This window comes from Taurulus bubalis, assembly GCF_910589615.1.
Source record: "Taurulus bubalis genome assembly, chromosome: 1".
In the NCBI taxonomy this organism is placed as follows: domain Eukaryota; kingdom Metazoa; phylum Chordata; class Actinopteri; order Perciformes; family Cottidae; genus Taurulus; species Taurulus bubalis.
The window spans coordinates 40,358,857-40,503,035 of record NC_136589.1 but is presented as its reverse complement, the minus strand read 5'-3'; the positions used below and the strand labels follow the sequence as shown (position 1 = coordinate 40,503,035).

The following is a 144,179-nucleotide window of genomic DNA, read 5'->3' as shown; positions in this document are numbered from 1 at the left end:
TGCGTGTGTGGATGCGTGTGGATGCGTGTGTAGATGCGTGTGTGGATGCGCGTGGATGTGTGTGTGGATGCGTGTGTGGATGCGTGTGGATGCGTGTGGATGCGTGTCTGGATGTGTGTGTGGATGCGTGTCTGGATGTGTGTGTAGATGCGTGTGTGGATGCGTGTGGATGTGTATCTGGATGTGTGTGTAGATGCGTGTGTGGATGCGTGTGTAGATGCGTGTGTGGATGCGTGTGTGGATGCGTGTGTGGATGCGTGTGGATGTGTGTGTGGATGCATGTGTGGATGCGTGTGGATGTGTGTGTGGATGCGTGTGGATGGGTGTGGATGCGTGTCTGGATGTGTGTGTAGATGCGCGTGTGGATGCGTGTGGATGTGTGTGTGGATGCGTGTCTGGATGCGTGTCTGATGCGTGTCTGATCTGTGTGTGATGGGTGTGGATGCGTGTGTGGATGCGTGTGTGGATGCGTGTGGATGTGTGTGTGGCTGCGTGTGTGGATGTGTGTGTGGATGCGTGTCTGGATGTTTGTGTGGATGTGTGTGAATGCGTGTGTGGATGTGTGTGTGGATGCGTGTGTGGATGTGTGTTTGTGTGTGTGGATGCGTGTCTGTGTGTGTGTGTGTGTGGATGCGTGTGTGGATGCGTGTCTGAATGTGTGTGTGGATGCGTGTGTGGATGCGTGTGGATGCGTGTCTGGATGTGTGTGTGGATGCGTGTCTGGATGTGTGTGTAGATGCGTGTGTGGATGCGTGTGGATGCGTGTGTAGATGCGTGTGTGGATGCGCGTGGATGTGTGTGTGGATGCGTGTGTGGATGCGTGTGGATGCGTGTGGATGCGTGTCTGGATGTGTGTGTGGATGCGTGTCTGGATGTGTGTGTAGATGCGTGTGTGTAGATGCGTGTGTGGATGCGTGTGGATGTGTATCTGGATGTGTGTGTAGATGCGTGTGTGGATGCGTGTGTAGATGCGTGTGTGGATGCGCGTGGATGCGTGTCTGGATGCGTGTCTGGATGTGTGTGTGGATGCGTGTCTGGATGTGTGTGTAGATGCGTGTGTGGATGCGTGTGGATGCGTGTGTAGATGCGTGTGTGGATGCGCGTGGATGCGTGTCTGGATGCGTGTCTGGATGTGTGTGTGGATGCGTGTCTGGATGTGTGTGTAGATGCGTGTGTGGATGCGTGTGGATGTGTATCTGGATGTGTGTGTAGATGCGTGTGTGGATGCGTGTGTAGATGCGTGTGTGGATGCGCGTGGATGCGTGTCTGGATGCGTGTCTGGATGTGTGTGTGGATGCGTGTCTGGATGCGTGTCTGGATGTGTGTGTGGATGCGTGTCTGGATGTGTGTGTAGATGCGTGTGTGGATGCGTGTGGATGCGTGTGTAGATGCGTGTGTGGATGCGCGTGGATGTGTGTGTGGATGCGTGTGTGGATGCGTGTGGATGCGTGTGGATGCGTGTCTGGATGTGTGTGTGGATGCGTGTCTGGATGCGTGTGGATGCGTGTCTGGATGTGTGTGTAGATGCGTGTGTGGATGCGTGTGGATGTGTATCTGGATGTGTGTGTAGATGCGTGTGTGGATGCGTGTGTAGATGCGTGTGTGGATGCGCGTGGATGTGTGTGTGGATGCGTGTGTGGATGCGTGTGTGGATGCGTGTGGATGCGTGTCTGGATGCGTGTCTGGATGTGTGTGTGGATGTGTGTGTTGATGTGTGGGACGGCTCCCCTGTCTGTCGGTCTGCTTACATGTCTGTCTGTTTGCCTGTCTGTCTGTTTTTACTGCGGTCAAGTGAGACCACATCCGCCGACTGAGCCGCAGTTGCAATTCTAAATGCACCTCGATTCAAGGTGTTACGGTACGGGGGCCAGCTTAATTCCCCAATATTCAAAACAGCTATAAAAACAGATCCATAGACTTGTATATAAATATTCCACTCTTGTTCAGGATGACCTCTGCTATGTCCATGTACATGGCCTCAAAATATTACTGTACAGTTTTTGAGAAAAGGGAATTCAAAGTCTGCTTGAATTTCATAATAATATTCACAGTTTCACAATATCACAATATTCAAACAGCTATAAAAACAGTTCCATAGACTTGTATATAAATATTCCAAATATATTCAAATATTACTGTACAGTTCTTGAGAAAATTGAATTCAAAGCCTGCTTAAATTTCACAATGATATTCACAATTCCCCAATATTCAAACAGCTATAGAAACTGATCCTTAGATCGTATATTGAAATTCCACTGCAGTACTGTTCAGAGGGACCTCTGCTATGCCCATTAAGACGTCATATAATATTACGTAGACATTATCGAATTGATCGTCGAAATTGAGAATCGACACTTAATGGAAGCAGGAGTTAGTAACAGTCAAAAACAATGTAAAGCATAAGAGTAGTCTAAATCGTTGAGAGGACTAAAAGAGGCCCAGAGTCAACATACTAATTGAAATGGTGAAATAATCTGGCAACTGGAGAGATGGAAGCCAGGGGTATTTAACAGGAAGGATTTGATGAGACGACAGGTGCTGCAGATGATGTGCAGGTGTGGAGATGAGCCCAGGTGCTGTAAGCCCCGCCCACGGCACGCACAAACACACACGTAACAGAGACCAACAGGAGACACGAGACACATGGGAAAACCCCAAAAGGACCGGACTATATCTAAGAAGAGCCCCAAAACCACAAGAAACAATGTTTGTTTATTTATTTGCACAAAATGAATTTCCAATAAAATGTTTTGATCAGTTCTAGTTTTCTTTTGTTTATCTGCAGGCAGTCGGCATGAAACCACCTGTTACATGCATCACACTGAATCTGAAAAAGAAAAAATTAAACAATTGAATTTGAGAATTTCATTAAAACATGAATTCACCCCAAACGCAAATAGCATCTATTTGCAATTTTTCATTTTCTAAACAAATATTTAATTTTATTGTCATGTTCATCGCTTGTAAAATGTTATTTTGATTGACTGACAATCAACTATAGCACAGGCACTATTTTAATTTTACAGCTGCCATGGTACAAATGCAAATAAAATAGCAAGGCAGAGTACATGGACATATCCAAGTGGCTCGGATGGACAATAAAGTCTCTTTGTCCTATGTTTTTTAAATTTTTTTAACACACACATTCCTCGAATTTTTTAACAAAATAAACCATTTAGTTTGCATTTCCATGATTAAAACAAGGGGTGTCCCAATGGCGGAGGGGTGAACCGCGGTTATTTATATGACTCTGGATGGCGACTTTTGTTACGTAACGTTCCAATTCTCTCTCTACCCCCTCATTTCCTGTCCACTGTCCATTCAATCTTCAAAATGCCAAAACTAAAACTTAGGTGCACAAATCAAATGAATTAAAACAACACATTACCCATTCAGTGACTGGAGGCCCCGGAGTGGGTGGCTTTTTTGCCGAACACATGGCACACTGTGTTTCGATGTCAAAAACTAATGAAAAGAATTATAGAAATGTTAGATATTTTGTAGTACAATATCACAATATAAATTAATATGAAGAAAAGCTGTCACACAACTGATGCGCGCAGTAATTCAAGTGCCATGTTTTGTCGTTCCTCAACAATGTTGTCCAATTGTGTCCCAAAGGCCATGCACATGGACATAGCAGAGGTCCCCCTGAACACCTCTGTGGAATTTCAATATACAAATCTAAGGATCTGTTTCTCTAGCTGTTTGAATATTGTGAAATTGTGAATATTATTATGACATTTAAGCAGACTTTGAATTCACTTTTCTCCAAAACTGTACAGTAATATCTGACGGCCATGCACATGGGCATAGCAGAGGTCGCCCTGAACAAGACCGCACTGGAATGTTAATATACAAATCTAAGGATCTGTTTTCATAGCTGTTTGAATATTTTTAAATTATGAATATCATTATGAAACTTAAGCAGACTTTGAATTAAATTTTCTCCAAAACTGTACAGTAATATTTGGAGGCCATGTACATGGACATAGCAGAGGTCATCCTGAACAAGACTGCGGTGTAATTTCCATATACAAGTCTATGGAACTGTTTTTATAGCTGTTTGAATATTGGGGAATTGAGCTGGCCCCCGTACCGTAACACCTTGAATAGAGGTGCATTTAGAATGGCAACTGCGGCTCACTCGGCGGATGTGGGCTCACTTGACCGCAGTTCTGTTTGTCTGTCCCTCTGCTTCCTGCAGGGCGGCTTAATGAGACGCACCTGGGCCCGGTGGTCCTGGGGGAATAAAGCTCCGCCTCGATGCCGGCCAAGGGTGCCTCTCGATAGCGACAGCACGCTCTACGTTGTCGTCATTCTCGGCCGCTTGTGGGTTTCGCCAGACATCTTGCTTACCTAATGAAGCCTTTTTGTTCGGAACGCTGCGTCTCCCGTGTACTTTGTTGCGGCGCCTGAGCCTGGCCGTGACATGTGTGGATGCGTGTGTGGATGCGTGTCTGATGCGTGTCTGATGCGTGTTTGATGCGTGTGGATGCGTGTCTGGATGCGTGTGTGAATGCGTGTGGATGCGTGTCTGGATGCGTGTGTGGATGCGTGTGTGGATGTGTGTGTGGATGCGTGTGGATGCGTGCGTGGATGCGTGTGTGGATGCGTGTCTGGATGCGTGTGTGGATGCGTGTGGATGCGTGTGTGGATGCGTGTGGATGCGTGTGTGGATGCGTGTGTGGATGCGTGTGGATGCGTGTGTGGATGCGTGTGGATGCGTGTCTGGATGCGTGTGTGGATGCGTGTGGATGCGTGTGTGGATGCGTGTGGATGCGTGTCTGGATGCGTGTGTGGATGTGTGTGTGGATGCGTGTGTGGATGCGTGTCTGGATGCGTGTGTGGATGCGTGTGGATGCGTGTGTGGATGTGTGTGTGGATGCGTGTCTGGATGCGTGTGTGGATGCGTGTGTGGATATGTGTGGATGCGTGTCTGACGCGTGTCTGATCTGTGCGTGATGCGTCTGGATGCGTGTCTGATGCGTGTCTGATCTGATCTGAGCTCTGCCATGTTTTCTCATTTTTTTTCCCTAATAAATCAGATGGGAAGCTGCAGTGAAAAGTAAGAAAATCGAGTTATTGAAGTAAAAGTAGTCGTACATTTTGCTAAAATTACATTATTATGGACTATTGTGAAGTGCATCTGGTTATTCTCTCTCTATGTGACTTCCTCAAATAAGTTGGAAACACATTTTCCAACAATGCTCAGTTGTGGGGAACAGCATGTTTTCCATTATAAGCAGTATAGAAAGAGAAGTGCTGACTCACAGGGTTTAGCTCCTAAATGCGGAGCCACTTGATGCCACCTCAAGGCTGATTGTAGCAGCAATGGAAGTATCAAAAGGTCACAAAGTCAGTGTCTCGTTATCAAGTTGGATGCATTTCTATCTCAGAAGATGCTGATTGCAAAGAGTGTGTTCCTACTTCGTCAAACGGTACACACACATAAACAAACAAGTTAAACTTGCCTCTGTTTACAGACACTCAGGTAAAAAGGAAAGCTCACGGCTGACGTGAGGCGAGTCAGCAAAAGGCAACAACGTGTGGTGCAGGCAATGGCAGTTGATGAGGTGAGTATTGCCGTACATACATATAAATGTGTTCTGCAGAAGGCAGCAGTATTGGAATGAAGGTATGAAAAGAACAACATGATCCGCTGCACCTGCAGGTGCACTGTTTAAATATAAGCTGCCTCTCAGCCATGTTTTAAAAATAAATTGTGAGATGGGGAGCCAGTGAGAGAGAAAAAAAGGGTAAATGGTCAGAGAAGATGACGAGAAGAGAAAGGGCAAACGGCAGGAGGGGAGCAGAGAAGAAGAGGCTTGTTGACTCCGGCCCTCTCATTATAAAGGTCATTAGCGATTCCTCTTCTCTGGCGGCTGATTAACAACATCATTTAGATCAAAAGGCCGCTTAACTTGAGACCTCTGAATTATAGTTTAGAGAAAATAAGGTCATCAGAGAGAGAGAGAGAGGGAGAGAGAGAGAGAGAGGCGGAGTTATAAAGCCATCTCTCTTACAGCAGTTTCTGCTTGGGAATAAAACTATGTTCATCTTCAAATGGCAGCTACATGAAAACGTGGGAGGTGTTGAATCAATTGAAGCGTTTGTTAATCCCTGAAACTTCAAAGCTTCAAGACTGGAAAATGTTTGATTAGAAAGCAGCTCTTAACAGCACTCAATATGAAGAGAGGTAACAAGTGGTTTAATCTCTTGGCGTCTGATCGGGAACCAGACGCTGATGAAGAATCCTCTCAAACGAGAGCTCAGACCTCTGCCAAGGCCAAGTGTCGCAACGTTTATGAAGAGGAACGATACGTTGTGTATCGGCCCAGTGATTCTGGTAATGGGTTGTTCCTTTGGCCCCTTCTACCAGTTTCATGTCGAATAGACAAACAAAACATACGGTAGCACTTTATAATAACTACACACTATTTAGCATTAGTAAAGCATGAATAAACACTGAATTCATCATTCATGAAAACATAATCCAACATGAACACTCACTAGTAACTCATTAATATGCAATTCATAAACACAGTTGTAAATGTTTCATTCTTGATTCATAAGCTTGGGTTTTCATACTTTATAAATTATGGATTCCCCATTTGTCAATGAAGTATTAAGGACTTATAGATGATTAATAAAATAATTTGTAAAGTGTTGGTAAATGATGAAATAAATGCTGCAATTCATGGTAGTTATTACTCATAAGTATTAGTTAAGTATGTTCTGTGACCTCATCTAAAGTGAGGACTATCTAAAGAGGAATTCAGTGTTTATTCATGCTTTACTAATGCTAAATAGTGTGCACTTATTATAAAGTGCAACCAAACATACTTCAGTTTGATTGTTTATTCAGTCGCACCTTTTCCTCTCGTACTTCTGTCTTAATTTCATCAACCCAGAGGCACTCGACTCTCTCATTCAGCAGTACACCTGGCTCAGTTTAAGTTTTAATCGCAGCTCTCGGCAGTGTTCATTATGTGTGTAATTGTCCTGCTTCTTTAGCGGCCGACTTTGCCTGCAGCGCAGAGAAGCGGTACAGAGCTTCAGCCGGGTTGTTAACCACAGCACAGCTGCAGCCGCCGTCACACTGCAGGTTCAGGAGCCTCACCGACACACTGCTGCTGCCTGCTCCACTGGTTTGATCAACCACAATACACCGTGGTGGAAACAGATGTTTAAGTACGCTTTTTGTTCTTATTATTTTTTCTCCTGGATGTATGGGCACCACTGCCTGAAATTATATTCCCATTAAATAAATCCCCTCTGCTCCAGCCAACACTGTGCACAAACAGAAACACAGCATCACTACACACCGCCGTGGCAGTGATGCTGTTTCCACATGGTGTTCGTGATTATTATTATTATGCAATGTCGATAGCATTTTGGTCCTGTCATGGTAGTCTGGCTGCATCAGAGGTGTTCTGCAGGCCTCATCTTCCCACTGCACACCAACGACTCCCTCTCTCTTTACTTCTATTCCTAGTTTCCTTTAATTCCACATTCGTTCAGTATAAGCTGTTTTTTTCTTCTTCTTCCTCGCTGTCTCAAACGCCGGCGGTTAAAAGCCCTGCGACACTGAAACGGTGTTGAACGGCTGTACGAATTAACCCGACTTGATCTGGAAGAGAGAGAGAGAGAGAGAGAAAGAGAAAGAGAGAAAGCGAGAGAGAGAGAGAGAGAGAGAGAGAGAGAGACATATTAGCAGCTAGCAGCTCATCGGGGATTCTCACGTTTCCCTGCGCTCCATTTATCGCATCAATAGTCATCGAATGTAAAATGAAGTCTGGATAAAATATTCAGAGAGAGTGTGTGTGTGTGTGTGTGTGTGTGTGTGTGTGTGTGTGTGTGTGTGTGTGTGTGTGTGTCTCCCCTGCAGCTCTGAACAACACAAAAAGGTCTCCATCTTGATCTCAGGTGTTCAGAGCTCAAATACTCCTCCGTGGATTAATGTTGTTAAATTACTTCACGGTGAATCAAACATAACAAAGTTCCCATTTCCAAATGCACAACATCTTCGCCGCAAGCATCTGAAGATAAAATATGATTCGTGATGGACGATGCTGAACCGTAATGCTGAGGGCAATTTATGGCCCATGTCTTTTTTATGGTACTTTCCCCCCCCCCCACCTTTACTTCTGGAGTCTTACTCTTTATTATTATTATTATTATTATTATTATTATTATTATTATTATTATTATTATTATTATTATGTCTTCACGCTGAGTTTACAAGTAGGATCTGAATCTGAGTAGCGGCCCATTGTACCTTTTCTAGTAGGAGAAAAAAGTAGATTTAAAAGTAGATTTACAAGTCGAAGGAGTCCACTTGTGTTTTCTCTTTAACGATACATTGACACTAAGTCCACATTTCCAAACACCACAACCCGGTCTGCATGATAATTAACTGGAGAAGAACAGGCAGAACAGGCCCTGCATCACTGAACCCTGGTGGAGCTGCATCAGGATGGGGAAGGAGAAAGGGTTTGTCACAGCGTGGGCGTCGTTGTGTCGACCGGCCCGTCAACAGACCGCAGGACGTTTTGCCGGCGCCGCTGTGTTCTGGATGGAAACATCTGTGAGCGCCGCAACAAACACACTCCCTCTCACTGCCGTTGAGCACGTCTCACTGTCACCCCGGGCTGGTTAATGAGCCGAGGAAGAAGCTCAAATGGAAAGATAATTGTGAGCTTTGCTGTAATAATTGATACTTACAGTCTCCAGCTGCTGACACAAACCAGAAAAAGAAAGTGTTGGCTTCATTCGCTGTTTCTGAACCAAAGATATGTTTCATGATTACGTTTTGTATTCAGCCTCCTATTGCGCTTACAAAAACAGACAATTCCGCGTGGTTAACGTTGTGAACTGATTGCAGGTAGGCAGGTAGACAGGTATACAGGTAGACAGGTATACAGGTTTACAGGTAGACAGGCAGGTAGACAGGTATAGAGGTAGACAGGTATACAGGTATACAGGTAGACAGGTAGACAGGCAGGTAGACAGGCAGGTAGACAGGTATATAGGTAGACAGGCAGGGAGACAAGTATACAGGTAGACAGGCAGGTATACAGGTAGAAAGGCAGGTAGACAGGTATACAGGTAGACAGGTAGACAGGCAGGTAGACAAGTATACAGGTAGACAGGCAGGTAGACAGGTATACAGGTAGACAGGTATACAGGTAGAAAGGCAGGTAGACAGGTATACAGGTAGACAGGTAGACAGGCAGGTAGACAAGTATACAGGTAGACAGGCAGGTAGACAGGTATACAGGTAGACAGGTGTACATGTATACAGGTAGACAGGTAGACAGGTATATAGGTAGACAGGCAGGGAGACAAGTATACAGGTAGACAGGCAGATAGACAGGTATACAGGTAGAAAGGCAGGTAGACAGGTATACAGGTAGACATGTATACAGGTAGACAGGCAGGTATACAGGTAGCCAGGCAGGCAGGCAGGTAGACAGGTTGGTGACTCGTCCGAATGAAATGATAGGACGGGCTACAGGTAGACAGGCAGGCAGGTAGACAGGTATACAGGTAGATAGGCAGGTAGACAGGTATACAGGTAGACAGGCAGACAGGCAGGCAGGTAGACAGGTAGACAGGTATACAGGTAGACAGGCAGGCAGGTAGACTGGTATACAGGTAGACAGGCAGGTAGACATGTATACAGGTAGACAGGCAGACAGGCAGACAGGTAGACAGGTATACAGGTAGACAGGCAGACAGGCAGGCAGGTAGACAGGTAGACAGGCAGACAGGTAGACAGGCAGACAGGCAGACAGGTATACAGGTAGACAGGTAGACAGGCAGACAGGTATACAGGTAGACAGGCAGACAGGTATACAGGTAGACAGGTATACAGGTATACAGGTAGACAGGTATACAGGTAGACAGGCAGGCAGGTAGACCGGTATACAGGTAGACAGGCAGGTAGACATGTATACAGGCAGACAGGCAGGCAGGTAGACAGGTAGACAGGTATACAGGTAGACAGGCAGACAGGCAGGCAGGTAGACAGGTAGACAGGTAGACAGGCAGACAGGTAGACAGGCAGACAGGTATACAGGTAGACAGGTAGACAGGCAGGTAGACAGTCAGGCAGGTCGGTGACTCGTCTGAATGAAATGATTGGACGGCTACATCTACATAACATACATTACATCACCCATAGCTTTAAATTCATGCAAGAAAAGTACTTGGATAAGATTAGAATAAGATCCCGGTTCGTGTTCAAATAATAATGTGACAACGTAACGCAACAACCGTTACCATCCTCAGTGGACTAGCGCTTATTCGTGGTCTCACACGGGACACGAGCGGCGGTCTCCTGGGTGAAAGTCGTGTGTTTGCCTGTCCCATGGACCACCACCCTCAGTGAACTTTCTCTCACTTCCTACACTCGTTATTAAACTACGTACCTTTCAATAACGGTCGCTCGGTAAACTACGTCGCCTTCTTTGTGACTTATTTAATATATTTTCTTATACTATTAGCATTTATAGCAATGTTTTTTGCTATTCTTAATTCCAATTCTAATTTGTTTTACCTTAAGTTTATTGTAATTCTGTGTGTAAGGAGGACCTAGAAAAAATAAGCTTTTTATTGTACAGATAAAATCTTGAATCTTGAATCTTCTCTGACCGAATGCAGAAACGTCCAACGCCAACATTGTTTCCTGGCAACTGGGTTCGCTGACATCTCCCTTCAACCAATCCTGGCTGGTTCAATGGAAGATATGTCTGATCTCCACCAAGAGAGAAGGACTCCCTTTATGTATAACTATGGCAATGTTACTCTTCCATTCAGCGCAGCTCGTTTCAATCTGCAGACTTCAACAGTGGCCCTTTAATATTCCGGGATAAGATGAAGATGTTCAAAACTTTTTCTCCTCAGATTATCGAAGAAAGTTTTGAACCTACAATAATTAAATATACAACTAAATCTGAAGCAGTCACTCAGAACACTCGTCGTGTGAGTATCTCTCAGTCCGAGATTTTTGTTTCTAAAATGTAATCACAGTTGTGTTTGAAGCCTCCTCTATCTCTGAGAGGACAGACACTGCATGTTAAAGAGCCTCCATGAAACACAGCAGCGACAATTCAACAAGGATGAGGATGGAGGACGTAATCTCAATAACAACCAGGGACACATTCAAGTATCGCTTTTTTACGTTTTAAGTGACCATCTGACATGCAACATGAGGAACATTCATAAAGAAGGGATGCATTGAACCGGCTGTTAGCAGTATGGCTGTGAGAAGACGCTCGTCTTTAGCCTGTTAGGGCTTTACCACCGCATCCTATTGGTGAGGGAATGGACACAAATGCTCCAAGCAGAATGCTTTATGTGGTATTTAACTCTTTAACGTCCACGCTGGGTGGAGAACAAAACGTCTGCGTGGATCTGCAGCATTTGGAATAGTAGTCGTTACATTAAAGTAAATGATCTGACCAACAGTGTCAGAATAAAAGGGCAATAATGTTCATGTTCAGCTTGACCACAAAACAGAATCAGTTCTAAACAAGCTTCAACAAGTGTTTATTCTCAAAGATTTGTGAAAGACCGTTTGTTATTTTCTTTTAAATATTATTATTATTATTATATTGTAGATCATTTAACTCATGTAAGATATTACATTTTGCACTTTTATGTGTGATATTAGTACTTTTACTGAAGGATCTAAATACTTCTTCCACCGCTGCTTAAGACACTATTCCCTGCCCATCCTAAAGACATTTATTTTATTATTCTGTTTGTACTATTTTCTATATGTATTATATTTTGTCTTGTCTATGGATGATGTCCCAGGAAGATTAGCGGCCGCTAAGGCGTCAGCTAATGGGGATCCTGTTAATAAACTAAACAGCGCGTGTATTTTACCAATATATATATATATATATATATATATATATATATATATATATATATATATATATATATATATATAAATATATTTAACTATAATCCTTTTTAATTTCCATGTCAACTGAATTCATTCAAAAAGAACAACTAAATGAAGAATACATTTTAAAAAAGTGCAGCCACTGATGACTGTAGGTTAACAGATCTCAGGTGTTTCCACACTGACACAATGGCAGAGAGAGAGAGAGAGAGAAAAAGAGAGAGCGAGAGAGCAGATTAGTGAGCATGATCTCTCCGAGGAGTCCATTCACCATCTGAACACACAGCTCTAGTGTCCCGTCGGCTCGCTCTTTTATTTCCACACCTGGAAGGCTGATGAAAACCTCCTTCAATCCTCTCCTTCCGTCTCTGCTGCTCTTATGTTACGCGGACGTTTGTTCCACACATCTCTTCTTTGGTCTCATATCTCTCTGCCTTCTCTTTTTACCTTCCAGCTTCTCCATAATGCTTTCGCCTCTTGGTGGAAGCACTTCACTTGACAGCAGTTTTTAATTCACGACTGTTTGTAATAACTTGTGTGATTATGCCAGTGGTTCTCAAACTGTGGGGAACGACCCTCTAGTGGGCGCGGAGCTATTACAGGGGGCGCGGGGGTGATGCTGTTTAAAAAATATATAATCTTATATATATATATATATATATATATATATATATATATATATATATATATATATATATATATATATATATATATAATCCTTTATTAATCTCAGAGTGGGGGAATTATTCTCTGCATTTTACCCATCCTTAGTAATTAAGGAGCAGTGTGCTGCTGTGAAGCACTGGGGCTTCAGGGTTTTGCTCAAGGACACTTCAACATGAAACTATGGAGAGAAGAGGGATGAATGAATGAATGAATGAATATATACTTTATTAATCCCCAAGGGGAAATTTAGTGTCGCGTAGCAGCCATTTACACAGAAAATAAGATAAGATATAAAAACAACAGGGATGAAAGATACATGCAATTATAATACTGAGAGAATAAAGATAAAAATAACAACAACAATAAAATAGCTGTATGAATGTAGGAATTAAATTAAATTAACCTTAAACAGTAGAGGTGCAAGAGTGCAAGTATGTATGTGCATATTAAGGTGTAAATGCAAATATAATAAAAATAAAATAAAAATAACAACAACAACAACAAACAATAGAAGAGTGCAAAAATGCAATAAATGTATATAATCGTATATTTGTATATAATATGATATGTTAAGTGTTAAGTGTAGGTAACATGAACATGTACAGTGTTTACATTGTTTATTTCACAGAGGGACTAGCAAGCAAGCGGTGACTTGTTGTAAAGCCGCATTGCTGTCGGCAGGAATGTTTTCCTGTAACGGTCCTTTTTGCAGCAGAGCGTGATGAATCTCTTGGAGAAAGTGCTCCTCTGGCCCTGCAGCAGGTGGTGGAGAGGCTGGTCCAGGTTGTCCAATATGGACAAAAGTTTCTTCAGCGTCCTCCTCTCCACCACCTGCTCCAGAAACTCCTGCTTGCAGCCGATGATGGAGCCGGCCTTCTTAACTAGTTTGTTGAGTCTGTTGGTGTCACCGGCTCCAATGCTGCTCCCCCAGCAGACGATGGAGAAGTACAGGGCGCTGGCCACAACCGACTGGTAGAACATCTCCAGCATCTTGCTGCACACATTGAACCGGCTACCTTGTGGTTTCAGGACGAACACTCTCTCCATGAGCATGACAACTTTACATAGTACAAAAGTACAAAGTACATAAAACGGACATAAAAGGTCCTTACAGTTTTTCTCGATTGCTAAGACACATTTCTTGAAACGATCACCCATTTTCTCAAAACTGTAAACACAAAATCTCATCTTCAAGCACTATTTACAAAACCTCTGAATCCTCTTGCAAAATGAAACTTTCGCCTCAAAACAGATTTACCTGTGCTCAAAATCAAACACTGCTCTCAAAACATAAACAAAGTGATCAAAATAATATACACTATCAAGCAGTCAGTAAACAATACACCAATAAATAGAAAACACATTGTTCGAAACCTATAGTTCTCAGGGAGAAGGAGATTTTTAATCTCAAAACAAATTTTATTTGAATGAAAACATGTTCTATTACAGTAGCTCAAAATTGATCAGAAATGAACATTAGGAGTCAACATGGCATCAATGTTCCTATTCGTCCTCCTCTTCCTCTTTCTTGTCCTCCTCTTCATCGCCCACCTTGCATACGCACTTGTCCTCATCCTCGTCCATTGTTTCTTCTATCCATTCTCAGACTTTCTCCTTCCCACCTTCAACCACCTGTTTGCTCTCTAAACTGGCTTATGTTGGTTGTGTCACATCATTTGATACAAGTGAAGTCAATGAGTTATTTGCAGCCACAATAAGTATTTTTTTTTTAATCAAATATTAGTTAATTTTTGCAAAGATAGAACTTTATTTGCATTGTTCTAACAAAGTGATTGCAAATGTTATTAGTTTTTGTCTGATGGAGCGACCTGGTTTACTTGAAAGGGATTGCAATTTTCTTTATTCTATTATTTGAAAAAGCACAGATGGAGGAGTCACACAAAGTTGGACCATTTTGTTACAATTTTGTTGGGGCCCGAACATTTTTCTTCCTCCAAAGCGGGGCCTGACAGAAAAGGTTTGTGTCACGGGAGCACAATGTTAGGACCCCGATGCAGACCACAGGAGAACAGTATCAGTTAAAGGCATTTTTAGAGTCCCAACCAGACCGTGTGGAGCCTGAGGTCCGGACCAAGAACACACAACGAGCACATGGCAAAACACAACAAACAGGGGGATGACAGACACATGAGGTAAGGAAACTTGGGAGAACAGAGGTAAACACACAATGGGTCAGACAGGGATCCTGACAGTTTGAGAACCACTGGATTATACGTTGCAAAACACTGATCATATAAAAAGATTATAGAGAAATATTTTATTTAAAAAGGTCCTCCATGTCTTAAACTTCTTCCTTAATTTACACTGTATTTTAACGTGTTCAGATGGTATCAAACTCACATCCCGAACAACTATACGTCATTCTTTAGGCTGCAGAGGAGACAAAAGAGATAAAAGAGGCATCTTCCAGTCTGATTTGACTTCAGATTGATTCTCTGCTCTTTGCTCGGGTCAGGCTCTGCTCTCCGACTGGCACGTGAAACGCTTCTGTCTCCCGACAGCAGACTATGCTGTGTGGCCCGGAGGTGGAGGCTAAAGGTCATGATCAAGATGAAGAATTAATAATTTGGCTTTGCCACTGTTCCACATGCTACTCGTGTGAGAATTGTAATTCCTCACACAGAATAATGTGTCTGTCTTGTCAGTATTGCTGCAAACTCTTCAGCAGTTTAAGCCTGCCTCATCCTGGAATAATCCCCTTATTAATTATTGTTATTATTGTATTTTCTGTCTACCAGCTGGATGTACTAACTGTCAGGGTAGTTCACCTAACGCCCAAACACATTTACAGTCACACCAATCTGAACCAGTACAGACAATAAGCACAGGAAGAGTCAGCGTCTCCAACAGATCTGCCAATATTGAGATTAATGATAATTTCAAACTGGCTTCAACAGGATCCTGCTTGTCATATTTTGCCCCTCCAGCGTCACTGAAAAGGTGCCCGGCAGTTTACGATGCTGACAGTTTACTCTTGGTAATCGTTGAAGCGTGCGGTTAACGTTGTCGAGCGGTGGCGGTTAGGTTTAAGGAAACAAAACCACTCAGTCAGGGTTGGAAAAAACATCATGGTTTGGTTTACAATGACAACGGTTATAATGAAACGTGAGCTCCAGTCATGTGGGATATAACTTCATAAGATGAACACAGTTCTTGGTGATTTTGGTTGTGCTAACTATTCTTCTTTGTTTAGCATTTAATTTCCCCTTAAATTTAAAACCTTTGAGCTGCATTTCTTGTCTGAAATGGAAGTTTATCTAAGTCTAAACTTCTTTATATCAGTGCAGCACACTGAATTTGTAGACATGGTCCATCTCGTTTTATTGCAATTACTGTGACTTGCTTGACGTGAGGAATTTATGATTTTCAATCTCTGGAGAAGAAGCTCGTGAGCGACAATTAGTCAGGCAGGCCATTATCCTGCCAGTCAACCCTCGACAAGGCAAATCAGGGAGGGCCTTCGGCTGCTTTTTCCCTAACGGGCGTAATGAGGCCTGTCAGAGCCAAGGGCAGCTCGGCTGATAAGAAACCACAAGATTTATTTTCTTGAAACTTAAGGGTCAGAGCTGACAAATCATCTCTGCTGATGATGTTATATCAGGAGAAATGTATATTTATCTTTTCGTTCATGGGCTTTTAAATGTCTCCATCAAAAAGTAAAATAAAGAAAAGAGAACCTGCCCTTCTAAATCGAGAGTGGGAATGAATCAATCGCTCTAAAAATACCAGGGATACAAGCTATCTTTTGAAACACGTCTTTCAACCTTCTGAGCCAAAACAGTCGAAGCAATTAACACGCTTTCCTTCAGTTACCTCAAAAGCGATTACGTTCCCTTTGTCACACATCAGTCTTTGGAAGGAGTTGAAAAGAAAGGATTGGATTTAGTTTACAAGGATGTCTTTGTGTGTTTTGGATAAGCATATTTTAGAAAGGTTGAGGCTAAAGAGAACATTTGAAAGGCCGGATTTCTACTTTGTTTTTATCAAAGGTCAGTAAACAGGATGTGATGACAAACTGCCTGGACCTGACCTCGTATGAACAGGGAATCAGGATTCCCATGAGATGAAGCATTAAAAACACACACAGAAATCATTAAGCTCTTATTAGCTCCATCGCTAAAAGCTGTACTCGTCAATAGCAGGTCTGGGCTCGGTGCCAGCCGCTGTAAACCTGCAACACACTGGCTCATATTTAGGATATCCAGGAGGAATTCACCTCTGAAAGGAAGAAAATCACCAGACAGAAGATGTGAGGAGGCAAAGCGGCCACAAACAGGATGATTGTTGTGCGTTAGCGAGGCTCAGAGAGGACATTGATGGGAGTCGAGGCGTTGATAATTCTTTCAGGTACGAGGCTTTGGTTCTCCGTGATCTCACTACTTTTTTTTTTATCTTCCTCATTCTTATTCTAGACGAGACGCTCAGACTGTGTCAACTGGCTGATAATTACACAGAGCTGAGAGAGTCTTACTTTCACTGCCTATGTGATGCGACTGGTCTCAGTCCAGCTCTGCTGATGGGAAGAATGGTTGGACGCCAACGGCCCACAATCCTCTGCTCTGTTTCATTACAGGCTGTGATTAGCTGCTTTCAGATGAAGCGGCTAGCAAAGCGTCTCTGTCTTCCAACTTTAGCTAAATTCCACAACCAGTGACTTTCTCCAGACTCCAAGAAGCACTCGTCAGGGCAATAGATAGTCCCCTCATAAAACCATCGTTTTTTTCTACAAAAACCATCTCAATGTAAAAACGTATTAATAAACAACCATTAGAGTTACTGTTGGTTGGACATTATTACCAGAATCCCTGTGGTATCGATCTTCTCATCTAACTCTTGGCGAGGAAGCCAAAAAGTGATCTTCTCATCTAAATGGGGAAAAATCAGCACTATTTTAACCAGCTGGTGGAGTTTTACAGCCGTACACCTACAACCAGTTTAAATATCATCCTGATACACAGCATTCAGATTGAAGACATCATTCATTCATTGACTCTCTATTTATAGGACTATTTTCTTAAGGATTATTTCTTTGGTAGAAAGTATTTCCAGTCAAAACTGTTGACCGTGTACTCTGTTAATTATCCAGAGTAACACAGACACTGTTTATATATAAATAATGTGCAATGATGAAATATCAATGAACATAACCGTCTGCATGGGTGGATATTGGGTGATATTTGGGTGAACTAATCCTTTATAGTCTGTTAATGCTTGTTCCCAGGGTTTGCGAGAGGGCAGAGTTTACTCATCTAAAATGATTTTTAATTACTGTAAACAGCATTAATTTAATCAACCGTCACGGTTCACAAAAGAACAGATCGACAGAATAGAAATGTACAACTCAGGAGGCAAAGAAGTGCAAGAAGTCTCTACGGAAATAACACAAGGATACGAAACGTAGGCAGGCAAACACAGAGGGGCCGACATCATCTGGACAGAAACTAACGACAAACTACACAGGCTGGATCAGAAGAGATAATCGGAGATAATCTGGCAGACGACAAAGGAATTGAACCAGTAAATATGCACATATATGTACAGTATATATACCAAGACAGAATGAATAAATACCCAAATCCTGACAATCATGTGTGTCAGTTTTATTTTCTATATTTATTCCCCACAGAGTGAGAAATTACTTTTTCTTCTCTTTTGTTAGGTCAGGGCTTCAATTAATGAATTCTACTGTGATAAAAATGCAATATTGAACATCTAATTAGTTTCGGGGAGGACATAAATGAGTGTAACTTTGAATAAATTACCTGCTGAATCACGGCTGCTGTTTCTCAGCTTTTGAGGAGAAATCAAATGAGTTTGCAGGTTGCACCTTCAGAGACAAAGAAAGAGGGAAGATTAAAAATAAGAAGGCCAGTTACACACTTTTATCGTCTCGTCTCCTCTCGTCTAGTTTCATCTCCTCTTGTTTCCTCTTGTCTCTTCTCGTCTCCTCTTGTCTCCTTTTGTTTCCTCTCGTCTCGTCTCTTCTCATCTGGTCCTCTCCTCTCGTCTTGTCTCCTCTTGTCTCCTCTCGTCTCCTCTTCCTCTCCCTTCCTCTCCTCTTCCTCTCCCTTCCTCTCCTCTTCCCCTCCTCAGATCTCCATATTACCACATGTGTTGCCTTCCTGGCCCTAAAGGAGAAATCCTCCATTAACCCTTTGACCCTGCAGCCGCTGAAGCCCAACCAGCTCCAGTCTGATTCAGTGGAGTCATTAGCGTCTCCATTAATCCTCCACACTCAGCAGGTCGGCTCCGAGACAACAATCCAAACATCCCCGCAGAGTAAACGAGCGTGTCCTCCGTCGCTGAGAAGAAGCTCATTACAGCGGAGCCAATCGGTTCTTCCTAATACTCGACTTGGAGAGAAAGTCACAACTCAAATAAAGCGGTGCAGGTCAAACATTACGAGACTGAACCAACAGATGATTGGTGACATTTCGATGGCGAGCACTTGGACCGTCCTGAGGTCTGAGAAATGTTTCAGCTCACACGTAAAAATGATGAATCGTCGTATGATTGCTTGACCTTTCGTAGCAAAGTGCTGATGGGAAATGAGCTGCTTAACTTACTCTGAGTCGGTCCGAGCGTTAGTGTCAGTGTAGATCGAGTCTGACCTTTGAGCAGGAATCACACTGGAAGTGCAAAAAAAAAGCATCTGCCAGTTTTATGCTCAGGTATGGACATTTCATCATGTTCCTGCTTTAAGGAAACTGCCACACAAGGTTTCATCATCCTTCATTAAATCTTGTTCAGTTTAATTTCCATAATGATGGATGATATGGAGGATGTACAACGTGACAGGAAATAGCTGAACCTGAATTATCAGCAAGGGCAGGCTTTTTATCTCCTGCTTTAAAATAGCAAGACGATTCTATCATTCAGTTACATCAGACGGAGCTACATGCAAGTTCAGCTGTGATTTCCACTGATCAAATCAGCAGCAGATGGGTTGTCCTGTAAGCGAGCTGTTGTTGGAAGCACATGGGAGGAGCTTGCCTTCTGGGCTTTTTAATAGTTAGGTTTAGGAAAAGATCATGCTTCGCGTTAAAGTAAATCCTTCATGACAGACCGCCCTGAAGGCACACTCCTCCTGTTGGAAACAACCGACGCTCAGAGTTTTTGTAATAAAAGCTGACTGCTACAAGCAATTGTGCCCACCTGTTGTGGAATTGACAAATTGCCAACAAAGATTTGTTGGTGAATGCAACAACTCCCGCTAGCATCTCACCACTATGCCTGTCTCTCTCGGGGGTCAGTAAGCAATGTTTACATGGGAGGAGAAAGAGTTTGCTCAGATCGGCCGCGCAGCTGTCAGCAGGAGATTGGTGGAGAGGTAAGAAGTGTCAGCTGTGACAGGAAGAGACCTGCCGAGAGAAATGACAGACACTGAAAGGAAGAAAGACAGTGGAGGAGAGAGGGGGAAGAGAGAGAATGTGTTGATGAGAGACAGACAGGAAGAGGACAGCATAGAGACACTGAGAGGAAAAGAGGCCGAGGAAGAAATGACATATGTGAAGGAGAAACTTCATCTAAATGGAGAATGTAGCCTGAGGCAGCACTAAATGCATTAAGAGTCAGTGAAGAGCAGGAAATTATGTTATTACCAAGAAGTGCGAAGCAGCTTATTAGAAATGAATAATTGTCCAAATGTGTATGTGGGAGATTTCCCCAACAAACGTGTGGTATCAAAACCCTTTCTTTCTTTTTCTTTCTTTTACGGGAAAATGTACTAACAATGTGACAATTTGAAAATACCTCCTCTGGTACCACTTTATAGTTCATGACATGTAGCTCTTTAATCCATCAGCAGAATCCTTCCAATGACCAGTTAAACTACTAAACCTCTGCATATGTGCATCTGGACCAACATCCTGGTGGTCATTGCCAGACCTGAAGCCCCCTTCCTACTCTAAACCACTGCTTGTAGTCTTTCAATATGCAGATATACAAACAAGGGTGCACTGAAATGGCAAAAGTTGGTGCCAGGAACCAATGGAAATGAAGCCAACAATGATGAGGCGGGCTCCAAAAGCGAGTCAATCCTCATGGACCTTTTACAGCAGAAAAATAAACATGTTTACAGCCTGGTTTTGAATATATTATAGATCATATTCAGGCTTAAAGTGAAGTTAATTGAGGGCATGGCCACTTTAAAGAGACAGCTGGATGCCGCCTCAGAATGCTAGCCGCTAGCTGTGTGTTCTCTGCTGTACGAAGGATCCACCAAGGATCCACCTCAAGCCGTGTCGTCAATGCCAAGATGGCAACAGCCAGAGCGGCTCTTCAGACTCCTATGGGCGACGTCACGGACACAACGTCCATACAGCAACCGGCTACAGCTCAGACCAACATTCATAACAGCTACACCTCAAACCAAAATCAATAGATTTGAATCTAATTGCTGTTCTGATCAAAGGAGTTGCTGTGGAAGTGACGTGTGACATTCCATCGTTGACCAATTGTTGAACATCTTGGCGGTGTTAATCTTTCGGTGAAGAAAGACTGGAGAGAGTGGAAGATGGAGGACTCTGTAGTATAGCAGCAGCGCCAACTGAGCTTACCTCTTCATATATTTTGACATGAACTAATCTGGTCAGAACTGATGGAAGCCTTTGTCGCTACGCCACAATGTCCAGTTCCACCTATTTTGTGAGGGCAATGCTCGGGAGTTTTTTCCACTTTCTTGCCACTCTCTGCCGTGACTGGGCAGCCAACCTAAACTTTTAATAGTGTCATCATGTCGTCCACTGATCTGTGGTCAGGTCTGTCTCCTATTACCAGGTTCACTTCTTGGTCTCGTCCAAATCCAGCAGTGTTTTCAGAGCTTCCACTAATCTGCAGACAGACACTCTGTGCTAATAGCAGGTTTAGTCCGCCGACCCTCTCCATCATTTCACACTATTGAGGCAATTTCTCTCTCTTTGGCAGCGTTTTGTTCCAGATGAGAGCAGCTGTCAGTCACAGCTGGCGGGTCGGAGATGCTCAGAGGTTGTTAGGACTCTGAAGCCTCCCATTGTGAAGCTTAGGGTCTAATATCACGCTTCACAACACGCCTCAGGGATCCCCCAGCTGGGTACAAAGACCAAAAATCAGTCAGTCAAACAGGCGCTCAACCGCTCAGTCGTTTATTCAGTCCCGCGAAGAAGCTCTGGGCTAATGTCATGCCCGACAACACTTTGGTGTCCCGCAGCCATGAAGATAGTGAGGGAGTTCAACAGCCAGTAAAACAGTGATACAGTCGGGCTAATGACAACACAAGCTCAAACCAAAAGTCAAGACAATTTGTTCTCTTTTAACACATAAACACAGTGCTTTAAAGCGAAGCCACTAAAACGCACTCCCTCACATACAGGGTTGTTTAACTTTGTGGTAATAAGAATAAGCTCTACATGCATTTTAAAAGATACCTATGTATATATATATATATATATATATATATATATATATATATATATATATATATATATATATATACATAGGTATCTTTTATGTCCCTGCTGCTGCTGCTGCTACTGCCCGCGTCCCCTCTGCCCGAGTCGGGTGTCGAGCCGGGGCTGGTCCCGCTACCTTCGGTGGTTGTCGGAGAGCTAGCGGAGCGCTAGGTGGCTACAGCGGGGAGTCAACGGGGACACTGACTGAAGGTAGTAGCGGCTTGTAACTCGACTTTTACGGTAGATTTTCAAGCAACATGTAATCTTCGTAATAGCAGATTCCCAACCCTTACCCTTGGCATAAATATGCATGTAAAACATGGCGAGAGGCGAACATAGATGTTCTGCAGCCACAGCAGCATATTTCTGTTGTTCATTTCTTGCTTCTCCTCTACTTGATCAGCCAGCAGCACTCACACAGTCAACACTCAGTAAACACTTCTCTCTTTACCCTCTGTGTCCACATGAATCTTTCCAACATGTTGTTTTCTCTGTGAAGTATGCGAGTGCGTCGCTGACTCGATTTCTGTCCATTTATGGCTGTTTGATCCTGCTATCGCTTTAAAAGAGAACGCTTATCAGAAAAAACAACACATTTGATTTAAAGAGGTTTCCCTGGTCCATAAAATAAAATAAAAAGCTGTAAACCTAAATAGTGTCAGTGACAGGATGAGGGCGATGAAGCGGTGGGACTTCTTGTTTTGTGTGCAGTCACACATTTTTCAGTTTGTCTCCGTTAAAATTCAATTCAGGATACTATTTCCTTTCATAGCGGGAGAAATGAAAGGGATAATACAGAGATAAGCTTTTAGATCAACATGACATTTCAGTGAAAAGGTATTTACCAGACACTCTGTCACCAGGTCTCTCTGCCTGGATCTGAGATAAACAGTAATTGTATATCCTTCATATGTTTGAGAAAGCTTAAGGAGCTCAGACGTCTCTTATCTTAAAAGAGTCGTTTCTGAGGCTGTTCGAGAGTCAGGTGAGATAAACCAAACACAGCTTCATGGGTTTAAATAATTCTCACTATTTTCGTGTATATTTTTGCTCCTGTCTGACATTGTGTGAATACATCTCATCTGGGGTAAAGATCTGAAGCACAACTTTTACAAAGAAAGAAAGAACCTTTCCATTTCTGAGGCTGTTCAATTTAAATCAGATAAACTTCAAAAAAAGGTGCAGACATTTCATGCTTTATTCAGGCTTTTTTCCTGCAAATACACCCTGCATAAATGTAATAGAAAGGCCTATAAATAGTCTTCAGTAATGAAAAATAGTTTAATTTTATCTCAAGGTACTCGTCTGTTGAGTGTCTACCTTTCTCCGTCACTGTTGAACCAACGGAAACCAGAAAATCAGACATCACATCATGTTCGAAGGCCGGGAGCCATTTTGTTACCACTGTTTGTTCCAGGTAGGCGTGTCACGTAATAACGATAACCGTGCAGTGAAAATCAGACCTTTTGTGACGGCCCTAAAAGTGCTCAATTTCTCAAAATCTCTTGATTTCGGAAATGCTGCTGTTATAAATGTTGGTCTTAGCGAGAAACTAGATACAGAAACTACTGTGCATCAATCAGCAGCTGTCAAACAATGAACAAATATCTGTTCTGCTTCTTGGAAGTTAAGGATTAGCGGACATGGACTAACAGAAGAGTGGAACGACGAATGCTGAACGTGAGACAACACTGCTTTTATAGGAAAACTTAATCTACAATAAAACTAAATCAATACAATTCAAGCCCTATGATTGCAAACATGACTGAATCTTTCATCATGATGAAGATCATGTCAGAAAGTAAAACTGTGTTGAAATTAATTCCTCCAGAATAATTTCCCCGTGACTCCGCTGCCAGCCTGTCACACGCCAGTGTCCCGCAGTAATTGATCTATTTTGGATAAACGCCTCTCCTTCTTTCTCTTCTTCTTCTCCTCCGAGTTGTTGAACTGCACATTGGCAGCAGTGACAAATCCATCTACAGCCGATGACATCACACCACAACAAAAGTGTGGTGAGTCATTAGAAAGCATCGCTGCTCTCTCTCTGGAGGTTGGCTGCATGATTAATTTCCCCACCAGTTGAGCTGCGTTGCTCTCCAATAACGGATGATTTGGGCTCTGATGAATTTCCTCTCAACAACATTTTTGATGAAGGAGGTGAATTGAAATGCTATTTCCATGAAAACCTATTTCCCTCTTTTCCTCATATGAAGTCATTAACGGATAATAATAGCAAAGCTCAGGTGGAATAAATGCCCCAGTAGACATAGCGGGTACTGATCAATGGTTTGATTAAGTTGCCAGGGATATATATTTACCATATAAGTCTATATAAGTCAGGCCAGCGACATCACATATGAGATCCTGATCAATAGATGTGTTACTGTCTTCAAAATCAAACGTTGTCAAACCTTTTTTCATAACAACACGGAGCCTAATGAGCTTCCATATTTATATTATTAAAGGTTAATAAAGCCTTAATAAAGTGTGTTGGAATTCTGCTGAGTCTGCATATTCATGTATTTTTAGTGACTTTTAATTATTAGCCTACCATTTGGTTTCTATAAACAGGAATGGGGAATTGATGTTAATTAATGTATCTGGAAAGTCACACAACTGTTGATACTGATATACTGATAATATATATCAATATATATATATATGTATATATATATATATATATATATATATATATATATATTGATATATATAATATATATGTATATAGGCAGATGAGGGCAAGACAAAAAGATTGGATATAGTTTGAGTCAAAGTTTAAAGGCATATATATATATATACATATATATATATATATATATATATATATATATATATATATGTATATATATATATATATATATATATATATATATATATATATATACATATATATATATATGTATATATATATATATATATATATATATATATATATATTGATATATATTGATATATATTGATATATTGATATTAGTATCAACAGTTGTTTTTAGGAAGACAACATGAAACACTTGAGTCATTTGGCCTCTGTTAAATGAAAAGGGAATTGGGTTAAGCAGTGGAGAAGTACCTTCTTCAGCTAATTACTGCATTCAGATGGTTTACAATATGATCCTTTGTTATGTGGATGAGAACGTTGCCAAATTATACGGTTAAATGTCATGATCAAAGAGAACAAAGGGAAGTTTGTAGTCGACTAAAATCAGTGTTTCAAGGAAACAACAGAAGAAAAGTTGACTTTGAATGCCATTTGGATCTCCTTGTCTGTCCTGGTTTCATGAATCCAGGATTTTTACCCGTTATTGAACCAGACATGTAGAAGAAAATAAACACCACTATTTATAGCATCAGACAGGAGGAGCCGCTGCAAGGTGAGAGGAGGTCAGATACTATAACTTATGTATATTATTTTGTACCAGCAGGATGCAAAACACAAAGATTTGATATTTATTTTTGATGAAAAAAAGCGTCTTGAATGTAATCACCAAGTCAGTACACAATGTGAGAATAATGTGTTAATATTCTGCTGTTTGAGTCGCTGGAGTTGTTAGTCAAGTAAACATGAACCACTTTCTTTCCATGAACCACGTTAACTAAATAGTTTTGTTAACCAAACCTCATTTTCTGGGAGGACAGAATATTATTTAGAAAAATCTCTCTGCAGATCGTAGATGTTAAATTAGTTTGAGGACACATTGCTATTATCCATTGCTTGAAACAAAAAAAACATCACACAAACAACATGAAAACATTTTAAAACCGACAGAAAAGAGACATCAGACTTTGACGTCACGGCAGATTAAAGTGCATCTCTCTGGCGTTCAGAGAAGAGAGTAGATGTTGAGAAGTCTACAATATTCTTGTTGCTGGTTTATTGACTGCTTGCTCATATATGGGCTCTTTCTTATTGCCTTCATGCTCGTATACAGACTCTTTCTTATTGCCTTCATGCTCGTATACGGACTCTTTCTTATTGCCTTCATGCTCGTATACAGACCCTTTCTTATTGCCTCCATGTGCCTTTTATGCACACTGGCATGACTCTAACTGTGAGGTGTCCATGCAGCCTCAATCGCTGTAGGAAGCAAAGTCTCTGCTGCAGTCTGTTACACAGGATATCAGGTTATTATGGAGCAAAAAAAGTCGACGCGCCGTCCCTACCGAGCCTCGGTATGTGATGAACTTGGCGTGAGAATGTGTTGCAATGTCCGTTAAAAAAGAGAGTTGTTGAGATATTTGGACTGACTGACTGATGGCTGGAGATTGTGAGTACAATGAGGCTGAAGACTGAAATCTGAGGACAAATACGATAACGGGCCGCACTGAACCACACGGCTTTGAGTGATGGGCGGCTCTCGGGTTTCAAAAGGTGAGTTAATTAATTCCTGAGGCCACAGCTGATAAAACCGTTTCAGGTTTTAATCAGTGTTTGAAAGAGACAGCTGACATTTAGTTTGAATGCAGGGAACATAGACCCGCGCTGAGTAAAAATACCGTATTACTCACATAATGGGATATGTCAGCACCATCGCTGCATTGACGCCATCGTCGCTCTGCTGTTTACTCTGCAGAGTACACGTATGCCGGATTTCAAGGCTCGACAGGCATCTGACATTTAAAGGCAAAGTCTGGAGCGGGAAGGCTTCGCTCTCTTCCATCAGCAGTGCGTCGGAGAGAGAGGAGCCACTTCTCATCGAGTGACTCTTTGTAGCGAGCTGGGAAAATATTGTCGGGATAAACAAGATTTAAGATGAAGGTTTTTGGAAATATTGTTGATCTCGCAGAAACTTGAAAGGCAAACAGGAAGAAGAAAATAGAGTATATAAGCACACACCAATAGATTGGATAGAAAGGGAACTTTTAGATGATAAATATTGTCAGTTGAGTAAATATATATCTCTGATTTGATCATTAGTGAGAGACTTCAAAAAGAAATGAGCTATACACATTGAAGGATTTTTTTATTACTAACTCAGATTATTATCTGACTTCATATTTCTTATGAAGTCAGATATGAGCACTTTCAAAGCCTTGAAAGTGCTCATATCTGACTTCATAGGAAATATAGATCACGTAGTTTTCTGTTCATATTCATTTTGTGATCCATGTCCAGGGCTCTGGATTATCAAACTGACTGTGAGTCTGTTGGTTTTGGAAATTTGATTATTTGCAAATTTGTTGCACTATTTACTGTAAGTATAGGAACTAAATCGGGTTCCCAAACAACAACTTTTTGCTCACAATGCACTGCCAACGTGAGTTTAAGTAGATCTTTATCGGACACATTGGGCAAATGAACAATGATGACACACAAAGGATTCAGTATCTCTTTTTAGGGACTTTGGATCGTGTCGAATTTCTCCAAATTTCACTTAAACTTGAGATCTTGCTGTCTTTCCTCTGCCTGCTTTTATTGGTCTCCTAAAGAGGTCTGTCCCATGGAGCAGGGTTTAGAAGCACATGAATTATTCTGACTTTTTGGTGTTAACTGCTAATTCAATTTCCTTATTAAACTGTAAAGCGATGCAGCAGATTGTGAGTTGCATTCAGAGTGTTAATGAGCATATGTTGCCACCCGACTTCATATAATCCTGGTGGCATTTCAACCGCACCAAAAATTATACGTTTGACTTTTTTTTTATTCGATCTAGTTCTGGAGCGGAACGTTGAACACATCCGGATGCTTCCGAACCCGAAACTCCACCGACAAACAAAAGGGAGGCGGGAAAGTTGAGGGAGACCAAACTGTGTCTAATGAGAATAAAAATACTTCAGAAAGAAAATATATATGTATCTGGCAAAACAATCACAAATGTTCTTAGAATTTAAAACAGATTGTTCGATGTTATCAAAGTGATTCGGCAGTGATATGCAACGTTGACAAATCAATTTACAAAACTGAAACAAGAGAGTCTCACTTTTTTAATTTTTATGCATTAACATGGAAGGGAATCTGACATTGCATGCAGCTAGAGCTTGTTTATCTCAGCTAATGCAGGTACAATGCTCTCTGCCTAGCCTAGACTCCACTTGCACATAGTTGGATGTGCATCATTATCCGGCCCTCTCCAGGCTGTCTGTCGGCTGCTTGCTGTTCATTATCTTCCTGGGAGCTTCAACATGTCGCTGCTTGGATGTTTGGCAGCCGGTTAGCATCACGGTTAGCATCACGTTCCTCTTGCTGCACTGAAAGAGATGTTGAATCCACTCGGACCAGCCGATGTACGTTTATCGCTCTCCCCTTATTGTTAATATTTCAGCAACCACATAAAAAGCCTGCGTGTCTTCATCGCTGTCGCATGACACAACAGATGGAAACATCCAAAGTAAGCGATCATGTTGATTACACCGAGCAAACAACCAATGGCCCACTTACGCTTAATCGTGATCACCACTCACTTTCCCTGAGGCCGGTGTCCCAAAGTGTTGTTGAGTCATCTTGAAGTTACGTTTATGATGTTTGCGACATGTTTTCTGTACTTATGTGACGCTGTTTACGTTTTTCTTAGTCCACGTTTTTATTTGAAGCCCGACCACGATGTTTTTCCTTACATCTAACCAAGTGGTCTTGTTGTTGTCTAACCCTAAGCAAGTGTTTTTATCTGAATTCTCAATGTGAACCTTGTGTTTAGCGTGGCTATCGTGAAGCGCCATCGTTTGACTTGTTAGGCTACCCGGCGCGTCCCGAACGAGTCGGGAGAGAGAACGTGTTGGTTATCTCGTCTTTTTCTTCTATTTCAATCACCGCCACTGGGTTTGTTGCCTACATGCGTCTAACGTTTATTGGATTTGTGTTTCGCCTGCAGCACGGTGACGGCAGACACAGTGTGGAGGCTAGTGGTGACTTTAAAAGGCAGTTCAGGATGTCAGCCCTCTAAATTGGCAGCCTGGTTGGAGGTCAGTTGCCGACCTGCTGGACTGAGCGATCCGTCCGCAACCTAACAAACAATATCTCCTCAAGCCGTATCCACCAGCAGCGCTAGAACTCCACGTCCTATTTAACTTAATTTCACAGCAGAAAGGGGCAGCAAATGAAATGCATCAGTCCACAGAAGAGTTGACTTCTTTTCTGGCTTCCAGCCGCTTGATCTCTGCTCCGCTCTCAAAGAAACTCCTAAATGTCTTTTCTGTTTGGGCCAACTGGCCGGTCGGTCGACTGGGCAGCCGGTCAGGCTACAGGCCTCCAACAGCCGGCAGCTGTTGCTGTGAATATAAAGCAGAGTCAGAGAGCACCGATCTCCTGCCCGCTCCATCTGGGTCTCAACATAAATACCAGTAGACGAGAAAACTTTGACACTTTGAGCCTTTAATGCTTCCGTTTACACCATTATCTCCCAATAACCGTACACAGACAGCTCTCTGTGGCTTTGACACCCTATCATTTGTATGTTTTCCTTTCAAACATATCCTATTAGCACAATTGAAGAAAAATATGAAACCCTACATGCAGAAAATAAACACTGTTTGCTGTAAACATGAAGCACGTTCCTCCTCTATGCTGTGTATTCGTTTGAAAGCTCCTGTCTTCATTATTATACACAGACATGATGACAGATTTAATAATGGACATGAATCAGATCTGAGAGCACACCACAGAAAAACATGCTTCAAATGAAAAGCTTCTGCTTCTCATCACAAGTGATCCACTGAATTAAACAGAATTACTAACCAATCCTGAGTCAATATTTTCTCAAACATTCACACTGTTTCACACTAAATCAAACAGAATGAATTATAATTACACGTTGTCCAGATGATGCTCATCTTATCATTTGTATTCACACAAGGAAACCTGCTCCCTGCTGCCGTCCCTTCTTCGATTAAAAAAGTCCATTCAACAGGTTCATTTAGCGGTTTGGAGTCATTTACATATTTAGCGTGGTTCGTTTGATGAAGTGAGAGAAGTCTCTTAGACTCTGAGGGCATTCATTAAGAGGAACAGCTGAAAAGTCAGCTTCATTTCCACCTCCAAGAGAAATGCAGCACGGCTTGTCAGGAGAACTAAATCCAGAACCAAGATATCTGCCACTCAGCAATATTTAATCACTTACCCGGGGACACCTTTTTGTGGGATACCTACAAATTATGGCGCATTATTTATTTGTCTGTAGCTAGGAATGTTGGATGAGAACAGCATATGACCATCATTGCAGCTGATCAGACGCTTGAACCACCTCAACAGGTTTCTTATTACACCTTCCACCACCTATCCATATCTTCACCCTGTCCTCAAGGATGAGCCCGGACACTTTTCCACTGTTTGCATCTGTGATGCTATCGTCTCTGACTCCGCTCATGACCTGAACCGGTACTTTGTAGATCAGAGCTTCCCCCTCGGGCGTCTCTGCTCCCCGCTTGACGTCAACGGTCCAGCTAGACTGCCGTCGTTAATCCACCTGTCTCAGACTCGTGGCTTTTGACTAGTCACAAGTCCCTGATGTCATTACCACGAGGCCTAATGGTGACTCTATCTGCTCACGACGCCATTAGGCACATTTCTGTGGAACCTCTTCAAGTTAAAACACATTTTCTTTGAGTTCTTTGAGATGCTCACGACTTTTATCGAACCGAGTAATCTTCCTTTAACAAAACAGAAATAGCACCATTCTACTTTTTTCACAGCTGAAGATGGTGAGTAGATTTTATTTTCTCCCAACAAAGCCACATAACAAAAAGTCTCTCCACCATGAAGCGTTGGCTTGTCGGGAGAAAAGGCAGAAGCGTTGAACTCTAACACAATGAGGCTGAAAAGGAGGAAGTCTTCATTGAGACCTCCAAGTACTCCGTTACGTATTTCAGGTTCTCAGAGCTTTAAAGTCTCTCACCCGTCTGACTTGAACATTATGAAACAGCCAGCTGGTTTCTCTGTGTGCCGCGTGTCTGCAGGCCACCGAGGTGTGTGACGCTCACGTTGGGTGTGTGTGTGTGTGTGCACGGTGTGATCCCTTGTTTGCCGCAGACCCTGGCTTCAGTGTTATCTGATTCCCCCGCTGCGTTTGCTCTCAACAGGTTTTGTATCATCCGATTCCCCTGCTGTCTATGCGCAGCAGCTTTTCATTATCAGATCCCCCTGCTGGCTCTCTCTGCACGTCTTCCCCTCTCCTGTCTGTTTTCAGGGCTTCTTTCTTTTAATGAACAAACCCTGCTGAATGACACCAAGAGCTCCTCGCCCATGTGGATTTACTGTTACCCCCCTTGTCGACGGGCGGGAGTGTGCATCTGAGCTAACGCGTTTTATTCAGGTTTTAATGGCCAGCTGCAGGAGCTGCGTGAAAGGTGAGTCGTGTTTTGCATGCTATTTCTTTTCTTTTCTTTCTGGCGTCCACTGATATTCCTTTTAAAGTCTGGGTGAAGCAAACATGAATATGTGATCTGAGATCATCACTCTATAGAAAAAATGGGCTTCTAACCGTCCAGCCACATTTTTATTATAAAAAAAAAATCGTCAAGTATGTAGAGTGATGGCATTCAGGGAATATGCATGAGCGGGAAGTCAAACATGTATTATCTGTTCAAAAACAAATCTTTGATTGTATTTTCCCCAAACTTAAATGCTGATAACTGCACTTCACCCTTTTTTTCTGAATTGGAACTCTTTTATTAAAGAGGTCAGCAAAAATGCAAGACATGGTGTCTCCAGTAAGAACATATAAGAAAGGATGAAAGCTTTGGCACAGTGGTGTTTCTTCCATTGAGTCACATTTTGTTGTATTGTGCGACACCTTAGAGTTAATTCTCGTGCTTTTTAAAATAGTTTTACCACTTACCAGAGCAAAGAAAGTACATGTTTGAGTTGCTACTTTTTATTTAAATTGGTTCGGAGTTGATTTAAGTATCAGGTATACAACATGCTGCTATCCTTAGCTGCAATTCAAAGGGCAAGGTTACCCTAAATCCATATTTTGAGTATTGAACACAGACCTCCTGCTGGCTGAGATGCTATTGTTCTTTTTAAAGCTCAGCTCTGCTGGAAGCAACTTCTCATTTCGTCAAAGCTGTGAGTGTGTATTGAACATGCAGATTGATGTCAAAGAAGTGTATTGTGCTGCAGGAATTTTTTGAGTCTCACTACTGGAATTAAATCAATTGAAGCGAAGCACACTTTTCTCTGTTGATGCGGAAACTTCAAGCTTTTAAAAAGCACTTAAAAAATACATAATAATAATAATACTTGACAGCTGATTGGACGAACCATCTGTCATTCAAACTCTAACCGAAGTTATTCGGGAGAAGATCAAAAACATATTTTCCTCCTTTCACCAGTTCTGATAGAACGGTTGCAGCACCTACGCTAAACACACACCTAAGCCCCGCCCCCTAGCTGCCTGTAGCTCATCACAGGATGCTGATTGGTCCGTGCTCTGGCTTAGCGGACACAAACGCATTTCTTGAGGCCTGATGAAATGGATTTCCGTGTCATATGTGATCCAAGGTAAGAATCAATTTGGTCAGACGTCGTTATCGCCCACGAAGCCCTGATTCAACTCACCTCTGTGCTCAGGGAAATTATCCGATGTTGGTAAAGGTAACTTGACACCTCCTACTGAAATGAAATCACCTTGAGCTTGAATTCAAATAAATCCTCTGTGAATTTTTTTTTGCCAGTCAAGATTCTCTCTCACCCATCTTGTCTATTTCATTCTGATTTATTGTCATTTTATTTCCCATATAAGCTCTCATGGCCCGCATGGGATCACGTACGTCTTCTCATGTCTATTCTGGGCTCTCGTTATCCGCTGTAGTGCGCCTTCCTCTTCCGTATTTCTATTCTAGTTTGTTGTCTTTCACTCTACTTTACATGCCTTTGTCAGGCAGACAGTTATTTCTGCTAACAACCCACTCGAGTAATATAGGCATGAACTCTTTCACTTTCTGCAGAGCATTAAAGACAAGAGCCACCAACAACGTGCGGCAAGATGTCACTAAACGCAACGCTCTCTTACGTCTACTTCAGCAACACGTTTTGCACCGAATCATTTTCCATGTCATGATTTTTAGCCACACTGGTGGGTCCATAAGGATGGCAATGTCAGTCAGTTAGAGCATGACTTTGGTCCAGACTGAAATACCTCAACAGATATTGGATGGATTGCCATGAAATTGTGTGCAGACAGTGGTGATCCACCGAGGATAACTTATTGGCTTTGGTGATCCCCTGACTTCTCATCTATAGCTCCAGCAGGTCGGTTCAATTATCTATGAAGTCACTCTTAGAAAGAAGGGTTCCAAAAGGGTTCGTCCTGAGGGGCGGAAGTTGTTCCCAGAACTATATATTTACTTTTACATGACATTTAATTTTGCTGACGCTTTTATCCAAAGCGACTTACAATAAGTGCATTCAACCACGAGTACAAACTCAGAACAACAAGAATCAAGAAAGTACAATTTCTTCAAGAAAGACAAACTACAAAGTGCGATAATAAGTGCCATTTAAGTCTTACTAAAGTGCTACTTTCTTTATTCAAGGTATAGTCGGAAAATAGTACTTCTGAAGCATCCTTTTTAAGACAGAGTTCTTCAATGATTGTTAAAAACTAAACCCCCAAACACTGATTGAGGGACATGATTGTTGTGGCCCTGGCCCTTTAACCCTTTAAGAGCCCCATGGTCCAGGGCTATCAATGTAAAAGGGAGGAGGGTTCTCTGTAGAACATCGTTTGTCTCTTTGACTATAAAACTGCTCCATCTAGATGTGTTCTGCACGGTTGAAGGTTGAACGTTTCCAGATCTCCAGAGTGGATTCTGGATGGAGCCACTGGGTTCCTGTCCCACCTCTCATGGGGTTCTGGGTGAACTTTACACAGATGGATTTAGAATGTTTTTGTTTGTGCGTTAGAAAGAGTCCCGACAAAATGTGTCAGTTTGCGAAGTGTTTGGGAATGAGAAGCGGTTGATTAAGAGAGAGAGAGAGAGAGAGAGAGAGAGAGAGAGAGAGAGAGAGAGAGAGAGAGAGAGAGAGAGAACCTGCGCGTTTCAGTTTTGCTCCAACCACAAAGCTGCAGAGTAGCTGAGAAAACAACAGACACACTGCACCCGACTTCGCTGACCTCTCTCTCTCTCTCTCTCTCTCTCTCTCTCTCTCTCTCTCTCTCTCTCTCTCTCTCTTCCTCCTCCTCCTCCTCCTCCTCTCTTCCTCCTGTCGGGGTTTAAGGAGATCTCTCTTAGAGCGGGAGAGGAGAGGTTGTCCCCCAGCAGCTGCCTTCTCTTCTCTGCAGCCTCTCTCCGCTTCATCATCATCATCATGGATTTTAGGAGTAAAAGAGTCTCTGGGATTATCGCTCAGGTCGCGCTGCTCCTCTGCAGCTCGTGCGGGACAACCGGGGAAGGTGAGCAGCGACGCGCTCCTTGACTTTTCCCCCGGAGGAGACGGAGGGTAGCCCGGGCAGCGCGGACCGCAGGGTCCCGCGGCTTCATCCCTCTGTCAAACCACCTGAAAAAAAAAATACAAGGCTTCTGCTTTCTGGACGCAGTGATATTTAGCTGTTGGTTTCGTTTACTCGTTGTGTTCATTTGGATAAAGTACCAGGATTTGCGTTGTGGGTTTTGCGCGTCTCGTTTACGCGTCCGCGCTGAGCTGTAGAGGAGAAATAAGAGTTTAAGTGTCTTAATGTGAATGCTGATTTTATTTGATGTTAGAACGTGAACTGACTCTGTTAACAGTGGACGGCTGCTCACTGGGTTTTGGTGTCCAAATCCATCAAGTTGTTTTGTCGCATTTTAATTAGTTATTTATTTACTTCCAGGGTAAAATTATCACATTCCCTCATAGGGAGCTTTGTCGAATTAAAATGTTGTTGCTCCGGACAAAAACGCTTGAAAACGCTTTTCTATCTCAGAGCCAAACGCGTTTAATTGTCATCCAGACCTGTCAGAAGCCAGCTCCTCCACCGTGTGCGTAAAACAACACCACCGCTTTGTTACCGGTTCATTTGGTGCTCAGCGCAGCATCACGGCACACACACACACACACACACACACACACACACACACACACACACACACACACACACACACACACACACACACACACACACACACACACACGTATGTCTGCTCCCATGGATGAAGAGGGGAGGAGAAATCCAAGAAATGAGATGGAGAGAATTTGGATGAAGGGAGGATAAAGATGGAGATGAGGAGACATCCTTTATGTGATGGAAGCAGATCGTTGTAAAAGTTATTTTGTAAACATCCTCCTCTTTCACAACTTATTGCTGATCCTTTTGGTCCTCTTCTTTTCTGTATTTTATTTCACTTCCTTTACCTTCTCAGCCCGAGACCCTCTGCACGTCAACCCATCCTTTCTGCCTTACTTTGGGTTGTAATCTGCTTCGACCGTCTCTCATAAATCATGATGAAAATATGGAAAAAGAAACTGCAGGTCTGCTGCAGTGCAAAGCACAGGCTGTAAGACATAAGAGGTGATGTAAGGAGGAGTATGCAGTCAGAACAGATCTCTGCTTTTTCATCCTTCTTTCCTGAAAGAAACATCGACGACTTTACCAAAATGTCTCCCTTCCTGTTGAGTCTCTCCTTCCGTTACGTCTCCTGTGTCTGACTCAGATCTGCTGCCAAACTCTCCGTCCTCTCCTCTCCTCCCCGACACATTTCTCTACTCCCTGTTCTCCTCTTCGTGTCTTCGGTCCCTGCTGTTCTCCGTCAGGGTCTCTCATCCTCCTTTCTCCTGTCGACAGATATCTCCCCCCTCATTGCCTGCTGTCTTTTTCTCTATCTCACCTCCACCTGCATCTCTCTTCTTCAGAGCGCCGCTGCTGCTGTGTTGCTCTTTCCTCTCCATCTCTTCATCTTCACCTCCTCCCCTTCTGCATCTTTGCCACATCTCCTCATTTCTAACTCCCTCTGCTCCTCTCTTTCACTCCCTTCTTCAGGTGATTTGACGTGTTCGTCATCACCTCCTCCTGTGCAGCTGTTACGAGTTGGACTTCAAGACCCAAAGCAATGCTTCAGTGTTCTCCCTCAGTGTATTCCTGTCAGAGTGAACACAGCTTCTCAAACAGCGTTTAGACCACAATGGGCCACTAAACCGCTCCACTGAGGCTCATACTGATGACATAGTTTCAGGGTTTGCTGCTCTTTAAAGCAGGTTTACCCACCTCGTCTAGTTAGTGATTTATCTGCATGTTTTGCAGTTTGTTCTCCAGTACTGTGATCGGAGTTCTTCATCTAAGTAGATGCAAAAAAAAAAAATGTTGGTCCAGCTTGTTTTAAAAACAGTGGGTCTTTCTCAATTTATTTTTTCTTTCAGTTAACAAAAACGTGACAAAACATCGTAAATGACAAAAAGAAAGATTAAATGAATAAATAAAGTAAATTAATAGGGGTTTGATTTTGGTTTCTCTTTTCCCGCTTTGTCCATTTTCTCACTCTCCGTTTCTCCCTGGCCTCTGTCCATCTCTCTGTTTATCTCGCCCTGCCTGACCCATGCAGCCGCACATCATCATGCACGCACCATAAACCACAGCGGCATATTAAGTGAGGACTGCAGAGGTCTGGATCCCAGACTGAGCCCCGCGTCTCGTTCCACCCCTGCAGACAGCTCACTGTTCATTACGGAGGTGCTACTAAATGATAACAAAACAGAAATACATATTTAAACAGCCACAGATGGCGCACCAATGACTTGTTAGCCGGAGGAGTGAAAGTGCTTAAGTTGATGTAATGAGATTCAAGGAAATCAACGTGTGAAACAGATGCCTGCAAGACATTAAAGTCACTGTGCGTTTAATCGCCTTCTGATATTACCAGCGTGATAGAGTCACTGTGTGTGTTTGAAGCTTCTTGCATGAAGGTACTGTGGAATGATGGCAGGGCGGCCCAGTGTGTGCAGAGACTTTTATGAAAGGTTGTATCTCATCCACAGAAAACTGAGTTCAGGTGTCAGATAAGTCACTGGGGGGCAGCAGAACAAGCTGTTAACAACAGTAACATATTCCTTTTTTTTATAAAGTTAGGAAAAGTTAGGAGACAACATTAGTTTTCTTTTGAGTCGTGTTTCTGACAGACCTGACAGACCTTTGAAAACGATGAAGACCACATTCACCCAGGTGTCCCTCCCTTATTCGTCACCCGCCTCATCACATGACCCTTTTTTCCAGAAGAAAACAAACAACATCCTCATCGATTTAGTAGTTAATTCAACATGGATCATGAATTACAGGCGTTGCTGACCTTGTTGTAAGCGGCTGATGCACATTTAGGTACTACCAGTGTCTACATGTGCAGAGGGTTAAGCTTTTACTCAAATGCTTTTCCCCAATTCCAATTCCCGTGTCCAGCTCTGGTCGTGTCAAATGCTTTTTTCCGGGCGCTGTATTCTGGGGATTATTTCTGAAACGGAGCCAAAGCGCTTGTCTGGACAGAACAGTGTGGACGCAGCCTTAAACAAAAACACTGAGCTGACAGTCCTTTGATTCATTTTCAATGAAAGTTTTAAAAGTTTTAAAGCAAAAATTAAATGCAGTTTAAGTGTTTTGTTTGATGTTGTTGTTGTACTTTATAAATACGTTGTCAAACTCACAAAGAACAAGTTCAGAACCTCGAATGAGAGCAAATAAAACCCTCCTTGGCATTTTTTGAGCCTCAACACTAAAATCAGAGATGTGTGTCAGAGGAGCGCTGGCTTTCACTTTTGCACTCATGTACAATTTACAGTGAGAATTCCATCGTAAAGAGCAAGAGAGATCAATTTTTATAGTCAAAGCTGCAGAAAACTGCCCAGAATCCAAAGCAGCCTCGGGCCGAGCCGTGCGCTGAATAAAGCATCATGGTTACGGTCCACAAACAAGACTGTGTGTGTGTGTGCTCACACACTCAAGCTTCCATTGAAGATGACCGAGTATCACTCACAAGTGTGGCTGCCATGAGTTGCTAAGATGTGGGTAGATGTCATGTGTCCTGAATATGTGACACATTTGAATAGAAATCCATCCAAAAGTTGTTGAGGCATTTGACTAAAAAACACACATTTCGTAAAATTGTTCGCAAATATTTCTCGCTATCCTTCCCTGAATAAGATTTATATCATTTACAATAAAGCCGGCTCCAATATTCTTGAGGAATAGCTGCTGCGTCTCTAATTGTGCCCTTAGAAAGATTCAACCTCTTGTGAGTTATTTTGTTCTGCTGTATTTTGCTGGCTCTCTGAGCATAATTTAGGTGCATCGAATGCATCCCTTCATTAATTAGTGGAGCATTTAATTAGCTGCGCTGTCGTGTCTCTGCTGCCCTTCAGAACTCCTCCTGCTTTCTCAAAATGTTTCTCAAAAGCATAAATTAAGCGCATCAAGACAAAGCGTGTGATTCCACACGCTTGCTGACAATTGTTAACTGTACCGTGACACTGTACATGGAGGCTCATATGCAACATTGAGATACAAGTACTGAACTTATTGATCCACAGCGCTTGATTGGCTTGTTGTGCACTTATAATTATAGAAACACAAGAGCTATTCAGAAGTGGATTTGAGTACAAGCTAACTCTGATTAAAAGTTATGTTAGTCTTTGTTGTGTGATGTCCAATCCATTACTGCAGTTATTTGAATCATTATAATTAACTCATGTATTTATCCTTTACTCTTTATCGTCTATACTTAGTCATTTTCTAGGATGTTTCTTGGCAATCGCTAGAGAAGAATCAGAACTTGTTCCACATATTTAAATGTTTCTGTGTCAGTTTCTCTCTTGTTTCGCCTCGTTATTGAGCAACCAAAAAATATCCCATAATCATTATGAAAGTATGCCTTTGGCAAACACGGACGTGGACACATTGCAGATATGCAGTTATGCTAGAAAAATAATGCACATTGCAGTTTGATTGCCAGCAATTCAGTTGTTCGTAGCCAGAACTGTAACTGTGCAAATATCAAGCAGGAGAAGGCTGTCATCGCCTCTTTGAACATGCCACGAACCAAAGTGGTCCGCGTGTGTGTGTGTGTGTGTGTGTGTGTGTGTGTGTACTCCCACTGTAGATTTAAATTAATTGGATTGGCCTCGCGTGTTTTAAACAAACACAAGGTTAAAGTTTCTGTAAGCACATTACTATGAAGACGTATCTGCCTGCAGTGAACGAGACAAATCTGACCTGCTGTTAAACAGTAACGTCGCCCTGAGGAGGAGAAAGCTCCTCCACCCACAGCACTACTTCCACAGGCTGAGGCTGTAATGTACATGAAAGCTTCTCAGTGTTTATTAAAACAGCAAAGATGACGAGCCTGACAGTGGAGTCAGGGATGAAAGTTATGATGGAAACATATGGATTAAAGAAATAAAAGTGGAAATTAGCAGACGTATAAGAAAATAGTCCTATTGAAAACTTTAGGTGCAAATATTGTTGACGGCCTACACAAATACGTGTCTATTATAGCTAATCAGAACGCCATCTAGGGGGCCACGGTGGTAAAATAAGAGATAAAATGTAATAATTCTTTAATAGTCACGCAGTCTGGACATTTACGGGATTGCAGCAGCAGAGGGTAGAGTGCAAACTAACAAACTTAAAGAGGCATAGTAACAAAATAAACAAGATCAAAACAAGTATTATAAATAAGCAAATAAAAAACAGGAATAAAAAAACAGTAAAAATACACAGTAACTGAAATATCAGGCAGAATATATATTTATTTGTAAAGGTGGTCCAAGGAAATTGTTTAACATTCAGAAGTGGGCCATGGGTTAAAATATTACATTAGTATCGACGGACATCAGCTTGATTAAATAATTTACCTCGTCAACGGAAGATATTTTGGAAAAAGAGAAGCATTTAAAAAGCCAGTTTTGTTCAACCAATAAGTCGTCCTTCAGCCGTCCACCCATTGTTCATCATTCACTCAATCATCGCCCGTGACTCCTCTCCTCATCATGTGATTCAGTGCTAGGCTCAAAGTCTGGCTGAAGCTGTGTGCAAATGTGAAATGAGAGGAGCTACAATATGTATATATATATATATATATATATATATATATATATATATATATATATATATATATATATATATATATATATATATATACGTCCTGAGGGCTTATGATGTTTGTGTTTCTTCCTTTACAATAATTCAGTATCTGTGTGGAAGTCGGTGGACATGTTGCATCCATCACGGAACGAACTGAGTAGTTTTATTACGCCAATCTCACACTTGAATTGTTGCAGCGACGGGAAAATATGATCATGAAACAAAGAATGATTCATCGTTTACAAAATAACAATATGGCTATTTCAACATCAACAAATCAGCCTGCATTCATCAATCTGAGCGCTCACATAATAACAAAGCATAATCAGAGCACTCAATGTTTCTTAAATGTATGAACAGTTCTCTGAAATCAGTCTGGGGGGACGAGAAGAAACAGCTATTTGAAGGAATTCCTTCAAATTTTGCAAAAAACTCCACCTGGAGTCACGGATGAGCTGATACGAATTTGATGGTGAAAGGTCAAAGTTCAAGATCACTGTGATCACACATTTGACCATAACTCAAGAATGCATGTGCGATAATGTCATGACATTTTGGACATCCATGGATATTAAATGCAACTTGGTTGGCGGGTGCATACAGCATACGCCGTTTTTTTCCTCGAAAACTGGTGGTGGGCATTACATCAATAAAACTATTTGATGATATATTTATGGAAGCCCAACTTTTGACTTTATTATCTCATAATTTTTTTTGTGCGGAAACGGGCTTCCATATAATTTTCCCAAAAGAAAACAAGGATTCTTAAAAGGCGTTCAATCCCCACAACTTTTTATTTGTTCAGTTTTTGCTTCAAATGGCTTCTCATCTTTCTAAAGTCCACTTGTTCTCTGAGCAAAGCTGAGAGCGAAACAGGGTCACGTTATGATCAATACACAGAGAAGCTCTGATGATGCTCAGCCTATCATTTGTTCATAGAATACTATCTTCTCTCGCAGAGAAATGAAATGTTTTGTTGGTCTGGTTAAGTCATTAATCACGATACTCATCATCCACACATGAAGGATAGATGGTTGCACTCACTTTCCCCTCCGTCATCTTCAGGTCTGCTCTCTGTCTTTCCTTCACTTTCTCTCTCGGCCTCATCGGTCTTCCTTGAGGCGTTTATCTCCCACGTTGAGCTGATTTAGAGCCACTGGAGTGTGAGCCATAATCATAGCCTAATGGCAGATAATATCAATAACACTTAATGACTTTTAATTCGAGCTTAATGACAGATAATACCACTTGTACTGTGTGTGTGTGTGTGTGTGTGTGTGTGTGTGTGTGTGTGTGTGTGTGTGTGTGTGTGTGTGTGTGTGTGTGTGTGTGTGGTAGCTCGCTGGTTCCTCTGATTCCCCGGCGTCCTCCAGGAGAGAACTTTTAAAAGTATATTATAGACCAGGGGTGGCCAACCAGTCAGAGACTAAGAGCCACATTTTTTACTGTGTTACTGCAAAGAGCCACATCATACACCCCCGCCCCCCCTCCATTTAATTTAGGGTTAAGAAACCAACATTACTCTATCAAAGATCAAACTTAAAACAGATGAAAATAACAAAGTCAAAGATTAAACACACGTTATTATATTAGCTTTGTTCAAAGCTTTTTTGTCACAGTTGAGAAGGACATAACTCTAAGAACATGCATGTGGTCTGGGGCAGTGGTTTAACTGATCTGGCTGCAGGACCCACCAGAATGAACAACGTAACAGATTTACAACACATGACATCAATATGACTGAAATTGAATAAATTGCACTCTGCCGCATTAAAAAATCCCTTCAAAATAAAAGCACAGGATTTTTTATTTTTTTTTGCCCATGTAAAATGACCGTCCTGACGGACTGAAAACGTGTCCGCAAATGACTGAAAACGGGTCCGCGATTTCATGGCTTTCAAGCCGTCGCGCCTTGAGTTCGACACCAGTGGTCTAAAGTATTTGCAAAATCAATAAAAAGATTAAAAAAAAAAAATTAAAAAAAAACTTCGATATGAACGCAAGAGCCGCATGAAACCAGGCAAAGAGCCGCATGCGGCTCGGGAGCCGCGGGTTGGCCAGGCCTGGTATAGATGTCCGTTTATTTTATGCCTGCAGAGACAAAGAAAGGCGTCCTGTCCTGCTTCAGAATCAGTTGTCGACTTTGAAACGCTTTTTGGGGAGAAAGTCAAAGTGAAATTCATTCACATTCAGGCTGGTTCTACGTATTTCTGCTACCTGTCCTCCATTCGTCCTGTGATCACGCCACAAAGAGAGATGAAACGCAGGTGATCGTGATACCGTAGTTTTTATCACATTAAAGACAGCACGGTTCGGTTTCCAACATGTTTGAAAATGAAGGGGGTTATTGAGATGCTGGAGCCGGAATGGCAAATTCAAGGGTGGTGTTATTACTTCACCAATGAAGGCGGTTTTAGAAATGTGGGCGAACCACGAAGGCTTCAGGAGTCAGAAACGTCCGCCGGGAAAAGGAGAAAAAAAGCTCCGGCCGTTTTGTGACTTTACTGGTACTAATAGGGGGTTTATAAGGGTTTTATTGATTTGTTAGACTCCCACAAGCCCGTAGGGTTACGGAGATGTGTCTTTTTTTGAAATCTAAAGTTGTAAGGGATACTTATTATAGTTTTAGTGAAACATTGTGATCAGCGCTGCAAATTTCCGGAGTTTCCAGAGTTTACGTACACACTAAACCTTAACGGATACTTTAATTTTTAAACCATAGGTCTCTTCTCACAAGGGTTACTGTCATATAGAAATGTCAATGAAGTTAAACAACCATATGGTTGCGGAGATAATTAAGGACACGTTTATGTCCGAGAATAGGTGGTGCTGGTGCGCTTGGTTTCCAAAAGGTAAAACTGTGGAGGCTCGAGGGTAATTTTAGTAGTACTTGATTAAATCTCATGAATCACAAATCATTCATCATAAATCTCTGATCTTATAAATAAGCCCTCGTCTGTTCCCGGATTAATCTGCCGAAGAAAACACAGAGGAGGGTGCAAATTCAGCAGCCGATTTCATGTGCCGCACTGCCCTGTGTCACACGGATTTATCGCTTTCCAGGAAGCTGATTGTTTGCACCGAGAAGAAGAACATAAACCTGTGAATATAAACTATTGAAATTCCCAGCAAACCTCCCCGGTCCTCTTTGATTCATGAGAGGGCAGCGTCAGCCAGAGCCAGGATGAGGGGGAAAAGGGAAAGTAGCCAAGGATAAATCCGCTTCATATTTCTTCTTTAGTGTCATTTATAGAAATGTGTGCAGGCAAAATGGAGCCATGAACGGGACCTGATGAAGTCAAGGTTACGGGATGTGGAGCCACCATGTCATGAATCTGGATTTATTAACCCAGGAACAGGTAGTTAAGTGAGGAGCTGACGGGAGGAGTGCGGTCCATCCTGTTTGATATCGGGACCTGCTGGACTTATTTGTTCAAGGCCGTCCCCAGAAGGAGTCTGTTTCTCCCAAAAAAAAATGAAGCCATTCATCATGAGAGATTGTCATCAACTCAGATGACTTGTTGTCGCTTCGGATTCCGGCTCTGCTTCTATCTGTGGAGGTCACGATACTCCGTCACTCAGACGTCGAGGGACACAACTTTCTCTGTGATTGCTTTTCCCAGTTTCAGTTGTTGAACAACTGTGCAACTATTTGACTTATTGAGACTTCACTCAGCTGAGACTTGTTTTGCATAACTATTCTCACATTGCTGAAAAGCTAGATAAAGATGTTAACCCCTTTAGACGGGGTGCAAAAGGCAAAGTGTTCCAGTAAAGCATCCTTATCAGTTATCTTGCCCTCGATTAGCCACTTAGCTTTTCATTCACATTTAGATTACCGTAAAAGTCGGGTTGCAAGCCACTACTACGTCCGGTGGGTGTCCCCGCTGTAGCAAGCTAGCGCTGCTGCTGCTAGCTCCCCGCTGCTGCTGCTACTGCCCGTGTCCCCGAGTTGGGCGTCGAGCCGGGGCTGGTCCCGCTACCTTCGGTGGTTGTCGGGGAACTAGCGAGAGCTAGCGGAAGGTAGCGGAGAGCTAGCGGAGAGCTAGCGGAAGTTAGCGAGGAACTAGTAGCAGTGTGAGCTGGCTACAGCGGGGAACTAGCGGGGACATCCACCGAAGGTAGTAGCGACTTGTAACCCGACTTTTACGGTATCAATTGTGTTTTGTCAGTTGCTACTGATTAAATAATAATACATGTATAATACATTGTGCTGCCATTTAAAGGTGCTCAAAATGGAATTCAATGCATATCTGTGATTGAGCCTCCGCACCGCTCTCAACATGGACGGCTGAGCCGGCGGCTAAGAGCTAACAGTGCTAACACCGTCGTTGTAGTTATGGCAAACAGTCGCTACAGGTTAGCTCTGTGCGTCAGTATCAGACACCGAGGGAGAATGACCAAGCGTTGGTCTTATAGGAGTTTGGAGATGCACATGCACTAGAAGGGACGTGCAGGCTACTGGAACAACCAAAAAAAAAACAAGAAGTTGGAGGGGCCTCTGCGGTTGATAGCTCATCCTGCATGAAGCTCTAGCGTCAGGAACAGTGGCGGCTGGTGAATTTTTTTTGGGGGGGCGCAGTTGGGCGGCGCGTTTTAAATAGCACTCCACAATGAGAAGAAAAGAGGTTTTGAGTAGAATATTCTAAAAAACAAAGCTTTATTTCAAGACAACACAGTACTCAACACTGTCCAATAACAACTATCAACAAACTGTAACTTTGGGCATGAGAGGTTCAGAGCAGAATGGTTTAAGAAACATTGGGTTGGGTTTCAGAAGTTTGCAGAATAAAAGAGGTGCCCACACCCTCACATGAAAGAGGTTTAGAGCAGAATAGATTCGGAAAGAGAGACATCACTTTTTACATTGGGTGTTTGACAGAGTAGGCCCCACTACTTGTACAGACATTTAAACTGGGGGCCCTGCAGTAAGGTGTCACTGGTGAGGTGGTCTTTGAAGGCAAAGCGTTCCCTAGTGTGTCCAAGTATGGTGTCACCAACCTACAGATAAATATATAGAGAGAGAGACAGATACGATGTGGGGAAATGTCTACTACAAACAGGCTTCATACTACAGACAAAAGCCAACAATCAGAGTTGACAAAAAACTATGTTTTGTGTGTCTTGATGGCCCCACACACACATGTCTCACTGAGCTTGTTAAAGCGCTTAAGTCCTTGTGTGAACGAACAACTTTTAAGCAAACTAAGTTTCAATTAAATTTGCCCAGTACATGTACACGTACACGTACACGTACACACACACACACACACACACACACACACACACGGTTGAACCACGTTGCAATAAGAAACGATGTCATTGGCTAGGGCGCACTTTTGTGCACCCAAAGATTCTCGTTTCATCCGCCAATGAGAAGCTGTCCTCGCCGTAACGCCCCTGAAATGTTTGGTCGCTTCCATAGACTTCCATCTGGCCGGCGCCCCGAGAGGGGAGGGGCTTTCCTCAGTGATGATGAACGGCGATATATTATATTTGGTTACATTTAACTGGTTTTAAGTGGTTGTTGACAGGGGCTTACGGTCTTCCACACACATTTAGCGCATCAACACGGTATATTTCTTATTTAAATTATTTGGTACATAATGTTTTTTGACAGTATATATATATATATATATATATATATATATATATATATTTTTTTTTTTCTTCTTTTTTTTTTTCAGCGCAAAATTTTAGGAGGGGCGGCGCCCTAGCGCCCTCTATTGACGCACCGCCACTGGTCAGGAAGACGACACTCTTGTGTGCTGGGGCTTATAGTTTATTTCTCATCTGCCATTCGCTTCTCAGGCATGCTCACTCATAATTGACCTAAGCTGTCATTGTTCAGGGCTGTCAATCGTGACATCGGCAGTTTAGATCAGCTGGTCTCCTCTATCCAATAAGCACAACGAAACACTCACATCGTTAGCCGGTCATCTTGAAAACAATTATCTTATCTTCATCTGACTTGTCTCCCCTGATTGAACTTGCTGAGTTCAGTTACGTTTCCATGACTAGCAAGCTACTGCTAGAATATTGACATTGCTCTGACTCTCCCTTGAACCTATACTAAAAATTATGAAATACAGACAGAGAGAGAGAGAGAGAGAGAAAGAGAGAGAGAGAGAGAGAGAGAGAGAGAGGGAGAGAACTCTGGAGACTCGGACGTCTGTGGGAATTTTAATGTCACATTTTCATATGTCCTCCACGCATTATAATAATAATACGTTTCACCTTGAAAATCTGGAAAGCGATTTCACATAAGTTACTGAGGGACTACTAATCTCGGGCGAGGCTAATTGGCACATTTTTGTCTTCAGCATCAGTGCGTCTACACATGACCTCATACCTTCTCTAATACGTCCTCGTTACAAACTCAAATAGACGGCGATCGCAGCTTGATACTGTCACTGCTGTGTGTTTCTCACGGAGTCAGTGCTGCGTGACCACAGCTCTGCAGACTGCTGATGAGACGAAGCAGCGCCGGTCAGTTTGCATTAGAGAGGAGGACGGCGCTGAGTCAGTGGCCATTAAAGACGGACCGGCGAGGCTGGATTTCAACTCAACGAGACAGAGCTAAATCAAAAGCTAAGCACATTGAGGCGAAACAGACGAGCAGGATGGAGGGAGGGAGTAGGGTGGGATGCAGGAGAAGGGCAGAGATGAAGATGAGGGGAATTAAAGGTGGATAAGGGGAGGAAAGAAGTGGAGGAAGAGCAATATAAAGTATGAGAGGATAAAGTTTAGGAGTCAAGGTCTGCAGGCTGTCTGGTGGCAGTATTCCAATATGTTTCTCACAACTGCAGTGACATTTCCTGCTGCCTTTCCCATTTTATCCCTCAATGACTTTGCTGTGTGTGTGTGTGTGTGTGTGTGTGTGTGTGTGTGTCTGTGTGTGTGTGAGCGTGTGTGTGTGTGTGTGTGTGTGTGTATACGGTCCACCATCTGCCCCCTGCCTTACATCTTTGAGATGATTACACTTCAGGAGACACCACAGGAGAAGGAGAAAGATATGGGTGAGAAAGATAGTGAGGAAAGGGAGAGGAGGAAAGAGGAATTATGACAGTAAAAGGAGATAAGTATGAAGCAAAAGGATAAACGTGAGATCAGTAAGGAGAGTAGACGGGTCAAAGGAAGTAAAGGGAAGTAAGAAAGAGTGAAAATTAAGATACTTGAGGGATATAAAGATAGTTCTGCTCTGAGCATTTTGCAGATTCCTGCTGTGACATTCTCAACTCCATCTACAATTTCACCACCCACTGGCTTCTGCTGCGTGTGTGTGTGTGTGTGTGTGTGTGTGTGTGTGTGTGTGTGTGTGTGTGTGTGTGTGTGCATGTGCGCGTGCGTGTGTGTGTGAGAGAGACTTTTCAGCCCTGGGTTTTGCAAAGCCCTGCAAGTTGTGTTTTCTTTTTTGCAAGATTGCAGTGGTATTAATATTAATGCCTGGCCCATAAAAAGTGATTCTACCCAATGTGTGATATTTGAAGCAGCTCTTTTCCAACTAGGATTTCTTCTGTCCCTATGTGTTCCTCACATGCTGCTTTTAAAACAAGGATTCAATCGCACTATTATAAGTGATAAGAACCCATGTAGGATCCCCAAAAATGATATTTAAAGACAATACAAAAAAACAAAACAGCAAATTGTCCGGCTTAGTTTTTAGTTTGTTCTTCTTTTCCAATGACAGTAACTATCAGCAGCTTTGGGAATACGCGCAATGAAAGCACGGGCAAAGTGATCACAGGTCAATCATTTAATTAGGTCAATATGAAATGATTGGGCTTATTACGGCATTACAATATTGTATAAATTATGTGTGAGAGCATTTGTTTCATTGATTGCTGTCTGGGTTGTAAAGAAAGTTTCAGCTGAAGAATCGTACAGGGTTGTAAGTTTAGGACGATAAGAGTCACTTCTTCAAGTCGCAGTCAACTTCTCATTGCGAAAGATTGTGACCAGTCAAGGTTACATTATATTCAGCCTTTTTATGTCTACTTGAAGCTTTCATTTCACTACCACTGTGTTTTTTTTATTATCTTTTTTTATGTATTATTCAACAAATTGAATTGGAAAGGAAACGTCTCTGAAGATTAATGCTAGCCTTAGAAAAGTAAGGACCTTTATCGGTGATAGAACTGTCTAACTTTTCCATTCAAAGAGTTTTGGGCTTCATATTTCCATCATTGCTCAACCTGAATAGAGCTCTGATCAACTATTGAACACACCTGTATTGCTGTGCAGGGCCTTAAGCCCAAACTCATTACTTGACACAAGTATTTCCAAAGGACTGTACAGAATAAGACAAATTATAATCTTGAATTACAGTTTTTCTCGATTGCTAAGACACATTTCTTGAAACGATCACCCATTTTCTCAAAACTGTAAACACAAAATCTCATCTTCAAGCACTATTTACAAAACCTCTGAATCCTCTTGCAAAATGAAACTTTCGCCTCAAAACAGATTTACCTGTGCTCAAAATCAAACACTGCTCTCAAATCATAAACAAAGTGATCAAAATAATATACACTATCAAGCAGTCAGTAAACAATACACCAATAAATAGAAAACACATTGTTCAAAACCTATAGTTCTCAGGGAGAAGGAGATTTGTAATATCAACACAAATTTCATGAATGAAAACATGTTCTATTACAGTAGCTCAAAATTGATCAGAAATTATTACTGTGCTTTGCTCTTTGCAATTTCTTTTGTTCTTCCTCCTCCTTGTACCCCTATTTTTACAGTACTTTACCCTGCATCTCACAAACGTGTCCTTTGTCTCTGTGATACTGTAATTCTTGTTCTTTGTTGATATGAACCTGCAACCAGTCAAAATCTATTGAGCAGTCAGTTGTTACTGTAACAAAAAAAAGCACGATGTTCAAGGCCATACAATTTATTTATTGTATTATAGAAAAGACCTAAATATCACATCGCTCCATTGCCAGATGTTACAAGCAAAAACACCCTGTATCCCGGGGAATGTGTATAATACTGGCCTGGAGCAATGATCCTCTGCTCCCAAACCACCAGCAACATCTTCCTGGCAGGAAGCGAGAGAGTCTCTTTGTGTGAGGAACACGGTGTGTGGGTTTAGTGTGGTTTCTGTTGAAAGAGGCCGTGTTCTGAAAAGGCCTCAAATGTCTTCAATCTGGTCCATTCAGGATTTTCAAATTGCAAAAGTTTGACTATTCATGCAGTTTCTATTCAAGCGGACATTTTCACAAACACTCTGCTCAGAGATGGATGTGACCAACAGGTGATGACATGAGATATTCACCACCACATCTTACAATGTCTGTGTCCTGATTGGTGTCTGTAATGGCTTTTCTCCCCAGCTATCCTCAAATTACACTTGTCCATTGACGGTTTGTAGTTTGGTATCAAAGTGCTCGCCTCCACAACAAGGACAAAACCATCTTCTCTTCGTTAAGTCTCAGGAGAAGCCGAGCGCAGAGTGTTTGATGGGCGGGGGAGAAGATGGAGGGAGTCAAATTATCTTCAGAGAAGTTTAGTTTCTTTTAAAGAGCATTTATCTGCTAAGACGTCCGTAAAAGTAAAACTGTGGATGCCTGGACTGCGGCTGCTGCTGTGGTTTAGTTAAAGTGTAAAGAAGCTGCACACACACACTCACACACACACACACACACACACAAACAAAGACTGAGCTCCAAGCTCCACCGTGTGTCCTGTGTAGCTTTTATTAAACTCAATGTTACTGCAGCACAGCAGTGCTGTCAAATGACAAATACAGGAACCATTACAGACATCTATATAGTAGTAATAATCTTTTGTCTGTGAGTTTTTTTTTTTTGGTGCATGTCCAAACTCACTGGAGATGTCGCTCCATGTCGCCACTTGTCTTGTGTTTTCTGAGCCTTCCTCCCTGTGCTGACACTTCAGAAAAGATCTCTTTTTCTCTTCTCATTTTGAATATGAGAATACACTCATGGTGACACCAAACATCTGGGAGGTCGAGGGTTTGATCCGGTGGTTTCTTCTAACCGGGAGGACAATCGTCGTATAAACACAACCCTCTCAAGGAGAGGGGTTGCAACAAGTCATCACTTTCGACTTATCCTTCTATCATAATTAAGAACACATTACCCGTAGATCAGTGGAGTGACAAGAAGGTTTGCAGTTCTAGCATCAGGATTGTCTGCATTATAACTCCTTCAACTGAAGCAGTGCTGATTTTTTATTTATTTTTTTCCTTAATTTTATGAGTACTGAACGTCCCATTTGATTTAATGTCTCACTTGCGAAATAAATTAATTTGGCTAAGCTGTCTGGCTGATGTGAATATTTCTGTGCTTTTTGCCTGAATGAGAGAAGAAAATTAGCTCTTTTTGTGTGTGTTGATGTTTTCAATTAAGACGCAAATATATTCAAAACACTTACTTAGTGCAGCTGGTAGATTAGTAGATATTTTACGGTACCTCCCTCTGGAGCCATTAGTATGAGTGATGTAGCCTGCAGCAGTCCCTCTAAATCTGCATAATTGTGTTGTTATGATTGACAGTGAATGTTTGGAGCTTCAGCAGTATATATATATATATATATATATATATATATATATATATATATATATATATATATATATATATATATATATATATATATATATAAACACAGCTTCTTTCAACTCTCTGGTCTGCCATTATGTGAGTTAAATCTGGCATTTTAAAGATGAAGAGATTTTAAATGTTCCTCGTTGCTGTTTTTGATCACTTCCTTTGTTTTTGATCACTTCATTCGGTTGATGTCTGTCTCCTCGCCGCCCACGTCGCTGCTCAGTGTGACGAGCCTCGGTGAGGAGGAGGAGGATCACTCCATCCTTTTCAAAGGCATTAGACTGCTGTTTGTGTGCGCTGCTCACTGTACATATAAGCTGCACAGATAACATTTATGAACTATCTGACATCTTTTGACAACGAGCAGAAAAGATTTATTCGACCGTCTCTCCAGAGGTTTCTACTGCAGAATGACCTTCTTATTGTCTTGTAGTTTGTACCACCAGGCAAAGTAATCAATAATATAAATGTTGATTAAATCAACATGCTCATAAGACATGTCTTACAATCCCTCAGCTCTCATCAGGATGGCCGAGTGGTTAAGGCATTGGACTTAAGATCCAATGGGTGTATTCCCTCGTGGGTTCAAACCCCACTCCTGGTATATTTCCTTTGATAATGCATTGTTATATATTAGTTAAGGAGAGAGGGATGACAGAATGTAATGACTTTGGGGTCAAAACATCACCAGGATGGCTGAGTGGTTAAGGCGTTGGACTTAAGATCCAATGGGCGTATGCCCCCGTGGGTTCAAACCCCACTCCTGGTAATAAGGCACTGTGATGCATTAGTTGACAAGAGAACAATGTCAGCTATCCTCAGTGTGCTGTGGTTCAAACTCCACAGAAGCTAGCATTTTTATAGCTATGAAGTTGTATATGTATAAAGTAATGATCAGAGAACTTTGCTACCGTTCCTATAAGTGTCTTGTTAAAAGATCTTCTTCTTGCTTTGTAGCAAACATGTCGGCAATTTGTTTTTTGGCTTTTTCGGGAGCAAAAGGAAGTGAACCACTGCTGCATACGTTTTAAGGGGAATAGTTTGATATTTTAAGAAATATGAAATCGTTTGAGAGAAAGAAAAGAAAAGCCACCTCACTTTCCACTGCTTTATGTGGTAATTTTAACCATGCAAAGATTTAATTTACAATAATCAAGAAAATGTTATCAGGATGGCCGAGAGGTTAAGGCGTTGGACTTAAGATCCAATGGGCGTATGCCCTCGTGGGTTCAAACCCCACTCCTGATAGCATTATATACTGAAGGTAGTATTATTATACCTATAAATCTGGATTTCTACTTGATCGGAGAATGATGCCACCTTTCCTCTATGTGTGCTGTTATAAGAGCTTCTTCTCACTTTGTTTCAATTATTTTTTTGTCCTTTACGGGAGAAAAAGGAAATTTATCACTGCTGCATAGTCTTAAGGAAATAGTTTTGATATTTTGAGAAATATAAAATTGTTTTACAAAAAGAAAACAAAATCCACCTCCCTTTCCAGTGCTTCCCGTGTTAAACCAATGAGATACAACAAACATAGTCACGACTGTTTGCTGTCCTGGCTCCTCAATGAACTCCCCATTGACGTCAGGACAGCATAAAGTCTTTACTTCTTCCGTCGCAAACTAAAAACACATCTTTTTCGACTACACCTTGAATAAGGAAGGTAGCGCCGTAGTAGCACTTTAGTAGCACTTAGATGTTACTTACTGATAGCACTTTGTGGTTTAACTTTATTGAAGAGATTGTACTTTCTTGATTCTAGTTGTTCAAACCCCACTCCTGGTAGAATGCCTCTGGGAAAGGTAATTCTTATTATAGCAACAACTGGTAGATGAAGATAAAGTGGATTCTGTAGATTCATGTATACTTGAGCAGAGCATGCAGACATGTTGAGAGCCTACACAATCGTAATGATTTGGATCTTGCACCTCTAACATTGAAAATTGAAACAATAGCACTCAGTTTGAACAGGATACAAACAACAGTCCCCTGTGATTATCAACCCATCCACCCTCAGACTTCCTCCTTATGCGGATTACTGCAGACTCATTCAAAATGTGTTTGTGATATTGCAAAAATGTAATTACCAAGGCAGTGTCGTAGCAGAATATAATCTCCAAGAGGCAGGGCTGAAGAGTGCTGCACACTGCGTTTGTGTTACTCCTCTATTTAATTTAGTTTTTTCTTCATCCTGCTGAAATAATTCAACAAGTGCACCAAGTTTCAATAGATCTCTGAATGCAAAAACTGTTCAGGTGGGGATAGCTGCTAAAAAAAGTGTGTGTGGGGTATCTGGTCTTTGTCGGCTTCAGTAGTCTTGAAGTGGATTCAAAGATACATGCAATGTGTCACCATTATAGTCATATCCTCTTTCAGATGTATCTCTTTACAGGCTAGTTTCAGAAAAGATATTTCATTAGAAAAAACTATCTTTATTACTATTTGTTCCTCAATAGAAGGCTTATTAATATGTAAATGTATGAACATTAAGAAGGTGTCTCTGTATTATGTTTTGGAGCTTTTTCATGCACTTCTTTGTGTCTTAGTCTGTTATATAATTCCTTGAGCATTCAACTTGATATATTTTTCTTTCAGCTTGCGACACTGCTCATTATTGACTTCCGACTATTGCGATCAAACCCCCTCTGCAATTCCTTCACGGATAGATCCTATTATGCAATTATAGTTGTTTGAACCTCAGCTGTGTTTTATAAATTGCCATTTATACTGATTTAATTGCGCTGAAACATAATAAATAAGGAGACCTTTTTAAACGTGATCGCCGGTGTTTTTCTTTCTTTCTTTCTTTCTACAGATAGGATGACATGATTCATGTTTATATCATCCTAAAATATGTAAAATAATTCCCCCCGGTGTCAGTTTATATACGTAGAATGCGCTTCATGAAGCGCTTGCAGGAGGTCTTTGCCGTTGTAGATGGAAGGTGCCATATGCCGGTGTGAAGCCTGATCAGATTCTCTCATCCTGTGCTATTAATTATGTGTCAAAGCAATGCTAATTAAACGAGGAGAGGAGAGCTCCTGCCATGTCCTTACCTTCGGGGTATTAGTTAGCACGGTGCGCCGCTCTGCATTTCAATTAATCAATTAAGTCGGGCCACAGGCAGCTTGAGAACAGATACTGGCTACTGTTGAATAATTCAGCAGTTTTAATCAGCTTGTTCAATCTATCACGGCCAGAATATAAATCCAACATGTAGTGTGCATTACATTAATATAAAAGCAACAACATTTAACTGATATTTGTGGTCATCTTTACAGCTTTTTTAATGAGGTCATTATTTTTTGTTATTCTCATTATGTTTATTCTAGTAACCACCGTAGTGAGGCCGTGGTTGATCATCATTTGAGTAAAGTATATACATTTTATCCTGCTTATTCATTTTACCACTACTGCACACCAGTCCACCACAGTATTATATTTCATACATATCGTTTACTCCTATATTTCAACGTCTGCACTATTTTTACTTGAGGGATTTTCATTTGATACATTTTCATTGTTTCATTGTAATATCGTTAAAAGGAGCCTGAGAACAAGAGTGTAATTGCCACCGCTATATAGCTATAATGCTGTATAGTGAAGTAATGTAGTGTTTTTTAACAAATATATGTATATTCATGTAAACCAGGATGGCCGAGAGGTTAAGGCGTTGGACTTAAGATCCAATGGGTGCATGCCCTCGTGGGTTCAAACCCCACTCCTGGTAACATACTAGACTGAAGGTATTATTATTATGGCTATAAAGCTGTCTATACATAGGGAAGTAAAGTCTAATTGATCAGAGAATGATCCCACCTTTCCTCTATGTGTGTTGTTATAAGAGCTTCTTCTCGCTTTGTACCAATATTTGGGAGAAAAAGGTGAATGAACCACTGCTGCATACGTTTTAAAGGAATAGTTTGACATTTTGAGAACTATAAAATGGTTTATCACCTCACTTTCACTGATTCCACTGAATAATACTGGTTCAGATTTCACCAGGATGGCCGAGTGGTTAAGGCGTTGGACTTAAGATCCAATGGGTGTATTCCCTCGTGGGTTCAAACCCCACTCCTGGTAGAATTCCATTGGGATACCCAAGTACCATTATAGCAGCAAACAACTGATAGATAAAGTGGATTCATGTCTACTTGAGCAGAGAATGTAGCCAATATCCCTCTGGGTGTTGTTATGTGCAACATCAAGAAGTTATGATTTATTTAATTCAGTGCATTGCATGCTCATACACACTAAGGAGGCGGCTGTCACCAAAATGTCCTAAAGTCTTCAGCGTCATCAGATAATCTTTATACCACAACATCTTTGTTAATGTGTGTAAGCCCACCATGGCCTCTCCAACGTAAAGTCCGTCCCTGTAAATAGTTACACAGCACTATTTTTATATGTCTTTATTACATCCTGGCAGAATCTGGAGGTAGAAGCTGCGCGGCATAGTGAAATGAACATTGCCGTTTTCCCGCTTGAGGATGATTGTTGGCGCTCTGCAGCCACAACAAGCGCCGGCCGGAGCCTCATTATCCTGCTTTCTGCTACGAGCTCCGAATGGCTGAGCGAGTCGGCTCGCCCCGCACCGAGGAGTTCTGGACTCCGGGTCTGCGGGGCTCACGGACTGAAGCGCAGGACCTCCTGTTCACTCTGTTTGTGGAGGTGATGGATGGAGCTCATCGGTATTCAGGGTCTCCGGCTCCGTCACGGACTCCGCGGGCACTTTGTTATCCAGCGGATCGGTAAAGAAGTAGACGGAGCAGGTGAATGAGCTGTGGCCTCCCTCTCTGTCTCTCCCGTGCCAAGTACAAGTCCACCTATCACGTCAGCCGTGATTAATCAAGCTTGACAGCGCAAAGGCCTCGACACGGCAAAGATTTTTTTTTTGCTGCCGCGAGATTCACAGTTTATTCACCCTGAATGATAGAAGTGACACGGTGGATGAAGGGATGGACCCGAGGAGAGGTTGGACTCTTTCTCGCCCTTTAAATCCTCCTCAGGTACAAGAAACAATTAAACATTCAAAAGGCATATCGCATCACTCAGACGTCAATAAACAGGTTTCCCGCTCTTGTCAGTGAAGTTCTGCATTATACTTTTATTTTTTTTCACCTGAGAAAGAAACAGGGTCTTATTTCTGCCCAGTATTAGGTCAGTCAACACTGTTATTTTCTACCACAGTAGATTTAAGACAGCATAATCACATATTCGTCTGCTTGTCATTTTCCTCCTGTAATTGCATCTGAAGTGTTCTCATCTTGAAGCAAAACAGCTCTCAATTTACAAGCATTATTCATCATAATACGTTCTCTTGAGTCAAAGAAATGTCCTTTCTGCTGTAATAGCTCAGACATGTTGAACCCTTTACTGTTGGATTCAAGCTACTTAGTCAGAAATGTCAACTTCTTTCTGCTGTTCATCTGTATGGCTACAATGTAAATGCCAGGTGAATCTCTTAAGTTCACCCTCGTCTAGACGTTGAGTTGCGTTTTGTTTTTCCGCTTTGTGGCGAGGATGAAGCTGCAGAGGTTTAATATTCAGGTGAGATCTCTGGTCAGTGTCGAGTCCAGCAGGTATTCAACATTTAGCTCCATTTCCCTCCGAGTCGTCCGTGTTTGTGCTTCACTGGTTACAATGTCAGGGACGCCGGCTCTTAAATGCCAACAGCTCAGTTGAGAGAAACAACCGGCTGTTTTTATAAAACTCTCTCTCTCTCTGTCGAGTGATACCTCACGAGGCTCTCAACACACATTATCTCCTCGAGAGATTACAGCACTCGGCATTGGAGAGCCGTCCCTCTGGTTCCACCTCTCCAGACTACTGTAATTCACCTGCTTTGGCTCCACAGCAGCCGGTGTGAAAGCCTGCAGGGATAAAGACCATCAGGAGGAGCGTCACATGACCAACGAGCCAGAGGCCTCCTGATGACTGTCGAGTAGCTGGATCACATTTAAAGCAACTGAATAAAATACGTAGTAAGCTCTAAAGCACTCTGTTGCAAACGATAGGAATCTTAAAGAGCGACTATAAAGAGCCACTGTGAGGCTCAGTCTGTAATGTGACTCTTAACGATAACTGCTGGAACAAACCGTCCTAAATGGACTTCAGACTCAGTCCATACCAGATCATTTCACCATCAAAGAGAAACTCACAGCCACAGTGTCACCGAGGCAAAACTGGAGGCTTTCTGATGTGTTTTAATCAGCTGGACTGAATATTTATAGACCTAAAACTCTCCATATGCATTTATGAAACCTCTAAAGGCTTTAAGTGTAGCGTTTTAACATCAGTAGAGCATTAACAACTTCCCTGGCATATAATTACAGCCCGCTCTCACCAAATGGTTTATGAATGACAAACAATTAGTCTTTTTTGCATGCAATAAGTATGCCTTTCTTGCACTGACTGCAATTCATCGACATAACTATCATGCACTCTCAACAAGTAAGAGAGACCACAGATGTGGATGAGTTTGAAGTTTTATACACTACACAAGGATTCTCTGATGTCAATCCACTAAGCTTTCAGTTGTTTGATAAAGTACAGACAGCACAACCACATGTTACCAGGAGTGGGGTTTGAACCCACGAGGGAATACACCCATTGGATCTTAAGTCCAACGCCTTAACCACTCGGCCATCCTGGTGATTTTTTAGCATCAAAGTCATTATATTTGTTAAAAAAACATACAAAAAGAAAACAATGTGTTGATTTAATTTACATTCCTCCATGAACAAAGAACTTGAAACTACAAGTAAATATTTCATTGAAATCGTTGCATCAATCAATTAGCAATCAATGCTGCTATTCTCATTTTTGTAAAACTGACCTGTTGTGGTTGTTTCCATACTTTCTCAAAATGTCTAACTACACCCTTATAACGTATACAGCAGTGGTTAAATACAGTAAGTCTTCCTTGAAAGCCAAAAGAAATGAATTACCAGCGCAGCTTTGTGAACAAAGGAAAGAGAAGATTGAACACCAAGCAGCAGAAGGAAGGAGGCATCGTTCTCTCCTCAACTAATACATCACATATCATTAATACCAGGAGTGGGGTTTGAACCCACGAGGGCATACACCCATTGGATCTTAAGTCCAACACCTTAACCTCTCGGCCATCCTGGTGAAATTTATACATTAAAGTCTTTATATAGTCTCTAAAAAAAATACGAAAAGAGCAGTTAAATAGAGCAAGTCTCCCTAGAAGGCCAAAAGAAACAAATGGCCGGCACAGCTTTGTGAACAAAGCAAGGAGAAGATCAGAGAACAGCACACTGAGGATAGGTGGCATTGCTCTCTTCTCAACTAATATATCACAACTAGTTATTACCAGGAGAGGGGTTTGAACCCACGAGGGCATATGCCCATTGGATCTTAAGTATATATATATATATATATATATATATATATATATATATATATATATATATATGCCTTTTAGCTAAATATGAACTCAAGATCAATAATGCAGCACTGTTGTGGAATCGGTGTCTCTTTAAATTGAAAGAGTTATTGCTCTTTTTAAAACGTAAAGCATCAGGTGGATATGGAGGCAGATGAAGACCTCGTGTTGAGATGAAGTGCAGCACGCTAATGTTGACGGAGTCATGGAGGCTAAAAGCCTCGTTGTCAGAGTTGTGGGCTCGGATCGGACCGTGGCGTGAATCATCAAAATGGTCTCTTATCTCCGCAGTGGAGAACAACATCCATTAACAGAGAGGCTTTAGATGGAGGCAGCGGGAGTTTGGCTTTAGCGTACAGTTCGGAGCTCGAGGGGAGAAAAAGCTGTGAATATTTATTGAGCCATGCATTTGTGAGAATGTATGTTCGGGATACAAAAGCATCACAAGCTGCAGTTCAGCTGTGTGTTAATTTACTGTTGAGTTTGCTGTTTCTCCAAAACGATGTATTATAAAGTTATAGCTGCAGTGCCTCAGTAGACAATCATTTTTTGCCTAGATTGTTTGAATGAAATGTATTTTTATCTAAAAAGAATTAAGAGACTATGTGAACATTATCGGATAAGTTGTGGGGCTAAATATCTTTTATTATTTTAAATGGATCTTGGACCACCCTCAAGATAACTTGTTGAATTTTGCAATTTCTCCTTTTTCCATATCTACACACCTATATATCCATCATGTACAGTATGTTTATTGGGTTACAATGCATAGAGGAGCCAATTAAAAAGAGAATTATTGCACTACATATAATTAATGACATTTTTATTGCAGCCAGTCATCCAAAAAACAATTAAAGTGTGAAACCTGAAGGTTCCTTTGGACAACGCTGATTCGTCTCCATCAGGATCCAGCCAGTCAGGACGCCATTCATCTCCACTACACGACGTGGTGGCCACATTCATTCATCTACATTATTACATATTACACTGGTGGTTCATCTAATATGGCTCCATTACAGCTGAAAGACCTGTTTCCACCTGGGCACCATTACACCTGCTCCTCCATGATTAGACTCTAACATCCACAGACTCAACAGGAACGGAGATGAAGCTGTGAAAACCTGTTGGACTTGAAGGCATTTGCTTCTTTGTGCTTCAGATTATCCTCGCAGCCCTTTTTAAAATGACAATGGTTGAGTTCTGAAATGCACGATGGTCAAGTAGAAAGCAAGTGCCGATGATTTCCATCTCTCAGTCTAGAGATGGAGGATAATAATAACCTCCAGCTGCATCCTCAGAGTGGTTTCTCTGTTGCCCTCTGCTCTCTGCTGTGTGTTTCTCTCCAGAGAAGCGTTTATTCCCATCTCCTTTTATGATTCTGACCCATAATGGTGTTTGTCCTGGTGCTGAGAGAGGAGGCGCTCCTGTATCAAGCTGCCGTCATGAACCAGAGACACTGCAGCGTGATGTCAAAGGCCTGCTTCCACTTAGCTGACATTAAACCTGCAGCTCAATGATAAAACTTCTCCTCAGCTATTGAGGCAGAAACAAATAAAGTGTCGCTCCTGCCCTGGTTCTTCTGGTGTTCTGCTTTTCTGTGCTCGGTCACTCAGGCTCAGTGTTCTGGTATCTCTGTTCTCAACCGCTCCACAAGTTGAGATTTTGATGCTGTTGAATGGAGGAATTTTGGATTTTCAACCTGTACACATTGTTGTGATCCAATTTATACCGTGTATTGCTTTGAATTTTGCATGCAATTGTCATCAGTTAGTGACTCCTGGGGATGCAGAGAGAAGTCTGGTTGTATAGAAGTCTATGCTTCATGTGTTAAAGCTGTATTCTCTCTCCTGACCACCAGGGGGTGACTCCTCTGGTTGTATAGAAGTCTATATAAATGACTCTACTTCTCTCTTGATTCATTCCCTCAGTAAACATAGTAAACATGAGTTTATGTCTCAATCTCTAGTTTCAAGTCTTCTTCAATACAGCATGATGTTCATTTAGTAAATGATGGTCATTTAGAGTCAAACAGACCATAAAGCAGGGGATGCTTTAGGGCGGGGCTACAAGGTGATTGACAGGTCGCGACCGGTATGGAAGTTGTCTATGTTTTCTGCTTAGAACTGTAACCCTTTCACAGTGTTTTCATGAAAGTTAATTGTAACCTTTTTATTCGCCTTATCAGCATTCGGGTTGTATTCAGCTCCACCTTCTTGCGTCACTTCTGGTGGCAAGAAAGGCAGATGGTGACGACCAAAATGCTTCAAAACAGCAGTCCACAAGCCAATGGGTGATGCACGATGACTTTGTCCGCTTCTTATGTACAGTTTATTCTTACAGTGCCATGTAAAATTAGCACATATTATATAATATATTATTGATGATAATGAACAGCCAATTAAGGTTTTCTTCATTTCCATGTAGTTTGCTCAAATGAAAAACCTCTCAGTTTACTTGAACTTTCAGACGCAGAGTCTGGAAAAGATTGGATTATCAAAGCGTAATCATTACATAAGCGTTGAACCCTGACCATGTGTGTTTTCTCTTTTCTTTGTGATTGGTGGACAGAGGTGTGTGACAGCGCGCTGGTGTCCAATCTGCCGCCGTCGTCCTTCAGAAGCTCCTCCCAGTTGTCCAGCAGTCACGCGCCCGGCTTCGCCAAACTCAACAGGAGAGACGGTGAGGAAGACAGAATGAATCTGAGACTGGAGAATGTGTGATGAGAGACAGAGACATGTATTCCACCTAAATAGACAAATGCAACTAAATGGGATGATTTACACTTTTAAAGTGGAGAAATCTCCTCCTGTGCTCTTCAGCAGAGGAGCTCAGTGCAGGAAATGATGTTATCTACGCTCAAGGGACACAAATCACAAAACCTAACACAAATATTTCACTGGATTCGGAAAGACTGACAGACAACTTGCTTGTGACTCGTTTAGAGCAGTGATTGTCAACCACTGTGCCTTGAGAGATCGTCAGGTGTGCCGTGGGAAAATGTCCAATTTCACTTAATTGGTCAAAAAAAATATTATTTAGTTGCCGCAAATGATTTTCCATTGTTGAGCGTCTGAGCCTGCAATATAGTGGCTGGCAGAGTAATATAGAACAGGAAGAATATACCTTGTTCTGCTATTAAACAGACTAAACGGCCGTATGTTATTGATCTTATCTACACGACAGCATGCTATTTCTGGATCGCATCTACAACTCTTCTCTGCTCTCTGCACGGCAGAGTTTCGCCCCGATGCAACCAGGAGAGCACACAGTGGACAGAGAGCGGCGAAAAATATGTTGCGTGCTTTTCACAATGGGATTTGCTGCTTTTAGCTATCACTGTTAAAGCCTAACAGTTCATGTATTTGCAGATCAAGACAAACATCCAACAGGCTGCAGCCTGGAGCTCCATAAATGACGTTTCTGACTTCCCATATCGAGAGGCTCTGGAAATATTATTCCAAAAGTCCAAAAAACACACTGCAATGACAAAGCCTGCACACTTTGTGGTTGTCATTAAAATACACAGTTTCCTTTAATTCAGTATTTAATACAAACTGGGGCGTTTTACAGGTGGGGCGCAAGAGGAAATGATGGCTTTACCGTACGCCGTTAATAGGTCACGCTTGCGCGACTCGCTGATTCTTGACATTTCGCCAAAAGCCGATCTTTATGAGATCTCCCTCCGTGAGGTCGTCTTTCCTGCTGTTGCGTCTCTCAACATGGAGCATGAATTGAGAGTGTCCATATCAAATCTACAACCTTGTTTTAAAAAGATGTGTAGAGGAAAGCAGCTCACCGCAGCTCCTAATACTGATCCAACTTGATGCTCACATATCTGCACTCATTCTGTTTTGCAAAAAAAGAGTTTGTTGTTTTCCACAATAAGCTATTTAGTAGTAACTAAATAATAGTTATTTTTTGCACGGATGTAACTTTATTTTAATTTTTCTAGCAAAGTGATAACACATTTTGTTTTGTCTGATGGAGCAATCTGGTTTAATTGAAAGTGATTGCAATGTTCTTGATTCTATTTTTTATAAAAGCACATATGGAGTCACTAGTACTGTGAAGTATTACTTTATAGTACTGTGAGATACCACAATGTAGTATGTCCGTCTGTCGCTCCCCCCCTAAAGCTGTAAACCTAAGGGAAACACTGAATACTCTTCCATGCCAGTAGGTAGCGCACTAATTACCTACCATATATGCTGTATTATGCTACAGAAAATGTCCACAGAAAATGTGCAGCAGCTCAAAAAAGGTTACCAAACACTGGTTTAGAGAATCAGCATCATTTCTAAGAGACAAAACAAAATAAAAGCAGGAACAAAAAAGCGCCGCATTACCCAGACTGTATTCTCTGTAGATGCTGTTTGAATTGAAGGTTTACAGATGGATGAGTGAATGTTTGCTCGTCCATCATGGATCCCCAGCAGGGGGCCCCATGCTGGATGCCGAAGTGACGCTCTGACGAAGTGGAGATCCTGGTTTGTTGCGGAGCGTTCTGCACGGAAGAGGCTCGGCTGCTTTATCCCCACATCAAAGCCCAGAGTCAGCTGGGAGGGTGAGATGGGATTAATCTGGAAATCCAGGGAAACTAAAAGGAAGCACAGCCTGCAGAACACGGATCAGTCCTTGGTTCGTTTCACGGTCGAGATTCTAACATTGTTTTTGCTGCTGAATACTTGTATGCTCACTTTATATGCTGATGTGTACATGCAACAACCAGGCTCTGCAAAGCTTTTAAATATAATAATTATAATAATAGCAATATTTGTATCGCACTTTTCTTATGTTACAAAGGAGACATTTTTTTATAAAAAAAAAAAAATAAAGCAATTTTTTAATTACATATTATGTAAAAAAAGAAATGATCAAACCACAGGGAATAGCAGCCAACTGTGTAATTGAAGTATGGGACATTTTAGCATCTTTCAGCTTATTGTTTTGGTTTTCACGACACGCACATTTGCTGTATTGATTTCCTCTTCCCCGCTCTCAGCGTTTCCAACTGGATGCCTCCTGCCCAGATCCAAACCACAGACTGATAAAGTTAGCAGCCGGTGTACATAGTGGAGCATTTAACAGCTAAAGCCAGACGTTTCCCTCAGGAGAGAGCAAAAGAGAGATAAAAACAATATTGGACGTAATTCCAGGTGGACACAAACACATATAAAATCAGACGTTGCTCAGAATTTGCTGGATGTGTAAATCAGCAACTGTTTTTCTAACGTGTTCATCGTATCAACTTTATAATGAATTCATTGTTGCGTTAACAGGTTGTTCCGCGGTCCCCAAGTGGCCGAAAAACCTCAATTAATTAATGCTGCTTAAAAGTTAACATCTCGAGCCTCAAGTCATGCCATTATCAAAACACCTCAGCATACTTTTCAAATCCGCAGTAGTTGGTAGATTGGATGTACGTGCCTCATATATGCCTTTACAAAAAAATCATCAGACTTCCTCTCATCAATAATAATCATCATGTCAACATGAGAAAATTCAGGGATTACAAGCTACTGCTAATTGGCATTGTTACGTCCTGAGCACATGACAGCCAAAGAATATGTGAAAGAAAGTCAAAAGTAGGAGGAAGGATTTTAAACAATATTCATTCACTCTGGTTGTGGCTAACAAAACAACAAAGGTTCTCAATGAAGTGGGAGAGGTTGGGACAGATGTGGCCGTACCAAACAAATAGAAACCAAGATAACACAACTAGGGCTGGATAACTACCTCTGGAAAGGAAACAAACAAAAAATGGCTTCACATGCTTCTCTAAAAATGATCGACCCAAAAAAAATAAAAAAATCCTGTTGCTCGCAAAAAAGCTTGTCAAGCGCCTTCTTCCCAGTTTACTAGATCGCCACTCTAGTATACTACTTAGCTATCTTCCTTTCATCCCGTGTCTTTGCCCCTCCATTCTGAGCTGTATCTAGTACAGGTGGCGAAAACATGTTGTACACTTTCTGGTGCCTGGCAGTGTTCACAGACCCCTTCCAAGTTTTCCGGCTTCCTCCTTTTAAAACAGGGCCCACGCAGCTGATTGGCCTTCGCAGGTGGCCACCAATTACCAGATGGCACCTGTGGGGGAAACAAAAGGGGAGAACACACAACACTGACACGTAACAGGCATCATGACACAGGTTCAGTCATGACGTCACCACTGCCGTTCACACAAGTTGTTGGCAGATGAGGAGAGCCGTTTGTGTCAGATTTCCTCCCCAGCTGCATGAACGGCACAAAGCCCACACGGTTCCCAGCTGTTTGCTGGAGGAAATCGATGAATAAATGAACGTCTCCGTCTCATCTCCGATCTCCCGTTGCTGCCGCCGACTCTCTGCCTCCTCCGGTCGCTCGCAGAGGAGCAGCTTAGCTTTCAGGTCGTTTACTACGCTAAACGAACAGATTACCAGAGACCTACCAGATACATGCAGCTGCTTTGTGCATGGGCTTTATAATCCTATATGTTCTATCATAACAATGGAATGTGATTAAAATGTAATCATTTACTTCACCGTAGGGGTTTCTGTACAACCAGGGGATGCATCTCTCGGTGACGGATGTTGTTGTTCACAGTTTCTGTTTTCTCCTGTTTTTCAATACAGCAAGATGTTCATTTAGTAAATGATGGTCCCATTTAGAGTAAAATGTACCATAAAGCAGAGCATGCTTTAGGGCGTGGCTCATTAGTGATTGACAGGTCACTCATCCGCAACTCACTAATGGTCACTTCTGAAAAAAAGATGGCGGTGGCCAAAATGCAAAACTGATGGCTTCAAAACCGCAGTCCACAAACCAATGGGTGACGTCTCAATGACAATGTCCTCTTTCTATGGTCAGGACACAAAAATACGCTAATGAATCCATCATCTCGGCATGAGCCCAATGCCCACGCTGTCCTAGATAGATGTTAACTCGCTCCTACTTAATCTTTCTCAACATGAATCAGAGATGTTGTTTCCTTCATCTTGCACCGGTAATTCATAGCCAGTCTGTTGAGACCTACGGTATGGTATAGTTTAACAGATTATGATTTATTAACAGGCAAAAGCTTCAGTTCAGAAAGTCCACATATTCCCTCTTTGAGGTTCTTTATTGCCACGCACATAAAAAATGTATGCTTATCACAGAAAGTTCAGCAGTGATAAACGTGTTTGTCAGTCTAGAGCAGGAGAAGATATTCTCTTTTCTACAAAAGCAGTTCCTTTTAAAAGGTGACACATTTCATATTTTTCTCATGAACATCATTTTTACATCAGTAGGTCTCTTTCACCAAGAAGCTGCTGGATGATTGACTCACTACGTTGAGCTTCCCACCGCTCTGTTTAGATCTTCAGCCCCTAATATTCTTCACTTTGATTTCCCATTTACACCTTTTATCTTTGGTTTCTCGGCCAGCATCTTTTAATTCTTCATTTCTTTCCCTAATCATTTTGTATCTAAATCAACCTGTATTGGTTGTGCGACTCTATTGCCAACTAATTTATGTGAATGTTCAGTTTGTACTTAATTGTGAAGTTACATGTGTCACACTTGAAACTCCAGTGGAAATGGGTTTGCCTGCAGAGGACATGCAGCCTCCCAGTAGGTTCTCCGTCTAACATGTTATCAGGTTGCTGAAATTACCATCCAGGTTTAGGATTCTCATGCAAATTACGAGCTCTCACTCCAGGTACATAAAACCCGTCTTCCTGTTCACTTTCCGTCTCTTAGGGTGACTGATCGCCTCTTCCTCCGCCTGTTGGGCCTTTTCCATTCTACTTGACTCTTAATTTCGCTCTTTTCTCTTTGCACGTCCCCGTCTGTCCTCTGTACCAGTCAGGTGGAATATCGGTGCATTATTGATGACTCAGCAGTCCTTTCTTTACTCTATCCATCCATCTGGTCTTTATAGCGAAGCCGATGTTCGGAGTGGACCTGCGTCAAGCTTGGTTTCCCTTCAGCGGCGGAGCAGAATGAGAGCTGTGCAGCCAGACCGGCTCTTATCCTCACCTGTGACATCCACTACCTGGACTGCTCTAATAACAAGAGCAAGACAAATTGAGTTGGTTTCGGGTATCGGAGCCCTGACAGGTGAAGTGGATCACTGAGGTGTCCGACGAGAAGAGAGCAGTCAACCCACCTCAAGTTAGGCTGTAGTTGGTTTTTATGTTTTGTGAAACAGAATTGGCCTTTCATCTTTCAAGATCATTTTAGAGAATACCCTGTATATCAGGGGTTTTCAACCTCATGCCATTTAAAGGCCCACTTTTGATTGTTTAGAACAAAAATCCAAGGATAGAATAAGTGAGAGAGGCAGGTGTCGTCACGCCAAACACATAGATGCAAACGTCACATGTACAAATGTGCACGACGCGCTCACAGACACAGTCTGGACCTTCACATAAAAACTGTTTTCAGTGCAGAGGAGAAAACACAGCATGGCTCTCAAACCGTTTTGCAGTCAGAAAAGTTGTCTCATTATGATTTGACAGTTTCCATTTGCTCGTATCTATCATACAGATTGCACCACTACTTTGTGTTGTAACTGGTAAAATCCAACTTGACTCAGCCTTTACTCAACATCTAATCACAAACTAAGCAAATAAAATGCAGTTTTATTTTACAGGCGAGAAATTAAACACAAATAAATAGATAACTAGCTCTCTCTTTTCCCTGATTGGCAAAGCCATTGGAGTTTGTGGTTCTCATTGGCTGGCAGGTTCCTTGACAGACACTATAGGGACAGAAGGAAAACAGGGAGGTCTGTTTGATTCATAGTGACAGCCGTGTCGGAAAGTGTTCAGACCGCCAGCCATCACTTCCCTTCTGTTTCAATTATATCTGTCAGGGTGGACACAGGGAATCTGTGTAACGTTTCCTTCCCTTTCCCCAGTCTAATCTTCATGAGTAAAGGTCAGAGTGTCTGCTCTTTTCTCTGCTCCTGTCACTGGACACGTCTGTTAGCCGAGTGCTTATTAGCTTTGGCCTTCAGCTCTTTAAAGATCCGGCTCCACCAGCCGACACGCCGATTTCTTTTCTCACAGTCAAGCTTTTCTCCTCTGCCTGCTGCCACCGCACACAAAGTGAGGGAATACAAACACTGTATATCTTACAGTCCCACTTTTCATCCTCAAGGTTGGTAGTAATTAGTATTACTTCAACACTAAAATAAAGAGCAATCAGTGTTTCCCCTAGGTTTACAGCTTCAGGGGGGGCTGAAATTGCAATTACTTAGAACAATGAAAATAAAGTTATATCTGTGCAAAAAATAACTCATATTTAGTTACTACTAAATAGCTCATTGTGGAAAACAAACAGCCATTTTTTTTTTGCCAAACAAAACAGAATGAGTACAGATATGTGTCAGCCATCAGGTTGCATCAGTATTAGTGGCTGCAGTGAGCCTCTACACATCTTTTTTAAACGGGGTTGTAGATTTGATACAATTCATGCTCAACATTGATCTGAGATCTGTTTTCTGTTTTGAGACACGCAGCAGCAGAAAGGACCTCACGGAGACTTCTGGCAAAGAGCCAAAAGTCGGCGAGTGGCGCACGCGCATGCGCAAGGGTAACCTGTTAACGGCGTAACGTAAACATTTACCCGAAAGTACAGGCATTTCTCCATGTATTTATTAATGACTTAGTTTTATGCCCGTGTACTTTGTACTTTTGTAATATGTGAAGCCAGAAGCTCATTGTTGGGTAGAGGACACCTGGAGCAGAAGAGCTGCTCCGGGTTCAGAGAGCCGCTCCGGTGCTCCTCACATGAGGGCTGCTGTTGCCATCTTCACCCTGGGACGTGTCTGTGCGCATCGGGGCAGAACTCCGCTGTGCGCGATGCAGAGCAGAGGAGAAGCGTTAACGCGATCACGTAGAGACCGAAATGACAAGCTGTCGTGTGGATAATATAAATAAAATACGGCCGTTTAGTTTGTTTAATAACAGAACAAGGTGTAGACCTGTTCTATAGGAAAAAGAAGCTTAAATGACGAATTGTGATCTGGCGCTATCGAGAAAATTACAGGAGGGCGGGAGGGGGGGGTTTCTTCAGGGGGGCGCCCCGCCCCCCTATTATAACGCTAGGGGAAACACTGGAGCAATGATGGATTTAACCTCAATGAAAATACCGAACGAAATATTGATCACCAGAACAGTTACCAGGAGCTTTTATACCAAAACTTTTGCTCTGATTAGATTTCAGTACCTTTTTCAGTGGACCAACTATTTGACCATAAAGCCTAAACATATCCTTCTTGATTTGTAGGTATTTTATTAGCATCTTTGGCATTTTGTCTTCATTGTACATGTTAGAGAAGAGAGCATGAGGAAACATAAATGAAACGGCATGGGCTTGAACCGGCGGTGTTGCAGGACCATGGGATTTGTCTCGTGGGACTCTCTGAAAGCTGAGACTCTCTGAAGGTCCAGTTGTTGGAATGAAGAAGCGTCTGTGGCTCATTGGTAGAGCAAGCTCGCCTTCAATCAGAGGATTGGCTGTTCGATCCTCGGCTCCGCTAGCCCATGTCGATGTGTCCTTGGGCAAGACACTTAACCCTAATTTGCTCCTGTAGCTGTTCCTACAGTGTTATATACTCCTGATGGGCAGGTGCCATCAGTGTGTGAATGAAAACAAGTAGTGTTCAAGCACTATTTGTGGTCGGAAGACTAGAAAATCACAAGTACAGTCTATTTACCATCATTATTGTCACAGGCCCCTGCGTGGACATCTGTGCACCGCCTCAAAGTTTGCGACCTGTACGCACTAAAGGCGTGCCAACTGCAAGCTTGACACACCTCAGAGTCCTGGGAACTCTGAGCAGTGCTGGAAAGGAGCCTCCCGCGGGTCGACAATGTCAGATCCAGGAGGACGAATGCAAATTCTGTCCTGGCCGTGCTACGATTGAGCAACTCTTCTCACTGCGGGGTCATGGAAGTTTTCCCAGTTTGTCCAAAAACCTTGGAGGAGGCCCATGTAGTCTCTGAGTATTTTGTGACAGGATGCGGGGTGCCAGGGTCGTTGAATAACATCCTGTGCTTGTATCGAAAGGGGGAAGGGCTGTATTCTTTATTCTCAATTTATGCAACAATGTGTTATTTTGTTGGCTTCCATCAGATTGGGACTGCCGTGAATCAGCTGGTATGAGTGAAAACAAGTCTGACTCCGCTAGAAGATGGCGGATCGACCCCTTTTAGGGTTGGAGTAATTGGCAGCCTCACACGAGGGAGTTGAAATACTTTGGGGACTAAGTAGGGTGAAATTGAGCATAAGATTAACAGGCAGATTGATTCAGGATCAGTACTGACAGAGGTACGTGGTGAAGAGGAAGCTGAGCTTGAATGTGAAACTCGCAATCTCTGAGTTGATATTTGTTTAGTGCATGCAGTAACTCCTAAAGTTTCAACATCTCCTCTATGTCTCTGCTTTTTGTGCCCATTTATCTATTTGGCCGAATGCCGAATTTACAGCCGATTCCTTTGGAAAGGATTTGAGCGGCAGAAGGACTCCATCGGCTCTCGGGCGTCACATTGCCTTCCGCTCCTCTTCCAAAAATGAGTAGCTCAGTACTGTCCCCTGGAGGCTGAGGATGGACTCAGTTGGTCGGCTTTGTTTCAAAATGTTAGCTTCCTGCTGCTGCAACAAGCAGACAACAGCATGGCAACATGAGGACGAGCCGCACTTACATTGTTAGTTTGTCTGTTTGTCCTTTTGATGCTTTCCAAGAGCTCACTGACTCCCAATGTTTGTTTCTGAGTGTGTGTGTGTGTGTGTGTGTGTGTGTGTGTGTGTGTGTGTGTGTGTGTGTGTGTGTGTGTGTGGTGTGTGTGCGCTCAGTGGGATGCTGGTCAACAGCCTTCCCCTTCAGAATCGTCCATCTGGTGTGGGAGCTCTGAGGCAGCGCTTTGACCTGACAAAGCACTTTCCCACACACACACACACACACACACACACACACACACACACACACACACACACACACGTACTTACATCTTTGTATATCCTACACTTAACTTAATACTAATCTGAACCTAAAAACTGTCAAGTCTCAACCCTCACACCAGCCTTTCAAGGTCTGTCCAACAAAAACGTCCTCACTTTCCAAATATGTCCTCACATTGACGGTTTACAACTCAAAGTGGTCCTCACAAACACACACGACAAATGTCATGAGCTTGGCTGCAGCTAATCAATAACATCACCGCCTTTATTGAACGTGTTTGGGGAGAAGACATACTGCATAATGAGCAACAAGGCAGTACTATACACAGGGAATGCTGCAAGCCTATTGGAAAAATAACCCTACATATGTTAAATACTCATCAGTCCTTCTTTCATCAAACCTTCTGTTCAGTTCTTTCAACCAATTCACCTAAAATACAACTCATCAGCATGCTACACTGATCTTCATTGGTGAAGTTTAACCTGGGACCTGATGCAAACCTGCAGGAGTGCTGTACAACTAATCAATGCTCCTCACAACCTCCTATTGTTGATATTCTATATAGCAAAGGATGCAGAACTGCAAGCAACCTGTACAACTAATCAATAGATCATGCCACAGCCTCTTAGCAATGCTATATTTGGGAAAAGACGCTAATGGTCTTGCATTTTGTGCAACGGATCAATGCATGGCACCGCAACCGCATATTGATGGTGTTCTGTTTTTAAAATGCAATCGTCAAGAATCTGTGCAGTAAACTTGTTTGTCATGAACTAATTCCAGTAATGTGTCTTGTACTTTAGTTTAGGACCTGTGTAGTATAGGCTAAACAATACAAACAAGAAAATGTGATTATTTTGACTAATAATGTAATTGCAATATGATTGGCAATATGAGAGATAATGGTAATTATGACATCGTTATTGTATTATTATGAAAAACACTAAATTGATTATGGTGTGATATTTGTGGGGATCTGTATCAAACAAAGATGTTTTTTTTAGTCTTTAGAATATGATTTGGAGGCCAGGATCTCTGCAGCATGACAATAATCCATTTCAAATTGTATTTTGACACATTTTGCCTTTGACAAATACTGTGCCTGCTGCGATTTGAAACATATTGCGATAACAAAAACATTTGTTTTGATGCTATCCTTAATTGTAGAATGATTAAGTCATACACAATGGTACATTCATGTGCCATAATGGTACATTCATGTGCCATAATGGTACATTCATGTATAATAATGGTACATTCATGTATAATAAAGTTCTTCACTCAGAGTTGCATTGGAATAGAAGAAGAAACAAATCCCATTCTTAAGACAAATATATATATATATATATATATATATATATATATATATTTCATTCTGATGAATATCTTCTTTTGATGTATGAAGACAAATGACATCTAACATAAATATCAGGAAACGTTCTGTAATACAGAATAATTCTGTGTGCATCCAATTCTTCTATATAAAATTTTCGATATAAAAAAGAAATATCCTCCAGTATCTCAGAATGACACCAATCATCTGTTCCAACACAACAGGCTAAAAACACTGTGTTGAATTATAGCACAATAATGCGCTATACTCATGCTGTGTAACAACACAATGTGTGGTGAGGTAAGAAAGGTCAACGCACATATACCGTAGAATGAAATGTAATATATAAATCTCCCCCCCACCCCCGCAGGAGCTGGAGGTTGGTCTCCTCTCACCTCCGACAGGTATCAGTGGCTGGAGGTCGACCTCGGCGAGCGGACCAGGATCACCGCTGTCGCGACTCAGGGCCGCTACGGCAGCTCTGATTGGCTGACGTCGTACCTGCTGATGTTCAGCGACTCGGGACACAACTGGAAGCAGTGCAGACAGGAGGACAGCATCGGGGTGAGTCCCCGGGGTGATGCTTCTTCACTAACATGTGAAATAAATTCCAGAAAAACATCTTGCGTAAAGTCGTGCTTCCTATATATGTGTTTATTTTAAATTGCTTGCATACTTGTTAAATACATTCAAGAAAACGTATGAAGTACAAGCAATTTAAAATATACACATATACAGGGAGCACGACTTTACACATACCCTATTCAAGTGTTAGGTCGTCACAATATTTCCCCAAAAACACAATGTTCGGAGCAAGTTTTCTGAAATGTTATGCTTAAATATGCAAAAAATAAGTATTCTAATGCTAACGCTTTGTAAATATAGGAGAAATCTACAGATGCAAGTAGACATCTATATTAAAATAAACATCTAATTGTGTATTTTGGGTTTTATTTTCACTCTCAAAGGAGACAAAAAGCTTTAAAAAAAAAAAGCAAAGTAGTGCAAAATCTCAAAATGATGAGTATGGTGGTTTGAAACAGTACCACCTGAAGTACTGTTACACAAACAGTTCCGTGAGTACAGTATAGGTAATAGATTTAAAAATGAACCCTGCTCTGGTTCATTACAATTAATTTCCCTTCACTACCACATATTTACAGAGGATATGGTGTTTAGCAGTGCTGGTCTGCAGGGATCAGTCCATCCTGAGGAGATAATCACAGTCATCAGGCGCCTTTGACTCTTCATTAATAATGGATGAACCAATGAAAGAGCTCTGCTGACTCTGCAGAACTGTTTGCCAAAACACTTAAGCCATCGTTGATAGACGGAGCGTGAGACAGAGAGGCAGCCGAGCGCCGCTTTCCCGGCTGAGATGATGCGTTGCTGCCAGATACTGAAATCAATCAGGGAAAATTCCACATGTTCAATCTCACCCGTTTTTGTTTTTTGTTAAAAATGATGCTAAAGCCATAAAGGGATAACTTGAAGTGGTGTCATCAGCCGTGTTCTATTTACATATTTCTACGTAAACCTTGACGTTGCTGTATGGAAGCGGCAAAATTTGATCAAACTACCTCCATTGTGAAAAAAAATGGAGTCGATAATGTGTGTAGTCCTTTAATGGATTATGGAAACGCTTTTTTACTGAATACATTCTGACGTAGCAAACATTTAACTCACGGGACCGATCATTTGTTTCCACTATTCCCATAAAGTGCTGGACAAAGTAAAACATGACCAACGCTAGTTGACATAAAAGAACAATTAACACTCGGCCAATTAAAAGAAAATGGCAAAGCCGACCCGTTTTGTTTCTGGTTCGCAGCCTCTTCTTCTTCCACTCTGTTTACTGGCGGATTGCAGCTATGAATAGCATATAGCATATAGGAGGGAAGACGATGCTGCATGCTTTTTTGCTCCATGTTGAGTGTTACATTTTGTTTTGAACATTTTGGTGCTGAACTATTTCTTGATTTTATTTACTAACTGAACAATCAAGTTATAATGTAACATGTTTGTGAGCTTTAGAAGAGCCTGTAGTCAGATTTTATGATCTTTGGACAAAGTTGACCCTTTTTTCCAGTTTTTATGCTACGCTAAGTTAGCTAGCTTCTGGCTTCATACTTGGCGTACAGACATTAGAGTTTGCATAAGTCCTCTCATCTAACTTTCAGCAAGAAAGCAAAGTATATTCCCTATAAAGTCACATTTGCTGTTTGAGCCTGACAGTTATTTATGCACTGCCTCATCACTTTGCCCAGCGACCTGCTAACTTCCTGGCAGCAAATTCCTATAAGGTCTATTAATTCAAAACAGAAAAGTTAGTGTGAATTTAATTTGTCATTTTGTGCCAATTTAGTGTCAAAGAAAGTGAGTCACTCAGCTTCAGCTAGGTAGCTCACGGCAATGTGACCTGCTGGGTTGAATAAGAATCTACTGTAGCAATATAACAAATGGAATATTGTTCAGAGTTGCAGCAAAGCAGCATGCAAGACGTCTGTACTGCAACTTTAAACTGTAATGTCAGAAAGGCAGCTGGTCTCTGCAGAGCTGATTAATGAAGAAACCCGTCAGACGGACAGCGGAGGCAGCGAGGCATCACCTCCCACCTCCTGGTAGACAGAACTCTTCTTCTGTGTTTTGCCTTCGCACAAGTGTCCCGTTGGCCTCACATTCGCCCCGCTGTGGTGACGGTGCACGGTTCAGTGCACAAGCTTCAGGAATACTAAGCACTCTTTATTTGTGGAAAAGGCTAAAACAGTGATGCGTCATGTCAGCACAGAGAGCTTGTTGACCTGCACGGTCCCCGTGAGCCGCAAAAAAACAAACATGGAAACGGTATATGAACACGATGTGAGGATGGATATCCCCACATTAGCTACTGTGGTGCAGAGAGGAGCTTTTGATTGGAAGTAGAGCCGAGGCAATTTCCCCACACGGGAAAGGAATCCGGCTAATATCAGCGCTGAAGATCGTCTCTGAGGGAGCAGAGGACGACTGCTCACGGCTTAAAGACATGTTGATCTGACACTCTACAGAAACTGGGCTCAGTCCCAGTCGCATTTCAAAGTGTTTTTCCAAACTTTTTTGCAGAAAGTTGATCTGCTTTCAGCTTCGATGCTGAAAACCAACAGACAGGAAGTTCTCTTTTTCACTTTTGTTTTTTATTTTGTGTAAATAATTTGTAAATTAAAATAAAGAAGCAGTAAGCCCCGTGAGTGAAGAGCAGGATGCTCAGTAAGGTTTTCTATTCCATTGAGTAACTCACAAGCAGCACCCAAACCCACCTGTTGTGTGGATTCACTAGACGGCTGCTAATTAACAGTGTGCCTCCTTAACATTCTGTGTGAATAGACCTCCTTACCACGAGTGTAATCGACCACACACACAGAAGTATAACACACACACACACACCAAACTAATATTTGCTTGTGCATCCAGCAGGGAATTTAATTGGCTCCTTTTAGCTGAAAGAAAAACAAACATTTTGATACCGGCGGATCAAAACATCAAAAGATACATTACGAGACTATTATAAGTTACACAACGCTCTCTTGTGATTTCAGGGGAATTAATACGTTAATTATGTGTCTGAGCTTTTATTCAGCAGTGCCAATTTCAGCTAGTTAACCTGCGTGTCAACTTCAAGGGAGGGAGGTAATGAGGCCGGTTGAGAGCGACGCCAAGCATTCAGCCGAGCGGCTCACACTTTATATTCTATAATGTTCATTGTGGATCCAGAAGAATATCATATGAAAATAAAGTGCTTTGAATAATACTGGGAAAATGACAAAGTATTTCCACACGGCATCAACAACGTATCCTCATACTTATATGTTTCGAAAAGTTATGCCTAATTTTTGTATGTGTTTTCCTCCGAATGTCCAGCGATCGGTGGCTTTTAATTACATCAACCTTGTGTGCTGTGGTTTCTGCCAGAGCTCAATGGCATCGACTGGAGGATTAGTGGCTCCAACAGTCTGTCGCTCCAGCTCCTGATCTTCACTTTAGTTTAAAGGATTTCTTACGCTGATTTTCTGCACACGCGGTTTAAGTTTCTGCTACATTTGGAGGAAAGCCTGACTTCACTGCTCAATGTACTTTTACAAAGTACAACAAACAAAAGAATAGATAAATAAATACACTTTATTGGTGTTTATTATGTTTTTACTTTCAGTCTTTTCCAGGCAACAGCAATGCAGACAGCGTGGTTCAGTACAAACTGCAGCGGCCGGCGATCGCTCGCTTCCTCCGGCTCATCCCTCTGGACTGGAACCCCAGCGGGAGGATCGGACTCCGGCTGGAGACCTACGGGTGTCCTTACAGTAAGACTTTCTTTTTCACCGGCCTGACGGGACTCTCCAGGGCTTTCATAATAACGGACAGACATGGGGCCCTTTAGGCGTCTATATCATCATTACAATTCAGACCGAACACCTCACCTGCTCTCTGGGGAAGGCATCTGGATACGTTGAGTGTTTTCTTTTACAAAAGACAGCTTCATAATACTACATTTTGTCAAGAATAAAAGCTGTTTTTCAACAGCGCAATGCAAAAATGTGATGTGGGAATGCGGGAAACTAGGGAAGCAAATGTTTCCGCATGACAACTTTGCACACCGGTTCTATTGTGACTTATCCACCATGCCGTGTCCTCTGCACACAACTAGAACCGGTCCAGACTCAGAATGACTTGGGGACAAACGTTAGCTACACAATACACAAACTAACAGGACCCCAAACATTACCATCTTCATCGTATCCCAGCTGCTGGGTGATCTCCTTTCTTTGGTAATAGAAAGTAATGGTTGCGATGTTTGCCGCACATCATTGGTGTCAAGATTCAAACATTGCTCCAGAGGCACATTGTTCCGAAACACCAATTGGGAAAATATACCATTGGACCGTAAAGGGTCATTTGTCAGACAGTCTGATACCAACAAAAAACAAGCACCCATTGCTCCAAAAAGCCGCAAACCCAAAAAAAAATTTCCACAGGCAGGAGGACACTGAAATCAAGGTTTGTCCAAATATTTTGTTACCCTTGCATGAATGTTCCTCAGGGGTGTGCAAGCCTCATAAGGACCCATCAAATGGGGTTTCTATATATTTCTGTGCCGATATTTTGGACGCAAATCCTGGACCTAAAAATTACTTTTTTAGAAGGCTACGAATCTGAAAAACCTTTAGTTAATTCGATGACAGATTGTTGATTGTTTTTCACCCTTGCTTGAAGAAAATGATGATGCAATCATCTTAATATTTTATAATAATTTATTGGGTTTTCACACTGTAATACATTATCATTTTTCTCACCAAAGCTGGAAAACGTGTTGTGGTAACAGTTACTATTTTTCTGTTTACATGCTGATCGAAAAATGTGCAATGAAAATAAACCCACATCAACACACGGATATCTCATTCATCTCCTGTTTTTCATGTTTCACGACAGGTCTTCAATGGTCTTATTCAATAATCTCCATCCATCCACATCACAGCGTTTGTCGCTTTAGACAAAAAAAAAATACTGTCTGCTGAATTGGCTAATAATAGATTTAAAGATATCTTTATTTCAAGAGTGTCAGAAATGATTTGCAGAAAAATAAGAACAAAATATACAGCGAAACGCAATCAATAAAAAATTGCAATATGATGTTTTTATGTTCTACGTCAGGGGGAGAAACCATTCTCTGTGAAAACCAGGCCTGACTTCTAGAAATACATTTATATTAGGGCTGGGCAAAGTTGAAAACATTTAACTGATCAATCGCATGATTTTTCTGAGATTAATCGCGATTAATCACATTATGCGCCAAATTCAATAATGAAGTAAAAACTAGTGTATTGCGCGCTTTTATTTTAAAGTAATGTTATCAGAACAATATAGCAGGCACTCTGGAGCAACAGCAAGTTAACAACAGTATATAAATCAAAAATATATGCCAAGGAAGAAAAAAATGATGTATTTTATTTTTGTAATGCTTCTATATGACTGGTCATTGAATTAAATATTGTATTTATTTTCAGATGTTATATATTATTTTATTCTAATGTGAAACAGCTTCATATCATGCTGAAGAAGAAACATTTGTCTTTTTATCAAGGAACAACATAAACAGTCAGTAAGGGTCCCTGTGAGGGACAAGCCACTCCTTCTTTTGTCCATGTTCAGTTTGTTGCTTACCCTAAAGATGTATGTTAAAGACCAGCACTTGATTAACTTTATACAAAAGCAATAAGTGCTTTTGATCTTGTTCAGTTCAGTTTTTCTTACTCGGTGAGAAAAGTCCAGTCTGTGTTGGTTTGAACAAGTGCACTGAAGTCTGGTTGAATGAGGTGGAGATGTGAAGGACAGCTGACAGGTATCTCAGCAGCGGCTTTGCGCATGCGTGATTAATGTTCACTCTGGATTTATGTTCACCACTGGATTTGAACACTGCATATATATATATATATATATATATATATATATATATATATATATATATATATATGTATATATATATAGGTGGTTTTTAATGAAATATCTACATATGTATATAGAGGCCCATTTCCAGCAACTATCACTCAGTGTTCTAATGGTTCATTGTGTTTGCTCATCGCATAGAAGACTAATGGATGATTAGAAAACCCTTGTGCAATTATGTTAGCACAGCATAAAACAGTTATGCTGGTGAGAAGCTATGGAACTGGCCTTCCTTTGAGCTAGTTGAGTATGTGGAGCATCACATTTGTGGGTTTGATTATATTCTCAAAATGGCCTGAAAAAGAGAACTTTCATGTGAAACTCTCCAGTCTGTTGTCTGATGAAGGCTATTCCATGTGAGAAATTGCACAGAACCTGAAAATTTGTCTGGGTGACCCCAAACCTTTGAACGGTAGTGTGTGTGTGTGTGTGTGTGTGTGTGTGTGTGTGTGTGTGTGTGTGTGTGTGTGTGTGTGTGTGTGTATATATATATATATATATATATATATATATATATATATATGTGTACACATTTAAATATATATATATATATGTATATATATATATATATATATATATATATATATATATATATATATATATATATATATATTTGTACACTTAGGTATTGACAAAAGAAGAAATAAAACCCATAATGATCATAGTTTGTTAGCTTCTCGATGAGTGACGCTGTTCGGCACTGACTCGCCTACTGAGTCTGAGGGGACGACATTTTGAACATGGATTGACGGAGGCATACAACCACAATGCAGTAATTATATTGTGAAGAGGGTCTCTATTCTACTGACCTCTTTTGCATCTATTCTTAAGAAATTCTTAAAAAAATGAGTTAAGCATATATGTGCATGATTCTCAAAGATAGTTACAATCATTTACTTTTGTGACTATAGTCTCTCAGCCACAAAAGCATCGCTACAGCTTTGCTTAAATCCCAAACAAGAACAAACGATTAACTATTAATATCACACTCGTGTGTTGTTGGTTTAAAGACCTGGAATTAGTTTGAGGTGTTTGTTTTAATCCATCACTTCTCATTTCCAGTACAATGTTACGTACAGACAATGACCATCGTTCCCTGACCGCTGAATCTCTCTTTCTGTCTTCCAGCCTCTGATGTCGTGAGCTTGGACGGCAGCAGCAGCGGTCTGGTGTACAGGTTGAGTCCCGGGCCGCGCGGGACGTCCAGAGAGGTCGTCTCCCTGAAGTTTAAAACCCTGAGGAACTCTGGGACGCTGCTGCACGCAGAGGGAGAGGGAGGACTCGGCCTCAGTCTGGAGCTGGAGCGAGGGAAGCTGCTGCTGCTGCTCAGACGAGGTACAACACAATACGCTGGTGTCTACTGGCAGATGCTGACATCTATTCCTGCTGATATTTACTGCATTGGAGTCGTCAAAAAGCTGTAAAAATACTGCAAGGAGAGGAGCGCATGAGCCAATACCTTTACTAGGACAAATGGAAGGCTTTAAGAGCTTCTATTGTTGACATATCCAGTAACAAATACATTTATTTTTGCTTGACATGTAACGTATGAGTCACTTTGTGGACGTGTTGGCTCAGAATATCTGTATAAAAAGGCGGAGGACAATATAAACCCCCTGAGATGACTTTAGATAGACTTTTGGTTGTGGTTGGGTGGGATGAGCGCTGCCGCCTGATTGGTTTAAATCTTGGCTCGCGCTCCGCTGCTGCATCTCAGTCTAGTTGCTGACATGATGGATGGTACCCGCTCACTGTAGCATGTGCTAGGATCCGGCGGGGGTGTGTGTGTGTGTGTGTGTGTGTGTGTGTGTGTGTGTGCGTGGGGGTGTCGGGGGGAGGGTTTAAATGGGGTTTAACCAGAGGTTGTCAGGTTGCCATGCTGAATCATCACCATATGGCTCACCTCTCATCAGGAACCCCATCTGAACGCGTAAATACTTTCTCATACTCTCTGTCCATCCCTCCCACACTTCATCTCTCTCTCTCTCTTCCTCCCTTCATTCTTTCCATCTCTTTGCCTCCTTCACCTTTTCGTTCTACATGTTACATCCGCTTTAACAGTCATTCCACCATTTCCTCATCTTTCTTCTCGACAATCTGCTCTCTCATCCCTCCATCCTTCTCTTTCCTCCACCCATCCCTTTTCTCTTGAACTCCACGATGGAGTTTAACCAGAGGGCAACACATTAAGGATGTATCCTTTGTCACATTAACGACACAGGGAAATAGACAAATACACGTTCAATGCTCTCAGGTGTTTAGTTATCTCTGGTTACTGCTACTTGAGGGTGTGTGTACACAGAAGCCAGCAAGTGTGACTATCAGCAGCCAGCAGAGCAACGTCGTCGGCTCACGGAAACACAGACTCCCAGACAGACGGGCCGAGATAAAGGTTCGCTTCACTGAATCAGAAAAACAGTCAAAGGTCAAACCCAGGCAGACAGTCGGAAACACAGTGATTAGGAAATTAGACAGTAAGTCAGCGGGGTTGTCAGGCGATGGAAACGGAGTCACTGCAGGGCAGCAGAGAGCCGACAGGATGGTTCGCACGGGAAAACGCAGACCGGACAAAAAGCGTGAATACTAGGAGGTGTTCGGATATTATTCGGCCAAAGCTTTGATTCCATTTTAGACGGTGGTTGATATCTACATTCATATATTCATTCATCTTCATTCATCTCTCATCCTCCTCCTCGTCTTAATCACTGTTGTTTGTCTCACAGATCACCTGATCCTGCTTTCAGCATCACTAGAAGAGATTTCTTCAGCTCTTCGAGCTTTATATCATTTTTTTCCCACTGCTCTCAACCCTTTCTTGGGCCATTTCTTTCTTAGTTGGATGCACTTCATCATTTCTGCCTTTCTCCCTCTCTACAAAGGCGTTCAGGTCCCACATTGTGTAATTCAGGTCATCTCCTGTGTGCATTGACCCAGAGCTCGTGCACGGTCCGCTCTGCTCTGTTACCACCAACGCCTCCAGGGCGGACCCGCCCCAAGCACAGTCGGCTTTTATGAGGCAACACTGAGTAACAGCGCTTCACAGGAGCGGCAACGTTGTCCTGGTTAACACGAGGAAACACTAATAGATACAAACTTGATGGGAGAATAACTAGGTTTTTTTTCTTCGTTTTTTTAGGTTCAAGTTGAATTTGGTCAGATTGAGTTCAGCCGCCAAGGCCTAGCACTCAGAAAAGAAGAAAAAAACAGGTTCGCTGCAGATTTACAGAAAGATATTGAACTAAAAAAAAAAACGAATACAGAAAAAAGCTAATATCTTAAAAGTAGTCCTTTCATTTTCTTCTAAATTAGAATTAGTTCATATTTAAGGTGAAAAACTAAACAGGGACATGTGAGTTGTCATGTCGTGAGCTGCAGTACTTTTTAATGCGGTGATGGTGATATTTATTGCTTTTGTCTTTGGTTCTGACACAGTTAATGTAAATGTCAGTCCCTTTGCTGGCTGTTGTAGGGCTTGAATAAACACGGTTTAATAAGATTCATATCTGCTACGCCAAAGCATTCCCTTCCGCTTTGCGTTCATCAACATGTCAGCGAGGTTCATGGTATCTTTGTTGGCTCATAACTCAGCCCAGTGCCTTTCTGTTACTGTAGTAATTTGATGATATCTGTGAGGCCTTGTTTTGAACACAAAGCCAGCGAGTCAGTGTGCTATCTGAAATATTTGCATTCCGACAGTGTGTTTACAGTCTGAAAATGTTGTTTGGAGTTGATTGCAGTGACAGCAGCTGCCGATAAGCGTTCATGTTCTTCCTGCATAATCTCATCGAGGGTCTATGTGAACAGCTGTAATGAAACTGCAGACAGGATACTTTGGTGGGAGAAAACAAAAAGCGTTCAGTAGAGGCTGCAAAGAAAAAGGCAAACGCAAAACCCCTCTGGTACCTCGTCGATATTAATAAAGCAATAAGCAGTCAATTGCAGTTTTTTTTAAGGTGTTATTTGTCTGAAAATTTGTCTGAGCATACTCGCTCTTCTTCAGCAGCAGTGTTGCAACCATGACTTCATCTCAAGGCGAAGAAAGGAAAGGAAGTAACGTGACAAGTTCGTCCAAACTTTGCAAAAAAAATGCGACCAAAACCATAAGAAAAGCACCAATAGTTTTTTTTTGTTTTTTGGGGTTCAAGTTGGTCAGATTGAGTTCAGCCCCCAAGGACCAGCACTCAGGGAAAAAACAGGTGCGCTGCAGATTTACAGAAAAATATTAAACTTAAAATAAAAAAAAAATAAAAAAAGGAAATCTCTTAAAAGTAGTTCTTTCATTTTCTTCTAAATTAGAATTAGCTTGTATTTAAGGTGCTGTGGGAAAGCAAAGTGTATGGATTACCTGAAAAGCAGCACTGATGACAACACAGCGCCTCAGTGAAAGGTTTCGAGATTTTCACTTAAAAATCTTTTTTTAATCGTTAGACTTAGGCTACTAACGACAAAAAAGGAAACCCAAAATAAATAGCAGAAGTCGCCTGCAGAGCTTCATTGAAGTCATCAAGACTAACACAGATGCATGATGCGTTAACGGAGATGTGAAGTGCTGTCCAGACAGAGTTTTCACCAGTTTGAAACTCAACAGCAGCACCAAAAGGAGACCTGGTTCTGGTGTTTGACTGAAAGCAGACCTTGACGGAGCAGACCTGCATGCTGCAGCTGCCCTGAACAATTACATATGTTACGTTCAATGTGCATTCTATAGGGATACTTCCTCATAGCATGGCATGTTTGTACCTTACCATGAAATATATATATATATATATATATATGAAATAAAATATGAAATTTACCGTGCACATTCACGCACCAAATATACTCGTACCAAATATACTCGTATTTAATTATCTATTTTGATTATTTTTGAGAGCCCATGATCTCTCTTCCGTGCCGCTGTCACGCTGACCTGTTGCTTGTTAATATTTCCTGTGCACGTCCATGCTCCCATTAGGAAGCAACCTATTGATTTCATGGTGACCCGCATCAACATTAATAATAATAATCTTGCTCAAGGACTCACACTGGCTGTACACAGAGGACAGGACTGGTTTTCCAAGAGTTTTCCCTGTTGGTACAAAAAAAGAATAACACTACTGACTGCCCTGTCTATAAATATACAATTATTGCTGTCACTTCTTAAAAAGAGATACGACTCTTTTTTTTCCTTCTTTTATGGCCTTAATACTGCATAAAATGAATAAACCACAGGGGGGAAATAAAGACAGAAATAAAAGGAAAGAGGGCTTTTTATATTAATACCAATACTTTTCTATTTGTTTGACCTCTCATATTGATTCCTGCTTTCTCTTTTTATTCAGCCAGTAATCAAATCATCTATTCAATGAAACCCTTGATCATAAAGTCCTCTCCCTCTTCCGTACCTCCAACAACATCGGATTCCTCGCCATCCTTCCTCTCATATTGATCTCCGTGTCTCTCTCCACTCGTCCAGACTGTAACTCATCAGATTAAATATGTTGACAGGACAGACGTATCATGAGGTCTACATCCTAACGTTCTCTCTCTCTGGATTAAGTAGTTTTTTCTCCTCCGAGCTGCACACAAATAAACCCTCTCACATAATGGGCTGTATTATCAGAAACACATTTGTTCATCATCTTCAAACTCGACTCTCTTCACTCTTTGAAGTCCGAGTCGTCTCTCTCTAAAGAATATCTAATACATTTTTAATGACTGACTGTGTGAGCGGCTCTACAGTTCCGTCTCTCAGCAGAAGCCCCAACGCTTCTCTCCCAGTGCTCTAAGGGGTGCAGAAATGGATCCACTAATTTGGACCTGCCGGTGCTCATCTATCATTAATGATGTCTCACCATGTTTACGCTGCAGTTTCTCATACTTGGCGTTATCACACATTTGGCTTCGGCTCTCAAATATGCTCAAGAGATCCCTCAAGAGATGAGCGAGGCTGACCTCGATGCGCCCCTCTCCGTGGGATACTGAGAACATTTGAATATTCATCACAATATTCATCACAATAAAGAGGATTTTATTGGCCTGGTGTTCACAGGTCAGATAATGGAAAAACAATCCTCATGAACTCACTCTCGCCACCTCACTACTGTCTCCTCCTCCTCGTCTCTTCCAGGTACCGCTTCCTCGGAGCCCCGGCGTCTCGCCTCCCTCGGCAGCCTGTTGGATGATCAGCATTGGCACCATTTGGCGGTGGAGCGGCGCAGCACTCACCTCAACCTCACGGTGGACAAACACACGGAGAGGATTCAAATCCCAGCAGAGTTCAGCCGCTGGAACATCCAGCAGGTGGGATGAAACACAGGATGTCATTACACACCATGTACACATTTTTTAGACATTATTGTAATCCAAATAAACCGGCACTTTGCATCCGATCAGAAAACTACACAACCATCGAATGTTCAAAATGACCTCGGACCCAGAGGATGTTGTATTTATATTATTTAATGTGCATTCAACTCTCTCTTGTGCCCTCACAGCTGAGTGTTGGGACAGTGCAGAGACAGTCTCAGAAACCAGTCGTCTCCAAGAGGAACTTTCACGGCTGCCTGGAAAACCTGCTCTACAATGGCCTCAACCTGATAGAATCAGCTAAAAACAGAGATCTCCGAGTTACTATAATGGTGAGTTTATCGAGCTAAACATAACCACCTGCAGTTACTTCTGACGAAGTATTCAACACAGTGCATACATAACACCAAAGACCAGCATGCTCATCTTTTAGTGTTGTGGGCTATTTTATATTTATTTTACTTGAAATAACCGGGTTGTTTGTTTTTGGTGTCTTTTATTGGTCTCTCTTGTGTGAATGCATTCCCTCTGTGTTAGATCCATTTGTCCCGACTGGGATTCAATCTTAGTGGTGAAATATTGGCTTCACCACGTTCGTCTGCATGCTGCTTCTGCTGCTAAATGAGCTGCTGAACTGGTTAATGAAGCCAGGACAAAGGACTGTAGACAGTGGTTAGACTCCCACTAATGCCTCCTGATCTTGGCCATTAGGACCTTCAGATGTCTCTACATTCTCCATGAGTGGAGCGAGCTCATCAGGGAGAGGCTGTGAAGCGTTTCTACATGGATTAATACATGTTCTCCCATTACGATAAAGGCCCAGGCAGCAGAAAAACAAAAACATGAATTCTTGGTAAAGAGGTTGACAGATTTCCCATGCATGGCTAAAGATCTAATAGAGGCAATTTAATGGTGGCTCTGTCGCTCTTAAGGTGCTAGCCATAAAGTTATGATCCAATTTAAAACAGAGACTAAATGGTGCTGCATACGGCTCTGTGAGGGGGCATTAACACAAAGAGCATCCGAGTGTGGCAGAGGGAGGATTGGTGTGTCAGTGCTGAAGTCCTGCTTGAAGCTTTTGGAGGTTTTCAAGTTAACTTTGTACACTGTGTTGTGCAGTAGCTCAGCCCACTCCCAACATGAGTTATTGTGCATCACTTTAACAGCTCCACAAAGGGCTTTTAGATGTCATCTGTGTTTCCGGAGCATTATAAAGATAGCGGGCTGATATTCCCAGCACAGAGCTGGGACTGTAATATATAACCGCCACAGCCTTTGCAATGGACCCGATATCATTACCACTACTCAAAACAATGGGCTGTAAAAGAGATGTCGAGATATGGTTGTACTGTATGCTCTCCTGCTTATATTTCCTTTTACCTCCACCCTAGGTGACTTTGGTATGCTCAGTTTGCTTTCCTAATCTTATTCTATGCCTTGCTGTTATCATTATGGTAATACCGGTGTCCTCTTAAGGGGACTTGCTGATGAGATCATCGTGACACGAGGTCACATCGGCACGCCCTCTGCAGCTGATTAATATTCATGTTTAATGTTGTTTAATCTCTCTTGTAATCATTTCTTCTCTCAGGGCAATGTGACCTTTTCTTGTGCTGAGTCGGTTTCCGTGGCCGTGACGTTCCCGGGCCCCCAGAGCTTCCTCCAGTTGCCGGGGGCGAGGGCGTCCTCGTCGTCAGGGGGCGTGTCCGTTGGGTTCCAGTTCAGGACGTGGAACAAGGCGGGGCTTCTGCTCACCTTTGACCTGCCTCAGGAAGGGGGCGTGGTCTGGCTGTACCTCAGCGAGGCCAGACTCCGGCTGCAGATCCATAAAGCCGGCAGGACACTGCTGGAGCTCAGTGCAGGTACACCTACACCTTCAGATCCAAGTTAGTGGTTTGTCTTACATGGACGTTCCTGTCTCAACCCAAATGCGAGACAAGATGGCGCTGGTACTTCCATGACAGCCTGTTGTAGATGCATTATGTCCACAACATGTTTGCAAAAACCACAGACCAAGAGAGGGATCTGTACTCAAGAGGATTCAGGTCCACTGCATCTGGAAAACACAAACTTCACTGTGTTAATTTGTATACAATTACTAACAGGACACAAAGTTGGATCCAACACTGATGTTAACTAACTTTGCCAATCAGACACCTGAACTATTTGAATTATAGATTTTACCAGGAGTGGGGTTTGAACCCACAAGATTATGCACCCATTGGATCTTAAGTCCAACACCTTAACCACTCGGTCATCCTGGTGACAATATTGTTTGTATGTCATTTTTTTAATCACATTAAAAGAGCACAAACACAATGGTCTTTCCAATATGTTGGTTTAGTTTACATTCCTCAATGAACAAAAAAACTTGAAACTGCAAGCCAAGATATCAATGAAATCATTGTTTGCTGCTTTGTCTCATTTGTGTAAAACTGACCTGCTGTGGTTGTTTCCATACTCAAAATGTCTAACGATAACCTTATAGCGTGTACAGCAGTGGTTAAATACAGTAAGTCTCCCTAAAAGGAAAAAAAGGCTTTGTGAAGAAAGCAAGAAGAAGATCAGACACCAGCACACTGAGGAATTGTGTCATTGTTCTCTGCTCAACTAATAAATCACTAATACCAGAAGTGGGGTTTAAACCCACGAGGGCATACACCCATTGGATCTTAAGTCCAACACCTTAACCACTCAGCCATCCTGGTGACAATTATGTAAGATAAATTATTTTTGTCAAAAAAAAAATTACTAAAAGAGAACTGAAACACAATTGTTGCTAGACATTTCTTTACAATGTGTTGATTTAATTTACATTACAAACAAATAACCAACAAACAACTACTTAAAACTTCAAGCCAATATTTCAATTTAAATAGTGGTTTGCTGCTGTATACATTATATTAGGTAATATACAAAAAACTGTGACTGTTTCCCTCGAAACGCGATTAAGGATGCAGTTTAGTTGTATGGGAATGTCATTTTGTCTGCCATTTTCACTTTGACATCCATGGTTCCTATTCCAGTTGTAAATATCAAACATACGCTGCAGTGGTTAAATAGAGTAAGTCTCCCAAGAAAGCCAAAACAAAAATGAATTCCCAGAACGACTTCGTCAACAAAGCAAGGAGAAGCTCTGATAACAACACACACAGAGGGAAGGTGGCTTCATTCTCTGCTCAAGTAGACATTAATGCACTTTATCTGTATCTATTAGTTGTTTGCTGCAATAATCATACTATTGTATTACTAATATGTAATACAAGGAGTGGGGTTCCCAAGAGGGCATACACCCATTGGATCTTAAGTCCAACGCCTTAACCACTCGGCCATCCTGGTGACATCGATACATCAAAGTCAATATATTTGTTAAAAAAATATACTGAAAACGCACTGAAACCCAATTGTTATTCCAATGTGTTGATTTAATTTACATTCCTCCAGGAAGAAAGAACTTGAAACTGCAAGTCGATATTTCAATGAAATTGTTGCATCAATTAATCAGCAATCAAATAATTAGTGCTGCTATTCTCATTTGTGTAAAACTGACCTGTTGTGGTTGTTTCCCTACTTTCTCAAAATGTCTAACTACAAACGCTTATTGGATCTTAAGCCCAACACCTTAACCACTCGGCCATCCTGGTGACAATACATGCTGTTTTTAAGAGGAGTAAAAACTATGAAAGGTCATAATCCAATACCGAGACTTTGGGCTACAGTCACATCCTACTGTATTTATAATACATAAGGTTTGAACCAACAAGCACAGCTCTATGTAACAAAGTATCACAATTGCAATTGGTTCAGAAGTCTAGTTTACTTTATAATCTACTATATCATCCTTATTACCTAAGTAAGTGTTGTGCAGCTGAAGCCACTGTAAGATGACTGCGGTCTGCTCTTTAGCAGAGTATTGTCAGGAAGAAAAATAGAGGGGATAATGAGATATTGATTTATTCCCTTAACTCCTAACAAGATACAGATTCACAAGGCAGACACGACGTTGCTGGTACGTGTTGCAGATCAATCACAAAGAGAATGCAGGAAGCAAGAGTGGTGCGCCGTCATCTGCCCCTGATCGTTTCTGTAATTCTGTTTGTACCAAGTCTACCACCTATCCTTTCCAATGATTTTTTGGTCTTGACTGATGACATTCTTCTCAATACTGTTTCAGAGTGAGAAAGACATCATTCACAAGCAGTGGTGGATCACGGTGTGATATTTGTTGAATTTGGTCATTACTACACGAGTGCCCATCGTTGGCTTCATCCTTGAAATCTGCTACTTGGGGGACAACTAAATCTATTGTTCAGCAATGCTCGTGTTAACGGATATTTGGCTTCCAGGTTCTGCTCTGAATGACGGTCAGTGGCATTCGGTGGAGCTGAACTCCAGACGAGGTCGTCTCAGCATCAGTGTGGATAACGAGGAAGGAGGCGGCGCCCAAGCCAGTCACTCATTTCCTGTCACTGTAGAAAGTCACCTCTTCTTCGGTGGTAAGAATGGAGCCAGTCAGCCGTGTCTTTCTATGCAAACACATCTATATCTATTTTGACTGATTATGAAGATCTGGAAATAGTTGAATCTTTGGACGTCTTTCAGTATTAAGAATGTCATTGCTTTCTTAGACAAGAGTAATAAAATATCTGAAACAAGTGTTATCCGACATGATAGTTTACGTGTGTTGTTTAAATAGTTTTTCATGTGGACACTTCTCGTACTGATGTTCCCTCTGTCTTCTTTTCAGGTTGTCCTGCTGAAGATGACAGGCTGAGGTGCAGAAACCCCTTCAATGTCTTTCAGGGTTGCATGCGTCTCTTGACTCTGGACAACCGAATCGTGGACCTGATACTAGTGCAGCAAAAGCAGCTGGGCATCTACAGCAACCTGCAGATCGACATGTGTGGAATTATCGACAGGTCGGTTTCAATCAATCCAGTTGAGGTGGAGTAGATCTGCACAGAGCTTTTGTCTTTCTTTGACAGACAAATTGCGATACTAACTAATTGCAAACCATCTTGACAGTGCTGACCTTTAACCAGGACCAGGACCATTCAAAGCAACAGTCATCCATGCGTCCTCACAAAATACATCATGCTGGAAGCTTTGCATACTTCTTAGTAGGCTTTGACAGAGTGGAGTTACATTCAATTGGATGGCGAAACACTGCTAATATGATAGCTTCCTTTAAGTTTTTGCATTATTTCAGTGGTTCTCAAAGTGCTGGGCGCAACCCTCTAGTGGGGCGCGGAGGTATTACACGTGGGGCGCGGGGGTGATGCTGTTTTTTTTAAATATATATATGTATATTTTTTAATATAATCCTTTATTAATCCCACAGTGGGGAAATGATTCTCTGCATTTTACCAATATTTAGTAATTAAGGGGCAGTGTGCTGCTGTGAAGCTCAAGGACACTTCAACATGAAACTATGTGGAGACCGGGGATGAACCGCTACCTTGTGGTTTCAGGACGAACACTCTCCACATGAACATGATAACTTGACAAAAGTACAAATTACACAGACATAAAACGTCATTAATAAATACATGGCGAAATGCCTGTACTTTCATGGAAATGTTTACGTTACGCCGTTAACAGGGTACTAATGCGCAACTTGCCTCCGTGAGATCTCCGTGAGATCTCTGCGAGGTCGGCATTTCTGCTGTTGCGCCTCTCAAAACAGAATATACATCTCAGCTCAACATTGAGCATGAATTGAGAAAGGCCGTATGAAGTCTACAACCCCGTTTTAAAAAATATATATATATATATATAACCAACAACCCAAAAAGTTACAGAATGTCACATTGTAGCATAATACAGCATATATGGTAGGTAATGATTGTGCTACCTACTGCCATGGAAGAGTATTCAGTGTTTCAAGTAAACCAGATTGCTCCATCAGACAAAAAAATAAAAAAGTGTTATCACTTTGTTAGAAAAATGAAAATAAAGTTATGAAAAAATAACTAATATTTAGTTACTACTAAATAGCTTATTGTGGAAAAAATAAGCTATTTTTTTACAAAACAAAACAGAATGAGTGCAGATATGTGAGCATCAAGTTGTAGAAGTGTTAGTGGCTGCAGTGAGCTGCTTTCCTCTACACATCTTTTTAAAACGGGGTTATAGATTTGATACGGCCCTCAATTCATGCTCAATGATGAGAGAGACAACAGCAGAAAGACGACTTCACCGAGATCTCATAAAGATCGGCTTTTGGCGAAATGACAAGAATGAGCAAGTCACGCATGCGCAAGCATGACCTATTAACAGCGTACATTTAAAATCAGCATTTCCTCTTGTGCCCCACCTGTAATAAATACCGCCCCAGTTTGATAAATACTGACTTAAAGGAAACATGGTGTTCATTTATGTTAATGACGACCACAAAGTGTGCAGGCTTTGTCACTGCAGTGTGTTTTTTGGCTTTTGGAAGAATATTTCCAGAGCCTCTCGATATGCGAAGTCAGAAACGTCATTTATGGAGCTCCAGGTTGTTTGTCTTGACCTGCAAATACATGAAATGTTAGGCTTTAAAAGTGAGAGCTTAAAATAGTGAGAGCTTCAGCAGAAAATCCCATTGTGAAAAGCCCGCAACATATTTTTTGCCGCTCTCTGTCCACTGTGTGCTCTCCTGGTTGCATCGGGGCGAAACTCTGCCGTGCAGAGAGCAGAGAAGAGTTGTAGATGCGATCCAGAAATAACATGCTGTCGTGTAGATACGATCAATAACATACGGCCGTTAAGTCTGTTTAATAGCAAAACAAGGTATATTCTTCCTGTTCTATATTACTCTGCCAGCCACTATATTGCAGGCTCAGACGCTCAACAATGGAAAATCATTTGCGGCAACTAAATAATCTTTTTTTGGACCAATTAAGTGAAATTGGACATTTTCCCACGGCACACCTGACGATCTCTCAAGGCACAGTGGTTGACAATCACTGGTATATATAACTACATCTAATTTTATCTAACGTTTAATAGTCAAGTCCATGTATATATCAAACACACTAGGAGTGGGGTTCAAACCCACGAGGGCTTCTGCCCATTGGATCTTAAGACCAACGCCTTAACCACTCTGCCATCCTAGTGACTGCTGTCACCATTGGCAAAAGGCAAAAATCAAGTTCATCAGCAATAAACTAAATTAGAGGCATAATAGGGCGGAAAAATAAATGTAAGGCGCAAAGTGTGAAAGGTTTGGCATGTGGAGAGCATTTCCCAAAAACATTCTAGCACTCTTATTGCTAATATGCCATTGGTTACCACGTGTCTTAACCAATGGCACTCTTGGTTGCTTAAGTTTGCTATACCTCTGCCTTGTACATTGTAGTACAAAGTGAGTTCAACACACCCAGGGTATCTGACCTAACTAAACCAAACAACTGTGGACACGCTAATTATTAACACGCATTATTTCTAATTAAACAAACTGTTGTTGAAATACGGCTACCAAGTGCAGGATTTGAACCCACAAGGACTTTGCATCTCGAGTCCAACTGCCTGAACCACTCGGTCATCCTGGTGCAGGATGCGAGCAACTATCTTAACAGGTCAAAAAAAGCAATCTTGTGAAAATAACGAGGTAGAGAGAAAACAAGTCAATATGTCATTGGATTTTGGACCCTGTACCGACACACCACTGAGATTGCATGATTAATTCAATGGTAATTACCAGGAGAGGGATTCCTACGGGTTGCAGGGAGTAAGGCTCTGACTGTTGTTTGTGCTTATGCACCGAACAGCATTTTGGAGTATCCGGCCTTCTTGGAGTCGGTGGGAGGGGTCCTGGAAAGGGCGTCGCCTGCCGACTCCATAGTTCTCCTGGGAGACTTCAACGCTCACGTGGGCAATGACAGAGAAACCTGGCGGGGCGTGATTGGGAGGAATGGCTTGCCCGATCTGAACCCGAACGGTGTTTTGTTGTTGGACTTCTGTGCTAGCCACAGTTTGTCCATAACGAACACTATGTTCGAGCATAAGGTGGCTCATAAGTGTACCTGGTGCCAGAACACCTTAGGCCGGAGATCAATGATTGACTTTGTAGTCGTATCATCTGATTTGCGGCCGTATGTCTTGGACGCTCGGGTGAAGAGAGGAGCAGAGCTGTCAACTGATCACCACCTGGTGGTGAGTTGGATCAGATGGCGGGGGAGTCAGCTAGAGAGACCTGGCAAGCCCAAACGTGTAGTGAGGGTGAACTGGGAACGTCTGGCAGAGGATCCTGTCTGGGAGGTCCTCAACTCCCACCTCCGGAAGAGCCTCTCACACATCCCGAGGGAGGCTGGGGACATGGAATCCGAGTGGACCATGTTCAAAGCCGCTAGGAGCTGTGGCCAGAAGGTCATCGGTGCCTGTCGTGGCGGCAACCCGAGAACCCGGTGGTGGACACCGGGAGTGAGGGAAGCCGTCAAGCTGAAGAAGGAGGCCTTTCAGGCCTGGTTGGCCCAGGGGTCTCCTGAAAAAGCTGACAGGTACCGGCAGTCCAGAAGGGCTGCAGCTGTGGTTGTCGCGGATGCTAAAACCCGGGCATGGGAGGAGTTCGGGGAGGCCATGGAGAAGGACTTTCGGTTGGCCTCAAGGAGGTTCTGGCAAACCATCCGGCGGCTCAGGAAGGGAAAGCAGGGCCTACCCCAGGCTGTTCTCAGCGGGGGGGGAACTGCTGACCCGGACTGTGGACATCGTCGGGCGGTGGAAAGAGCACTTTGAGGAACTCCTAAACCCGGCCAACATGTCCCCTGGAGAGGGGGCAGTGCCTGAAGTCCTTGGGGTGGATGCACCTATATCCCTGGCAGAGGTCACTAAGGTAGTCAAAAAGCTCCTTGGTGGCAAGGCGCCGGAGGTGGATGAGATCCGCCCTGAGATGCTGAAACCGTGACCTCCAGCATTCACTGGGGCGTTTTGCAGCCGAGTGTGAAGCGGCAGGGATGAGAGTTAGCACCTCCAAATCTGAGGCCATGGTGCTCTGCCGGAAACCGGTGGATTGCTCCCTCCAGGTGGGGACAAACTGCCTACCCCAAGCGAAGGAGTTCAAGTATCTCGGGGTCTTGTTCACGAGTGAGGGTAAGGTGGAGCGGGAGATCGACAGGCGAATCGGTGCGGCTGCAGCTGTAAAGCAGGCGCTGTACCGGTCCGTCTTGGTGAAGAGGGAGCTGAGCCAGAAGGCAAAGCTCTCCATTTACTGGTCGGTCTACGTTTCAACCCCCAAAATGAGCTGGAAAGTGTTGCGGGTGAGAGGGAAGCCTGGGTCGGCCTGCTGAACCTGCTGCCACCGCGACCCGACCCCGGATAAGCGGCTGATAATGGATGGATGGATGGATGGATGTGGACAGAAGACATTATGTTTTCTGTCCAATGCATCCATGAAAAGCACTGAAACACATTGGTTATAATAGAGGTCTAACCTTTAACAATATATGTAAGAAAGATATGCAACAACAACATATTTAAATACCTCTACTAGTACAATAAGTTGCATTCAATACGGCATTATTTATCCGTTGAATTCAGGTCCAATGACCTGAGACATCATAGTGACAACAACATTTTGAATGTTGAATTACTGCATTGTTCATGGAAGAGATACATCGTGTATATCAGACGTGCTTTCTGCTCTTGTGGTCGGCAGAATTTAAACAAAGCCAGTTGGAAATTAGTCACGATTAATGAGTCCTTGTCATTGTGAGTGGTGGTTAAAAGAAAGAAAGATATACCCTTTGTTTCAGGGCAGAATCACATTATTGCATGAGGAACCGTTTTGCAAAGTATTATTTAACAAATATAATTGGGTTTTCTGAAGTCAATCATTTTAAACGCTTTTGTTGTTTACCTATTTGCTTATCTCGTTCAGACAGAAGACGAGGGGAAAGTCTGTCTGCAGCTTCTAGAACTTGCTCCCCAGGCAAAAGTGAACACAATAGGTGATTTGAGAGAAAGGAATAGCTGCGTTGTTCTGTCAAACAGTCGTGCGTTTTCTCGGTTCTTAAGCAGAAATGTTTCTTCTCTCCTCCGTTGTTTTGTCAAACAACATTTTTTGAGAAGCAACTTTTTGTTCATCTTTTTTCTTGCTTTCTCTTTACTGACAGATGAAATATGTTTGTGAGGGGGAACGTAGCAGCATTTTGAAGAGAGATATACTGCACCATCTAGGACACACACACACACACACACACATGCAGTATTTCTGTGGTAAAATTCACACTTATTATTCAGTGGAGATCAGTGGTGTGACGATTGTATTCCTGCAGATCTGGCTGTTCTGCTTTGACTTTGCTTTTACATTTTTAGCTCTTTTGTGTTTTTGATTGGCGTCCAGATTTATACATCAGTAATAGATGCAATTATAGCAATTAGTTTAAAAGAATATGTCAAGTTACATTCCATAAATGTCATTTCCAATGGAGTCGTCTTCACGTAGAGAGATTAAGCGTTTGTTTGACTTTATTAAGTTTAGCCAAAGAGGCTCACTGCTAAATTACATCAACTCCATCATCATTGTCGTTGCTGGTTGCGTTTCTGTCTGAAACGCTTTCAGACAGAGAGTGAATATGCAGTAGGTATATTCAGACAGACAGCAGGAGAAAGATTGTGTGAAGCATGCAAACATGTTCCCATGGAAACCCAAAGTCCAAGTCTAAAGCTGAAACGAGCTGATATGTCCCCTTTAATTGACTGTAGAAGTTAGTTGAGTGATCATATTGTCTGGCATTGGGGACAGAATCCGTCATCACTTCTTTTCCAATTGTTAAAAAAAAGAACTTAGACATTGAGAAATTGAGAGAAAAAAACTCATCTTCAATATTTGGAGGACAAAAATTATAAAAAGGTTCTCTTTGGTGACTATTTAAAAGCTCAGAATGAATAAATGGATACTTTCTATTTGTTGATATAGAAATATTGATTAGCCACTTTTTATGTTTTAGATGCAATCTAATGCAACTAATGATGCACTTATGTTCGTACATAAACCGTAAGTAATGCATCTTAATGAATCATTTTCAATTCAAGTCATTGATGGTGAGATGATAAATGAAAGCACAAACATGTATGTCATCAACAACAATGCAAGGTCAGAGAAATAACTTGAACCTGAGGAGATGAGACAGAGGGAAAGAGACATTTGGGAGCCGAACAAATCAACAAACCGCTTTCCCGTTTTGGTGTCGCGCCAAATAGCAGCAAAATGAATGAGACGATTACAACAATTATTGAGTATTGAACTAACCACATGTTGAACTAACCACATATCCTATTAGTATTGAAGTATTGAACTAACCACATATCCTTGCTGGAAAAGAAGAATCAGCTTGAGTGGGTTTAATTAACTGCCTCCCTGTTCCTGCATTAATTAGAACATTCAGCAGTATACGGCTCCGGCACACATCCGACTTTTCACTGAAACAAACCCACAACAACAACAACAACAACAACAACAACAACAAAAATCCTGTTTTCCGGTAAAGAGAGAAAAATAAATCTACCTCACGCCGTCTCATTGTAATCCTGCCGATTGCATTTCGGGCCCACGGGATATACTGTACTGTAAAGTCAGGCGGTAAATAAATAGACTTGCCGCCACGGCTTCAATGTGGTGGTCATACTTCAAAGCAGGTTATTACATCCGTAGCGGTGTGGATGTCTGCTTTATTATTGTTGCCGGAGGCAAAGATTTGGCCCCAAGCAAAGACTCCATTACTCGCACAAATGGAGCTCAAACCTTGAAGGAGCCCACAACGTCATCTCAACACCTTTTGTCACCAAATGTGCTCCTTCTAAAGGACCCTTCAGAAAAATGTTAAAAAGAAAAGCGCTAGGATGCATGTTAGGGTGCACGGGCTTAGCTTAATGTTTCATTGTTATTATCAGTACAATAAAATTATCTTTTTTAACTGATTGATATACTGATTCCAACTCTTAATGGTTTTTACAAACATTTGTAGAGGGTGTACAGGGGTCAAACTGGATCCAAATGTGGGGAAAGACTGACTATTTCCACATGAATCTGAGCACCAGACTTATATTCATGTCCAACAATAAATAGCATGCTGATGAAGATGGGGTTCTGTTTGGGTTATAAATAGCTCACAGAGCGCTGCGGGATAGAAAGCCGTTGAACCCTGAGTTAGTGTTTTAAAGGCTTCATGAGTGTGAATACTGTGTTTCTGAATGACATTTCAATGGACGTGTGGTTTTAAATGAGGCCGTCTGTCGTCTGAAAGAGACTCAACTGGTTATCCATCCGTGACACCACATTGGTTTTGTCTCTGCAGGAGAAACTGCACGGTTGTCAGAAGATATCAGTGTTACATCCTCGTGATATATGTGTGGGGTGGAAGTGCGTGTGTGTGTGTGTGTGGGTGATCTGTGTTATACAACATTGTGATTGGTGCTTGATGCCTTATTAAAAGGAGGCTAGGCGTCAAAGTAAAATTAGCTTACATTATTGTTAATTAAAGCTAAATCACGTACTCTTTATTTATATTTTACAAAATACAAATATTCAAGTCTCTCACTTCTTTTCCTGTTTCTTCTTTATCTTAACAATGCACCTTCGTCTCTGTCGTCATCTTCATCCTCATGGTTGAGCAAACAAATGAACGGCACGCCCCCAAGAATCATATCTGTTGCCCACTAAAACTCAACATGAAGAATAAAGACCGCAGCAGGCGGTCGTAGTTCAGGTTGAAATTGAGTGTGAATGCTAAACAGCTCGCTTTAGTTCTCGGCGGTGTGGAGATGAATGGAGGTAAAAGCCCTCTTTCGCAGGCTGACAGGCTGCTGAGTCAGCGCTTTTACCCAAATAAAGGGGAGGATGCAGATTCTCTACAATCATCCGTTTTCTCTTCAACATTCCCGCTTGAGTTTTGGGTAAAAACAAACACTTAAACACTGTCACATACGTTTCCATTCAAAATAAGCATTCCTCATTATTACACCGTAAAAAGAGTTATGCATCTTTTTCTCATTCTCAGTTCAGCAGAATGAGGTCACTGGTTGTCATTATTCATCCTCTCAACATGATTTATCCACACTCTGTGCAGATGTGACTAGTAGCAGGCTACAGAACAGCTGGGCGTGGGCCAGGTGACGTTGTTTCTACTGGCCAGGTTAGACGGTCAGGTTAACACTGTTCTGATGTTCTCTGTCAGAAGGAAGTTTTTCTCTGAATGACATTGACTGAAAAACGGCTGCGAGAAAGCGTAATTATGTGTAATCTTACCGAAGACGGGTTAGCAGCGGTTTAATTGTCTTTCCTGTCAACATTAGAAACAAAGGGTTTCAGGAAGATTTCATTTTTTAAACCTCCCACAACATGTTGCTTAAATGGACAATTTGACCTCCTCTAAATATTAAAGATGAAACATTTTCCCTTTCCACTAGTTACATTATTCCTGACCCTCCTACACACAGTTGGCCATTAAAAGAATATGTTTGTGGAAACACATTTGAAATGCTTTCTGCCCATTTAATAAAAAAAGCTTTATGTAACAGAGGGAAATATATTTCAAGCACACTTTGTTTTTGTGAGTATACTGAGAGTTTGAAAGCATTTTTTTTTCATGTACGCATTATGTGAATGACTATAATGACTGTATGGGATACTTATATAAAATTATATGAAATTATATAAAAAATATACTTATACAAAACAAATAAACTAAAGTTTTCTTCTCTTGACAATAATGGATGAAAGATGCTTTCTGGGGGTTTGTCCTCTTTGAAAGGTTTTTGGCAGTAAACTCTGCAGAATCATTCGAGCTGCCAAAACAAGAAAATGGATTTTTCAAATCTCCTGTCTTGGTATATATATATATATATATATATATATATATATATATATATATATATATATATATATATATATATATATATATATATATATATACTGTATATATAGATGAATATATAATAATAATATGTTTTTTGTTTCTTTCTTTCTTGTTGTGACAAGAAAAAAAAGTCCTGCAAGTTCCTCCACACACACACACACACACACACACACACACACACACACACACACACACACACACACACACACACACACACACACACACACACACACGTGTTTTAGGATATTGGATGTTATCTTTGTGATGAATCAATCATTCTCTCTCCCCCCCCCCATCTATCTCTCAGGTGTTCTCCCAGTCGTTGTGAGCATGGTGGTCGCTGCAGTCAGTCCTGGACCGTCTTCCACTGTAACTGCTCTGAGAGCGGCTACAGCGGCGCGACCTGCCACAGCTGTGAGTCACACATCACATCAGTATCTATACAGTAACTAGAGGGCCAGACTAAACCATTAGAGCGCTGTCAGCCACCAGTGACCCACCAGTTCCTCCCATTCTCTTTGCATTGTGTTGCCTTCGAGTACCCATCATTCAATTAATTTCTGTATAGTTAATTAATTAATTAATTTCTGTATAAAGTTGCAACAAATCAGCATAATCTCAAATAAAATAATACATCTGTTTGAAGTAGATTAGCACAAAGCACAAAAACAAAGCACAGAGTCGTGCTGAAGTAAACACGTTATGTCTCGTGCTTAATAGACCAGATGCTAAACAACATGAAACATGCTGTAGTCGCTATGAGTGGATAATGCGCCGTCAGTCAAATCTTTCTTGATAATGTTGATATAAAATATAATACCGGCAGCATTATGTGGCCTCTGAGAGCAGGAGATTGGCAAAATAAAGAGAAACAGTGGAAGAAAGGCAAATAATGAATTTCCTTTTACATACAGTTACTTTTATATTCATACAAATTTGGCGAAAATTGAAAAGAAAATCGACAAATGTGAAACGTAACAGAAAAGGCACTTACAGCAAAACACTGAAGAAAGGAACAATGAACGCCATAGTGGTTTTCTTTATTGCTGCTTTGCCAGTGCATTCACGTCAACGGTATTTAAGAGACTTTTCAAGTTCCAAGGCGAATGGCAAAGAGGCTGAGTTTATAGTTTTAAATCCAATCTGAAAATCCCAGACGGAGCAGCTATACTTCCAGTAATTACAGATACATTTTCCTCCTTTAGTGTCGCTGCTGCAAACTGTGAGTTATGGCTGAGCAAAAAGTGTTTCTTAGTTTCTGTCTGAGGGCATTTTCCACATAAAACCACCCCTTGGTGAGCTGCAGAATGTTTATGAAACCTGTTTGCATGTGAGAGATATGATGACGGTTCATGACCCTTTTACTGCTTTAAATAGTGAATGAATGCATTAAACCACAGCAGTGAGGCGAGCTTTGGTTACATCTGTAGCTTCTGTGTCGATTCCCTCGAGTCAAATCCTTGAAACCAAAAGAGGAGTGTTTCCCACACGGGTTTCATTTTCTTTAGAAACCTTTTTTTTTCAACCACAACTGAGGGAATGTGATGAATAAAAGTGCCAGAGCAGAGGAGAGATAAACAGGTGAGCAGAGTGTGGGAACCTTGAGATATGGATGTGACTGGAAAGGCTTGATTCTTAGATTGCAAAAGACGATCTGGTGTGTGTGAGAGAGGCCGAGAGAGGAGGGAGGAAGACTTGTGGAGACAGAGAGGAAGAGCCAGGGCTGATAAAGGTCTTAGTTTTATTTATTGGGTCTCTGTGCTCCCATCCGTCATTACTGTCCTCTCCTGTTGGATTCATCTTTACTTTACGGGACGCACGGCCGCAGAAATAAAACTGAAGATGATTGTCTTCACTCTGGTTACGAGACAGTGATTCAATGGCGGCAGCAGCCACGATCCTCCGCAGTGTGTAGCCGTCCTCTCCTCACGGCTCCCGTGTGCGTCCGCCAGCCGATGCGTTGACGTGATTCATGTCGAGCTCGTCTCCTTGTGTTCCCTCCCAGCTGTGTACGAGCGGTCCTGCGAGGCGTACAAACACAACGGCAACACGTCGGGACGTTTTCACATCGACGTGGACGGCAGCGGACCAATCAGACCGCAGCTGGTCTACTGCAACATGACAGGTGAGACACACACACACACACACACTGGTCTTTGTGTACTAAGAGGACCGTGCTCCCCAAACAAGTGCGTCGTTAGAGGGACACCCCTTTCCACTTGTTTCACAAAGATGTGTTGAATATCAGCAAATGTATTTTGGGCCATACAACACAAATCTCACTTCAAATTTTGAATACACAAAACACAGCTCAAAATACAACAACCTGAAACTATCCATCATTAAGTGGACACTAGATAATTAGGAGCATAAACCCCTCCCATGGCATGTCAATTGTCAGAACAGTAGCTACACACACACACACACACACACACACACACACACACACACACACACACACACACACACACACACACACACACACTTTTACTGCCCGTTTTTATGATTACAATGTACATAATTGTAAACGATGTTGCTCCTGTCATCAGACCCCTTTTTCAACAAGGCTCTCTCTCTCTTTCTCTGTCCTTCTCCACATCAATCTCTCTCTCTCTCTCTGTCTCTCCACATTATTCTCCCCGTCTAAATACATCTTGGTGCTTTATATTGTTTTATTATAATGAAAGATAACAATGGTCATCTTATTTTCTTCTCCTTTCTTTGTAAACATGTTTCTTCTACCTTTGACTATGAAGTGCAATGTGCATCATAGTAACACTTGTCTGTGTGTCTGTCTGTCTGTGTGTCTGTCTGTCTGTAGAGGATAACACATGGATGGTGATCCAGCACAACAACACAGAGCGGACCAGAGTCCGACCGTCTCCAGGTGTCGACCAGCACATGGTTCACTTTGACTACTCCACGGAGGAGGAGCAGCTATTGGCCGCCATCAGCCAATCAGAGCACTGCGAACAGGAGCTGTCCTACCACTGCAGGAAGTCCCGCCTCCTAAACACTCCAGGTAAGTGGTTGGCTCTTTTGACATCCTGGCTCAGAATCCAAACCAGCAAAAGTAAGATTACTTTTCTAACTTGAAACCGGTTGAAGTCGACTGTTTATTTTTTGTTCGATCAAAGACTTGATTTCCTCAAGCTGTACCCAGCGAACCGTACGGAGAGTTGTGAGGTCTTTGAATCAAGTTTTATGAGATATGATGCATTGTGTGCAAAAACAAAACCCCTGGAGAAAACTCCCGGCCGCTCACATCGTCCTCGCTCTACCAGACAAACTGTTGTGCAGGAGAGAACTTCCAGTAAAATACATGAAAATAAAGCAATATCAAGGGATTTTATAGATTTTTAGGGAGGGGTGGGGACAAAATATGGATCCTTCCTGACCCCGTATTGATATTAATGATGCTCACAGCAGACGATAGGAGACTTTTTTTTTATTTCATGGGGAAAAAAGTTTTCAGTTTTATTTAAGAGCCAATAAAAAAAACAACACACATCAACTTTTGTTGTTATGTGTTTTTGTGTATCATCACCTTCTTAACCCCAGAGCTCCCAAAAATTGCTGCTCAACTTCACTTAATCAAAGCCAAACATTGCACATATACTCTTAACATATAGAGCTATGTTATATATTAAATGCAGCATTCATTAAGATAGTTAAGATAGTGTGTGTGTGTGTGTGTTTCAGAGGGCTCTCCGTTCAGCTGGTGGCTCGGTGGTCCCGGTCCCGGTCGCGTCCAGACGTATTGGGGCGGCGCTCATCCGGGCAGCCAGCAGTGTGTGTGCGGCCTGCAGGGCGACTGCGTGGACCCGCAGCACTACTGCAACTGTGATGCCGACCGCCTGGAGTGGTACTGAACACACGTTTATGTATAGGCCTTTTGGGTTTTATTCATGGTGTCTTGCTTGAACAAAAGTACACATTTCAGTTCAAGCATCTGCCACCAGTTCGTCGCCATATTACATGAAAAAAACAAGAAAAAAACAAGAGACGATTAACCAAGAGGAAAATTGTACAGTGTTGTATATCATTTCAAGACGATTTAGTCAGTAATGTGTGTGTACAATCAATGCAGCCATTTTCCATTTAATTGGTGGTGGTGTTATTTATTTTACTTGTTGTTGAATATCTGGTACATTGAAATACAACATGTTACATGCAGTAATGATAATATAGCAATTTATTCAGTAATACATTAAACAAGTGTTCCTGCAAGAGCATCAAAAACAGATAACATGGGTTTTATAGTCATCTGTAAATAAATATAGAATTACATTTTTAACATAAGAGGTCCGTTATTTAAACAATTATATATAAAAAGATAATTTTGCCAATTAGACCTCATTTTAAATGTTTTTCTTTCATTCGGTGGAAAAGGATTTTTCCCTGCCGGTAAACGGAGGTCTGCTTTTACTGACTATAAGAACAGACTCATATGAATTTGATGATCAGAGGTTATCGAACTCGTGCTCTTAACTTCCTTTTCTTTAGAATACTAAAGATGTGCTTAAAGCTTCTAGATGTAAACTACATTTTAACTTTGGCAGCGAAGCAAACAACAAATCGACTGAGATAATTTGATCAGAGAAAGAAAAGAAAAATTTCATTTCCCAGTACAAGCTGTTTGTGCAACGCCAACTCTATTTTTACAGACCGGAGCTGCTGCTATTCAATATTTCATCACACTCACAAAGTGTACTCTCCTCGCTCTCAGTCCTTCCAGCCCAGGGTGTATTTTTATACAGCGGGGCTAAGAGGAGGATTATCTCTAAGTGCATGAAGCTGCGTGTGTGTGGGCGTGAACGGACAGGAGGTGTCTTGTTTAGAGAGTAGCTGTTCCAGAAATCGCCGGGGATGGATGTTGACTGTCAGGATTCAGGAATAAATAGATCCCATGAGAGCTTGCACCTTCTCACTGCCATGTTTACATCAGCTAGTTACAACGATGTTGTCCCGAGAGCGACATTTAAAACAAACACCAACGAAATTAGCACAGTTTGTTGGTTTGTTGGCTTCTCCACAGCCGCTCAGTTTCTTCTTCTACGTATTAATATTGTCCCGATCCTCCTCTACACCTCTTCATCTCCGGCTTCTTTTTGTTGAACGTCTCCATCATCCTCCTCCTGCACATTTGACTTTTCTTCTGCAGGGCTGAAGACTCGGGCCTGCTCACCCATAGGGAGAGCCTCCCGGTCAGGTCTCTGGTGCTGGGTGACGTCCGGAGGCCGGAGTCAGAGGCCGCCTACAGGGTGGGGCCGCTCCGTTGTCATGGAGACAGTGAGTCCAATCCGGTTCTTCAAGTGGCCTGTGATGACGGAAACCTTCCTATTGTGAAAATGGCTGCTGTCGCTTGTTTATTCTGTCAAACTGCATGATGACCATAGAACAAATCATAATAAATCCTCATACAACACACCACTAATCCTCAAATTTACTTATTTCAGCCCAAAATTGCTTTTCCAAATACCCTTATTTGCATTTTGAGGATGGACGCCACTCTTTTTTTCTGTCTTTTTGAGATGAAGATACAGTCAGCACCTTAAATCAACATAAAGGCTGTAAACCAGTAGCTTGGCTATGTCCCAAAAAATTTAATAAATCCAACTTCTCTGACACATAATATCTTGTTTGTTTAAAATGTTTAAACTAAATGTTGAACTATTCCTTTAAGTAGTGACAGCAAGAGAATATAAAACCCTTTGAGATGTTTTTATTTATTTTATTTCAGCTGTCACTGGGCAACATTCAAACTATTTCCTTTAAAAAATGTTTTGTAATTGCACTCTTTAAGTAGACACACTTGCCACACATGTCAAAGCAAAGCCAGCGTCACCGTACACCTTAATTAGCCAATTAACTCAACAGTTGGCCAATTAGTTCCTGATTTGATTAAAATAACTTTTCCCCGTGTTTGTCAGAGAACTTCTGGAACGCGGCGTCCTTCGACAAGGAGACGTCGTACCTCCACTTCCCCACCTTCCACGGAGAGCTGAGCGCAGACGTCTCCTTCCTGTTTAAAACCACGGCCGCCTCCGGTGTCTTCCTGGAGAACCTGGGCATCAAAGACTTCATCCGCATCGAGCTGAGCTGTGAGTATTGGAGCTGGAAGGGTGGAGATCCAAATTAAACACTGTTGTAGTTGATGGTTTGTGTGTCATTAACAGTATGGCAGCCACACAAAGAGACTGTTCTTTGTTTTCTATCTATGAGTCTGATGCAGAAGGAAGCATTAGGTTTTCCCCACTCGTAATCACATTTGTAGATAGTTTTGCTACTTTTTGTTTAATTGAAGAGTGAAAGATTGCACTTCTCAAAACTCGCTCTGCGTGTATACTAGCAATTTGTTTCCCAGTGCTGGGATTTAAGTGTTTTACAGTAAGTCAAGGCAAGTTTATTTGTGTAGCACATTTCAACAACAAGGCAATTCAAAGGGCTTCGTATAAAACTATTAAAAGCATCAAAACATAATTCAGAAGAAAACAGCATTTAAAAACAGTTAAGAACATTGATTAAAACATCAAAACAGTCAAAAAGCAAAGAGCAAAATAATTAAAAAAAATACAATCCAGTAGACAATGGTAGCATTGTCCCTAATGTATCCCTTATCTTTTGATGTTGGATGAAAAAGTAAGGTTTTTTTTTTATTGACATGCTGGTTTGCATGCTGGTTTCTGCTGGTGCTGCTTGCATTGGTTGTTGTTTTCCGGTGGATCTCCTTCCCCTGCAGAACGCAGCGCAGCCGTGGATAACGCACGCCGGCCCACATGGGACCACAATGCTTTCACAACAAAAACAAATGAAATGTTTCCAAGGTGAAATCCAACAAGAGGGAATTCAAATCCAATTTTTTTTTTTTATCTTTTTCTTTTTCTAAACACCCTTGTATTTAATTTGACAGTTGCTTTATGATCTCTTTGGGGCATTTCATCCGTGACCCACCATTAATTCCTGTCGATTTATTCTTGTGTAATGCACACATTTATGGGCCCCGTAGTGTGTCGTTTAGATTATTACAGTAATAACCAACAGGGTGTTATTTAGTTGTGCAGTGCCACGGAAATGTGGCAGGGTGTGAGACGTGTGTTTATAGCCTGCCATATATTGTGTTGTTTAAAATATAGCTGTATTACCCAACAAGGTGTCCTTGTGTTTATATGGTTATGACAGTGTTGCGGATGGTATGCGGTGCACATTTATGCGCAGCAGCGCTGTGTGTCATTCATGACTTGAATTAGTTATTAGATTCATCCATAGTTGCTTTTTGAAGCTCTTTCGCCTGACTTTACCTTCCTAGTTTGGTTCAGCTTGCTGTTTTTACTCTGGAGGAAGTTGTTTTAGAAATGAGATTTAAAGGGACACACAGAATCTAATAATACAGGGACACTGCTGTACCAACAGCCTCTCTCCTCGGGGAAATCATTGTCAGTGTGGTTGTTCCAGCTCTGAATACTGCTGCCGGTTTCCTCAGATCGCTTTGTAACACTGAGGCTGAGAACAGTTTCTATATGAAGTTACTGCAGGAGGCTGGGGAAGTGTTTCATCTGGCTCTGTACTCCCTCAGTAATACATCCTCACCTTTCACCAGCACAACATGAAAGATGGTGCTTTGCTTTGCCTGCAGTCCCCTAAATCTTCTGCGGTTGGTGGAGAGAACAAAGTCGAGCAGTAGGAAAGATAAGACATGCAGCACCGAGGTGATGTCCGTGGTGCTGAAACAGGGCGGCAGCAACAGCGTCCGGGCGCTGGCCGTGGTCCTGACTCATGATTCTGTGGCTCAGAGGAAACTTGTCTCCCGGCAGTGGTGAAGAGTTATCCAGATCCTTTTTACTTGGAGAAATGCTACAATGTACTAAAAGAGCACACATGAAAGTAAAAATGTGTCCATTATGAGTGACATTTTCCCAAAATTAAAGGTGTGAAGGTTTTAACTCGTCAATAAAAAAATGGAGATATAAAAGATATTTTGATAACAATTAATTTCTTAATGTGTACAATGTTTCAAGGTGTCAGAGCAGCAGTTAATTAAAGTTTGAGTATCGTTTCAATTGTGTAACATAAAGTGTGTCGCATTTAGTGGGATTTATTGGCAGGGATGAAGTATCATATAATTGAGTATGTTTTCTGAAGCAAAATAATGATTGTATTTTCGCAACCATAGAATGTTCCAATTATGGATTATGGATACATTTGCATATTACATGTTTAGTATGTATTGTGTGTTTTTTTTGTCAGATCTAGTCACTGTCAGTTTTAATTCCTGTTGTTTACAACAAGAGCAATAATACACACAGAGGTGGTTTAATGAAAATAACAAACCCACAACGGAGACACTTATTTGTGTACTTCTGGACACCTCAGAGATCTTTAAAACACATTAAAAACGGAGCAAATCTTTCTTTAATTGGGTAAGTTGCATACCCAAAATAAAAAAAGATGTATATCTGCAACCACAATGTCTATGTTAATAATATTGGTATCAAAAATAAACAGCAACACTTGTGAGAAATGGTTCAGATGTGTTAATACCACTATATATGTTACTGGTCATTAAGAGTAAAGAAGATGGCACACAGCACAAATTAAAAGTGAAATAGTAGGGTTCTTATGAAATTATTTTTAAAATGCACGTTAAATTATTTCCCCTTTCACAGTGTCAATATCATCATGATCATCGCATTATTGTGTAATATCTGTTTGCAGCACTCACTGGTGCAGCAGTGAAGCTAATTTCAAGAACGTTTTGCATTTATTCTTACTTAAATACAATTAAAATAGTATAATGACTAATACATTATACACTGTATCGCTCATCTTATATTTTATATGAAATATCTCCATCTGCCAGTACAAACTGTACTAGTGCAGTATTGTAAGCGACTGGCTGAGGCCAAGAAGAGATTCTGCACCTGCCTTTACCTGGTAGCCTGTCTGACACGTTTCCTTTCACACTGCAGGGCTCAGCAATCTAAGATAAAAAATAAAAAACGGTCTCGCACTCTGGAAATAATCATGGCACAGTCTGGTTGCACCTAATCAGTGCAATGCTCCTAACCAGGCTCTGGAGTCTTTTGTTTGTTCTCATCCTGTGAGAGCTGCACTAAGTAGAAGCTTTGTTGTGTTTGTGTTTGTTGTTCTGTTGTGAAAGAGTAATTAAACTGCGTTCCAGGAGCTCTACCGTTCCCTCGTCTGCTTGTTTGGTCTCATACACTTCAGTCCAACCTACCTGCTTGTTAAAACCGCCCTGCCTCTGCTCCCATGTGGGGCATTGGCAGGTTTTAGACTTTAAGAGCTGTCTGAAAATATGCAACTATAAAGAGAAGATTCATCTTCACCTTTTTTGTGTAAAAAATACATAAAAAGTACCTACTTTAGCTTTAACCACAAAGTAATGTTTTATCAATCTTGTTCTCTTTAATTCAGAGGCTGCAGACACTTCCTGTTTGCACAAATGAATGGCTGGTTTGAGGTCTGTGGTCTTTTTTTTCCCCCAGAGGAAGATAAGTTTCTCCTTAAAAACAACAATTAATTAGTTTTCTGTCCAAACTAAAGTAGGATAATATCACGTCGCCACAAAGATACAACTGAAACCCTCTTTTTTGATTTTGCATCGCTTAATAATCCAAGAAAAACGGCAAACGAAAAACCTTTTTGTATTTGGTTGATTGACAGACCTGAATTTATCCCCTTCATCCAATTTGTTTCTTTTTTTGTGACCGTTTAATTAAAGCATCATGTTTTCAGAATCTATAGCTTGATTAATATAAAGCATTCATCAGGCAACCGAGTAACTTCTTAATGTTTTGTTTGTCAAACAAAGTGTGAGATGTGCGCTGAAATCCGTTGAAATTGGTTGATCGCTCATCTAATGATGACTCACACATTGCATTCATTATGGTTTTTTTCTGCTTTGATACTTCCCTACGTCCCATTCCTTTCCCATCTCTCTATCCCCGTCTCTTCCCCTCCGTCAGCCTCCACTCGGGTGGTTTTCTCCTTGGACGTGGGCAACGGGCCGCTGGAGGTCCGCGTGGAGTCGACCGTCCCGCTGAACGACAACCGGTGGCACCGAGTCCGAGCCGAGCGGAACGTGAAGGAGGCGTCGCTTCGATTGGACGAACTTCCTGTCGCCACGCGGGAGGCTCCCGCTGACGGACACCTCCACCTGCAGCTCAACAGCCAGCTGTTCATCGGTGAGGATGAGGCATTCTCCTGTTTCTCTGTAGTCTGATTATTGTATTGCGTCACGCTTCTTTTTAGGAATGTAAAATAGATATGTAACATAACAGTACACATGTGTGTGTGGGGGGTTTTGGCCTCATTAGTCTCAGTGCTGGTGGGTTCAAGGCCCCTTCTCAAGTCTTCTGGAACGACAGTTTCTTGCTGTGTCTCTGTCTCTCTCAGGCACTAACTTGCTCACACACTTGCCTTGTTTCTCTCATCCCATTTCTCTTATCGCTCTCTGGGGAACTGGGAGTTCGGCGCTTTCTGTCTCAGCAGCCAGATCACAGGACTTTAAGTCAAATATATGTTTAGTCTCTCCCGGCAGAAAAGAAAAAACTCAGTTTCTTTCCCAAGTTCACACCAGGCAGCAGTGCTCTATGAAGCATAGACAAGAATAGTGCTTTGTCTCGTTACTCGGGGCTTTCGCACAGAAGAGTCCTTTACATAGGAGGCCATTACAGTCAGGCATCTTTACCAGGGAGAATAGAGGTTTACAGTTCAAGTGTATACCACAAAGTTATGTTCACGTTCACTGCTTTACAAAAAAAATACGATAGCGCCACTAGTGGACAGAAACCTCACTGGGTTCCTTTAAACAAAAGGACAAAACATATTGAGTAGGTCTAAATAATACTCCACACAGATATGAATTGTACTGAAAACCACAACAGTACAAAATATACTAAATCGCTACATAAAAAAGACAACCAAAGAAAGACGTAAATCATTTGTGTGTTTTAAGTGAGAGGACATGAGTTGGGTTTAGCTGTAGCACTGATTTCTAGTCATGTTTCTGCAAAAGATTATTTACAATGATATTTACAGATGTCACACATGCTAAGGAGGGATCCTCCTCTGTTGCTCTCCTGAAGGTTTCTTCCTTATTTCCCTGTGAAAGTTTATTTTTTATTTTTTGGGAAGTTTTTCCTGATCCGATGTGAGGTCCGGGACAGGGATGTCGTGTGTGTACAGATTGTAAAGCCCTCAGCGGCAATTTTGGGCGATACAAAATAAATTGAATTTAATTAAATTGACTTATTTCCATGAAGTTGTGATAAATACGGAGGATGACAATATCCAGAGGATCTAGCAGGCCGTGCATGATGTCATCCTACAGAGTGCTGTGTATCGACGTCGGTCTGGGATCAAATCCTCAGAAAAGGGCGAACACATTCTCTCTTTCCACACATGTGAATCTGCTGTTGGCTGACTCTGGTTGCCTGCTCAGCGGTATTGCATATGAAAGGTGCTGATTCTGCATGTTTATTCTATAGGGCTCCTTCATGCACAGCCCTACAGTACACACTGAAAAGCCTCAAGACAGTAGCGGGTCTGACCTCTTCCTATGGAGTCCTACTTACTCTTTTTAAAAGGAAGATAAATATTCTGTTTCAAACTGCTATCGGCTGAATTCCGGCTGCTTAGCACTATATTAAAGTGCTGAGTCCATGGTCTCTGACCACGAACAATATTCACGTTTGATAAATAAAGCATGCATCAGGGAGCAGTAATGTATAGTGTGTCGGGTGTGATGTGATTTCTTGCATTGAGGGTCTTTAAATAATCTGTAAACGACGCTAGAGCTGCACGTGACTCTTCAGGCAGTCGTGTCATCAATCATCAGCGAGCTGAGATACACAAACGTCAACAATACTGCAGCTTTGTTTTTCTCAACTCCATCGGTTATGAATTCTCCATGTGACCTCTCACCAGAGCTACGGGAGGGGAAAAAATGATGAAAATACATTTGTTATCACATCTTTTCAGTCTGCAAATATTATGTATGTGGCTTCGTATCAGTGAACACGTCGTGTGGGGAAAACAAAACAACAAGCAGGGATGAGATGGGACGAAGGCAGCGGGGAAATCTAGGGGAATATTGATTGGCCGAATAATCCGCTCTGAGGTCACCGCCGTCAGCCGGAACTCATTATACATGTTTACCTCTGAATTATCCATGCAGGACTCATATTTGTGTGTTTGAATGGAAATGTGCTGGCCTTATTTCCCAGAATGCTTTGGTAATATATTTTTTATATTTGGCTTGATGGTGTTGAATTGGCATGCAGGAATGGAGAATGTCCACCTCTCTGAATGTAGTGTAAAATAAAGTACAAAGTGTTTCCTGTGTCCTTGAGAGAACCAATATTGACGTATGCCCTACAAGTAAATGTAAAGTATGTAATATATGTATATAAATAAATGATTATTCATATCTGCGCAGATGCATGCAATCATAAACCACAACGCTGCTGTAGAGATTATTCCCATTTTATTCATGAGCCGTAATCCCGCTTTCGAAGGAAAAATGTTGATTATTATTAATGATTATTAATCCTTTTGTGCATTTTAGATCAACTATGATATCACGCGCTGTGCATATATTAGCCCTCCATAGATTTACAAGTCAGCCTACATAGTGTTGTCTTCCATAAGCCATAATTCATTAAGCACTGTATCTATGAGCCTTTATTATTCTTTGTGCAGATTTATAAAGCCGTGGACTACTTTATTTCGATAAACAACTCGTGTTATTGCCTTGCATGGAGTTATCAGCCACAGGATTGCTTTTACGCTTTCTTTATTGCCTGATATTTGTAGGTGTAAAATATTCACACAGCAGTTTCAATTTCTGCATTCTTTGCCGGCAGTATTTCACATTCCTCGTTGGATTGCCTGCTGTGGACAGATAACTGGTAGTTTAGTGGTGATGCGTGTTGCATGCATGGCGGCTGGTGCGCTGGTTCACTTCTTCTCTGCGTGCTGAGAGTGTCGTCATAAGGGACAGTTTTTCCCAATTTTGTTTAAAAGGAGGACTTGCAGTAATTAGAGGTATTTGTTGGTTTAAACCTCATGAATCCTATAAAGTGCTCTCTGGCAGTGTGGTGTTTGTCTGAACTTGAAATTCCCTTTGCCCTTTGTTGTTGGGATGTGTTGCACGAAGAGAGGGGGAATTCATTTAAATGAGGCGGCACAAAGACAGTTGTTGGTATTTTGGAGGGAGGTGGCAGAATAGACGTCTGTTACTGTTTTGTCACGCAAGTGCAAACTAAAAACTGCAACATAATCAGAATCACCTCTATTAATTACGAACTCTTGATGTGCTCACACAAAATATAGAAATACCAGCTGGAACAAACAAGGACATCAAGCCAGACCAATAAGGTAAGAATAGACAGGACTGTTGTGTACAGATGTAGGGGGGAAAAATGTCATATTAATATCTACAAAAGCACAAATGACCAACAATAAAATGAATAAATAACCAACTAATACATCTAAATAAATAACAGTCAACTATTGTAATGGATCACTCTCCAGCCCGTAGATCTACATCAAAAGAAACTCTCAAAGGAATAATAAAGGGCTCTGCATCGACCTATGAATTTATAGGCGATTCTTACCGTATAAATAATTTATACGCAATAGTTTTTAGATGACGGACATCCCTAGAGCCCTGCAGCTAGTGTGGCTAAAATGTATAATGTCGGTGTCCGACATTTAAGCTATCATGTGTTACAGCCCGTCTGGACTAATTTGATTTGATTCTACCTGTTACGATTGGGGTTTCAAAATAGGACCCAAATGCTAATGCAACGGTTCTAAAGTAAATTTATTTAACAAAAAAGCAAGACAAGGCTTCCAAAAACACTGGATCAAAACGTTGAGGTAAACAGGCTTGCTCACAGGGATACACACAGGACGAACCAACACCGGGACAGGAGACAAACAGGGTTTAAATACACAGGGAAGGTGCAGGTGATTGGACACAGCAGGAAACAAGTAGGGACAGGGCAGACAATCACAAGGGCAGGAAGTGTGGAGACACAGAACACAAGAGACACAGACTTCAAAATAAAACATGAAACAACCCAAAACCGTGACACTACCTCACACATGAGTGGCAGATAGTCCAGTGTGTGTTTCACTGCATCGTATCTTCTCTCAGAGGCTGAGATATGCTGGATATGTGGTCAAAAAAGAAGTCTCTCTGCTCCAGAGCTCTCATCTCTTTTCACGCTTTGCTTCAGGAATTCTTTGCATTGGGAGCTGCACACACTTTACCTTCAACGCTTTGATCTGCATCGCGCAAATAGCTTTTGCATTCACTCTCATGTGGTCTCTATTTCTATGCACAAAGCGTCCTCTCACAGCGTGATCCCTTGTTCGAGCTCAGGTTCTACGCGAGGGTGAAATTCCCACTGATCTTGAAGGTCTCATTCTCTGCATTTGGACTTTTTGATCTTTGCTTTAATCTTTACCCCACAAATCCCTCCATATGCTTTTTTTTCCTTCTTTTTTTTAGAAATGATCATACCTTTCAAGACGTATTTCCTCTCGTCACATGAGATGTTGATGGTTTTTGATCAATGTTTTACTACTGGATCTGTGGTCAAAGCCTTCTATCGGCAGGCTTAGCTGCACACTTTGTAAAGCTTTTCAAAGTTTCCAGATCCTGAAGGTTTACTCTCTATGACAGATTTGGGAGTGCCAATGCACTCCCAAATCTGTCAACCTAGAGACTAACATCTTACGACCATAACTCAAGAATGAATATGCAAATTCTAACAATTTTACACAAACTAAAACGATGAAGTGATGACCTTTTGGACGGACATGGATGTAAACAGCAACATTCCTTGTTGGAAAAGGCATAAACCACGAGGCAGTAATGCTAGTTTCTGCATGTTTAGTGTCCTTGGGTTATGGGAAAGACACTTAAAATGAAAATCTATGATGGTTAAGGTCAGTGGGTTTTACTCAATCCTGAAAAATTCAATTCAATTTCATTTGAAATCGTAACCAAATCTGTGTGAACAGACAGTATTTCAATTTCTAGCCATCCTACAAAAGTTTACAACACATTTCAGTTTCACACAGACTTTTTTTTCCAAGTGGAGGCATTTCAACTCAGCACGTTATGCCAAAGCACCGTGGCATTGGTTGTTTAGACTTCTAGCCAACGTGGGAGACCTTTCCAGCAGATTAAATAACCCTGTGTGTTGGCGACAGTCAAAGATCTCGCCTTTAAATATGAAAAGGGGGCGACTGTGGTTAAGTGGTTAGCATCCCTGTCTTTCAATCAGAGGGTTGGTGATTCGAGCCCCGGCTCTGCTAGTCCATGTCGTTGTGTCCTTGAGCAAGACACTTAACCCCTAATTGCTCCCCGTTGCTGTATCTATGGTGTATAGAGCAAACATGTCGCTATGGATAAAAAGCGTCAATGTAATGTAAAAAAGTGGCCCACTGTTTACTCCCCACAAATAATAATCCACACAATTAAATGGATGGTAACCCCAAAAGCAGTTCATTTAAAAGTGAGAGAAAAGACCCACAGCAGAAAAAATCCTTTCCCATTTATCGATTACTTTTTCATGAATATACTCATATAAATAAAATATAATGTTTGTTGATGCATCTCTAAATATATCAAAACCCCATCATTATGCTTACTATGGTATTATTACGTTTTAAAATGTTCTTCAAGCAGAAAATACATTTTATTTGTATTGCCTTAGATGCCATTCAATCAAACTTCCTCTTTGATCTCCCTGCTATTTATTAAACTCTCATACCTGATTTTGTCAAGGAAATACATCAAATAAGTTCTCAAAATGCATCAAAATGTTTCAACACAGCTTCTAAAACGACAACCTTTGAGCCCACATGTGTTTCTCTTTGCGATGCCTCCCTGCTTCAACGGTGTACTTGTCAGAGCAGAAAGAACAGATGACTAAATGATTTGTCGGCTGCTTTCAGGGTTCAAAGTTGTCAGCTTTGAACACGGAGCAAAGCGGCGTCTGAGGTACATTGAGGACAATAATAGTTTCAATCCGTGATATTATACAGAAATGACAGCCTGTCGAGTTTGAACTCTGATTGCTGCCGTCACATATGAGGACTATATGTGTGTGTGTGTGTGTGTGTGTGTGTGTGTGTGTGTGTGTGTGTGCGTAAAGGTGGACATGTATTTTTGATATATTTCCATGTGCTCAGGTTTGCAGGTGTAATGGAAAAAGATCTGACAGATTGCAAGTTAGGTGCTGGAGATGGTGGAAGGGTGCGAGGGAACGTGATTGAGAGGGATGGAAATTGGCCATTCTGCTCCACACAGACGGACGAAAAGACAGCTGAAAACTTACTTACTTACTATTAAGTGTTTCCACCTAGAGTGTGTTCCTCGTTGCTGTTTCACCATTGTGTCATTTTGTGAGAAGAGTATTGACAGTTTAGAGCTTCTAGGGGAGGAGAGGTGAAGTGTGGATCTGCTGTAGATGGCAGGAGGAGAAATGGAAGAGAAAATGTACACACAAGGTCATAAAAGAAAGGCAGAGACATAAGCTTCTTTGTTCTGGAAACTCTGATTCCTTCATGAGTTGACGCTGATGCTTGTGATATTAGCAAACCATTTAGAAAGTTTAAAATCAAGCATTTAAAAGACAATTTCACGCAATGTCCGTGTCTTCAGGAGGCACAGCGTCCAGGCAGAAGGGCTTCCGGGGTTGCATTCGCTCCCTGCAGCTGAACGGCATCACCCTGGACCTGGAGGAGCGGGCGAAGATCACGCCGGGCGTCGGACCCGGATGCCCGGGTCACTGCAGCAGCTACGGCTCGCTCTGCCAGAACCAGGGCCGCTGCGTGGAGGGAGCCAGCGGCTTCCACTGCGACTGCAGCCTGTCCGCGTACACCGGAGTCTTCTGCCACACAGGTACACGCACAAGTCATATTTATACTGCCTATATGGAAATACTCACATCAGTATGTCACACCCATTAAAAGAGAAAAGCTAAAGTTAAGCTTCATGGTATGGAAGCACGTTAAAACAAATGTAAGTCATAATTATGAGATAATAAATTCGAAATTATGAAATAAAGTCCTAATTATGAGATAATAAAGTCGAAATTATGAGATAAATAGTCATAATTATGAGATAATAAAGTCGAAATTATGAGATCATAATTTCGACTTTATTATCTCATAATTTCAACTTTATTATCTCAAATCTAGGACTTTTTTTATTTTTTTTGTGGTGGAAACGGGCTTCCATATCATGGTGCCCTGTGGAGTTTTCTTGCAAACAAACCAAAGAGCTCTTTGCATCCGGCGTTCCCCAGAATGCATTGAAGCAGCGCTTTAGTGCTCTGGGCTGGTCTCCAGAACACGTTTTGAAGGTTTTGGTGTCGTCTCGGTTTCAGCCACAGAGGAATCAGGATTTTAATCCAAGACCACCACTGCATAGACATCACTAAATTGCCTGTGCATCGTCTCACTTATTTGCCAACATCATTACTGTCATTGCTCGGATGAAACAAAGGGACATTCCCACATGTACCTCTGTAATGCCTTTTGATTACTTTACAGTATGGCAACACAATATGTGAATGGAGAAGAGACCTTCACTAGCTTTCTGTGGGTGTTTGTATGGTAATGTGGATCTTTTAGATATATTTGAGGGTGCACTATTGGTTGGCATGTTCCACATTGTGTGTGTCATGCAGTGGGGGACTGTCACTGGTCATTTTTTGGTCTTGACTTGGTCTCAACCCTTGATTGACTGGTCTTTGTCATGACCTGGTCTCCGTTTAGGTGGTCTTAACCACAACACTGCATTGAGGTCAAACAGATGTTTCCCTTATAAAACTTTTGTTTTTTTGTTGTAAAACTTGTTTTTCTTAGAATAATTTAAATCATCATTTACATCAACGTTCACCTGTCAGCGGTCTTCTCTTTCCCTGCTGGATTTCTACTTTCAATAATAATAATGATAATAATAATACTTTAATTGTATATATGCTCAAAGATGCTTTTTCTTCTCTTCTTTGTGCAGAAAATGGTTGAACAGGTCTCATACAGAACTAAAGAGAAATATATAATAAAATAAACTGACAACTTTGTCTGCACAGAACAGGTTCACGTCTCGCCTCCGCCCGCTTTGCATTTATCGTATATCTCAACATCCAAGGTTGTGTTGTGTCAGTTTGAAGTTCCTCTCAAAGGAGATTTAAAGAGTTAAAGCCGAGAAATTGTCTGAGTGGAGTCCTACACTCTGCAGAATAGCCCTGAACGTCTGCGTCGCCATAACGATGTTGTCTACTCAGTCATTTAGCGTGTAGAGGCAGACAGGTATTCATAGGACTCTTACAGGATATATTCTCAGAATTTACCCTCACAATGGACAGAAATGCAATTAAAGAAACACAAAAATAAGAAGGAGAGGCGTGTGGGCGTCTGCTGCTATCACTTCTGTGTACCTTTTAATGCACTCTTTACGAAGTACTTGTGTCATCAAAGGTTGCATTGCATTGCAGTGACATTGCGTCAGCGCGTTAAACTTCATGTCTGGGTTCAGGAGATTAAGTGAGTTCATCCACTCACTTTGCTTTCTTCCCAACAACCACAGACTTTACTTGTCTGCATTGACTTCAATAGAGCTGTTTTCTGTCGTTAAAATCAAGGTTTTTCTTTTGTGAGGCAATGTCACAGTTGTTTAGACTCACTACTTGTCTTACTGTGCGGAAATAACCCTGTGCAATTGATTATGATATTGGGAAAATATGGGAAGTTACTGTAAATACATGAATCGTGCTCCGCCAGGGAAACAATAATTCTCTTCCGAGTAATATTGATCAACTACTCTACTGGAGAGAACAAAACAAAAGAGATGCTGCAAAGTGAAATAAATGGTGTTCATGCAGAATGAAAAGTCAATAGATTCCACTTCCAGGAAATCTATCAATAAACCTAAAGTAATACAGCGCATTAAGAGACTTAGCAGGATTCGAGCGTCGCCAGGATGCAGAGCCCTCATCGAAAAGAGTTTTACATCGTGTTCTGAAAATGTTCCTTAAATCTAGAGTTACAACAGTTACACACAATGTCATGCACACTCAGCGTCTTGCTTATTATAGGGGCTTTAAAAGGGGCTCTTTTTTATTAAATCTAACAATCCGGCTGAAGGTCTTGGTCCAGTTCCATTTTGACTCTGGTGGTGTATTTGCGTTATGAAAGAGAACAAAAGGGAGTGAATATGAAGGATAGTGTAGAAACATGAAAGAAAAGTACTCAAGACCACCTCCTTGATGAAAAATCAATGGCCGAACATCAATGACAACATCAAAAAGCCTCCATTTAGATTTAAGAGGTTTATTAGATATGTCTGCATGAGACCATGGCCAAAAATACATTTTTTGTCTGAAAACTGTGTTGTAAAAAACAAACATCAAAGATACATCTCGCTAAATCAGCTTTCATCGTTCCTTTCCATTTTGGATGCCTTCCGTAACTTCTCCGCGGCCGTCTCTCTTTCCCCAGTGTTCTCTGCCAGCTTCAAACCGGATACGACCGTCAGCTACACCTTCAAGGAGCCGTACGAGTTGAGCCGGAACAGCAGCGCCCGGCCGTCCTCCATCTACTCCGACACGACGCTGAGGGGCGAGAACGTCTCCCTGAGCTTCAGGACCGACCGGAGTCCGGCTCTGCTGCTCTACGTCAGCTCCTACTACCGCGAGTCCCTGGCCCTGCTGGTCAACAAGCTCGGTGAGGAGGAGGCTTTTATTTTGAAGGAGTTTGTTCGGCAGATGCACAACATTCAAGTAGAGCGTCTTTTTTTCTTTTAAAAATCATCTCATCTGCCTCGACTTCTCTTTCAACATCGCACACAAGATTCAGTGCATCGCTTTCAACAAGCCTCTGAAACGCCTCTCCTCCTATTCGGTTCCCTCTTTCAGGCCTTTTCCACATCCCTTTTTTCTCTCCTCTCCTCTCATATCATTCGAGACTTCAGGTTGAACGTACTCTATTATTCATGACAATTTTCTCATAAGCTTCTTTCCCGGTTTGCCTCCTTCTCCCTCGCAGTCTTCTTTCACCCTCTTAACACCTTTTTTTCATATCCTTTCCTGTCTCTTTACTTCTCTTTTCCTACTTGGTTGCTCTTACTTCTTTTATATTATTCTTGTCAAGACTCTTTCTTCACGCCCATCTTCCTCCCTCAACCTTCTTTTCAATTACTTTCCTCTGTTTCCTCCTCATCTTACCTCTCCTCCCCTCTTCCTCTCACTCATGTCATCCTCTCCTGCTATTGACTTCGCCTCCATTCCCTCTTCCTGTCTCTCTCTTCCTCCTGCTCCTCCTGCTCCTCCTCCTCCTCCTCAGCTTTACCTTTAATCTGCCCAGCCGGGCCAGCTGTTATATTGCGTCTCCGGCTAAAGAAAGGTGTTCTGTGGTCTCACCACTGAGACTGACGATGCCAAGAGGATCAAAGTGTGGTGGGCTGCTTAATGGGTGGCAGGTCAGGGTGCTGCTGAATATAACAGCAGAGAACTTGCTGATTTTATATGTGTTGCTATGGTGATTTTTCTAAACTTTGGTGTGACATAATTATGTTGTGGCTTTTAAGAGAAGTAGGAGGCATTTTGAAGTTAAAATCACACTTCCAGCGTCCAGCAGTTCAATACAATTGGCACTTTGCTGGTAGATTAGCAATAAATGGATTTTTTTTCTTCTGGTGTTAATGACTCAGAGAAGGCTGATGGACAGCAGGGCATTCAGGTTTCATGCTGACCGTGGAGTCGTCAGGTAAATGCACTTAAACTGAAGTGTCCAATTAAATTGCAAGTGATACATGTCTGTACAGTGTCTGCGATGCGGAGAACATCGGGAAAGCCGCTGCATGGCGTGCTGTTCGTAACGTTTATTTAGCGCTTAAGAAACGTATGGATGTGTTAAAGCAATCATAATTATATGACGGTGTTAATAGTACACCATACATAACATTATTGTAGAAAATGATTAAGGTACTGATCCGCCCATACACAGATTCAAACTCCTAGTTATATGGTAATCTACACATACATGTATATATACGCATACAGTCGGGCACATGAGGTCCTCCTCAGACCTCAATGCTTATATTGAGTGAATTACACCATGAATTAGCTTGTAGGCTGTGGAGTGGTCCAGGCTTTCTTCTTGCAGAGCGTTTGATGCAAGAGCAGTGACTTCAAATGCTGGGTGGTGATTTCCATGCAGAGGATGAATGCGAAGTTAATCGCATTTTTGTAAATTTTTTATAATAATAAGTAATAATTTATAAACATAAATGCAACATACTTTCAAAATTGTCTAAACAGCATTTATACAACAACAGAAATAAGATGCCTGCCTGTATATCTCTCTCTCTCTCTCTTTCTTCATTAAACATGACGTCAGTAAACAGCTGGACAAGGCTTTGAAATCACGGATTTCGTGAGTTTTTTGTTTGTTTATTTTTTTAGGAAGCGTCGGACCAGTTGCAACGTAATGATTTTTTACTGATGAATGAAGAAAAAATTGGGCTCCAGCAGAAGGGGCACTTTTCTCATCCAGGGCAAAAGGGCAGGTGCTTGAGCACCACTAGGGGTCTATCTGTGCACGTGCCTGCATACAGTACATATATCCTCATACGTATATATTAATTCGCCAGCAGGCACATTTAAATAAATATAATCTGATTGATTTGGGTGATGAGGCACTTAAAATTAGCCGATACATTTTCCCAACACTTACGCATTTAACTGGATATTTTGCGATGCTTATGTGCCTCTAGTCCGACCAGCGGGGGCGCCGTTAAGCTGCGTTCACAAACAGGAAGTGTTGCGAATATTCACTACGCTTTGGATGTGAACGCACCATTAGACTTTGCCATGATTATGGACTTAGATTCATCATATGTAGTCGTGATAATCTCCTGCTCCTCCACGGAGAAAAGAGACGCTCTTTCTCTGAGTTTATTTAAAATTGTAGCGTTTGAAGATCATCGAATCTGTGTTCGACTCCTCCCCCTTCTGAAGAGGAGCGTGCACGAGCATTTATCCAGATGAATGACGTCTGGTTAGAAACAACGAGACTGTTTGAGGGCGGGTCAACCTTTGAAGAACCGGGAAAGCCTGATGTCAATCATCTCGCTAATTTAAGGTGGATAATAGGACATTTGATCGACTTTGTTGAAACACGTACGAAGAATACCCCCCTGGTCAATCCCTTTAGGCCCGTTTTCAAGAATACATACATTTATTACCAAAAACAACCAAATGGGTGAACCCATACAAACCAGTGTTCCTTCTTGGTAAATGCACCTTTTTATTGAAAAATAACATTTAACACGCTTAAAAACATTATTTAAATATTTAGGACAATGTGTTATTTATTTTTCTTATTTTTAAATCTTCAAAGCTCTTAATATCATATAAAATGATAAAAGCAAACCTGGATGTTTTCACCCAGAGGAGGACAAGTTTCAAATGGAAAAACATTGTGTGTGTGTGTGTGTGTGTGTGTGTGTGTGTGTGTGTGTGTGTGTGTGTGTGTGTGTGTGTGTGTGTGTGTGTGTGTGTGTGTGTGTGTGTGTGTGTGTGTGTGTGTGTGTGTGTGTGAAGAGCCTTCTCTATAGCTGCCCCCTCCCTCTGGAACTCTCTCCCCAAACCCATCCGAGACCGCACTGTCCTCTCCACATTCAAATCACAAATCAAAACCCACCTCTTCAGAACGGCTTTTAATGTATGACGGTGTGCTCTGATTGTTTTTATTTATTTTGTATCTGTTTTATTGCATAATTTTTAGGACATTGTAATGTTGAGTACCAAGAAAAGCGCTATATAAATTAAATGCATTATTATTATTATTAAGATAAGCTGGAGGTGAGATACAAGCTGGACAGCAGCAGAGAAGCTGAAGTGTTGAGGAGCGGAGTGAAGAGTCTGGCCGACGGACAGCTGCACACCGTCACCGTCAGGAGACTGAGCGGCTCCGTGTCTGTGCAGGTAACAATCACACACACACACACACACACTAAATACACCCGTATTTACACTCAGTTTTAACGGCTGTCTCTTTAAATACTAAAAAGAGATGGTGGATGGACTATCCTTTGCACATGTTCAGAGACCACAGTGTCTTCACTGCATTTGTATCTCCATGCGGACACTTTGACACGTGACAGTGACCAGAACCTGATGTTGTTGTAGCCAGTCAAATTTAAAATCACACAGCTGTACATGGTCTTCATCCCTTCACGGCATTCTCCTCCTCTGGAAACAAGGGCAGTTTACCAATTTCCCTGAAAAAAAAGGCAGTTGTAAGTATTCGCTTTCCCACATGGGATATTGAGTCGCCTGCCGTTTCCTAAGATATTATACACTAAAACGTTAGAGTACTGGAACTAACGATGTACCGAAGACGCATGACAGATCCCATGTGGGGCGTTTGTGTTCCATTTGAATCAGTAGAAAGTCGGGAGCCCCCTCTCTCCAGTACGGTCTCAGAGATAACAAACCCAGTGATGGCAGCGGAGCTACGGCAGGGCAGCAGGGACAGGCTACCCATTAGGAGAGCTTCGGATGAAATATGAAGCGTTTGAATCGTATCTGGATCTACTGAACGTCTTATCTTGTTAACAACAGTCTTGGTGATGAATGAGGTTAAAACCATCTCTCCAGCAGCCTGGATGTTTGTATAATCATCAGCAGCTTGATGCACTCCAGTGAAAAATGAGAATCTCATTCCGCCACTTTCCATCACCTTGAATCATTATATCGTTCCCAACATACTGCGGGGACATCAGGTGAACCTCGACAAGATATTCAGCGTGGTTCCACCCGATGGCCATGCAGCCTGAAATCTTCACACTGGTCTGGAAAGTGGACGCTATCACATCCTCTCCCCTGAGCAGGTGTCCTGTTGAAAAATGACTCCCCGAAGCCCAAATCACTCGGAGCCGCATACACAGCGCGTCCTCTGTTTGTGTAAACGGTTATCAGAGAGGCCGGCGTCCACCGTGCTCCTCTGAGGGTTTCCTGTGGGTTTCACAGCATGTTCCAGTTAGTCACGCTCTGTTCTCCAGAGGAGAATCGCTCCAAGGTGATAATGTGTGGAAATAAATCACATCAATTTAAAGCAAAGAAAGACTCTACCTTCAGCGTATCAGCAGAACAGGACTGTCACCACTTTCCATCAACAGTATTGACTTTTTCTTTTCTTGTTTTAAGTAGGAACACAATACTAAACGTATAGTATAATCAGCCACATGCACAACTACCATATCATATACACTTCTGAGACATGTTTGTAAAATGGAAACTCTGTATTTGGTTCTAGCAAATTTGCATTTAACCCACTTACAACAAACAACTTTATTTATTTATTTTGTCTAGATGGAATTCCCACCCGCCTCAGCTGTAGTTTGAATTTTGTTTGTAATATTTGCTAATTGCCAGCATGCTAACATTACATGACATTACATTTCGAAATAATACGTATTTGAAAATCCTACATATGAAGTCAATTGAGGCTGAAACAAACATATTAGAGTAGGTGAGTAAATGGATGAAGCTTATGTTGAAACTTGAGTTTTGGTTCTGACTCGGTTTAAGTTACTTTGTACTTAATTAGTCTTCTGAAGCAACATAACACGTTTTACCAACAGTTAATAAGAACAATATGTTGGTTATTTCAGATTGACCAAAATCCCAGAGAAGACTTCAACCTGACATCTGACGGAGAATTTAACGCCATCAAGTCGCTGGTGTTGGGCAGAGTGCACGGTGAGTGAGGAGGCAGGTGAGGCTTTAAGTTAGAAAACTAAACACTCATTTGAATAACAGCGAAGAGATTTTTAGCTTTATCTGATGTGCTCGTTTATGAAAATCAGCAGGCATAAATGGAGTACAAAATCTTATTGAGGGCTAAGTAGTGCCGAGTTCAGATGTGAACCGTGTAGATAGACAAGTTGGATGTAGCCACATACACACACAGTAAGTTATTGTGTCTCAGACGGCAACCTCTGGTTCTATTGAGTGAAGCCGATGCAGAAATTAGTTTAACTTGCATTCTCTCTACTGGCCACCAGGGGGTGACTCCTCTATTTGTATAGAAGTCTATATAAATGACTCTACTTCTCTCTTGATTCATTCCCTCAGTAAACATTGTAAGCATGAGTTTATGTCTCAATCTCTAGCTTCAAGTCTTCTTCAATGCAGCAAGATGTTCATTTAGTAAATTATGGTTATTTAGAGTCAAACAGACCATAAAGCAGGGGATGCTTTAGGGCGGGGCTTACTGTGCAGCATTACCAGCATTGTATCCACCGTCTTGTTCCGAATTCACAATCATTTTATTCCGTTGGTATAACAATGAATAGTACAACAATGAATAGTGCAAAGTCTTTGGCGATCGGACTCTACCCTGAACCAGGATGAACAAGGGGCAGTGAGTTCTGACCCGGCAGAATCCCCCCTGGAGTCTGGACACTGGTGGTGGTGGTGAAGGAGGGTGTTGCTGTCCTCCAGTGATGAGTGAGGAGTTGACTGCCTGCTGCCTGGAGGTGACTGGGGTGGAGGAGGGTCGCATTCATTTCCACGCTGAAATGACAACTGAGTAGAGCACACCTTTAAAGTTTGACAGCAACGATCTGACACCATCTGCATCTGGTTGGTTGCTTACAAGTGGACCCCCCCCCCCCCAGATCAGCTGCTACCGTAATGAAGAAATAGACTGCGATATATGAACAACCCGTAGTGTAGGGACTTCCGACGGCGAAAAATTGCTGAATTCTACACTTTGAGACTTTCATGTTGGACAACATGTGAGCAGGTCGAGGGTTGGTCGTGTTTTTAAGTTAATGAGGAGAGACTGGAAGGAAGGAAGAAAAGGTTGCAGAGAACCTGCAAATGTAACGGAAAATATAGTACGACATTTTGTAGCCATCCAGAATAGGGCTGAATTATATGATCTAAAACAAAAATTGTCAATAATTTACTCAGATGAAAATTAATCCAAAGAACGTTTTACTTCTTTACTTGCTTTGCCCCAATTAAATGAGGTCTGACCAGTTAAACGTTCTGAATTCTGGACAAAGTGCAAGTCAAAGCTCCTTCACATCGCTCCAGTTACAGATTTAAACAGGAGTGCATTTAATGGAAGATTCACTGCAAATTGTCTTCAACCCAGGTTCTTTTTCTTTTTTGGAGCCCTGCTTTATCCATTTAACTGTGAAGTCTTGGACGGGGACCTGCAGCGGAGTCTGGGTGAGACAGTAATTGGCTCCATCAGAGACGGACTGAGATACAAGCTGTTAATAACACGAGGGATCCACAGCTCTCTGAAGACACAACAGTCGCACTGTCGATTAAAAAAGCAAACACACTTTTAGTTTAGTGAAAACATGTGTCAGCTTCTTCAAATGGTTTTCATCAGCGCTATAATGTAATACCAAGTAGGAAAACGTCTCAGTAAAGTATCTTTTTTTCTGGCATTTAGTAGTTTCTTATTTATAGCGCTTCGCTAGATCATTGTAACCGAGTGCAGGCAAAGAAAACATGCATGTGGTACTACAAATTACGCATTTACAGACAGAAACCTTCCAGCAGTTTGTCAGTACGTTGTTCTACGGTTGAACCTCGTTTAAAAATGTTCATTATGATGCAGCTTGTTTAATTGCATATATATTCTGGGAGTGCTCACATTGCAGTGGAATGTGAAGCTCTTAAACAACCTCTGAAAGAATTCATTGGATCTTACACAAACCAGCATTTTTTTCTATTGATAAATACAAATGACACTTTGAAACATCATTTACAGCCGAAGACATTCAGAGGCCTTTTACTCAGTGCTTGAATGTATTAATGACTTGTATTTTGTGGCATTCAGGAAATGGAATAATTTAAAATGATTGCATTCAAAATGATCGGTGAATTAAAAAAAACTAATATTCATATCCATCAAAACCAAACATATTGTTTCATGCAACTAAATGTCATAACAAAAACTAAATCGTATCACATACATTGCATGTGAGCCATGCACAGCACCTATCTTCTGGAGTAATAATACGTTCTCTCCACGATCTTTTCTCTGGATGTTGTAACTCGGCTCTCTGTGTTTTAACCTCGCCATGTCGGCGTGTGACCGGTCCTCCCCTCTGTCACACCAGAGGAGGCAGAGAGTCAGATCAGCATCAGAAAAGCAGCAGGAAAGTGGACTTTTCTGTCGTTTCCTGGCAACACCGTCATCCATCAGCCTAACTAATGGACCCGGAAGGAATACAGAGAGACGGGGAGGTGAAGAGTGTTCCTGCTGAGAGGAGCTTACAGGCGGTGGTAATGTTTCATGCTGCTCTCATCATCAGCATACAGATGTGTCACCTCTCAGTCACCTGAACAGACACCGATGCTGCCGGTTACTGCGGTAACGTCGGCTCTCACAGCTGCTGTTTACGCCGCTGTGAAGGAGTGAAGGTGAAGGACGAAGGGATTAAAGTCAATAAAGGGAGCACAGAGGAGGGGAGAGTGCACATCTGTCTCGAGGAGTGATGGATGTGGACTGTTGTAATGGCAGCAGTAAGTGTCTGCATGTTTGACATTCTCTCTGATGTTTGTGTCCTGCTGCTGCGCTCAGCAGAGTGAACAAACAAAAGGAATGGTACTCAGCATAATGAATAAGTGACTGGTGAATTCATTATGTTTACTGGTGCTTAAAATCAGTTAAATTTAATGTACTGCCCACAGTGTTCGCAGCATGAGGGTCACCAGGAGGATCTGCAGCCGGGTCAATGAACGTGCTCGTGCCTGGCCTTAAGTATTGAGTGAAGAGGAAGCAGAGGGGAGGAGGCGATTAGTTTGAAAGATTATGCCGTTCCACAGTTAAAGCCAGACGCTAAAACACTTCCTGACCAAGTCAATGTCTGTCCTGCAGGATGGGGGGATTTTGTGTTTTTAAGAGCTCATATCTTGTGTTCTACTGGTCATAAGTCCCTGGTATGAATCACAGACCTATTGTACTTGGCCTCTAATGAACCAGCAAGTCCTTTCCTTTCAATAAAATGTATCATGTTTTTAACATAATTTGACAATAAGCAGGCACATAATCCAAAAATATGAGCATGATGTGTCGAAAATGACCACAGTATTTTTCGTACCGTTAGCATGATGCTACACGCGATTAGCGCATCATTCTAGATAGATTACGACCTACTGAGTGCACCACTACATTCAAATAGACTGTGGGGCAAACACCTGCCGATTCCCAGACAATTTTATCCATCAAAATATTTGTTTTGCCAGCTCAAAATCTGAAATATGACTTTTTGCTTCGCAAGCGCCAGGTTCCGCTCTAACTGGATCATGTTGGGGTTTGAGGTGCGTTCGAGGTCCAGGAAAAAAATAAGGGTATTTCTTGTTGGAGCAGATTTTTTTCCCCGCAACATGTGTTACTTTACTCGTGGCTAAAAGGGCTGCCGCTTTAGACGGTTCCGAGAGGCCCGTACATTTAAAAGGAGCTGGTTGACTCAATTCTGACCTTGTATGGGGGATATATGATGAATTTTGTTATGATAAGGAAAATGTATTTTAAAATGTAATAAAATTATATTTATTGAAATTATTCAAATAGCCCTTGTGGTTGAGAAGCTAGACCTGTTTTAGTATGGGTATGATGGACCACTTTTACATTTTCGGAAAAAAGGGCGTGTATTTTAAAAGGACATGTATGTGAATATGCCTTTCTCATGAGGTGTTACGTGATGTATTTAAAACACATATCACTGCTTTAGAAGCAGAGTTATTCATCACCAACTGGTTTAATACCAACATACACTTCATGAAACATGGACAGTAGGTTTTATATTCTCTAATTTGTGACTCTTTTCTAAAGTTGAAAAACCATCAAATTCATTCAACCCTCTCTCGTTCCATTTCTCGCCACAGGGTCCGATGATTTGGACTCGGACCTGTCCCGGTTGGCGTCTCTCGGTTTCACGGGTTGTCTCTCGGTGGTCCGCTTTAACTCCATCAGCCCTCTGAAAGCTGCTCTGCTCCACCCGCACACCAGCCCCGTCGTCATCTCGGGACCTTTGGTCCGGTCCAACTGCGGCTCCTCGGCTTCGGCCAATCCCTACGCAGCGGAGAACACACGCCACCTGTCAGGTAGGGAGGGGAGGAGTCATTCACTATCAGGTTTTATACAAGTATGTGCTCTTTTAAACGTCATGGGGCGGATACTAACTGTGGGTTCTGTTAATGGAACAGAAAGAATCAAAAGTGAGGTCCATTGTGTGTTTAGACCGCTTGTTTGTAGCGTAGAAGCGTCGTAATGCTTTGCTCGTGCAAATAGTTATAAAACAAGGTGAATGACAAATATAAAAAGCAAATCCCATTCCTTTTGACATAGAATGTAAATACTCAGAAACTGGATGATAGGCTCTGTAAGACATATTAACATGTTCTTATTCTCATCACATTTCATGAAAATACCCAAATCAAAAATGAACTGATCCAACTAACCAGTACACTACATGTCGCCAAAGCCTTGTGTATCTTATCCCTCTGTCAGAAACAGTGCAAAAAACTGGTATATATATATATATATATATATATATATATATATATATATATATATATATATATATATATATATATATATTTTAAACTACAGTGCTTAACTGTATCTGAAATTAATTATTCACCGATACGAGAATACGTGAGCCGTTTTAAAAGATGTACTTCTCCAGCATGAAGCAATGGGCTTGAGGCTGAGCGACGCAGACGGCGGGAGGGAAGTCAGAAGAGTAGAGGATTATCGGATTAGTTGACAACGACAATAACAAAAAGAACATATTATTGTTGCTAGGTGCTAAAGAAGTCAGTGCAGCCGACAGTCACAACCACAACAATGGCGTGGGGTTGTCTGCCAGATCAGGAGTCATTAAAGTATCTTTGGCTAACTTGTCAAGCCTGAATCCCTCATTATGTAGCATGACAAGCTACACGGCTCATACATACCGCCGATGGTATTTTCCTTGAACCACTTTGTACATCTGACCGTGCAATTTGTTTGGAGTTATGAATTCAACTTTTAGAATCAATAAAACTAAAAATGATCAAACAATAGTGGACATTTTAGGACAGATGTTGAAACCCAGCATACTTAATGGCGCTTCAACACTTTCCAATACGTCAAGGACGTTTGATTTGAATTGATTGCATCACATTGGAGTTTAGTCGGCACGTCATACTCCAGCTCTGTTTGGGTGTAACTGCTTTGTCGCTTGTAGAGTAGCACACGTCTGCCGCTGTCTTTTTTATTTCTGTGTGTTGAAATTGCATGAAAATTGCTTTTCCAGTCCATAAAGAGGCTCGTTAATCTCACACAGTATCCTCCTTGTTTTTCTGGTGACTAATGACAGCGTGATCAATGCTTTAATTAATTTGGACCACGGAGGAGACTTTCCTTGGGGATTTTCTCTCCTCGGATCTCTCATCCAGTTTGTGATGCTTTATTAGAGTCATTTGTAGCCCTGTTCCCTCTGAATGATTATGTTCTGATCTTGTTGTGTTTCCTCCGTCTCGCTCTCTTGCTGATCTGTTTATTTCTTGGTATTTATCCCTTCATGTTCTACGATTCTGTGATCCCTTTGCTGTAAAACTTCTCTTCATTTCCTTCTCACTCTTTGACATCTGTTCCGTTTCTTGGTGCCCTTTGCTTTTTAATTTTCTGTCTTTAATATGTGTTTTCCTCCTTCTGTCTTCTTTCTCCGCTGTAGACCAGTCTGGTTCAGTGGGTTCAGGTCAACCTTTAGTCAATGCCATGAGGACTGACTCTGCTCTGATTGGAGGTACTGAACCCTTTCACTGTACTTCACCGGCACAACACCAGACACTTTGGTCTTGGGTGCACTATTGACGATCATTGTCACGTCAACCATACTGCTTTTCATCTATCAAATAGGAATAGTTGAAAGTTTCTCACGGTAAACGTTATAAAACAGTCTCAATTTAATCCTGATGCCTCTATACGACCGACATCAGTAAACTAGACCATCAGCAAGACGATTAGCCACGTCTACATATTTATTCTTAGTTACTATACGTATAATATAAGTATTCCAGAATCTTCTTGCACATCTCTGGGCCCGCTAAGGGACTAGGACTAAACCAGGACTGTGCAGGGTAGACTCTGCTGCAATGAAATAAGGTTTTCTAAAGAGTCTCACGCTCAGAAGCACTACCGTCTTCGTCCACAGGGGCGCCTAAATCAACACGAACAAAAGGACAGGTCTTCGTAGTAACTTTAATGCATTTGTTTGGTGGCAAAGATGAAGTATAAAGGTTGCACATCTCCTCTGCTGGGACGAACAACGTTGTGGACGGACATTGAGCTCAAAGAAGGAGGAAAGTGATGTGCCGGGCAAGATTCCTTTGAAAAGTCATTTAAAACTTTGTTGCCCTGCCAGCACAGATTGATTCAAAGAGAAGACTGAAAAGGTTCAATCTATAACCGTGTAGATAGAAAAGGTGAGGCCCAGAAGAAGAAAAAAGTCATTTAAAACTGTCCATTAAACTAGGCTGACCCTGTCTCAGTGCACAAAGGGTAGCTCACCTAATTAAACCTATGCAGGAATTGCTTGCTGATGGGAAAACGTATTTGCCGATATCTTGAAAATAAGCGTGGTTTCTTTGTTATGTAACGTAGTATTAAATTGATTTTAGTCGTATTTTAGAATTCCAATTAAATGAAACCTGCTCTCATATTCCCAAATGTGCTCATCTGAGCAGAGGAGGCCTATAGTTTCAAAAGATTTCAAATTGTGTTTAATGTACTTGAAAGTTAATAATGCAAGGAATTATTTTCCTAATGAAAACATTAGGAAAACAATATGGCAGTAAATGGAAAACAAAACAAAAAATAGGCTTGATTTTCGAGTAGTTTGAAGCATTTTTGTATGTTGAAATGTATTTATTTGATCTCATATCTCAGCCTATTACACCTTGAATGTCCTCTGCCTTTGCAGGCGTCATAGCAGTGGTGATCTTCGTGATCGTGACCGGTCTGGCGATAACCGGCAGATTCCTCTACCGCCGAAAAGAGACGTACAGAAACCAGGAAGTGAAGGGAGTCCAACAGGACGACAGCCAAGATTTCCCTTTCAACCACCAGACGGACTCCCAGAACGCCTCCACTGAAAACACAAAGGAGTATTTCATCTGACCGGAGACCCCATGAGCAGACCGGGCGGTCCGGCCTCGCCTCACGACTTTAACGCTGCACTCAGAGACTTCGCTGACGTAGATCAATGGCATGTCGAGGCAAAACAAATGTATATAAAAAAGAAGAAATCCCAGTTTTGTCTTCTGACGCTTTACTGTAAATTGTGAATATACTGATACAAAACGGGCAACAAACCTTGTTGGACTCATGAGGTGTAGATATCCTTGTTTCAACTGTAATTTTTCCAAAATGTATATGTGGAATTATTGTCTTTGTAACAATATCTGGAGAACGTCACTTTGTCATATTGAAATGTTGAAAAATAATGCAGGTGTCAGTATTTTTACGGTGTGTGGGGAAGAAAAGATGTGAAGCTATAGGCCCTCTTGTGGTTGGTGTTCTGCAGAAGGACACGGTGACTTGTAGGTGGAGACAGGAGGGCAGGATGTGGTTTTATATCCTCTAGAAGTTCAGTCATCATGCCTTTGATTGAGATCATGTGATTTGTACAAGGTCGCCCTCTAACCCCCAAGGGATACTTTACAATATCGTCAACCTCCGGCATTCTTTTTTTAAACATCCCTCCCTCCTATTTACAGCTTTTAATCCCTTTTTTAAGGTTTAAGCTTTGCAAGATCTCTGGTGGGAAAATCATTTCAGTAAATATTAAAGTAAATGTTCTTCAGTGAGGGAAGATTTTCTCTCACCATATTGCAAAAATGTATGAGCTTAGTCATGGATCTACTGAGCTATAAAGGTATAATCCGTCAACTGGATATAAATCAGTATCTTTGATAATGTGTCAACGCTCTGATTGATAAACTTAGAGAATGATTTGTGTGACATCGGTGTCACAGCTCGTTGTTCATCAGGTTTCATTTCCTATTTTTTAAGCACATAAACGATTTGGGATTTGCACAGCAGTGAAGATTCAGCTTGAAGCTTGAAAGGAGATGAGAGAATATCAGAAGAAAGCTTTGACCCCCCCCCCCCCCCCCCCCCCATACACACACCACCATTAAAACTGCACTGACAACTGAAGGAACAAAGTGTTATCACTAGGTAATGCAGCCCAAGAAATATTTTTTTTTAAAGAAATCTAGAAGTTTCTCCCCCAAAGTCTCCCTGCCTGTTGTCTTATTGTCTCTCCATCCTTTCTTCTTTAAGCGCAGTGGCATTGCCAGCAAACTAAGTGATCTAGATTTCTATCACATGTGCATGTGGTTCCCTTTGTCGTTTCCTTCTACCTCCACTCAAGTGTTCTCCTCCCTGCTGCAAGCGACCTGCTGGGAGCTTCCTCTCCTTGCTGTGTAAACGTCTCTGAAGAGTGGAGCTTTGAACATGTGGCTGTGTGTCACCTCACACACTGCACCCAGAGACGGTTCATGTGTTTCTGAAATGCTAATTTGCTTCTGTCTGACAGGAGGATTGTGACTGGATGGAAAGCAGAGACATAATCAGAGAGACAGAGTCGAGAAGACGTGAACGTAATTAAACTAACCGTGCTTACACATAACAGTGCAGACGGTTCAGATCTTCTTGCCTGATGCTTTTAAGCATGCCATTTTAATTATAAAGTTTAATCATGTTTCGCTTTTGACAAAAAGAGACAGGACACTTTTAATGTGTTCATCTTTCGAGGACCGAGTACAAGAAATGACCAGATCTCACCATGAAGTTAGAAAGATTAAGAAGGGAAAGCATGGCAGTCGGCGTGAAGACCTTTAGTTTTTCATTTTTAATCTAGTTTTCTGTCAAACCATGTTTGTCCAAGCGGCTGCTGGACCTGCGTCTGTACACCTACAATCATTTTTTTGACATTTAGCAATCAGTTCTTGCTGATGAAGGCTTGGTTTCTTTTCTGCCAATGTAGTTAAGCTGAATGTGTCTCAGTGTAACTACGATGATGTAATGGAACCTATTAGTTATTAACATTGATGTCAGTGAGTTTGAGTGACATGCCATGAAGAAAAAAACACAATATCCAGAAGATTTTAATCATTATTCTGGTTATTTGGTTACAGACAAAATCCTGTTTGAAGAAAATAAATTGGGTTTTTTTCAGAGACTGGGTGTGATTTTTTAATTTCTTTTGAATTCTAACCCCAAAGTATACATGGGTAAATACATGTTTAAGAGGTTTTGCAGTTATGCAATAATAATGTCCCCCATCTATATTAGAGCATGTAGTTCGATATGTTTTAGAATTAAATCCTCAGTATTTAAAAAAAAATGTAATAGTATTAAAGCTCTTTAACAAATTGAGAGAGAAATTCTTTCTGTGAGTATAAATAACGTATCTGCCTGTTTAATGTGGTCACATTCTGCACACCACAGATGAGGGATTATAATGTAATATATGTAAAGCGCACATGGAGCAGAGGAAATCAAAGTGATTATCTGTAAAGAACCACTTAGCCCGTTTAAACACTCAGATGCTTCAGCTGCCTCAGATCAGCGATTCCTGTTTGATTAATTTAAAATCACTCATTAGTGGTTGTGGTCTGAGACCAGACAAGACACGGAGTTGCCTTCCATTCTTGGATATCACTGGTGATACCATACTTGAAGTATTAAGGACACTGCTGGCCTTTTCAAAGTAATTTAGAAATGTGTTGTAAAGCATAGATAGTCCTCACTTTAGATGAGGTCACAGAACATACTTAACTAATACTTAACTAACGACTAGTAATTCATATTGAATTGCAGTATTAAAACACGTTTATAAAGTGCATATCTAAATCAATACATGTATAGATAAATGCATGAATAAATGACATTTAAATCCTTTTTATCAATTACTAGCAATTTATAAATTATCTTATTACTCATTTATAAGTCCTTAATACTTCATTTACAAATGAGGAAAATATGAAAACCTAATCATGAAAAGCATAATAGTCAAGCTTATTAATCAAGAATAAAACATAACTGTGTTTATGAATTACATACTAATGATGAACTAATGCTACATAGTGTGTAGTTATTTTAAAGTGCTTCCATCCCACCTAGTGACATGTTTCTGCATGTTGTTGACTGGTGGCTTGATATATCTATGCATGCATTGTAGTTTCATGACTACAAAACGTTCTTACAGGAGGAAGTTAGGTCAGAGCCCGAGAGAGTTTGGTTCCATCATTAATGCGTCGAGGATCCTTTATGGAGAACATGGCACACATGTTGGAGAAGATTGCAACTGAATTCATGCTTAAAATCTTTTCGACCCCAATGGCCAGACAAGAACGTCTATTTCAAAACTATGAAGTATGTTCAATGGCAAAAATGTGTTATGTCTTAAGCCGTTGTCTTAAAAATTGTGGGCATGGAAATGATGGCATCACTAAGGTTAGAAAATGATGGCGGTTACGTGTAATAAAAGCTACATTTGAAATACAGGTCTGTGACAGAAATAAAAACGCAGGTGTTCTACTTTACCATATCTAAACCTTCTGCACAAATTCCTGCAATTGCATTCAATTTGGCAAGTGAAGGTGCAGACTCCTCCAATATGGATGTCATTCCTAAGAATAATGGGTTTACTATCTTCACAGATGTCAAAGTAAGAACAGAAAGATGTCAAAGCATAAGGTACTTTCAGCTATATCCCCAGGATGTTGCAAACACAACAATCATGTATATAAAGTGCATCTGGTTGAGCTTTGAGGGGGGGGGATTAAAAAAAGGAAACTGCTTATTTTTCTGCAAATATTTGAGGCTACAACTTCATGACTATCAATGCGTAGGGTAATTACGTAAAGGTGGTAAAGGTAAATCTGCTCAAGTGTCATAAAGTAGGTTTCGTTATCAGCTATCATCAAACAAAGGGCGGAAGCTCACTTCCCGACGTCCTACAGCCTCGGGGATTGGGTTCGCTGCGAACTAAGCAGTCGGGACACCACTAAACTAAAATAAAGTGCATAAAAATACAACTCACGATTACACCGAAGGAGTGGGAGGGAGCCCTGAGCTTGTTTCTCTGTAACTAGCCGGTCCCATCTCGGGGTGATGGGAGACAACGACACCCGACGTGTGTCCTTTATGTCGTCTACTGCGTAACTTCGTTTTGGTCTCTGCCACTGCAGAAAACCCCGCTTCACAAAGACAGGATGTTGGAAATGGAAGCAGGGTTTTTTTTAAAGCTTTTTCGGCGATCTCAGGATATTCTGCATTGATCTTAGTCCAAAACACCGGCACAGTTAAAACTTACTTTTAAGTTCATTTTTGGGGTAACGCATCACGTTGCCTGTTGACATGTGTCAAGAGGTTCAGACGCACAGACAGATGTATCCGGTCATTTTTCAAAATAAAATAATCAATAATGATAGTCAATGATCTTTTTCCCATTCATTCTTTCTGTGCGGCCCAGCCCGTACCAGAAATCAGAAATCAGAATCATAAACCGTTTATTTGCCAGGAATGTTTACACAAACGAGGAATTTTTCTAGGCGGAAGGTGCATACATTAGACATGAGACGTTAGACGAGACAAACAACAATCAACAATCAACGACAAGGGTGAGAGGGGGTCAGCTACGACCTTTCTAGCTCGCTTCAGAGTCCTGGAAGCGAACAAGTCCTGGAGGGACGGCAAATTGCAGCCAATCACCCTCTCCGCAGAGCGGATGATGCGCTGCAGCCTGGCCTTGTCCTTGGCAGTGGATGCAGCGTGCCAGACGGAGATGAAAGAGCAGAGGATGGACTCAACGATGTCAGTGTAGAATTTTTCACCATCATTTTCTTTGGCAGGTTGAATTTCTTCAGCTGCCTCAGGAAGAACATCCTCTGCTGTCCAATGAGAGTGGTGTCATCCGCGAACTTCAGGAGCTTGACGGACTGGTGACTGGAGGTGCAGCTGTTGGTGTACAGGGAGAAGAGCAGAGGGGAAAGAACGCAGCCTTGGGGGGAACCGGTGCTGATGGTCCGAGAGCCTGAGATGTGCTTCCCCAGCTTCACGTGCTGCTTCCTGTCAGTCAGGAAGTCTGTGATCCACCTGCAGGTGGAGTCGGGCACGTGCAGCTGGGAGAGCTTGTCCTGCAGCAGAGACGGGATGATGGTGTTGAAGGCAGAGCTGAAATCCACGAACAGGATCCTGGCGTAGGTTCCTGGGGAGTCCAGATGCTGGAGGATGTGGTGGAGGGCCATGTTGACAGCATCGTCTACAGACCTGTTGGCCCTGTAGGCGAACTGCAGAGGGTCCATACATGGGTCAGTGAGGGTTTTTAAGGTGGGACAGGACCAGGCGCTCAAAGGACTTCATGACCACAGAGGTCAGGGCGACGGGCCTGTAGTCATTGAGTCCTGTGATCCTGGGTTTCTTGGGGACGGGGATGATGGTGGAGGCCTTGAAGCAGGCTGGAACGTGACATGTCTCCAGGGAGGTGTTGAAGATCTCAGTGAACACCGGAGACAGCTGATCAGCACATTGCTTCAGGGTGGAGGGGGAGACGGAGCCCCGGCCCGCGGAAGTCGTTCATGGCGTGGGGGGTTTTGGGCTTGTAGCTGGTGATCTGCCTGAGCCCTCTCCAGACAGAAGCAGAGTCACTTGCTGATAGCTGTTGTTGACTGCGTACAAGTCCTTGTCCCCACTCCTGAATGCCTGGTCCTTTTGCAGCCGTAGCTTCCTGAGCTCCGCTGTGAACCAGGGTTTGTCATTGTTATAACTCACCCTGGAGCTGGTTGGGACACAGCTGTCCTCACAGAAGCTGATGTAGGAAGTTACAGCCTCTGTGAACTCATCCAGACTGTTAGTAGCAGTCCTGAATACATCCCAGTCTGTACAGTCCAGGCACGCCCAAAGATCCTCCAGAGCCTCACTGGTCCACTTCTTGAATTTCCTCACCACAGGTTTGCAGAGCTTTAATTTCTGCCTGTATGAGGGAATTAGGTGAACTATGGCGTGGTCAGAGTTTCCCATAGCAGCACGTGGAACGGCGTGATAAGCCCCACTGATTGTGGTGTAGTAGTGGTCCAGAATGCTCTTCTCTCTAGTAGGGCATTAAATAAACTGTCTGTATTTAGGGAGTTCATGGCTGAGGTTACCTTTGTTAAAGTCCCCAAGGACAATAACTAAAGAGTCTGGGTAGGTCCGCTCCACACACCGTATCTGCTCGGCGAGTGTCCGCATGTAAACACCGACCAGGATGAATGAAGCGAACTCACGTGGAGAGTATAGGGTTTGCAGTGGAGAATCAGGGATTCCAGGTCCGGCGAATAGTGATGTAGAATCACTGCTACGTCATTACCCCAGCCGTTGTTGGAGTAGAAACAGATTGCTCCACCCTTCATCTTGCCGGAGAGCTCTGTGTCGCGGTCCGCTCTGAACAGCTGGAAGCCAACCAGCTGGAGCGTGAAGTCCGGTATCGATCCACTGAGCCAGGTCTCCGTGAAGCACAGAACGGAGGAAGAAGAAAAGTCTCTGTCTCTCCCCACAAGAAGCTGGAGTTTGTCCAGTTTGTTGTACAATGAGCGGACGTTGGAGAGAAATATTCCCGGCAGCGCTGTACGAGATCCCCGTTTACGGAGACGGACGAGCACGCCGGTGCGTTTCCCTCTCCGACGCCGTTTCACTGCGTGAGCCAAGGTGAGCACACCTTTCACAAGAATGTCCAGTAATTCCACAGAAGTTAAAAAAAGTTGGAATTAAGTCCGCTGGAGTTGATCCCCTGAGGTTCATGAGCTCATCTGTGGTGAAAGAGCTCCGGGAATCGCAGCAGAAAACAGTATTTAAGACAAAAACAACACAAAACAGAGAGCACCGACCCACCGAGGCAGCCACCTTCGGTGCCATCTTGGAACAAGGAATCACACGGACCGCTGGTTGGGGACCGCTGCTCTACTGTGTACTGCACTCTCTAAAAATGTGGTTGAAGCGGCTTTTTTCATGGCAAGACTGTCCGTTGGCATGTAGATAAGTTCTGTCAAAGCATGCTTTTCGGCCCACATTTGAGCAACTTGCAGAAAAAAAGTTGCTGAAGAGAAAAATGAATAATAAAAGAAAAAGTGTGGCAGAGTGATGTTGCTTGTTCATTAGTGCTGATGTCATTTAAACGCTTGGCTGTCATGGGAAAATACGTCCACCACAAATTGACACTTGTCCCAAATTGGTAACCCCTAGAGAAATATTTAGTGTGAGAGCAAGGTCGATGTTGGTGCTGGGGGAATCATTAGTGTCATCCTGGGCATGCAGTCTGGGTGCACGGAATAACCTTTCAGAAATATCCCACAGCATCTCACCATTTCTTCACCCAGTTTGGAGGCAAGAGAAATGTCCAAGTAATGTGCAGGAGCTATTTACTAATAATATAAGTTGTTTTTGTTCACAAGTGGTATTGTTTATTTATAGTTGTTTACGTAGGCTTTAGTTTGGTAATTGGGTAATACATGAATAATGTATTTGCAAATGGGTCCATCGCGATAGGTTTCCTCTGCTGGTTTGTGTGTTCACACAGAGAGCAGCACGACTGAGGAGGAGCCGACAGCTACAGTTAAATGTCCCCTCTGGGCAGATTTGGCTCTGTTGAAATGAGGGGTTTAGAAAGCATTCCCATCTCTGCAGGATATATATAGCATGTGTAAAGAAAATGTTGACGCGAGTAAACCGTTTTCCCCAGACCAAACCTGGTAGCAATATTAGTCACATTTAGTTGTTGATTTTTACAACAAGAACAGCCATGTAAATGCAAATTAGTTCCTATAACCTAGTGGTTTAATCCTGTTTTATTTCATGTCGAGACATCATTTGTTTAACAATTTTGTTTTAATAATTTTCTTGGCATGCGCTCATCTCATTTTTGCTTCGGTTATGTGTTTTTTTTTTAACTTTGTGCACAGTGTTGGGATGTGTGTTGCAGTATTTTTTATTTATTTTTATTTCTAGAACAGAATAAAACCAAATCTACCATATTGCTGCTATTTTTATGTTTTTGAAGTGTATTGAGCAATGTATGTACAATATGTGTATATTATATGTAGGGAATTGTATATTCCTGCAGCTTTTAATAACAAAAAAAAATACCATATACAGAAGGAACAGGAAGTGTGTGAGGTCCCTCACCTGCTGATTGCTAATTGGGAGGTCAGAGTTTGGGTCGTCGCGCTGACACATCGGTCCTTTGACAAACAATTTTTCATGAAGTGATGGAGGGAAATACCGATCATGACATTACAAATACCCTCGTGCGTTGAGAGAAAATTGAATTGGATTCAGATGAAGCTAAAAATTGTCCTCTTTGACCACATTATAAAAGTTGTATTATATAATTCACTAGAATGAAAAGTGTGAATACTGACTTTGTCATTAACAACTCAATGTTTGGACATTTTTAAGGAATAACTCAAAATGACTCTCCGCCGCATGAACGGTTCCTGCTAGTATGATATTCTTACGTATTGTGCAAGATCTAATATCATTAATGTTTCGTTGTTCTGGGCACTCGATCGCTGATTCATCTCATCCAGAGGGATTTAACTGGTTTTATGTTTGTTTTTCCGATTTTGACTCTTTGCTCACAATCACCTGTTCGGTGCTGTTTGGATGGAAAAGCGGAAAGAGAGATCTCTGGGGATTCACCTGGGAAGGAAAACAACCTGACTTTGCCTGTGGGCTTTGTATGCATAGTCATGGTCTGGCTGAATACACACCAACACAATAAAGCGGCTTGTTCCATAAACCGCCGTTGCAGTGCATCCTTGTGCAACTACCCTGCTGCAATTTGACGGTCTTCTGCTCCAGTTAGGGAGTTCTGACCTAAGTTGTCATGACTAGACGCTCCTTGAGGCTTTCACGGAAATTCTAAATGATCTGAATGGAAAACTCCGTATGATGGAGAAACTCTGTGGACTCTGCAATTGCTAAACCATCCAGTATAAACATTGACTTTCTCTCTCACACACACATTGCATCAAAGTAGCTTTCTTTAGAAAAAATACATGTTTTCCCCCAGTGTAAGTCTGTTGTTGCAAGAAATCATTTAGTTCACTCACGCTGCCTCCCTTGGAGTTAACTGACAGCTGAGAAGAGAACTCATTTGCTTTTGGACACACAGACATCATATATATGCCTCCTCTGATCCATAAAATAAACAGTGAAACAACCAGAACAGATGACAGAGGTGTGGGCGGACATTATTTCATTCAGCAGGAATACCAGCCGTCTGACACTTCCAAAGCCCAGATGACTCATGTAAATGTTTTTAACACCATGTAAGAAACTCCTCTCAGCACGCATCGCTGATTAAAGGGAATACATTGGAAAGAAAACACCTGCGGTCACAATGTGATCTGACCCATATTCATTTCGACATAATTTGAACGTTTATTCAGACGCAGCTGCAGTCGGAGACGGGCGCTCCTTTCATCAAGAGGAGTCCTTCGGTTCCCTAATTTACTTATATTTATGGTTTTGTTTTGCTTAGTTTTGTTTTGTGCGGCTTGGCTTTGTTTTGCATGGTTTTATGTTAGTTAGTTCATTTAGTTGTTTTGAATTGTGAATCTGTTTTTAATTGTTTCATTTGTTTTAACCTTTTAGCTCTTTCGTGGTTTTGAGCTAGTATTAAAGGTGCAGTACGACAAGCCCAGTGCGACAAGCCCTGACAAGGCCCTGATTGGGTTAAAATTATACTTTGTACTGCACCTTTAATACTAGCTCAAAACCACTAAACCCCTTACAGTTTATAAGGATGCATGTGGCAGTGGGCGGCTTAATGAGACCAAGGATCACCCCAAGAAGATGATAACATTTATTACAAGAAACGCTTGTAATAAATAATAGGGTATTAAAATACAGGAAGTCCATCACATCAAAAAGGTTAAAACCAATAAAACAGGTATATATCTAATATACTTAGAGATACAGATTCACAATTAAACAGATCTGGGCCGGCCTGCTGGTTGCAAAGCCACGAAACTGACATCAACACTGGCGACGGCAGACAGTGAACATGTCTTTATTTTAAGGAGTTAGCTACTCCCTTTAGGATGTATAGCAGTCTGCACACTTGTATTACCTTTGTGTGTATTTACTATACAACTGTTTTTATTTTTTATGTTCAGATGATTTCAGATGCTACATCCATGTTCTGCTACTTGATTTGCTCGACTCAGTTTATGTACTGAGGATGGTTGCTAAGTTATATTTATAGATCCAGGGCATCGCATGATCTATGCTTTGCATACATGTATGTAAGCAGGTTGATTAAGTTCAAGACTAATAACTCTCAATTCTCATTTCATTTATCAAATGTTCTGTAATCCACAAGTTGTGAAGCACCCCTGTAAAAATACTAAACATTTTTAAATGATCAACACAGTCGTAAGAAACAGTTTTGATCCGATTCCTTTTGAAGCGAACCCTAAAAACTCAACTCTGGTCTGGTTCCTGTCTTGACTTTGGAAACCCGCATTAAATTTCAAGATAATTTAATCACCACTTTTTTTTGTGTGACGATAATAAGATCTGTGATTCCTGGAGAAAAAAGTGGCACGTCAGCAGTGATAAGAAGTCGCATTAATTCTTGGGTGAAAACGAACTAAGCCTTCAGAAAAAGAGTGTCACCTAAATGACAAAAGCAAATAAAGAAACTAAACGACAAACATGTCACCACAAACTCCATTCCACAGGACATCATTTCCGGTAAACTGTACTGAGCAGTATACAACTTTTGTAAGAACTCACTAATTCAAATAAAATATGTAAATGAAATTAAACCTTGATTTGCTGCTCTGAGATCCCAGTGGGACTTAAATAGTTGTTGAAACTGATACCTACTTCCTTTATTATTACAATTATTTGAGTTTTAATCAAATACTTAATAAAAAACGGTTTGTGTTGGAACAGACTTCATGCTTCATGCTCTAATCTCAGTTTCAGCAGCAGTTTCTAGAAGATAATCCCATGGAGGAGACGAGTTCAGATAGCTGATCAAATACACAGATAGCTGATCAACTCTGAAATACTTAATGTGACTCTGCTGTTTTTGTATATGTTTCAAAGCTCCAGAAACTAAGAAAGAGAACGTTAAAGGGAATGACTGAGGAAAACAATACATTCTGGGAGATAACGGTTTAAATGAAAGATGAAAAGGAGTCGCAGAGTGAGAAGACGAAGGGAAGGGCTGACCGAAGGCACGGAGGTGGGAGGGCAGTGTGAGGAGGAGGAGGAGGAGGAGGAGGATGTGGTTTCAGAGGCTCAGACACAAAGTTGGAAATGCATCTATACGTCTGTCTGCTGATAGAAGCATCACAGCTCCGTCCTCTCTGACTGAAGTCCTGCTATCAGCCGGCTGCAGCCGGATGTGGGCGAAAGGAAAGCTGTGAATAGTGAGAGGGAGATATGGCCAAGAATGGAAAATACACACAGAAATAAACAACTTTAAAGTCATTATGCAGATTGCTGTTTTAAAAGCATCTCTGGAATCTGGAATCATCATTACGGATTTTTTCAGAATAATTGTATGATTGGCTGAAGTGGAAAAATTGGTTTAACCTTTGCACTGATCCACTGAGACACACAAAGTGACCTGAATAACTGAGCAACGATTGCACAAAAACTTTTCCAATCTTTTAGAGACAAGCATCCTGCTCCAAATCTCGTCAAGGTCCACAAATTGTGTCACTCGTCCATCTTGATATTTAACGGTGCAAACAGACCTATTGACCCCCTCAGACTCCGTCCACGGTGGGCTGGTAGCTGCCGGAGGCCGAGTTGAAGAGAGCGGAGGTTATCATGAACCTACTGGATTTGGTCTGATTTCACTGGAATCGGACCTGTTGACACAGATGACGAGCAATAACAATACCGTAAAAGTCGGGTTATAAGCCGCTACTACCTTCGGTGTTTGTCCCCGCAGTAGCCAGCTAGCGCTGCTGCTAGCTCCCTGCTGCTACTGCTACTGCCCGCATCCCTGCTGCCCGAGTCTGGCGTCGAGCCGGGGCTGGTCCCTCTCGCTACCTTGAGCTGGCAGGGGGCTAGCGGGGACCTAGCAGCAGCGCTAGCTGGATACAGCAGGGAGCTAGCGGGGACCTAGCAGCAGCGCTAGCTGGATACAGCAGGGAGCTAGCGGGGACCTAGCAGCAGCGCTAGCTGGATACAGCAGGGAGCTAGCGGGGACAACCACCGAAGGTAGTAGCAACTTATAACCCGACTTTTACGGTAACTATATAGAAATAGCCAATCCTCTCGCTGACTGTTTAGTTGACTAATAAAGGACATATAGAGGCATGAGTATTAAATGAGACTGTTTCAAAGTTGTTTCAATAAATTTAACTGAGTAGGATAACAGGGAGTGGTACAGATTCTGCTTTAATGTTTACAGTGGAGGACAGTAAAACGTGTGCGGGTGTAGAGAAGAACAAACATGGAAAGCAAAGTTTGAGGGAAAAGTGAGTGAATGAAGAAGACGGTAAACGGCACTCAAATTTAAATAATTGTATATCACTTTCTGCTTTGCAGCCGTCTCTCCATCACTCTCTCCATTTAGTATATTTCTCAAATGTGTGCACATTTGCTTTTAAGTTTTTACAACATCTCACCTTTCATCTTTTTCTTCTGGCATTTTCTTCTTCTTTGTTTTGTTTTTATGTTGTTTTACTCCAGTGGTGTACAGTGTAATCAGATAATCAGTTTAACTTAATTACTGTCTTTCCCTTCAGAGTGTTGATGAAATGATTCAATTAAAGGACATTGGATGAATCTCACAGCTGGCTTGTTCTTACATCATTGAAAACTTCTCAAGGCCACAGAGCCGAAATAATCATATGATAATAATTTGTGTTGGGTCTCATCTCTGTTAACGAAACCGGTGGATTTGCTGTCATTTCCTCTGTGTGAAAATTAAGTCTGAGCATACAAAGATGCTGTGAGACTCAGACCCTTTCTGGAAAGCACCAACGAGGGCGAACATAATCTTATTTGAACAGTCTGGGGACGAATCACAACACCGCCGCGACATCCTGTGGCATCTCGTTTACGCTTGACCTGCGCTGACTCGGGTCAATGGGCGAGATTGTTTTGTGGTCACAGGGAGAAGAAAATAAAAACAGAGTTTTGGAAAACTTGAGAAGTGTCAGAGACACTAATTGGTTTTGCTGCCTGAGGTGGAAAACAGAATGACCTGGATGCACAGCAGTCTACCCCAGCTCTGTCCAAACATAACAATCTGCCTCATTAATATTATATTACGTTTTAATCTGTACAAAAAACTATGTTTTTCTTTCAGTCTTTTCGTTAAAACAATCTACCCAACTCCTGGCTCTTCATATTAAAGAAAGATATGAAAGTGGCTCTTTTTTAAAATCTTAAATGAATCGGCATACTTCCCAAGATATAGAACTATTCCTCATCACTGTCTTTATGTTTGACTAATTCTCACTCCTACACCTCTAAAATGTCCATATGTGGCTTTGTTATATATATTTTTTACCATAACTGTTTTGTCACATTTATTTTCAAGACTAAACTCTTCAATCCAACCGCAGTAGAAACCATCATGCAGAAATATTCAACTGCTAAGAACAAAATGTGCGTGAAGAGAAAATGTTAAAGCATGCGCTCCTGATTACCGGAGGTATTTTGAGTCCATATTTCATTGGAGTCTCAAGGTCACTTTGCCCCACAGGCTGTTAACTTGTGTTCCTCAGAGGGCAGCTTGCTGTTCCTCTCCATCAGTCATGTTTGGGACGATGACATCGGGGACTAGAGTCACTGACACTGACGAGTGAAGAGGGACGGGACAGAAGCTGTGGCCTGAAGCTGGTCGTAAAGGTCAGGAGACAAAATGTAGCCCAAAGCTGGGAAGGTTTTGAGTCTTGAGAAAGTCACAGAATGACTTTTTAAACTAGCTGCACTTGAATTGTTCAATAACCTTCTAAGTCCGAGTACTTTTTGTACTTCTCTCAGATCTGTTACCGAACAAAAATTTAAAACAAAAACGTGTAACTCTCACCCTGGCTCCTTCAACACAAACGCTATTATATACATCGAAGGAATCTGATGAATACTCTTCTTTTGGTCGAAAATGTGTGGAATTTTACATGCACGTACGCACATTCTATATTCAAATCTCAAATATT

General features: G+C 41.8%; 1 protein-coding gene across 1 annotated transcript; it reads left to right on the top strand.

The window, feature by feature from the left end:
* Positions 1–34,279: 34,279 nt before the first annotated feature.
* On the top strand, positions 34,280–130,113 carry LOC306742848 (contactin-associated protein-like 4; the record flags this gene model as incomplete). The annotated part of the gene is made up of 24 exons (XM_079225285.1): positions 34,280–34,364; positions 60,573–60,683; positions 71,634–71,827; positions 75,447–75,594; positions 78,863–79,069; positions 83,844–84,016; positions 84,211–84,354; positions 85,614–85,884; positions 88,369–88,518; positions 88,770–88,941; positions 98,168–98,274; positions 99,866–99,985; positions 100,682–100,882; positions 101,563–101,725; positions 103,025–103,152; positions 103,794–103,964; positions 107,847–108,065; positions 114,566–114,805; positions 117,409–117,633; positions 120,763–120,896; positions 122,588–122,675; positions 126,834–127,052; positions 128,669–128,740; positions 129,917–130,113. The coding sequence occupies 24 exons, from the start codon at positions 34,280–34,282 to the stop codon at positions 130,111–130,113; spliced, it is 3,939 nt and encodes a 1,312-aa protein (XP_079081411.1).
* Positions 130,114–144,179: the final 14,066 nt, after the last annotated feature.